The sequence below is a fragment of the Anser brachyrhynchus genome (assembly GCF_964034855.1).
Source record: "Anser brachyrhynchus genome assembly, contig: SCAFFOLD_39, whole genome shotgun sequence".
NCBI lineage: Eukaryota > Metazoa > Chordata > Aves > Anseriformes > Anatidae > Anser > Anser brachyrhynchus.
In genome coordinates, this window is record NW_027663823.1 from 200502 (window position 1) to 344680 (window position 144179).

A 144179-nucleotide genomic window follows, 5' to 3' on the forward strand; every position below is an offset into this window, starting at 1 on the left:
GACTCACTGCACTGCATCCCCAGTGGTGACAGTGCACTCTCTGGACTCACTGCAGTGCATCCCCAGTGGTTACAGTGCACTCTCTGGACTCACTGCAGTGCATCCTCAGTGGTGCCAGTGCACTCTCTGGACTCACTGCACTGCATCCCCAGTGGTGCCAGTGCACTCTCTGGAGTAACTGCAGTGCATCCCCACTGGTGCCAAAGCACTCTCTGGACTCCCGGCACCGCATCCCCAGTGGTGCCAGTGCACTCTCTGGACTCACTGCACTGCATCCCCAGTGGTGCCAGTGCACTCTCTGGAGTCACAGCAGTGCATCCCCAGTGGTGCCAGTGCACTCTCTGGACTCACTGCAGTGCATCCCCAGTGGTGCCAGTGCACTCTCTGGACTCACTGACGTGCATCCCCAGTGGTGCCAGTGCACTCTCTGGACTCACTGCACTGCATCCCCAGTGGTGTCAGTGCACTCTCTGGACTCACTGCAGTGCATCCCCAGTGGTGCCTGTACACTCACTGGACTCACTGCACTGCATCCCCAGTGGTGCCAGTGCACTCTCTGGACTCACTAAACTGCATCACCAGTGGTGCCTCTGCACTCTCTGGACTCACTGCACTGCATCCCCAGTGGTGCTAGTGCACTCTGTGGACTCACTGCAGTGCATCCCCAGTGGTGCCAGTGCATTCTCTGGACTCACTGTACTGCACCCCCAGTGGTGCCAGTGCACTCACTGGACTGACTGCACTGCATCCCCAGTGGTGCCAGTGCACTCTCTGGACTCACTGTACTGCATCCCCACTGGTGCCAGTGTACTCTCTGGACTCACTGCACTGCATCACCAGTGGTGCCAGTGCACTCACTGGACTCACTGGACACATCCCCAGTGGTGCCAGTGCACTCTCTGGACTCACTGCAGTGCATTCCCAGTGGTGCCAGTGCACTCTTTGGACTCACTGCACTGCAGCCCCATTGGTGCCAGTGCACTCTCTGGACTCACTTTACTGCATCACTGATGGTGCCAGTGCACTCTCTGGACTCACTGCACTGCATCCCCAGTGGTGCCAGTGCACTCTCTGGACTCACTGCACTGCATCCCCAGTGGTGCCAGTGCACTCTCTGCACTCACTTCTCTGCATTCCCAGTGGTGCCAGTGAAGCATCTGGACTCACTGCACTGCATCCCCAGTGGTGCCAGTGCACTCTGTGGACTCACTGCACTGCATCCCCAGTGGTGCCAGTGCACTCTCTGGACTCACTGCAGTGCATCCCCGTTGGTGCCAGTGCACTCTGTGGACTCACTGTACTGCATCCACAGTGGTGACAGTGCACTCTCTGGACTCACTGCAGTGCATCCCCAGTGGTGCCAGTGCACTCTCTGGACTCACTGCAGTGCATCCCCACTGGTGCCAGTGCACTCTCTGGACTCACTGCACTGCATCCCCAGTGGTGCCAGTGCAGTCTCTGGAGTAACTGCAGTGCATCCCCACTGGTGCCAAAGCACTCTCTGGACTCACTGCAGTGCATTCTCAGTGGTGCCAGTGCACTCTCTGGACTCACTGCAGTGCATCCCCAGTGGTGCCAGTACACTCACTGGACTCACTGCACTGCATCCCCAGTGGTGCCAGTGCACTCTCTGGACTCACTAAACTGCATCACCAGTGGTGCCACTGCACTCTCTGGACTCACTGCAGGGCATCCCCAGTGGTGCCAGTGCACTGTCTGGACTCACTGCAGTGCATCCCCAGTGGTGCCAGTGCACTCTCTGGACTCACTGTACTGCACCCCCAGTGGTGCCAGTGCACTCACTGGACTGACTGCACTGCATCCCCAGTGGTGCCAGTGCACTCTCTGGACTCACTGCACTGCATCCCCAGTGGTGCCAGTGCACTCACTGGACTCACTGGACACATCCCCAGTGGTGCCAGTGCACTCTCTGGACTCACTGCACTGCATCCCCAGTGGTGCCAGTGCACTCTCTGGACTCACTGCACTGCATCCCCACTGGTGCCAGTGTACTCTCTGGACTCACTGGAGTGCATCCCCAGTGGTGCCAGTGCACTCTCTGGACTCACTGCACTGCATCCCCACTGGTGCCAGTGCACTCTCTGGACTCACTGAAGTGCATCCTCAGTGGTGCCAGTGCACTCTCTGGACTCAATGCACTGCATCCCCAGTGGTGCCAGTGCACTCTCTGGACTCACTGCACTGCATCCCCAGTGGTGCCAGTGCAATCTCTGGACTCACTGTAGTGCATCCCCAGTGGTGCCAGTGCACTCTCTGGACTCACTGCAGTGCATCCCCAGTGGTGCCAGTGCACTCTCTGGACTCACTGTACTGCATCACCAGTGGTGCCACTGCACTCTCTGGACTCACTGCAGTGCATCCCCAGTGGTGCCAGTGCACTCTTTGGACTCACTGCACTGCAGCCCCATTGGTGCCAGTGCACTCTCTGGACTCACTGCACTGCATCACAGGTGGTGCCAGTGCACTCTCTGGACTCACTGCACTGCATCCCCAGTGGTGCCAGTGCACTCTCTGGACTCACTGCACTGCATCCCCAGTGGTGCCAGTGCACTCTCTGCACTCACTTCTCTGCATTCCCAGTGGTGCCAGTGAAGTCTCTGGACTCACTGCACTGCATGCACAGTGGTGCCAGTGCAATCTCTGGACTCACTGCAGTGCATCCCCAGTGGTGCCAGTGCACTCTCTGGACTCACTGCACTGCATCCCCAGTGGTGCCAGTGCACTCTCTGGACTCACTGCACTGCATCCCCAGTGGTGCCAGTGCACTCTCTGGACTCACTGCACTGCATCCCTAGTGGTGCAAGTGCACTCTCTCGAGTCACTGCACTACATCCCCAGTGGTGCCAGTGCAGTCACTGGACTCACTGTACTGCATCATCTGTGGTGCCAGTGCACTCTCTGGACTCACTGCAATGCATCCCCAGTGGTGCCAGTGCACTCTCTGGACTCACTGCACTGCATCCCCAGTGGTGCCAGTGCACTCTCTGGACTCACTGCACTGTATCCCCAGTGGTGCCAGTGCACTCACTGGATTCACTGCAGTGCATCCCCAGTGGTGCCAGTGCACTCTCTGGACTCACTGCACTGCATCCCCAGTGGTGCCAGTGCACTCTGTGGACTCACTGCACTGCATCCCCAGTGGTGCCAGTGCACTCTCTGGACTCCCAGCACCGCATCCCCAGTGGTGCCAGTGCACTCTCTGGACTCACTACACTGCATCCCCAGTGGTGCCAGTGCACTCTCTGGACTCACTGCACTGCATCTCCAGTGGTTCCAGCGCACTCTCTGGACTCACTGCACTGCATCCCCAGTAGTGCTAGTGCACTCTGTGGACTCACTGCAGTGCATCCCCAGTGGTGCCAGTGCACTCTCTGGACTCACTGCACCGCATCCCCAGTGGTGCCAGTGCACTCTCTGGACTCACTGCACTGCATCCCCAGTGGTGCCAGTGCACTCTCTGGACTCACTGCAGTGCATCCCCAGTGGTGCCAGTGCACTCTCTGGACTCACTGCAGTGCATCCCCAGTGGAGCCAGTGCACTCTCTGGACTCACTGCAGTGCATCAGCAGTGGTGCCATTGCACTCTCTGGACTCACTGCACTGCATCCCCAGTGGTGCCAGTGCACTCTCTGGACTCACAGCACTGCATCCCCAGTGGTGCTAGTGCACTGTGTGGACTCACTGTACTGCATCCCCAGTGGTGCCAGTGCAATCTCTGGACTCACTGCAGTGCATCCCCAGTGGTGCCAGTGCACTCTCTGGACTCACTGAAGTGCATTCTCAGTGGTGCCAGTGCACTCTCTGGACTCACTGCACTGCATCCCCAGTGGTGCCAGTGCACTCTCTGGACTCACTGCACTGCTTCCCCAGTGGTGCCAGTGCACTCTTTCGAGTCACTGCAGTGCATCCCCAGTGGTGCCAGTGCACTCTCTGGACTCACTGCAGTGCATCCCCAGTGGTGCCAGTGCGCTCTCTGGACTCACTGCACTGCATCCCCAGTGGTGCCAGTGCACTCTCTGGACTCACTGCACTGCATCCCCAGTGGTGCCAGTGCGCTCTCTGGACTCACAGCAGTGCATTCTCAGTGGTGCCAGTGCACTCTCTGGACTCACTGCACTGCATCCCCAGTAGTGACAGTGCACTCTCTGGACTCACTGCAGTGCATCCCCAGTGGGGCCAGTGCACTCTCTGGACTCACTGCGCTGCATCCCCAGTGGTGCCAGTGCACTCTCTGGACTCACTGCACTGCATCGCCAGTGCACTCTCTGGACTCACTGCAGGGCATCCCCAGTGGAGCCAGTGTACGCTCAGGACTCACTGCACTGCATCCCCAGTGCTGCCAGTGCACTCTCTTGAGTCACTGCACTGCATCCCCTGTGGTGCAAGTGCACTCTCTGGACTCAGAGCAGTGCATCACCAGTGGTGCCAGTGCACTCTCTGGACTCACTGCACTGCTTCCCCAGTGGTGCCAGTGCACTCTTTCGAGTCACTGCAGTGCATCCCCAGTGGTGCCAGTGCACTCTCTGGACTCACTGCAGTGCATCCCCAGTGGTGCCAGTGCGCTCTCTGGAGTCACAGCACTGCATCCCCAGTGGTGCCAGTGCACTCTCTGGACTCACTGCACTGCATCCCCAGTGGTGCCAGTGCGCTCTCTGGACTCACTGCAGTGCATTCTCAGTGGTGCCAGTGCACTCTCTGGACTCACTGCACTGCATCCCCAGTGGTGCCAGTGCACTCTCTGGACTCACTGAACTGCATCCCCAGTGGTGCCAGTGCAATCTCTGGACTCACTGCAGTGCATCCCCAGTGGTGCCAGTGCACTCTCTGGACTCACTGCACTGCTTCCCCAGTGGTGCCAGTGCACTCTTTCGAGTCACTGCAGTGCATCCCCAGTGGTGCCAGTGCGCTCTCTGGACTCACTGCACTGCATCCCCAGTGGTGCCAGTGCACTCTCTGGACTCACTGCACTGCATCCCCAGTGGTGCCAGTGCGCTCTCTGGACTCACTGCAGTGCATTCTCAGTGGTGCCAGTGCACTCTCTGGACTCACTGCACTGCATCCCCAGTAGTGACAGTGCACTCTCTGGACTCACTGCAGTGCATCCCCAGTGGGGCCAGTGCACTCTCTGGACTCACTGCGCTGCATCCCCAGTGGTGCCAGTGCACTCTCTGGACTCACTGCACTGCATCGCCAGTGCACTCTCTGGACTCACTGCAGGGCATCCCCAGTGGAGCCAGTGTACGCTCAGGACTCACTGCACTGCATCCCCAGTGCTGCCAGTGCACTCTCTTGAGTCACTGCACTGCATCCCCTGTGGTGCAAGTGCACTCTCTGGACTCAGAGCAGTGCATCACCAGTGGTGCCAGTGCACTCTCTGGACTCACTGCACTGCTTCCCCAGTGGTGCCAGTGCACTCTTTCGAGTCACTGCAGTGCATCCCCAGTGGTGCCAGTGCACTCTCTGGACTCACTGCAGTGCATCCCCAGTGGTGCCAGTGCGCTCTCTGGAGTCACAGCACTGCATCCCCAGTGGTGCCAGTGCACTCTCTGGACTCACTGCACTGCATCCCCAGTGGTGCCAGTGCGCTCTCTGGACTCACTGCAGTGCATTCTCAGTGGTGCCAGTGCACTCTCTGGACTCACTGCACTGCATCCCCAGTGGTGCCAGTGCACTCTCTGGACTCACTGAACTGCATCCCCAGTGGTGCCAGTGCAATCTCTGGACTCACTGCAGTGCATCCCCAGTGGTGCCAGTGCACTCTCTGGACTCACTGAAATGCATTATCAGTGGTGCCAGTGCACTCTCTGGACTCACTGCACTGCATCCCCAGTAGTGACAGTGCACTCTCTGGACTCACTGCAGTGCATCCCCAGTGGGGCCAGTGCACTCTCTGGACTCACTGCGCTGCATCAACTGTGGTGCCAGTGCACTCTCTGGACTCACTGCACTGCATCCCCAGTGGTGCCAGTGCACTGTGTGGACTCACTGTACTGCATCCCCAGTGGTGCCAGTGCAATCTCTGGACTCACTGCAGTGCATCCCCAGTGGTGCCAGTGCACTCTCAGGACTCACTGCACTGCATCCCCAGTGGTGCCAGTGCACTCTCTGGACTCACTGCACTGCATCCCCAGTGGTGCCAGTGCACTCTCTGGACTCACTACACTGCATCCCCAGTGGTGCCAGTGCACTCACTGGATTCACTGCACTGCATCCCCAGTGGTGCCAGTGCACTCTCTGGACTCACTGCACTGCATCCCCAGTGGTGCCAGTGCACTCTGAGGACTCACTGTACTGCATCCCCAGTGGTGACAGTGCACTCTCTGGACTCACTCCAGTGCATCCCCAGTGGTGCCAGTGCACTCTCTGGACTCACTGCAGTGCATCCCCACTGGTGCCAGTGCACTCTCTGCACTCACTGCACTGCATCCCCAGTGGTGCCAGTGCACTCTCTGGACTCACTGCACTGCATCCCCACTGGTGCCAAAGCACTCTCTGGACTCACTGCAGTGCATCCCCAGTGGTGACACTGCACTCTCTGGACTCACTGCAGTGCATCCCCAGTGGTGCCAGTGCACTCTCTGGACTCATTGAAGTGCATTCTCAGTGGTGCCAGTGCACTCTCTGGACTCACTGCAGTGCATCCCCAGTGGTGCCAGTGCACTCTCTGGACTCACTAAACTGCATCCCCAGTGGTGCCACTGCACTCTCTGGACTCACTGCACTGCCTCCCCAGTGGTGCCAGTGCACTCACTGGACTCACTGCAGTGCATCCCCAGTGGTGCCAGTGCATTCTCTGGGCTCACTGCAGTGCATTCTCAGTGGTGCCAGTGCACTCTCTGGACTCACTGCACTGCATCCGGAGTGGTGCCAGTGCGCTCTCTGGAGTCACAGCACTGCATCCCCAGTGGTGCCAGTGCAATCTCTGGACTCACTGCACTGCATCCCCAGTGGTGCCAGTGCACTCTCTGGACTCACTGCACTGCATCCCCGGTGGTGCCAGTGCAGTCTCTGGAGTAACTGCACTGCATCCCCACTGGTGCCAAAGCACTCTCTGGACTCCCAGCACCGCATCCCCAGTGGTGCCAGTGCACTCTCTGGACTCACTGCACTGCATCCCCAGTGGTGCCAGTGCACTCTCTGGACTCACTGAACTGCATCCCCAGTGGTGCCAGTGCAATCTCTGGACTCACTGCAGTGCATCCCCAGTGGTGCCAGTGCACTCCCTGGACTCACTGAAGTGCATTATCAGTGGTGCCAGTGCACTCTCTGGACTCACTGCACTGCATCCCCAGTAGTGACAGTGCACTCTCTGGACTCACTGCAGTGCATCCCCAGTGGGGCCAGTGCACTCTCTGGACTCACTGCGCTGCATCCCCAGTGGTGCCAGTGCACTCTCTGGACTCACTGCACTGCATCGCCAGTGCACTCTCTGGACTCACTGCAGGGCATCCCCGGTGGAGCCAGTGTACTCTCAGGACTCACTGCACTGCATCCCCAGTGCTGCCAGTGCACTCTCTTGAGTCACTGCACTGCATCCCCTGTGGTGCAAGTGCACTCTCTGGACTCACAGCAGTGCATCCCCAGTGGTGCCAGTGCACTCTCTGGACTCACTGCACTGCATCCCCAGTGCTGCCAGTGCACTCTCTGGACTCACTGCACTGCATCCCCAGTGGTGCTAGTGCACTGTGTGGACTCACTGTACTGCATCTCCAGTGGTGCCAGTGCAATCTCTGGACTCACTGCAGTGCATCCCCAGTGGTGCCAGTGCACTCTCAGGACTCACTGCACTGCATCCCCAGTGGTGCCAGTGCACTCTCTGGACTCACTGCACTGCATCCCCAGTGGTGCCAGTGCACTCTCTGGACTCACTATACTGCATCACCAGTGGTGCCAGTGCACTCTCTGGACTCACTGCACTGCATCCCCAGTAGTGCCAGTGCACTCTTTGGACTCACTGCACTGCATCCCCAGTGGTGCCAGTGCACTCACTGGATTCACTGCACTGCATCCCCAGTGGTGCCAGTGCACTCTCTGGACTCACTGCACTGCATCCCCAGTGGTGCCAGTGCACTCTGAGGACTCACTGTACTGCATCCACAGTGGTGAAAGTGCACTCTCTGGACTCACTGCAGTGCATCCCCAGTGGTGCCAGTGCACTCTCTGGACTCACTGCAGTGCATCCCCACTGGTGCCAGTGCACTCTCTGGACTCACTGCACTGCATCCCCAGTGGTGCCAGTGCAGTCTCTGTAGTAACTGCAGTGCATCCCCACTGGTGCCAAAGCACTCTCTGGACTCACTGCAGTGCATCTCCAGTGGTGCCACTGCACTCTCTGGACTCACTGCAGTGCATCCCCAGTGGTGCCAGTGCACTCTCTGGACTCATTGAAGTGCATTCTCAGTGGTGCCAGTGCACTCACTGGACTCACTGCAGTGCATCCCCAGTGGTGCCAGTACACTCACTGGACTCACTGCACTGCATCCCCAGTGGTGCCATTGCACTCTCTGGACTCACTAAACTGCATCCCCAGTGGTGCCACTGCACTCTCTGGACTCACTGCACTGCTTCCCCAGAGGTGCCAGTGCACTCACTGGACTCACTGCAGTGCATCCCCAGTGGTGCCAGTGCACTCTCTGGGCTCACTGCAGTGCATTCTCAGTGGTGCCAGTGCACTCTCTGGACTCACTGCACTGCATCCGGAATGGTGCCAGTGCGCTCTCTGGAGTCACAGCACTGCATCCCCAGTGGTGCCAGTGCAATCTCTGGACTCACTGCACTGCATCCCCAGTGGTGCCAGTGCACTCTCTCGACTCACTGCACTGCATCCCCGGTGGTGCCAGTGCAGTCTCTGGAGTAACTGCACTGCATCCCCACTGGTGCCAAAGCACTCTCTGGACTCCCAGCACCGCATCCCCAGTGGTGCCAGTGCACTCTCTGGACTCACTGCACTGCATCCCCAGTGGTGCCAGTGCACTCTCTGGACTCACTGCACTGCATCCCCAGTGGTGCCACTGCACTCTCTGGACTCACTGCAGGGCATCCCCAGTGATGCCAGTGCACTCTCTGGACTCACTGCAGTGCATCCCCAGTGGTGCCAGTGCACTCTCTGGACTCACTGCACTGCATCCCCAGTGGTGCCAGTGCACTCTCTGGACTCACTAAACTGCATCACCTGTGGTGCCACTGCACTCTCTGGACTCACTGCACTGCTTCCCCAGTGGTGCCAGTGCACTCACTGGACTGACTGCAGTGCATCCCCACTGGTGCCAGTGCACTCTCTGGGCTCACTGCAGTGCATCCCCAGTGGTGCCAGTGCACTCTCTGGACTCACTGCACTGCATCCCCAGTGGTGCCTGTGCGCTCTCTGGAGTCACAGCACTGCATTCTCAGTGGTGCCAGTGCACTCTCTGGACTCACTGCACTGCATCCCCAGTGGTGCCAGTGCACTCTCTGGACTCACTGAACTGCATCCCCAGTGGTGCCAGTGCACTCTCTGGACTCACTGCACTGCATCCCCAGTGCTGCCAGTGCACTCTCTGGACTCACTGCACTGCATCCCCAGTGGTGCCACTGCACTCTCTGGACTCACTGCACTGCTTCCCCAGTGGTGCCAGTGCACTCTCTGGACTTACTGCACTGCATCCCCAGTGGTGCCAGTGCACTCACTGGACTCACTGCAGTGCATCCCCAGTGGTGCCAGTGCACTCTCTGGCGTCACTGCACTGCATCCCCAGTGGTGCCAGTGCACTCTCTGGACTCACTGCACTGCATCCCCAGTGGTTCCAGCGCTCTCTCTGGACTCACTGCACTGCATCACCAGTAGTGCTAGTGCACTCTGTGGACTCACTGCAGTGCATCCCCAGTGGTGCCAGTGCACTCTCTGGACTCACTGAAGTGCATTCTCAGTGGTGCCAGTGCACTCTCTGGACTCACTTCAGTGCATCCCCAGTGGTGCCAGTACACTCTCTGGACTCACTGCAGTGCATCCCCAGTGGTGCCAGTGCACTCTCTGGACTCACTGCAGTGCCTCCGCAGTGGAGCCAGTGCACTCTCTGGACTCACTGCAGTGCATCCGCAGTGGTGCCATTGCACTCTCTGGACTCACTGCACTGCATCCCCAGTGGTGCCAGTGCACTCTCTGGACTCACTGCACTGCATCCCCAGTGCTGCCAGTGCACTCTCTTGAGTCACTGCTCTGCATCCCCTGTGGTGCAAGAGCACTCTCTGGACTCACAGCAGTGCATCCCCAGTGCTGCCAGTGCACTCTCTGGACTCACTGCACTGCATCACCTGTGGTGCCAGTGCACTCTCTGGACTCACTGCACCGCATCCGCAGTGGTGCCAGTGCACTCTCTAGAGTCACTGCGCTGCATCCCCAGTTGTGCCAGTGCACTCTCTGGACTCACTGCAGTGCATCCCCAGTGGTGCCAGTACACTCTCTGGAGTGACTGCAGTGCATCCCCAGTGGTGCCAGTGCACTCTCTGGACTCGCGTCACTGCATCCCCAGTGGTGCCAGAGCACTCTCTGGACTCACTGAAGTGCATCCCCAGTGGTGCCAGTGCACTCTCTGGACTCACTGCAGTGCATTCCCGGTGGTGCCAGTGCACTCTCTGGACTCACTGCAGTGCATCCCCAGTGGTGCCAGTGCACTCTGGACTCACTGCAGTGCATCCCCAGTGGTGCCAGTGCACTCTCTGGACTCACTGCACTGCATCACCAGTGGTGCCAGTGCACTCTCTGGACTCACTGTACTGCATCCCCAGTGGTGCCAGTGCACTCTCTGGACTCACCGCACTGCACCCTGAGTGGTGCCAGTGCACTCTCTGGACTCACTGCAGGGCATCCCCAGTGGAGCCAGTGTACTCTCAGGACTCACTGCACTGCATCCCCAGTGCTGCCAGTGCACTCTCTTGAGTCACTGCACTGCATCCCCTGTGGTGCAAGAGCACTCTCTGGGCTCACAGCAGTGCATCACAAGTGGTGCCAGTGCACTCTCTGGACTCACTGCACTGCATCCCCAGTGGTGCCAGTGCACTCTCTGGACTCACTGCACTGCATCCCCAGTGGTGCTAGTGCACTGTGTGGACTCACTGTACTGCATCCCCAGTGGTGCCAGTGCAATCTCTGGACTCACTGCAGTGCATCCCCAGTGGTGCCAGTGCACTCTCAGGACTCACTGCACTGCATCCCCAGTGGTGCCAGTGCACTCTCTGGACTCACTGCAGTGCATCCCCAGTAGTGACAGTGCACTCTCTGGACTCACTGCAGTGCATCCCCAGTGGTGCCAGTGCACTCTCTGGACTCACTGCACTGCATCCCCAGTAGTGCCAGTGCACTCTCTGGACTCACTGCACTGCATCCCCAGTGGTGCCAGTGCACTCTCTGGACTCACTGCACTGCATCCCCAGTGGTGCCAGTGCACTCTCTGGACTCACTGCACTGCATCCCCAGTAGTGCCAGTGCACTCTCTGGATTCACTGCACTGCATCCCCAGTGGTGCCAGTGCACTCTCTGGACTCACTGTACTGCATCCCCAGTGGTGACAGTGCACTCTCTGGACTCACTGCAGTGCATCCCCAGTGGTGCCAGTGCACTCTCTGGACTCACTGCAGTGCATCCCCACTGGTGCCAGTGCACTCTCTGCACTCACTGCACTGCATCCCCAGTGGTGCCAGTGCAGTCTCTGGAGTAACTGCAGTGCATCCCCACTGGTGCCAAAGCACTCTCTGGACTCACTGCAGTGCATCCCCAGTGGTGCCACTGCACTCTCTGGACTCACTGCAGTGCATCCCCAGTGGTGCCAGTGCACTCTCTGGACTCATTGAAGTGCATTCTCAGTGGTGCCAGTGCACTCTCTGGACTCACTGCAGTGCATCCCCAGTGGTGCCAGTACACTCACTGGACTCACTGCACTGCTTCCCCAGTGGTGCCAGTGCACTCTCTAGACTCACTAAACTGCATCCCCAGTGGTGCCACTGCACTCTCTGGACTCACTGCACTGCTTCCCCAGTGGTGCCAGTGCACTCCCTGGACTCACTGCAGTGCATCCCCAGTGGTGCCAGTGCACTCTCTGGGCTCACTGCAGTGCATTCTCAGTGGTGCCAGTGCACTCTCTGGACTCACTGCACTGCATCCGGAGTGGTGCCAGTGCGCTCTCTGGAGTCACAGCAGTGCATCCCCAGTGGTGCCAGTGCAATCTCTGGACTCACTGCACTGCATCCCCAGTGGTGCCAGTGCACTCTCTGGACTCACTGCGCTGCATCCCCGCTGGTGCCAGTGCAGTCTCTGGAGTAACTGCACTGCATCCCCACTGGTGCCAAAGCACTCTCTGGACTCCCAGCACCGCATCCCCAGTGGTGCCAGTGCACTCTCTGGACTCACTGCACTGCATCCCCAGTGGTGCCAGTGCACTCTCTGGACTCACTGCAGTGCATCCCCAGTGGTGCCAGTGCACTCTCTGGACTCACTACACTGCATCCCCAGTGGTGCCAGTGCACTCTCTGGACTCACTGCATTGCATCCCCAGTGGTGCCACTGCACTCTCTGGACTCACTGCAGTGCATCCCCAGTGATGCCAGTGCACTCTCTGGACTCACTGCAGTGCATCCCCAGTGGTGCCAGTGCACTCTCTGGACTCACTGCACTGCATCCCCAGTGGTGCCAGTGTACTCTCTGGACTCACTAAACTGCATCACCAGTGGTGCCACTGCACTCTCTGGACTCACTGCACTGCTTCCCCAGTGGTGCCAGTGCACTCACTGGACTGACTGCAGTGCATCCCCACTGGTGCCAGTGCACTCTCTGGGCTCACTGCAGTGCATCCCCAGTGGTGCCAGTGCACTCTCTGGACTCACTGCACTGCATCCCCAGTGGTGCCTGTGCGCTCTCTGGAGTCACAGCACTGCATTCTCAGTGGTGCCAGTGCACTCTCTGGACTCACTGCACTGCATCCCCAGTGGTGCCTGTGCGCTCTCTGGAGTCACAGCACTGCATCCCCAGTGCTGCCAGTGCACTCTCTGGACTCACTGCACTGCTTCCCCAGTGGTGCCAGTGCACTCTCTGGACTTACTGCACTGCATCCCCAGTGGTGCCAGTGCACTCACTGGACTCACTGCAGTGCATCCCCAGTGGTGCCAGTGCACTCTCTGGAGTCACTGCACTGCATCCCCAGTGGTGCCAGTGCACTCTCTGGACTCACTGCACTGCATCCCCAGTGGTTCCAGTGCTCTCTCTGGACTCACTGCACTGCATCCCCAGTAGTGCTAGTGCACTCTGTGGACTCACTGCAGTGCATTCTCAGTGGTGCCAGTGCACTCTCTGGACTCACTTCAGTGCATCCCCAGTGGTGCCAGTACACTCTCTGGACACACTGCTGTGCATCCCCAGTGGTGCCAGTGCACTCTCTGGACTCACTGCAGTGCCTCCCCAGTGGAGCCAGTGCACTCTCTGGACTCACTGCAGTGCATCCGCAGTGGTGCCATTGCACTCTCTGGACTCACTGCATTGCATCCCCAGTGCTGCCAGTGCACTCTCTGGACTCACTGCACTGCATCCCCAGTGCTGCCAGTGCACTCTCTTGAGTCACTGCACTGCATCCCCTGTGGTGCAAGAGCACTCTCTGGACTCACAGCAGTGCATCACCAGTGGTGCCATTGCACTCTCTGGACTCACTGCACTGCATCCCCAGTGGTGCTAGTGCACTGTGTGGACTCACTGTACTGCATCTCCAGTGGTGCCAGTGCAATCTCTGGACTCACTGCACTGCATCCCCAGTGGTGCCAGTGCACTCTCTGGACTCACTGAAGTGCATTCTCAGTGGTGCCAGTGCACTCTCTGGACTCACTGCAGTGCATCCCCAGTGGTGCCAGTGCACTCTCTGGTCTCACTGCACTGCTTCCCCAGTGGTGCCAGTGCACTCTTTCGAGTCACTGCAGTGCACCCCCAGTGGTGCCAGTGCACTCTCTGGACTCACTGCAGTGCATCCCCAGTGGTGCCAGTGCACTCTCTGGACTCACTGCAGTGCATCCCCAGTGGTGCCAGTGCGCTCTCTGGACTCACTGCAGTGCATTCTCAGTGGTGCCAGTGCACTCTCTGGAGTCACAGCACTGCATCCCCAGTGGTGCCAGTGCACTCTCTGGACTCACTGCACTGCATCCCCAGTGGTGCCAGTGCGCTCTCTGGACTCACTGCAGTGCATTCTCAGTGGTGCCAGTGCACTCTCTGGACTCACTGCACTGCATCCCCAGTGGTGCCAGTGCACTCTCTGGACTCACTGAACTGCATCCCCAGTGGTGCCAGTGCAATCTCTGGACTCATTGCAGTGCATCCCCAGTGGTGCCAGTGCACTCTCTGGACTCACTGAAGTACATTATCAGTGGTGCCAGTACACTCTCTGGACTCACTGCACTGCATCCCCAGTAGTGACAGTGCACTCTCTGGACTCACTGAAGTGCATCCCCAGTGGGGCCAGTGCACTCTCTGGACTCACTGCGCTGCATCCCCAGTGGTGCCAGTGCACTCTCTGGACTCACTGCACTGCATCGCCAGTGCACTCTCTGGACTCACTGCAGGGCATCCCCGGTGGAGCCAGTGTACTCTCAGGACTCACTGCAGTGCATCCCCAGTGGTGCCAGTGCACTCTCTGGACTCACTGAAGTGCATCCCCAGTGGTGCCAGTGCACTCTCTGGACTCACTGCACTGCACCCCAATGCTGCCAGTGCACTCTCTGGCGTCACTGCACTGCATCCCCCGTGGTGCAAGTGCACTCTCTGGACTCACTGGAGTGCATCACCTGTGGTGCCAGTGCACTCTCTGGACTCACTGCACTGCATCCCCAGTGCTGCCAGTGCACTCTCTGGACTCACTGAAGTGCATCCACAGTGGTGCCAGTGCACTCTCTGGACTCACTGCAGTGCATTCCCAGTGGTGCCAGTGCACTCTCTGGACTCACTGCACTGCATCCCCAGTGGTGCCAGTGCACTCTGTGGTCTCACTGCACTGCATCCCCAGTGGTGCCAGTGCACTCTCTGGACTCACTGTACTGCATCCCCAGTGGTGCCAGTGCACTCTCTGGACTCACCGCACTGCACCCTGAGTGGTGCCAGTGCACTCTCTGGACTCACTGCACCGCATCGCCAGTGGTGCCAGTGCACTCTCTAGAGTCACTGTGCTGCATCCCCAGTGGTGCCAAAGCACTCTCTGGACTCCCGCCACCGCATCCCCAGTGGTGCCAGTGCACTCTCTGGACTCACTGCACTGCATCCCCAGTGGTTCCAGCGCTCTCTCTGGACTCACTGCACTGCATCCCCAGTAGTGCTAGTGCACTCTGTGGGCTCACTGCAGTGCATCCCCAGTGGTGCCAGTGCACTCTCTGGACTCACTGAAGTGCATTCTCAGTGGTGCCAGTGCACTTTCTGGACTCACTTCAGTGCATCCCCAGTGGTGCCAGCACACTCTCTGGACACACTGCTGTGCATCCCCAGTGGTGCCAGTGCACTCTCTGGACTCACTGCAGTGCCTCCCCAGTGGAGCCAGTGCACTCTTTCGAGTCACTGCAGTTCACCCCCAGTGGTGCCAGTGCACTCTCTGGACTCACTGCAGTGCATCCCCAGTGCTGCCAGTGCACTCTCTGGACTCACTGCACTGCATCCCCAGTGGGGCCAGTGCACTCTCTTGAGTCACTGCACTGCATCCCCTGTGGTGCAAGAGCACTCTCTGGACTCACAGCAGTGCATCACCAGTGGTGCCATTGCACTCTCTGGACTCACTGCACTGCATCCCCAGTGGTGCTAGTGCACTGTGTGGACTCACTGTACTGCATCCCCAGTGGTGCCAGTGCAATCTCTGGACTCACTGCAGTACATCCCCAGTGGTGCCAGTGCACTCTCTGGACTCACTGAAGTGCATTCTCAGTGGTGCCAGTGCACTCTCTGGACTCACTGCAGTGCATCCCCAGTGGTGCCAGTGCACTCTCTGGGCTCACTGCACTGCTTCCCCAGTGGTGTCAGTGCACTCTTTCGAGTCACTGCAGTTCACCCCCAGTGGTGCCAGTGCACTCTCTGGAGTCACAGCACTGCATCCCCAGTGGTGCCAGTGCACTCTCTGGACTCACTGCACTGCATCCCCAGTGGTTCCAGCGCTCTCTCTGGACTCACTGCACTGCATCCCCAGTAGTGCTAGTGCACTCTGTGGACTCACTGCAGTGCATCCCCAGTGGTGCCAGTGCACTCTCTGGACTCAATGAAGTGCATTCTCAGTGGTGCCAGTGCACTCTCTGGACTCACTTCAGTGCATTCCCGGTGGTGCCAGTACACTCTCTGGACTCACTGCACTGCATCCCCAGTGGTGCCAGTGCACTCTCTGGACTCACTGCACTGCATACCCAGTGGTGCCAGTGCACTCTCTGGACTCACTGCACTGCATCACCTGTGGTGCCAGTGCACTCTCTGGACTCACTGCACCGCATCCGCAGTGGTGCCAGTGCACTCTCTAGAGTCACTGCGCTGCATCCCCAGTTGAGCCAGTGCACTCTCTGGACTCACTGCAGTGCATCCCCAGTGGTGCCAGTGCACTCTCTGGAGTGACTGCACTGCATCCCCAGTGGTGCCAGTGCACTCTCTGGACTCGCGTCACTGCATCCCCAGTGGTGCCAGTGCACTCTCTGGACTCACTGCACTGCATCACCTGTGGTGCCAGTGCACTCTCTGGACTCACTGCACTGCATCACCTGTGGTGCCAGTGCACTCTCTGGACTCACTGCACCGCATCCGCAGTGGTGCCAGTGCACTCTCTGGACTCACTGCGCTGCATCCCCAGTTGTGCCAGTGCACTCTCTGGACTCACTGCAGTGCATCCCCAGTGGTGCCAGTGCACTCTCTGGAGTGACTGCAGTGCATCCCCAGTGGTGCCAGTGCACTCTCTGGACTCGCGTCACTGCATCCCCAGTGGTGCCAGAGCACTCTCTGGACTCACTGAAGTGCATCCACAGTGGGACCAGTGCACTCTCTGGACTCACTGCAGTGCATTCCCGGTGGTGCCAGTGCACTCTCTGGACTCACTGCAGTGCATCCCCAGTGGTGCTAGTGCACTCTGGACTCACTGCAGTGCATCCCCAGTGGTGCCAGTGCACTCTCTGGACTCACTGCACTGCATCCCCAGTGGTGCCAGTGCACTCTCTGGACTCACTGTACTGCATCCCCAGTGGTGTAAGTGCACTCTCTGGACTCAACGCACTGCACCTTGAGTGGTGCCAGTGCACTCTCTGGACTCACTGCACCGCATCCCCAGTGGTGCCAAAGCACTCTCTGAACTCCCGCCACCGCATCCCCAGTGGTTCCAGTGCACTCTCTGAACTCGCGTCAATGCATCCCCAGTGGTGCTAATGCGCTCTGGACTCACTGCACTGCATCCCCAGTGGTGACAGTGCACTCTCTGGAGTGACTGCAGTGCATCCCCATTGGTGCCAGTGCACTCTCTGAACTCGCGTCAATGCATCCCCAGTGGTGCTAATGCGCTCTGGACTCACTGCACTGCATCCCCAGTGGTGCCAGTGCACTCTCTGGACTCACTGCAGTGCATCCCCAGTGGTGCCAGTGCACTCTCTGGACTCACTGCAGTGCATCCCTAGTGGTGCCAGTGCACTCTCTGGACTCACTGCACTGCATCCCCAGTGCTGCCAGTGCTCTTTCTGGACTCACTGCACTGCATCCACAGTGGTGCCAGTGCACTCTCTGGACTCACTGAAGTGCATTCTCAGTGGTGCCAGTGCACTCTCTGGACTCACTGCACTGCATCCCCAGTAATGCCAGTGCACTCTCTGGACTCACTGCAGTGCATCCCCAGTGGTGCCAGTGCACTCTCTGGACTCACTGCAGTGCATCCCCAGTGGTGCCAGTGCACTCTTTCGAGTCACTGCAGTGCACCCCCAGTGGTGCCAGTGCACTCTCTGGACTCACTGCAGTGCATCCCCAGTGGTGCCAGTGCGCTCTCTGGAGTCACAGCACTGCATCCCCAGTGGTGCCAGTGCAATCTCTGGACTCACTGCACTGCATCCCCAGTGGTGCCAGTGCGCTCTCTGGACTCACTGCAGTGCATTCTCAGTGGTGCCAGTGCACTCTCTGGACTCACTGCACTGCATCCCCAGTGGTGCCAGTGCACTCTCTGGACTCACTGAACTGCATCCCCAGTGGTGCCAGTGCAATCTCTGGACTCACTGCACTGCATCCCCAGTGGTGCCAGTGCGCTCTCTGGACACACTGAAGTGCATTCCCAGTGGTGCCAGTGCACTCTCTGGACTCACTGCGCTGCATCCCCAGTGGTGCCAGTACACTCACTGGACTCACTGCACTGCATCCCCATTGGTGCCTGTGCAGTCTCTGCACTCACTGAAGTGCATCTCCAGTGGTGCCAGTGAACTCTCTGGACTCACCCGGGTGCATCCCCAGTGGTGCCAGTGCACTCTCTGGACTCACTGCACTGCATCCCTAGTGTTGCCAGGGCACTCTCTGGACTCACTGCACTACTCCAGCCGCGGCAGTCGCTCCAGCCGCGGTAGCCCTCCAGCCTCGGCAGCCGCGGCACCCGCGGCCGCCGCTCCAGCCGCGGCAGCCGCTCCGTCCGCGGCATACGCGGCAGACTCTACAACCGCGGCAGCCGCACCAGCCGCGGCAGCCGCGGCAACCGCTCCAGCCGTGGCAGCCGCTCCACTCAGTAGCGGCTGGAGCGGCTGTCGCGGCTAGAGCGGCTGGAGCGGCTGCCGCGGCTGGAGCTCCTGCCGCGTTTGGAGCGGTTACCGCGGCTGGAGGGGCTAACGCGGCTGGAGATGCTGACGCGGTTGAAGCGTCTAGAGCGTCTGCCGCGGCTGGAGGGGCTACCGCGGCTGGAGCGGTTGACGCGGCTGGAGCGGAAACCGAGGCTGGAGCGCCACTCTCTGGACTCACTGCACTGCATCACCAGTGGTGCCAGTGCACTCTCTGGACTCACTGCACTGCATCCCCAGTGGTGCCAGTGCACTCTCTGGACTCACTGCACTGCATCCCCACTGGTGCCAGTGCACTCTGTGGACTCACTGCACTGCATCCCCAGTGGTGCCAGTGCACTCTCTGGACTCACTGCACTGCATCCCCAGTGGTGCCAGTGCACTCTCTGGACTCACTGCAGTGCATCCCCAGTGGTGCCAGTGCACTCTCTGGACTCACTGCAGGGCATCCCCAGTGGTGCCAGTGCGCTCTCTGGACTCACTGCAGGGCATCCCCAGTGGTGCCAGTGCACTCTCTGGTCTCACTGCACTGCATCCCCAGTCCTGCCAGTGCACTCTCTTGACTCACTGCACTGCATCCCCAGTGGTGCCAGTGCACTCTCTGGACTCGCGGCACTGCATCCGCAGTGGTGTCAGTGCAGTCTCTGCAGTCACTGTAGTGCATTCCCAGTGTTGCCGGGGCACTCTCTGGACTCACAGCACTGCATGCCCAGTGGTGCCAGTGCACTCTCTGGACTCACTGCATTGCATCCCCAGTGGTGCCAGTGCACTCTCTGGACTCACTGCACTGCATCCCCAGTGGTGCCAGTACACTCTCTGGACTCACTGCACTGCATCCCCAATGGTGCCAGTGCACTCTCTTTACTCACTGCACTGCATCCCCAAGGTGCCAGTGCACTCTCTGGACTCACTGCACTTCTCCAGCCGCGGCAGCCTCTCCAGCCGCACCTGCCGCGGCATCCGCTCCAGCCTCGGCATCCGCTCCAGCCGCGTTAACCGCTCCAGCCGCGGTAGCTCCTCCAGCCGCGCCAGGCGCTCCAGCCGCGGCAGCCGCTCCAGCCGCTCCAGCCGCGGCATCCGCTCCAGCCGCTCCATCCGCGGCAGCCGCTCCAGCCGCGGGCTACCGCGGCTGGAGCGGCTGCCGCGGCTGGAGCAGTGCAGTGAGTCCAGGGAGTGCAAAGGCACCAGTGGGGATGGAGTGCAGTGAGTCCAAAGACTTCACTGTCACCACTGGGAATGCAGTGCAGTGAGTCCAGAGAGTGCACTGGCACCACTGGCGATGCAGTGAAGTGAGTGCAGAGAGTGCACTGGCACTACTGGGGATGCACTGCAGTGAGTCCAGAGAGTGCACTGGCACCACTGGAGATGCAGAGCAGTGAGTCCAGAGAGTGCACTGGCACCACTGGGGATGCCCTGCAGTGATTCCAGAGAGTGCACTGGCACCACTGGGGATGCACTACAGTGAGTCCAGGGATAGCACTGGCACCACTGGGGATGCAGTGCCGTGAGTCCAGAGAGTGCACTGGCACCACTGGGGATGCCCTGCAGTGAGCCCAGAGAGTGCACTGGCACCACTGGGGATGCAGTGCAGTGAGTCCAGTGAGTGCACTGGCACCACTGGGGATGCACTGCAGTGAGTCCAGAGAGTGCACTGGCACCATTGAGAATGCACTTCAGTGAGTCCAGAGAGTGCACTGGCACCACTGGTGATGCACTGCAGTGAGTCCAGAGAGTGCACTGGCACCACTGGGGATGCACTACAGTGAGTCCAGGGATAGCACTGGCACCACTGGGGATGCAGTGCAGTGAGTCCAGAGAGTGCACTGGCACCACTGGGGATGCAGTGCAGTGGGTCCAGAGAGTGCACTGGCACCACTGGGGATGCAGCGCAGTGAGTCAAGAGAGTGCACTGGCAGGAATGGGGATGCAGTGCAGTGAGTCCAGAGAGTGCACTGGCACCACTGGGGATGCCCTGCAGTGAGTCCAGAGAGCGCACTGGACCACTGGGGATGCCCTGCAGTGAGTCCAGAGAGTGCACTGGCACCACTGGGGATGCAGTGCAGTGAGTCCAGAGAGTGCACTGGCACCACTGAAAATGCACATCAGTGTGTCCAGAGAGTGCACTGGCACCACAGGGGATGCACTGCAGTGAGTCCAGAGAGTGCACTAGCGCCAATGGTGATGCAGTGCAGTGAGTCCAGAGAGTGCACTGGCACCACTGGGGATGCACTGCAGTGAGTCCAGTGAGTGCACTGGCACCACTGGTGATGCAGTGCAGTGAGTCCAGAGAGTGCACTGGCACCACTGGTGCTGCAGTGCAGTGAGTCCAGAGAGTGGCGCTCCAGCCTCGGTTTCCGCTCCAGCCGCGTCAACCGCTCCAGCCGCGGTAGCCCCTCCAGCCGCGGCAGACGCTCTAGAAGCTCCAACCGCGTCAGCCTCTCCAGCCGCGTTAGCCCCTCCAGCCGCGGCAGCCGCTCCAGCCGCGGCAGCCGCTCCAGCCGCTCCAGCCGCGGTAACCGCTCCAAACGCGGCAGGAGGTCCAGCCGCGGCAGCCGCTCCAGCCGCTCTAGCCGCGGCAGCCGCTCCAGCCGCTACCGAGTGGAGCGGCTGCCACGGCTGGAGCGGTTGCCGCGGTTGGAGCGCCTGCCGCGTTTGGAGCGGCTGCTGCGGCTTCCGCGGCTAGAGCGGCTGCCGCGGTTGGAGAGTCTGCCGCGTATGCCGCGGACGGAGCGGCTGCCGCGGCTGGAGCGGCTGCCGCGGCTGCCGCGGCTGCCGAGGCTGGAGGGCTACCGCGGCTGGAGCGACTGCCGCGCCTGGAGTAGTGCAGTGAGTCCAGAGAGTGCACTGGCACCACTGGGGATGCAGTGCAGTGAGTCCAGAGAGTGCACTGGCAACACTGGGGATGCAGTGCAGTGAGTCCAGAGAGTGCACTGGCACCACTGGGGATGCAGTGCAGTGAGTCCACAGAGTGCACGGGCTCCACTGGGGATGCACTGCAGTGAGTCCACAGAGTGCACTGGCACCACTGGGGATGCAGTGCAGTGAGTCCAGAGATCGCACTGGCTCCACTGGGGATGCAGTGCAGTGAGTCCAGAGAGTGCTCTGGCACCACTGGGGATGCAGTGCAGTGAGTCCAGAGAGTGCACTGGCACCACTGGGGATGAACTGCAGTGAGTCCAGAGAGTGCTCTGGCACCACTGGGGATGCAGTGCAGTGAGTCCAGAGAGTGCACTGGCACCACTGGGGATGCACTCCAGTGAGTCCAGAGAGTGCACTTGCACCACGGGGGATGCACTACAGTGAGTCCAGAGAGCGCACTGGCACCACTGGGGATGCACTGCAGTGAGTCCAGAGAGTGCACTGGCACCACTGAAAATGCACTTCAGTGTGTCCAGAGAGTGCACTGGCACCACTGGGGATGCACTGCAGTGAGTTCAGAGAGTGCACTAGCGCCACTGGGGATGCAGTGTAGTGAGTCCAGAGAGTGCACTGGCACCACTGGGGATGCACTGCAGTGAGTCCAGTGAGTGCACTGGCACCACTGGTGATGCAGTGCAGTGAGTCCAGAGAGTGCACTGGCACCACTGGTGATGCAGTGCAGTGAGTCCAGAGAGTGGCGCTCCAGCCTCGGTTTCCGCTCCAGCCGCGTCAACCGCTCCAGCCGCGGTAGCCCCTCCAGCCGCGACAGACGCTCTAGACGCTCCAACCGCGTCAGCCTCTCCAGCCGCGTTAGCCCCTCCAGCCGCGGCAGCCGCTCCAGCCGCGGCAGCCGCTCCAGCCGCTCCAGCCGCGGTAACCGCTCCAAACGCGGCAGGAGCTCCAGCCGCGGCAGCCGCTCCAGCCGCTCTAGCCGCGGCAGCCGCTCCAGCCGCTACCGTATGGAGCGGCTGCCACGGCTGGAGCGGTTGCCGCGGTTGGAGCGCCTGCCGCGTTTAGAGCGGCTGCTGCGGCTTCCGCGGCTGGAGCGGCTGCCGCGGTTGGAGAGTCTGCCGCGTATGCCGCGGACGGAGCTGCTGCCGCGGCTGGAGCGGCTGCCGCGGGTGCCGCAACTGCCGAGGCTGGAGGGCTACCGCGGCTGGAGCGACTGTCGCGGCTGGAGTAGTGCAGTGAGTCCAGAGAGTGCACTGGCACCACTGGGGATGCAGTGCAGTGAGTCCAGAGAGTGCACTGGCACCACTGGAGATGCACTTCAGTGAGTGCAGAGACTGCACTGGCACCACTGGGGATGCAGTGCAGTGAGTCCAGAGAGTGTACTGGCACCACTGGGTATGCAGCGCAGTGAGTCCAGAGAGTGCACTGGCACCACTGAGAATGCACTTCAGTGTGTCCAGAGAGTGCACTGGCACCACTGGAGATGCACTGCAGTGAGTCCAGAGAGTGCACTGGCACCACTGTGGATGCAGTGCAGTGAGTCCAGAGAGTGCACTGGCACCACTGGGGATGCACAGCAGTGAGTCCACAGAGTGCACTGGCACCACTGGGGATGCAGTACAGTGAGTCTAGAGAGTGCACTGGCACCACTGGGGATGCACTGCAGTGAGTGCAGAGAGTGCACTAGCTCCACTGGGGATGCAGTGCAGTCAGTCCAGTGAGTGCACTGGCACCACTGGGGATGCCCTTCAGTGAGTCCAGAGAGTGCACTGGCACCACTGGGATGCACTGCAGTGAGTCCACAGTGTGCACGGGCTCCACTGGGGATGCACTGCAGTGAGTCCACAGAGTGCACTGGCACCACTGGGGATGCAGTGCAGTGAGTCCAGAGATCGCACTGGCTCCACTGGGGATGTAGTGCAGTGAGTCCAGAGAGTGCCCTGGCACCACTGGGGATGCAGTGCAGTGAGTCCAGAGAGTGCAGTGGCACCACTGGGGATGCAGTGCAGTGAGTCCAGAGAGTGCTCTGGCACCACTGGGGATGCAGTGCAGTGAGTCCAGAGAGTGCACTGGCACCACTGGTGATGCACTGCAGTTACTCCAGAGAGTGCACTGGCACCACTGGGGATGCGGTGCGGTGAGTCCAGAGAGTTCAATAGCACCACTGGGGATGCACTGCAGTGAGTCCAGAGAGTGCACTGGCACCACTGAGAATGCCCTTCAGTGAGTCCAGAGAGTGTACTGGCACCACTGGGGATGCACTTCAGTGAGTCCAGAGAGCGCACTGGCACCACTGGGGATGCAGTGCAGTGACTCCAGAGAGTGCACTTGCACCACTGAGAATGCACTTCAGTGAGTCCAAAGAGTGCACTGGCACCACTGGGGATGCACTGCAGTGAGTCCACAGAGTGCACTGGCACCACTGGGGATGCAGTGCAGTGAGTCTAGAGAGTGCACGGGCTCCACTGGGGATGCAGTGCAGTGAGTCCAGAGAGTGCACTGGCAACACTGGGGATGCAGTGCAGTGAGTCCAGAGAGTGCACTGGCACCACTGGGGATGCAGTGCAGCAAGTCCAGAGAGTGCACTGTTACCACTGGGGATGCAGTGCAGTGAGTCCAGAGAGTGCCCTGGCACCAATGGGGATGCAGTGCAGTGAGTCCAGAGAGTGCACTGGCACCACTGGGGATGCAGTACAGTGAGTCCAGAGAGTGCAGTGGCACCACTGGGGATGCACAGCAGTGAGTCCAGAGAGTGCACTGGCACCACTGGGGATGCAGTACAGTGAGTCCAGAGAGTGCAGTGGCACCACTGGGGATGCACAGCAGTGAGTCCAGAGAGTGCACTGGCACCACTGGGGATGCAGTGCAGTGAGTCCAGAGAGTGCACTGGCACCAATGAGGATGCACTTCAGTGAGTCCACAGAGTGCACTGGCACCACTGGGGATGCAGTGCAGTGAGTCCAGAGAGTGCACTGGCACCATTGGAGATGCAGTGCAGTGAGTCCAGAGAGTGCACTGGCACCACTGGGGATGCACTGCAGTGAGTCCAGAGAGTTCACTGGCACCACTGGGGATGCAGTGCAGTGAGTCCAGAGAGTGCACTGGCACCACTGGGGATGAAGTACAGTGAGTTCAGAGAGTGCACTGGCACCACTGGGGATGCACAGCAGTGAGTCCAGAGAGTGCACTGGCACCACTGGGGATGCACTGCAGTGAGTCCAGAGAGTGCTCTGGCACCACTGGCGATGCAGTGCAGTGAGTCCAGAGAGTGCACTAGCACCACTGGGTTGCAGTGCAGTCAGTCCAGTGAGTGTACTGGCACCACTGGGGATGCACTGCAGTGAGTCCAGAGAGTGCACTGGCACTACTGAGAATGCACTTCAGTGAGTCCAGAGAGAGCACTGGCACCACTGGGTATGCACTGCAGTGAGTCCAAAGAGTGCACTGGCACCACTGGGGATGCAGTGCAGTGAGTCCAGAGAGTGCACTGGCACCACTGGGGATGCAGTTCAGTGAGTCCAGAGAGTGCACGGGCTCCATTGGGGATGCACTGCAGTGAGTCCACAGAGTGCACTGGCACCACTGGAGATGCAGTGCAGTGAGTCCAGAGAGTGCACTGGCTCCACTGGGGATGCAGTGCAGTGAGTCCAGAGAGTGCTATGGCACCACTGGGGATGCAGTGCAGTGAGTCCACAGAGTGCACTAGCACCACTGGGGATGCAGTGCAGTGAGTCCAGAGAGTGCACTGGCAACACTGGGGATGCACTGCAGTGAGTCCAGAGAGTGCACTGGCACCACTGGGGATGCAGTGCAGTGAGTCCAGAGAGTGCACTGGCACCACTGGGGATGCACTGCAGTGAGTCCAGAGAGTGCACTGGCACCACTGGGGATGCAGTGCAGTGAGTCCAGAGAGTGCACTGGCACCACTGGGGATGCACTGCAGTGAGTCCAGAGAGTGCACTGGCACCACTGGGGATGCAGTGCAGTGAGTCCAGAGAGTGCAGTGGCACCACTGAGAATGCCCTTCAGTGAGTCCAGAGAGTGTACTGGCACCACTGGGGATGCAGTGCAGTGAGTCCAGAGAGTGCACTGGCACCACTGAGAATGCACTTCAGTGAGTCCAGAGAGCGCACTGGCACCACTGGGGATGCAGTGCAGTGAGTCCAGAGAGTGCACTGGCACCCCTGAGAATGCACTTCAGTGAGTCCAAAGAGCGCACTGGCACCACTGGGGATGTACTGCAGTGAGTCCAGAGAGTGCACTAGCACCACTGGGAATGTAGTGCAGTGAATCCAGTGAGTGCACTGGCACCAGTGGGGATGCACTGCAGTGAGTCCAGAGAGTGCACTGGCACCACTGGGGATGCACTGCAGTGAGTCCAGAGAGTGCACTGGCACCACTGGAGATGCAGTACAGTGAGTCCAGTGAATGCACTGGCAACACTGGGGATGCAGTGCAGTGAGTCCAGAGAGTGCACTGGCACCACTGGTGATGCAGTATAGTGAGTCCAGTGAGTGCACTGGCACCACTGGGGATGCAGTGCAGTGAGTCCAGAGAGTGCACTGGCACCACTGGGGATGCACTGCAGTGAGTCCAGAGAGTGCACTGGCACCACTGATGATGCAGTACAGTGAGTCCAGTGAGTGCACTGGCACCACTGGGGATGTAGTGCAGTGAGTCCAGAGAGTGCACTGGCACCACTGAGAATGCACTTCAGTGAGTCCAGAGAGCGCACTGGCACCACTGGGGATGCAGTGCAGTGAGTCCAGAGAGTGCACTGGCACCCCTGAGAATGCACTTCAGTGAGTCCAAAGAGCGCACTGGCACCACTGGGGATGCACTGCAGTGAGTCCAGAGAGTGCACTAGCACCACTGGGAATGTAGTGCAGTGAATCCAGTGAGTGCACTGGCACCAGTGGGGATGCACTGCAGTGAGTCCAGAGAGTGCACTGGCACCACTGGGGATGCACTGCAGTGAGTCCAGAGAGTGCACTGGCACCACTGGAGATGCAGTACAGTGAGTCCAGTGAATGCACTGGCAACACTGGGGATGCAGTGCAGTGAGTCCAGAGAGTGCACTGGCACCACTGGTGATGCAGTATAGTGAGTCCAGTGAGTGCACTGGCACCACTGGGGATGCAGTGCAGTGAGTCCAGAGAGTGCACTGGCACCACTGGGGATGCACTGCAGTGAGTCCAGAGAGTGCACTGGCACCACTGATGATGCAGTACAGTGAGTCCAGTGAGTGCACTGGCACCACTGGGGATGTAGTGCAGTGAGTCCAGAGAGTGCACTGGCACCACTTGGGATGCAGTGCAGTGAGTCCAGAGAGTGCACTGGCACCACTGGGGATGCAGTGCAGTGAGTCCAGAGAGTGCATTGGCACCACTGGGGATGCAGTGCAGTGAGTCCAGAGAGTGCACTGGCACCACTGGGGATGCACTGCAGTGAGTCCACAGAGTGCACTGGTACCACTGGGGATGCAGTGCAGTGAGTCCAGAGAGTGCACTGGCACCACTGGGGATGCACTGCAGTGAGTCCAGAGAGTGCACTGGCACCACTGGGGATGCAGTTCAGTGAGTCCAGAGAGCGCACTGGCACCACTGGGGATGCACTGCAGTGAGTCCAGAGAGCGCACTGGCACCACTGAGAATGCACTTCAGTGAGTCCAGAGAGTGCACTGGTACCACTGGGGATGCAGTGCAGTGACTCCAGAGAGTGCAGTAGCACCACTGGGGATGCAGTGCAGTGAATCCAGTGAGTGCACTGGCACCACTGGGGATGCAGTGCAGTGAGTCAAGAGAGTGCACTGGCACCACTGGGGATGCACTGCAGTGAGTCCAGAGAGTGCACTGGCACCACTGGGGATGCAGTGCAGTGAGTCCAGAGAGTGCACTGGCACCACTGGCGATGCGGTGCCGGGAGTCCAGAGAGTGCACTGGCACCACTGGGGATGCAGTGCAGTGAGTCCAGAGAGTGCACTGGCACCACTGGGGATGCAGTGCAGTGAGTCCAGAGAGTGCACTGGCACCACTGGGGATGCACTGCAGTGAGTCCAGAGAGTGCTCGGGCACCACTGGGGATGCACTGCAGCGAGTCCAGAGAGTGCACTGGCACCACTGGTGATGCACTGCAGTTACTCCAGAGAGTGCACTGGCACCACTGGGGATGCGGTGCGGTGAGTCCAGATAGTGCACTGGCACCACTGGGGATGCAGTGCAGTCAGTCCAGTGAGTGTACTGGCACCACTGGGGATGCACTGCAGTGAGTCCAGAGAGTGCACTGGAACCACTGAGAATGCCCTTCAGTGAGTCCAGAGAGTGCATTGGCACCACTGGGGATGCAGTGCAGTGAGTCCAGAGAGTGCACTGACACCACTGGGGATGCAGTGCAGTGAGTCCAGAGAGTGCACTGGCACCACTGGGGATGCAGTTCAGTGAGTCCAGAGAGTGCACTGGCACCACTGGGGATGCAGTGCAGTGAGTCCAGAGAGTGCATTGGCACCAGTGGGGATGCAGTGCAGTGAGTCCAGAGAGTGCACTGGCACCACTGGGGATGCACTGCAGTGAGTCCAGAGAGTGCACTGGCACCACTGGGGATGCAGTGCAGTGAGTCCAGAGAGTGCACTGGCACCACTGGGGATGCAGTGCAGTGAGTCCAGAGAGTGCACTGGCACCACTGGGGATGCACTGCAGTGAGTCCAGAGAGCGCACTGGCACCACTGGGGATGCACTGCAGTGAGTCCACAGAGTGCACTGGCACCACTGAGAATGCACTTCAGTGAGTCCAGAGAGTGCACTGGTACCACTGGGGATGCACTGCAGTGAGTCCAGAGAGTGCACTAGCACCACCGGGGATGCAGTGCAGTGATACCAGTGAGTGCACTGGCACCACTGGGGATGCAGTGCAGTGAGTCAAGAGAGTGCACTGGCACCACTGGGGATGCACTGCAGTGAGCACAGAGAGTGCACTGGCACCACTGGGGATGCGGTGCCGGGAGTCCAGAGAGTGCACTGGCACCACTGGGGATGCTGTGCAGTGAGTCCAGAGAGTGCACTGGCACCACTGGGGATGCAGTGCAGTGAGTCCACAGAGTGCACTGGTACCACTGGGGATGCAGTGCAGTGAGTCCAGAGAGTGCACTGGCACCACTGGGGATGCAGTTCAGTGAGTCCAGAGAGTGCACTGGCACCACTGGGGATGCAGTGCAGTGAGTCCAGAGAGTGCACTGGCACCACTGGGGATGCAGTGCAGTGAGCCCAGAGAGTGCACTGGCACCACTGGGGATGCACTGCAGTGAGTCCAGAGAGCGCACTGGCACCACTGGGGATGCACTGCAGTGAGTCCAGAGAGCGCACTGGCACCACTGGGGATGCACTGCAGTGAGTCCAGAGAGCGCACTGGCACCACTGGGGATGCACTGCAGTGACTCCAGAGAGTGCACTGGCACCACTGGCGATGCGGTGCCGGGAGTCCAGAGAGTGCACTGGCACCACTGGGGATGCAGTGCAGTGAGTCCAGAGAGTGCACTGGCACCACTGGGGATGCAGTGCAGTGAGTCCAGAGAGTGCACTGGCACCACTGGGGATGCACTGCAGTGAGTCCAGAGACTGCTCTGGCACCACTGGGGATGCACTGCAGTGAGTCCAGAGAGTGCACTGGAACCACTGGGGATGCAGTGCAGTGAGTCCAGAGAGTGCACTGGCACCACTGGTGATGCACTGCAGTTACTCCACAGAGTGCACTGGCACCACTGGGGATGCGGTGCGGTGAGTCCAGAGAGTGCACTGGCACCACTGGGGATGCAGTGCAGTCAGTCCAGTGAGTGTACTGGCACCACTGGGGATGCACTGCAGTGAGTCCAGAGAGTGCACTGGATCCACTGAGAATGCCCTTCAGTGAGTCCAGAGAGTGCATTGGCACCACTGGGGATGCAGTGCAGTGAGTCCAGAGAGTGCACTGACACCACTGGGGATGCAGTGCAGTGAGTCCAGAGAGTGCACTGGCACCACTGGGGATGCACTTCAGTGAGTCCAGAGAGTGCACTGGCACCACTGGGGATGCAGTGCAGTGAGTCCAGAGAGTGCATTGGCACCACTGGGGATGCAGTGCAGTGAGTCCAGAGAGTGCACTGGCACCACTGGGGATGCACTGCAGTGAGTCCACAGAGTGCACTGGTACCACTGGGGATGTTGTGCAGTGACTCCAGAGAGTGCTCTGGCACCACTGGGGATGCACTGCAGTGAGTCCAGAGAGTGCACTGGCACCACTGGGGATGCAGTGCAGTGAGTCCAGAGAGTGCACTGGCACCACTGGGGATGCACTGCAGTGAGTCCAGAGAGCGCACTGGCACCACTGGGGATGCACTGCAGTGAGTCCACAGAGTGCCCTGGTACCACTGAGAATGCACTTCAGTGAGTCCAGAGAGTGCACTGGTACCACAGGGGATGCACTGCAGTGAGTCCAGAGAGTGCACTAGCACCACCGGGGATGCAGTGCAGTGATACCAGCGAGTGCACTGGCACCACTGGGGATGCAGTGCAGTGAGTCAAGAGAGTGCACTGGCACCACTGGGGTTGCACTGCAGTGAGCCCAGAGTTCACTGGCACCACTGGGGATGCGGTGCCGGGAGTCCAGAGAGTGCACTGGCACCACTGGGGATGCAGTGCAGTGAGTCCAGAGAGTGCATTGGCACCACTGGGGATGCAGTGCAGTGAGTCCAGAGAGTGCACTGGCACCACTGGGGATGCACTGCAGTGAGTCCAGAGAGTGCACTGGTACCACTGGGGATGCAGTGCAGTGAGTCCAGAGAGTGCACTGGCACCACTGGGGATGCACTGCAGTGAGTCCAGAGAGTGCACTGGCACCACTGGGGATGCAGTGCAGTGAGTCCAGAGAGTGCACTGGCACCACTGGGGATGCAGTGCAGTGAGTCCAGAGAGTGCACTGGCACCACTGGGGATGCAGTGCAGTGAGTCCAGAGAGCGCACTGGCACCACTGGGGATGCACTGCAGTGAGTCCACAGAGTGCACTGGCACCACTGAGAATGCACTTCAGTGAGTCCAGAGAGTGCACTGGTACCACTGGGGATGCAGTGCAGTGAGTCCAGAGAGTGCACTGGCACCACTGGGGATGCAGTGCAGTGAATCCAGTGAGTTCACTGGCACCACTGGGGATGCAGTGCAGTGAGTCAAGAGAGTGCACTGGCACCACTGGGGATGCACTGCAGTGAGTCCAGAGAGTGCACTGGCACCACTGGCGATGCTGGGCCGGGAGTCCATAGAGTGAACTGGCACCACTGGGGATGCAGTGCAGTGAGTCCAGAGAGTGCACTGGCACCACTGGGGATGCACTGCAGTGAGTCCAGAGAGTGCTCTGGCACCACTGGGGATGCACTGCAGTGAGTCCAGAGAGTGCACTGGCACCACTGTGGATGCAGTGCAGTGAGTCCAGAGAGTGCACTGGCACCACTGGGGATGCACTGCAGTTACTCCAGAGAGTGCACTGGCACCACTGGGGATGCGGTGCGGTGAGTCCAGAGAGTGCACTGGCACCACTGGGGATGCAGTGCAGTCAGTCCAGTGAGTGTACTGGCACCACTGGGGATGCACTGCAGTGAGTCCAGAGAGTGCACTGGAACCACTGAGAATGCCCTTCAGTGAGTCCAGAGAGTGCATTGGCACCACTGGGGATGCAGTGCAGTGAGTCCAGAGAGTGCACTGACACCACTGGGGATGCAGTGCAGTGAGTCCAGAGAGTGCATTGGCACCAGTGGGGATGCAGTGCAGTGAGTCCAGAGAGTGCACTGGCACCACTGGGGATGCACTGCAGTGAGTCCAGAGAGTGCACTGGTACCACTGGGGATGCAGTGCAGTGACTCCAGAGAGTGCACTGGCACCACTGGGGATGCACTGCAGTGAGTCCAGAGAGTGCACTGGCACCACTGGGGATGCAGTGCAGTGAGTCCAGAGAGTGCACTGGCACCACTGGGGATGCAGTGCAGTGAGTCCAGAGAGTGCACTGGCACCACTGGGGATGCACTGCAGTGAGTCCAGAGAGCGCACTGGCACCACTGGGGATGCACTGCAGTGAGTCCACAGAGTGCACTGGCACCACTGAGAATGCACTTCAGTGAGTCCAGAGAGTGCACTGGTACCACTGGGGATGCACTGCAGTGAGTCCAGAGAGTGCACTAGCACCACCGCGGATGCAGTGCAGTGATACCAGTGAGTGCACTGGCACCACTGGGGATGCAGTGCAGTGAGTCAAGAGAATGCACTGGCACCACTGGGGATGCACTGCAGTGAGCCCAGAGAGTGCACTGGCACCACTGGGGATGCGGTGCCGGGAGTCCAGAGAGTGCACTGGCACCACTGGGGATGCAGTGCAGTGAGTCCAGAGAGTGCACTGGCACCACTGGGGATGCACTGCAGTGAGTCCAGAGAGTGCTCTGGCACCACTGGGGATGCAGTGCAGTGAGTCCAGAGAGTGCACTGGCACCACTGGGGATGCAGTGCAGTGAGTCCAGAGAGTGCACTGGCACCACTGGTGATGCACTGCAGTTACTCCAGAGAGTGCACTGGCACCACTGGGGATGCGGTGCGGTGAGTCCAGAGAGTGCACTGGCACCACTGGGGATGCAGTGCAGTCAGTCCAGTGAGTGTACTGGCACCACTGGGGATGCAGTGCAGTGAGTCCAGAGAGTGCACTGGCACCACTGAGAATGCCCTTCAGTGAGTCCAGAGAGTGCACTGGCACCACTGGGGATGCACTGCAGTGAGTCCACAGAGTGCACTAGCACCACTGGGGATGCAGTGCAGTGAGTCCAGAGAGTGCACTGGCACCACTGGGGATACACTGCAGTGAGTCCAGAGAGTGCACGCGCTCCACTGGGGATGCAGTACAGTGAGTCCAGAGAGTGCACTGGCACCACTGGGAATGCACTGCAGTGAGTCCACAGAGTGCACGGGCTCCACTGGGGATGCACTGCAGTGAGTCCACAGAGTGCTCTGGCACCACTGGGGATGCAGTGCAGTGAGTCCAGAGAGTGCACTGGCACCACTGGGGATGCAGTGCAGTGAGTCCAGAGAGTGCACTGGCACCACTGGGGATGCACTTCAGTGAGTCCAGAGAGTGCACTGGCACCACTGGGGATGCACTGCAGTGAGTCCACAGAGTGCACTGGCACCAATGGGGATGCACTGCAGTGAGTCCAGAGAGTGCACTGACACCACTGGGGATGCAGTGCAGTGAGTCCAGAGAGTGCACTGGCACCAGAGGGAATGCACTGCAGTGAGTCCAGTGAGTGCACTGGCACCACTGGGGATGCAGTGCAGTGAGTGCAGAGAGTGCACTGGCACCACTGGACATGCAGTGCAGTGAGTCCAGAGAGTGCAGTGGCACCACTGGGGATGCAGTGCAGTGAGTCCAGAGAGTGCACTGGCAGCACTGGGGATGCAGTGCAGTGAGTCCAGAGAGTGCACTGGCAATACTGGGGATGCAGTGCAGTGAGTCCAGAGAGTGCACTGGCACCACTGGGGATGCAGTGCAGTGAGTCCAGAGAGTGCACTGGCACCACTGGGGATGCAGTGCAGTGAGTCCAGAGAGTGCTCTGGCACCACTGGGGATGCACTGAAGTGAGTCCAGAGAGTGCACTGGCACCACTGGGGATGCAGTGCAGTGAGTCCAGAGAGTGCACTGGCAACACTGGGGTTGCAGTGCAGTGAGTCCAGAGAGTGCACTGGCACCACTGGGGATGCAGTGCAGTGAGTCCAGAGAGTGCACTGGCACCACTGAGAATGCACTTCACTGAGTCCAAAGAGTGCACTGGCACCACTGGGGATGCACTGCAGTGAGTCCAGAGAGTGCACTGGCACCACTGGGAATGCAGTACAGTGAGTCCAGAGAGTGCACTGGCACCACTGGGGATGTAGTGCAGTGACTCGAGAGAGTGCACTGGCACCACTGGGGATGCAGTGCACTGAGTCCAGAGAGTGCACTGGTACCACTGGGGATGCAGTGCAGTGAGTCCAGAGAGTGCACTGGTACCACTTGGGATGCAGTGCAGTGAGTCCAGAGAGTGCACTGGCACCACTGGGGATGCACTGCAGTGAGTCCACAGAGTGCACTGGTACCACTGGGGATGCAGTGCAGTGAGTCCAGAGAGTGCACTGGCACCACTGGGGATGCACTGCAGTGAGTCCAGAGAGTGCACTGGCACCACTGGGGATGCAGTGCAGTGAGTCCAGAGAGTGCACTGGCACCACTGGGGATGCAGTGCAGTGAGTCCAGAGAGTGCACTGGCAGCACTGGGGATGCAGTGCAGTGAGTCCAGAGAGTGCACTGGCACCACTGGGGATGCACTGCAGTGAGTCCAGAGAGTGCACTGGCACCACTGGGGATGCACTGCAGTGAGTCCACAGAGTGCACTGGCACCACTGAGAATGCACTTCAGTGAGTCCAGAGAGTGCACTGGTACCACTGGGGATGCACTGCAGTGAGTCCAGAGAGTGCACTAGCACCACTGGGGATGCAGTGCAGTGAATCCAGTGAGTGCACTGGCACCACTGGGGATGCAGTGCAGTGAGTCAAGACAGTGCACTGGCACCACTGGGGATGCACTGCAGTGAGCACAGAGAGTGCACTGGCACCACTGGGGATGCGGTGCCGGGAGTCCAGAGAGTGCACTGGCACCACTGGGGATGCAGTGCTGTGACTCCAGAGAGTGCACTGGCACCACTGGGGATGCAGTGCAGTGAGTCCAGAGAGTGCTCTGGCACCACTGGGGATGCAGTGCAGTGAGTCCAGAGAGTGCACTGGCACCACTGGGGATGCAGTGCAGTGAGTCCAGAGAGTGCACTGGCACCACTGGTGATGCACTGCAGTTACTCCAGAGAGTGCACTGGCACCACTGCGGATGCGGTGCAGTGAGTCCAGAGAGTGCACTGGCACCACTGGGGATGCAGTGCAGTCAGTCCAGTGAGTGTACTGGCACCACTGGGGATGCACTGCAGTGAGTCCAGAGAGTGTTCTGGCACCACTGAAAACGCCCTTCAGTGAGTCCAGAGAGTGCACTGGCACCACTGGGGATGCACTGCAGTGAGTCCACAGAGTGCACTAGCACCACTGGGGATGCAGTGCAGTGACTCCAGAGAGTGCACTGGCACCACTGGGGATGCAGTGCAGTGAGTCCACAGAGTGCACTGCTACCACTGGGGATGCAGTGCAGTGAGTCCAGAGAGTGCACTGGCACCACTGGGGATGCACTGCAGTGAGTCCAGAGAGTGCACTGGCACCACTGGGGATGCAGTGCAGTGAGTCCAGAGAGTGCACTGGCACCACTGGGGATGCAGTGCAGTGAGTCCAGAGAGTGCACTGGCACCACTGGGGATGCAGTGCAGTGAGTCCAGAGAGTGCACTGGCACCACTGGGGATGCACTGCAGTGAGTCCAGAGAGCGCACTGGCACCACTGGGTATGCACTGCAGTGAGTCCACAGAGTGCACTGGCACCACTGAGAATGCACTTCAGTGAGTCCAGAGAGTGCACTGGTACCACTGGGGATGCACTGCAGTGAGTCCAGAGAGTGCACTAGCACCACTGGGGATGCGGTGCCGGGAGTCCAGAGAGTGCACTGGCACCACTGGGGATGCAGTGCAGTGAGTCCACAGAGTGCACTAGCACCACTGGGGATGCACTGCAGTGAGTCCAGAGAGTGCTCTGGCACCACTGGGGATGCAGTGCAGTGAGTCCAGAGAGTGCACTGGCACCACTGGGGATGCAGTGCAGTGAGTCCAGAGAGTGCACTGACACACTGGGGATGCAGTGCAGTCAGTCCAGTGAGTGTACTGGCACTACTGGGGATGCACTGCAGTGAGTCCAGAGAGTGCACTGGCACCACTGAGAATGCCCTTCAGTGAGTCCAGAGAGTGCACTGGCACCACTGGGGATGCACTGCAGTGAGTCCACAGAGTGCACTAGCACCACTGGGGATGCAGTGCAGTGAGTCCAGAGAGTGCACTGGCACCACTGGGGATGCAGTGCAGTCAGTCCAGAGAGTGCACGCGCTCCACTGGGGATGCAGTACAGTGAGTCCAGAGAGTGCACTGACACCACTGGGGATGCAGTGCAGTGAGTCCAGAGAGTGCACTGGCAGCACAGAGGATGCAGTGCAGTGAGTCCAGAGAGTGCTCTGGCACCACTGGGGATGCAGTGCAGTGAGTCCAGAGAGTGCACTGGCACCACTGGGGATGCAGTGCAGTGAGTCCAGAGAGTGCACTGGCACCACTGGGGATGCACTTCAGTGAGTCCAGAGAGTGCACTGGCACCACTGGGGATGCACTGCAGTGAGTCCAGAGAGTGCACTGGCACCACTGGGGATGCACTGCAGTGAGTCCAGAGAGTGCACTGACACCACTGGGGATGCAGTGCAGTGAGTCCAGAGAGTGCACTGGCACCAGAGGGAATGCACTGCAGTGAGTCCAGTGAGTGCACTGGCACCACTGGGGATGCAGTGCAGTGAGTGCAGAGAGTGCACTGGCACCACTGGACATGCAGTGCAGTGAGTCCAGAGAGTGCAGTGGCACCACTGGGGATGCAGTGCAGTGAGTCCAGAGAGTGCACTGGCACCACTGGGGATGCAGTGCAGTGAGTCCAGAGAGTGCAATGGCAATACTGGGGATGCAGTGCAGTGAGTCCAGAGAGTGCACTGGCACCACTGGGGCTGCAGTGCAGTGAGTCCAGAGAGTGCACTGGCACCACTGGGGATGCAGTGCAGTGAGTCCAGAGAGTGCACTGGCACCACTGGGGATGCAGTGCAGTGAGTCCAGAGAGTGCACTGGCAACACTGGGGTTGCAGTGCAGTGAGTCCAGAGAGTGCACTGGCACCACTGGGGATGCAGTGCAGTGAGTCCAGAGAGTGCACTGGCACCACTGAGAATGCACTTCACTGAGTCTAAAGAGTGCACTGGCACCACTGGGGATGCACTGCAGTGAGTCCAGAGAGTGCACTAGCACCACTGGGAATGCAGTACAGTGAGTCCAGTGAGTGCACTGGCACCACTGGGGATGTAGTGCAGTGACTCGAGAGAGTGCACTGGCACCACTGGGGATGCAGTGCAGTGAGTCCAGAGAGTGCACTGGCACCAATGGGGATGCAGTGCAGTGAGTCCAGAGAGCGCACGGGCTCCACTGGGGATGCAGTGCAGTCAGTCCTGTGAGTGTACTGGCACCACTGGGGATGCAGTGCAGTGAGTCCAGAGAGTGCACTGGCACCACTGAGAATGCACTTCAGTGAGTCCAGAGAGTGCAGTGGCACCACTGGGGATGCACTGCAGTGAGTCCAGAGAGTGCACTGGCACCAACGGGGATGCACTGCAGTGAGTCCAGAGAGTGCACTGGCACCACTGGGGATGCACTTCAGTGAGTCCAGAGAGTGCACGGGCTCCACTGGGGATGCAGTGCAGTGAGTCCAGAGAGTGCACTGGCACCACTGGGGATGCAGTGCAGTGAGTCCAGAGAGTGCACTGACACCACTGGGGATGCAGTGCAGTGAGTCCACAGAGTGCACTGGCACCACTGGGGATGCAGTGCAGTGAGTCCAGAGAGTGCACTGGCACCACTGGGGATTCAGTGTACTTAGTGCAGAGAGTGCACTGTGAACACTGGGGATGCAGTGCAGTGAGTCCAGAGAGTGCACTGGCACCACTGGGGATGCAGTGCAGTGAGTCCAGTGTGCACTGGCACCACTGGGGATGCACTGCAGTGAGTCCAGAGATTGCACTGGCACCACTGGGGATGCACCTCAGTGAGTCCAGAGAGTGCACTGGCACCACTGGTGATGCACTGCAGTGAGTCCAGAGAATGCACTGGCACCAGTGGGGATGCAGTGCAGTGAGTCCAGAGAGTGCACTGGCACCACTGGGGATGCAGTGCAGTGAGTCCAGAGAGTGCACTGGCACCAGAGGGAATGCACTGCAGTGAGTCCAGTGAGTGCACTGGCACCACTGGGGATGCACTGCAGTGAGTCCAGAGAGTGCACTGGCACCACTGGGGATGCAGTGCAGTGAGTCCAGAGAGTGCACTGGCACCACTGGGGATGCACTGCAGTGAGTCCAGAGAGTGCACTGGCACCACTGGGGATGCAGTACAGTGAGTCCACAGAGTGCACTGGTACCAGTGGAGATGCAGTACAGTGAGTCCAGAGAGTGCAGTGGCACCACTGGGCATGCAGTGCAGTGAGTCCAGAGAGCGCACTGGCACCACTGGGGATGCACTGCAGTGAGTCCACAGAGTGCACTGGAACCACTGAGAATGCACTTCAGTGAGTCCAGAGAGTGCACTGGCACCACTGGGGATGCACTGCAGTGAGTCCACAGAGTGCACTAGCACCACTGGGGAATGCAGTGCAGTGAGTCCAGTGAGTACACTGGCACCACTGGGGATGCAGTGCAGTGAGTCAAGAGAGTGCACTGGCACCACTGGGGATGCACTGCAGTGAGCCCAGAGAGTGCACTGGCACCACTGGGGATGCGGTGCCGGGAGTCCAGAGAGTGCTTTGGCACCACTGGGGATGCACTGCAGTTACTCCAGAGAGTGCACTGGCACCACTGGGGATGCACTGCAGTGAGTCCAGAGAGTGCACTGGCACCACTGGGGATGCACTGCAGTGAGTCCAGAGAGTGCACTGGCACCACTCAGGGTGCAGTGCGGTGAGTCCAGAGAATGCACTGGCACCAATGGGGATGCAGTGCAGTGAGTCCAGAGAGCGCACGGGCTCCATTGGGGATGCAGTGCAGTCAGTCCTGTGAGTGTACTGGCACCACTGGTGATGCAGTGCAGTGAGTCCAGAGAGTGCACTGGCACCACTGAGAATGCACTTCAGTGAGTCCAGAGAGTGCAGTGGCACCACTGGGGATGCACTGCAGTGAGTCCAGAGAGTGCACTGGCACCAACGGGGATGCACTGCAGTGAGTCCAGAGAGTGCACTGGCACCACTGGGGATGCACTTCAGTGAGTCCAGAGAGTGCACGGGCTCCACTGGGGATGCAGTGCAGTGAGTCCAGAGAGTGCACTGGCACCACTGGTGATGCAGTGCAGTGAGTCCAGAGAGTGCACTGACACCACTGGGGATGCAGTGCAGTGAGTCCACAGAGTGCACTGGCACCACTGGGGATGCAGTGCAGTGAGTCCAGAGAGTGCACTGGCACCACTGGGGATTCAGTGTAGTGAGTGCAGAGAGTGCACTGTGAACACTGGGGATGCACTGCAGTGAGTCCAGAGAGTGCACTGGCACCACTGGGGATGCAGTGCAGTGAGTCCAGTGTGCACTGGCACCACTGGGGATGCAGTGCAGTGAGTCCAGAGATTGCACTGGCACCACTGGGGATGCACCTCAGTGAGTCCAGAGAGTGCACTGGCACCACTGGTGATGCACTGCAGTGAGTCCAGAGAATGCACTGGCACCACTGGGGATGCAGTGCAGTGAGTCCAGAGAGTGCACTGGCACCACTGGGGATGCAGTGCAGTGAGTCCAGAGAGTGCACTGGCACCAGAGGGAATGCACTGCAGTGAGTCCAGTGAGTGCACTGGCACCACTGTGGATGCACTGCAGTGAGTCCAGAGAGTGCACTGGCACCACTGGGGATGCAGTGCAGTGAGTCCAGAGAGTGCACTGGCACCACTGGGGATGCACTGCAGTGAGTCCAGAGAGTGCACTGGCACCACTGGGGCTGCAGTGCAGTGAGTCCAGAGAGTGCACTGTCACCACTGGGGATGCAGTACAGTGAGTCCACAGAGTGCACTGGTACCAGTGGGGATGCAGTACAGTGAGTCCAGAGAGTGCAGTGGCACCACTGGAGATGCATGCAGTGCAGTGAGTCCAGAGAGTGCACCAGCACCACTGGGGATGCACTTCAGTGACTCCAGAGAGTGCACTGGCACCACTGGGGATGCAGTGCAGTGAGTCCAAAGACTTCACTGGCAAAACTGGGGATGCAGTGCAGTGAGTCCACAGAGTGCACTGGCACCACTGAGAATGCACTTCAGTGAGTCCAGAGAGTGCACTGGTACCACTGGGGATGCACTGCAGTGAGTCCAGAGAGTGCACTAGCACCACTGGGGATGCGGTGCCGGGAGTCCAGAGAGTGCACTGGCACCACTGGGGATGCAGTGCAGTGAGTCCACAGAGTGCACTAGCACCACTGGGGATGCACTGCAGTGAGTCCAGAGAGTGCTCTGGCACCACTGGGGATGCAGTGCAGTGAGTCCAGAGAGTGCACTGGCACCACTGGGGATGCAGTGCAGTGAGTCCAGAGAGTGCACTGACACACTGGGGATGCAGTGCAGTCAGTCCAGTGAGTGTACTGGCACTACTGGGGATGCACTGCAGTGAGTCCAGAGAGTGCACTGGCACCACTGAGAATGCCCTTCAGTGAGTCCAGAGAGTGCACTGGCACCACTGGGGATGCACTGCAGTGAGTCCACAGAGTGCACTAGCACCACTGGGGATGCAGTGCAGTGAGTCCAGAGAGTGCACTGGCACCACTGGGGATGCAGTGCAGTCAGTCCAGAGAGTGCACGCGCTCCACTGGGGATGCAGTACAGTGAGTCCAGAGAGTGCACTGACACCACTGGGGATGCAGTGCAGTGAGTCCAGAGAGTGCACTGGCAGCACAGAGGATGCAGTGCAGTGAGTCCAGAGAGTGCTCTGGCACCACTGGGGATGCAGTGCAGTGAGTCCAGAGAGTGCACTGGCACCACTGGGGATACAGTGCAGTGAGTCCAGAGAGTGCACTGGCACCACTGGGGATGCACTTCAGTGAGTCCAGAGAGTGCACTGGCACCACTGGGGATGCAGTGCAGTGAGTCCAGAGAGTGCACTGGCACCACTGGGGATGCACTGCAGTGAGTCCAGAGAGTGCACTGACACCACTGGGGATGCAGTGCAGTGAGTCCAGAGAGTGCACTGGCACCAGAGGGAATGCACTGCAGTGAGTCCAGTGAGTGCACTGGCACCACTGGGGATGCAGTGCAGTGAGTGCAGAGAGTGCACTGGCACCACTGGACATGCAGTGCAGTGAGTCCAGAGAGTGCAGTGGCACCACTGGGGATGCAGTGCAGTGAGTCCAGAGAGTGCACTGGCACCACTGGGGATGCAGTGCAGTGAGTCCAGAGAGTGCAATGGCAATACTGGGGATGCAGTGCAGTGAGTCCAGAGAGTGCACTGGCACCACTGGGGCTGCAGTGCAGTGAGTCCAGAGAGTGCACTGGCACCACTGGGGATGCAGTGCAGTGAGTCCAGAGAGTGTTCTGGCACCACTGGGGATGCACTGAAGTGAGTCCAGAGAGTGCACTGGCACCACTGGGGATGCAGTGCAGTGAGTCCAGAGAGTGCACTGGCAACACTGGGGTTGCAGTGCAGTGAGTCCAGAGAGTGCACTGGCACCACTGGGGATGCAGTGCAGTGAGTCCAGAGAGTGCACTGGCACCACTGAGAATGCACTTCACTGAGTCCAAAGAGTGCACTGGCACCACTGGGGATGCACTGCAGTGAGTCCAGAGAGTGCACTAGCACCACTGGGAATGCAGTACAGTGAGTCCAGTGAGTGCACTGGCACCACTGGGGATGTAGTGCAGTGACTCGAGAGAGTGCACTGGCACCACTGGGGATGCAGTGCAGTGAGTCCAGAGAGTGCACTGGCACCAATGGGGATGCAGTGCAGTGAGTCCAGAGAGCGCACGGGCTCCACTGGGGATGCAGTGCAGTCAGTCCTGTGAGTGTACTGGCACCACTGGGGATGCAGTGCAGTGAGTCCAGAGAGTGCACTGGCACCACTGAGAATGCACTTCAGTGAGTCCAGAGAGTGCAGTGGCACCACTGGGGATGCACTGCAGTGAGTCCAGAGAGTGCACTGGCACCAACGGGGATGCACTGCAGTGAGTCCAGAGAGTGCACTGGCACCACTGGGGATGCACTTCAGTGAGTCCAGAGAGTGCACGGGCTCCACTGGGGATGCAGTGCAGTGAGTCCAGAGAGTGCACTGGCACCACTGGGGATGCAGTGCAGTGAGTCCAGAGAGTGCACTGACACCACTGGGGATGCAGTGCAGAGAGTCCACAGAGTGCACTGGCACCACTGGGGATGCAGTGCAGTGAGTCCAGAGAGTGCACTGGCACCACTGGGGATTCAGTGTACTGAGTGCAGAGAGTGCACTGTGAACACTGGGGATGCAGTGCAGTGAGTCCAGAGAGTGCACTGGCACCACTGGGGATGCAGTGCAGTGAGTCCAGTGTGCACTGGCACCACTGGGGATGCACTGCAGTGAGTCCAGAGATTGCACTGGCACCACTGGGGATGCACCTCAGTGAGTCCAGAGAGTGCACTGGCACCACTGGTGATGCACTGCAGTGAGTCCAGAGAATGCACTGGCACCAGTGGGGATGCAGTGCAGTGAGTCCACAGAGTACACTGGCACCACTGGGGATGCAGTGCAGTGAGTCCAGAGAGTGCACTGGCACCAGAGGGAATGCACTGCAGTGAGTCCAGTGAGTGCACTGGCACCACTGGGGATGCACTGCAGTGAGTCCAGAGAGTGCACTGGCACCACTGGGGATGCAGTGCAGTGAGTCCAGAGAGTGCACTGGCACCACTGGGGATGCACTGCAGTGAGTCCAGGGAGTGCACTGGCACCACTGGGGATGCACTGCAGTGAGTCCAGAGAGTGCACTGTCACCACTGGGGATGCAGTACAGTGAGTCCACAGAGTGCACTGGTACCAGTGGAGATGCAGTACAGTGAGTCCAGAGAGTGCAGTGGCACCACTGGGCATGCAGTGCAGTGAGTCCAGAGAGCGCACTGGCACCACTGGGGATGCACTGCAGTGAGTCCACAGAGTGCACTGGAACCACTGAGAATGCACTTCAGTGAGTCCAGAGAGTGCACTGGCACCACTGGGGATGCACTGCAGTGAGTCCACAGAGTGCACTAGCACCACTGGGGAATGCAGTGCAGTGAGTCCAGTGAGTACACTGGCACCACTGGGGATGCAGTGCAGTGAGTCAAGAGAGTGCACTGGCACCACTGGGGATGCACTGCAGTGAGCCCAGAGAGTGCACTGGCACCACTGGGGATGCGGTGCCGGGAGTCCAGAGAGTGCTTTGGCACCACTGGGGATGCACTGCAGTTACTCCAGAGAGTGCACTGGCACCACTGGGGATGCACTGCAGTGAGTCCAGAGAGTGCACTGGCACCACTGGGGATGCACTGCAGTGAGTCCAGAGAGTGCACTGGCACCACTCAGGGTGCAGTGCGGTGAGTCCAGAGAATGCACTGGCACCAATGGGGATGCAGTGCAGTGAGTCCAGAAAGCGCACGGGCTCCACTGGGGATGCAGTGCAGTCAGTCCTGTGAGTGTACTGGCACCACTGGTGATGCAGTGCAGTGAGTCCAGAGAGTGCACTGGCACCACTGAGAATGCACTTCAGTGAGTCCAGAGAGTGCAGTGGCACCACTGGGGATGCACTGCAGTGAGTCCAGAGAGTGCACTGGCACCAACGGGGATGCACTGCAGTGAGTCCAGAGAGTGCACTGGCACCACTGGGGATGCACTTCAGTGAGTCCAGAGAGTGCACGGGCTCCACTGGGGATGCAGTGCAGTGAGTCCAGAGAGTGCACTGGCACCACTGGGGATGCAGTGCAGTGAGTCCAGAGAGTGCACTGACACCACTGGGGATGCAGTGCAGTGAGTCCAGAGAGTGCACTGGCACCACTGGGGATTCAGTGTAGTGAGTGCAGAGAGTGCACTGTGAACACTGGGGATGCACTGCAGTGAGTCCAGAGAGTGCACTGGCACCACTGGGGATGCAGTGCAGTGAGTCCAGTGTGCACTGGCACCACTGGGGATGCAGTGCAGTGAGTCCAGAGATTGCACTGGCACCACTGGGGATGCACCTCAGTGAGTCCAGAGAGTGCACTGGCACCACTGGTGATGCACTGCAGTGAGTCCAGAGAATGCACTGGCACCACTGGGGATGCAGTGCAGTGAGTCCAGAGAGTGCACTGGCACCACTGGGGATGCAGTGCAGTGAGTCCAGAGAGTGCACTGGCACCAGAGGGAATGCACTGCAGTGAGTCCAGTGAGTGCACTGGCACCACTGTGGATGCACTGCAGTGAGTCCAGAGAGTGCACTGGCACCACTGGGGATGCAGTGCAGTGAGTCCAGAGAGTGCACTGGCACCACTGGGGATGCACTGCAGTGAGTCCAGAGAGTGCACTGGCACCACTGGGGCTGCAGTGCAGTGAGTCCAGAGAGTGCACTGTCACCACTGGGGATGCAGTACAGTGAGTCCACAGAGTGCACTGGTACCAGTGGGGATGCAGTACAGTGAGTCCAGAGAGTGCAGTGGCACCACAGGGCATGCAGTGCAGTGAGTCCAGAGAGTGCACCAGCACCACTGGGGATGCACTTCAGTGACTCCAGAGAGTGCACTGGCACCACTGGGGATGCAGTGCAGTGAGTCCAAAGACTTCACTGGCAAAACTGGGGATGCAGTGCAGTGAGTCCAGAGAGTGCACTGGCACCACTGGGGATGCAGTGCAGTGAGTCCAGAGATTGCACTGGCACCACCGGGGCTGCAGTGCAGTGAGTCCAGAGAGTGCACTGGCACCACTGGGGATGCACTGCAGTGAGTCCAGAGAGTGCACTGGCACCACTGGTGATGCAGTACAGTGAGTCCAGAGAGTGCACTGGCACCACTGGGGATGCACTGCAGTGAGTCCAGAGAGTGCACTGGCACCACTGGGGATGCACTACAGTGAGTCCAGAGATTGCACTGGCACCACTGGGGATGCAGTGCACTGAGTCCAGAGAGTGCACTGGCACCACTGGGGATGCAGTGCATTGAGTCCAGAGAGTGCACTGGCACCACTGGGGATGCACTTCAGTGAGTCCAGAGAGTGCACTGACACCACTGGGGATGCAGTACAGTGAGTCCAGAGAGTGTACTGGCACCACTGGGGATGCAGTGCAGTGAGTCCAGAGAGTGCTCTGGCACCACTGGGGATGCACTGCAGTGAGTCCAGAGAGTACACTGGCACCACTGGGGATGCAGTGCAGTGAGTCCAGAGAGTTCACTGGCACCACTGGGGATGCAGTCCAGTGAGTCCAGTGAGTGCACTGGCACCACTGGGGATGCAGTGCAGTGACTGCAGAGAGTACACTGGCACCACCGGGGATTCACTGCAGTGAGTCCAGAGAGTGCACTGGCACCACCTGTGATGCAGTGCAGTGAGTCCAGTGAGTGCACTGGCACCACTGGGGATGCAGTGCTGTGACTCCAGAGAGCGCACTGGCACCACTGGGGATGCAGTGCAGTCAGTCCAGTGAGTGCACTGGCACCACTGGGGGTGCAGTACAGTGAGTCCAGAGAGTGCACTGACACCACTGGGGATGCACTGCAGTGAGTCCAGACAGTGCACTGGCACCACTGGGGATGCAGTGCAGTGAGTCCAGAGACTGCACTGGCACCACTGGGGATGCAGTGCAGTGAGACCAGAGAGTGCACTGGCACCACTGGACATGCAGTGCAGTGAGTCCAGAGAGTGCACTGGCACCACTGGTGATGCACTTCAGTGACTCCACAGAGTGCACTGGCACCACTGGGGATGCAGTGCAGTGAGTCCAAAGACTTCACTGGCACCACTGGGGATGCAGTGCAGTGAATCCAGAGAGTGCACCTGCACCACTGGGGATGCAGTGAAGTGAGTGCAGAGAGTGCACTGGCACCACTGGGGATGCACTGCAGTGAGTCCAGAGAGTGCACTGGCACCACCTGTGATGCAGTGCAGTGAGTCCAGAGAGTGCACTGGCACCAATGGGGCTGCAGTGCAGTGAGTCCAAAGAGTGCACTGGCACCACTGGGGATGCAGTGCAGTGAGTCCAGTGAGTGTAATGGCACCACTGGGGATGCACTTCAGTGAGCCCAGAGAGTGCAGTGGCACCACTGAGAATGCACTTCAGTGAGTCCAGAGAGTGCACTGGCACCACTGGGGATGCACTGCAGTGAGTCCAGAGAGTGCACTAGCACCACTGGGGATGCAGTGCAGTGAATCCTGTGAGTACACTGGCACCACTGGGGATGCAGAGCAGTGAGTCCAGAGAGCTCACTGGCACCACTGGGGATGCAGTGCAGTGAGTCCAGAGAGTGCACTGGCACCACTGGAGATGCAGTACAGTGAGTCCAGTGAATGCACTGGAACCACTGGGGATGCAGTGCAGTGAGTCCAGAGAGTGCACTGGCACCACTGGTGATGCAGTACAGTGAGTCCAGTGAGTGCACTGGTACCACTGGGCCTGCAGTGCAGTGAGTCCAGAGAGTGCACTGGCACCACTGGGGATGCACTGAAGTGAGTCCAGAGAGTGCACTGGCACCACCGATGATGCAGTACAGTGAGTCCAGTGAGTGCACTGGCACTACTGGGGATGTAGTTCAGTGACTCGAGAGAGTGCACTGGCACCACTGGGGATGCAGTGCAGTGAGTCCAGAGAGTGCACTGGCACCACTGGGGATGCAGTGCAGTGAGTCCAGAGAGTGCACTGGCAGCAGTGGGGATGCAGTGCAGTGAGTCCAGAGAGTGCACTAGCACCACTGGGGATGCAGTGCAGTGAGTCCAGAGAGTGCACTGGCACCACTGGGGCTTCAGTGCAGTGAGTCCAGAGAGTGCACTGGCACCACTGGGGATGCACTGCAGTGAGTCCAGAGAGTGCACTGGCACCACGGGGGATGCACTGCAGTGAGTCCAGAGAGTGCACTGGCACCACTGGGGATGCAGTGCAGTGAGTCCACAGAGTGCACTGGCACCACTGGGGATGCAGTGCAGTGAGTCCAGTGAGTGGACTGGCACCACTGGGGATGCACTGCAGTGAGTCCAGAGAGTGCACTGGCACCACTGAGAATGCACTTCAGCGAGTCCAGAGAGTGCACTGGCACCACTGGGGATGCACTGCAGTGAGTCCAGAGAGTGCACTAGCACCACTGGGGATGCAGTGCAGTGAATCCTGTTAGTACACTGGCACCACTGGGGATGCAGTGCAGTGAGTCCAGAGAGCTCACTGGCACCACTGGGGATGCAGTGCAGTGAGTCCAGAGAGTGCACTGGCACCACTGGTGATGCAGTACAGTGAGTCCAGTGAGTGCACTGGCACCACTGGGGATGCAGTGCAGTGAGTCCAGAGAGTGCACTGGCACCACTGGGGATGCAGTGTAGTGAGTCCAGAGAGTGCACTGGCACCAACGATGATGCAGTACAGTGAGTCCAGAGAGTGCAATGGCACCACTGGGGATGTAGTGCAGTGACTCAAGAGAGTGCACTGGCACCACTGGGGATGCAGTGCAGTGAGTCCAGAGAGTACACTGGCACCACTGGTGATGCACTGCAGTGAGTCCAGCGAGTGCACTGGCACCACTGGGGATGCAGTGCTGTGACTCCAGAGAGCGCACTGGCACCACTGGGGATGCAGTGCAGTGAGTGCAGAGAGTGCACTGGCACCACTGGGGATGCACTTCAGTGAGTTCAGAGAGTGCACTGGCACCACTGGGGATGGGTTTCAAGCCAACTGCATTAACCGCTCATGCTTCTTTCTTATGAGACGTTAGTAAACCAATTACATAGCCTTGTCAAGACTAAATCACAGGTAAAAATCCTGTACATCTCATGTGGCCAACCACTCCCAACTAGGATTCCAAGAACCAGGAGGTTCGGTGAAAATAGGGCTAGTGCTATTAGAGGGGTGATTATTAGGGTAAGCCCTAAGCTGTCTTTAATGGAGAAGTATGGGTGGAATGGGATTTTGTCGCAGTCTGATACGATTCCTAGTGGGTTATTTGAGCCTGATTCGTGTAGGAAGGTTAGGTGGACTAGGGTGATTCCTGCAATTAGGAAGGGCAGTAGGAAGTGGATGGCGAAGAATCGGGTTAAGGTTGGATTGTCTACTGAGAATCCTCCTCAGGCTCATTCTACTAGAGTTTGCCCAATGTACGGGATGGCTGAGAATAGGTTGGTGATTACGGTGGCCCCTCAGAATGACATTTGTCCTCATGGTAGGACATACCCTACGAAGGCAGTTGCTATTAGGGTGAGTAGGAGGATTACTCCTGTGTTTCAGGTTTCTTTGTATAGGTAGGAGCCGTAGTAGAGGCCTCGTCCGATGTGTAAGTAGATGCAGATAAAGAAGAGCGAAGCACCGTTGGCGTGGAGGTTGCGGATGAGCCATCCGTACTGGACGTCTCGGCATGTGTGAGCTACTGAGGAGAAGGCGAGTGAAGTGTCTGCGGTGTAGTGTATGGCTAGTAGCAGGCCTGTTAGGATTTGTGTGGCTAAGCAGATGGCTAGAAGGGAGCCGAAGTTTCATCAGGCAGAGATGTTGGAGGGGGCGGGTAGGTCGATTAGGGAGTTGTTGATTATTTTTAGTAGGGGATGGGATTTGCGGATGTTAGGGGCCATTAGTGAGTCTGTGTGTTATTAGGATTATTACCAGGATGGAGAGGGCGAAGGATCCTAGGTAGGCCTTAATTAGCCCTGTGTGTATTGAGGTTGCGGCTTTGCTTGCGGCTACTTGTAGTTCAGCAAGGCCCTCTGGCCCTATTTTTTTGAGTCAGGAGAGGTCGATCAAGTGTAGGGCAATGTTTTGTCCCTTTTCTAGTAGGTTTTTGGAGAAGAATCGGTGTACTAGGGGGTTGAAGTACCCTAATGCAGAGGAGAAGTTTATGAGGGGGTTTGGTTTGGGGTGAGTGAGGGTGTGTGTTATGTTCGATAGTTCTAGGGCTAGGATGATTCCTAGGATTGTTATGAGGATGGCAGCAGTTTTGGTGATAAGGGGTATGGTTATTGGGGGGGTTTTGGTTGGTGTGATGAAAGAGGTAATGATTATTCCTGCTGTAATGCTGCCTAGGGCGAGTCGGGTTAGGGGGGCGGTGATTAGTGGGTTGTTTTCGTTTATTGATACTATTGGGGGGATTCGGGTTTGTCCAGCTTGGACTAGGATGGTTATGCGGATGCTGTAGGTTGCGGTGAATGCTGTGGCTATAAGGGTTAGGAGTAGGGCTCAAGTATTTAGGTATGATGTGTTTAAGCTTTCGATGATGAGGTCTTTTGAGTAGAATCCGGCTAGGAATGGGGTTCCTATCAGCGCCAGGTTTCCGATGGTTAGGCAGGAAGTAGTGACTGGGAGTATTTTCTGTAGGCCTCCTATCTTTCGGATATCTTGTTCTCCGTTTAGGTTGTGGATGATAGACCCTGAGCATAGGAATAGTATGGCTTTAAAGAAGGCATGGGTTGAGATGTGTAGGAAGGCTAGTTGTGGGAGGTTTAGTCCGATAGTGACTATTATTAGTCCTAGTTGGCTGGATGTTGAGAAAGCAATGATTTTTTTGATGTCATTTTGGGTTAGGGCGCATGTGGCAGTGAATAGGGTTGATAGAGCACCTAGGCATAGGCAGGCAGTTAGGGCTGTCTGGTTGGTGGCTAGCAGGGGGTGCATGCGGATGAGCAGGAAGATTCCGGCTACTACTATGGTACTGGAGTGCAGTAGGGCTGATACTGGGGTGGGGCCTTCTATTGCTGCGGGCAGTCATGGGTGGAGTCCAAATTGGGCGGATTTTCCTGCGGCTGCGAGGATTAATCCTATGAGGGGGAGGATTGGGGTTTGGTGGGGGTGTACGGCTTGTTGGATCTCTCAGGTGTTGAATGTTGAAGCTAGTCATGCTATGCTCAGGATCAGTCCGATGTCTCCGATTCGGTTGTAGATTACGGCTTGTAGGGCGGCGGTGTTGGCATCTGCTCGGCCTTGTCATCAGCCGATGAGAAGGAAGGACATGATTCGTACTCCTTCCCAGCCTACGAATAGGAGGAATATGTTGTTTGCGGTTGTTAGGAGGAGTATGGCGACTAGGAATGTCAGTAGGTAGGTGAAAAATTTTGTTACGTATGGCTCTGAGGCCATGTATCATATGGCGAATTGTAGGATTGATCATGTTACAAATAGGGCGATTGGAAGAAATGTTATTGAGTATTGGTCTATTTTTAGGCTCAGGGGGATTTTAAAGTTTATAATGAATTTTCACTCCCAGTGGCAGGTGACAGATTCTACTCCCGAGTAGATGAATGCGGTTGTAGGGGCTAGGCTAATTAGGAATGCGGTTTTAACAGCGCGGGTGGTGGCTTGTGGGGTGTTTTTAAAGTTTTTAAATAGAAATGGCAGGATGATTGGGGTTAGGAGGATTGTCAGCGTGAGTAGTGTGAGGGAGTTGATTAGTAGTGTGGGGTTCACTACTTTTACTTGGATTTGCACCAAGATGGGTGGTTCCTAAGACCAGTGGATTGCTGTTATCCTTTAAAAGTAAGGGGGCTGAGGTTTTAGGCTCAGATGTAAGAGTTAGCAGCTCTTGTTGGTTAAACCCTCCCCTCGGCAGGTAAGAAGGTTTGAACTTCTATTCTTAGAATCACAGTCTAATGTTTGGTTTAAACTATACTTGCATGAGGGGATTCCGGAGATCAGTTCGGGTTTGAGGATTAGGAGGAATATTGGGATAATGTGGAGTGTTATGAGCAGGTGTTCTCGCGTGGTTGAGTTTTGCATAGATGTGATGTGGGAGGGGATTGAGCCTCGTTGGGTCATTAGTAGTATGAATAAGGTGTAGGAGGCGGTTAGTAGGGTTGCGATTCCTGTTAGGATGATCGTGAAGGCAGATCAGTTGAATAAGGTGATTATAATGGTTAGCTCTGCTATGAGGATTGTTGTTGGGGGTAAGGCTATGTTTGTTAGATTGGCCAGCAATCATCAGGTAGCTATGAGTGGTAGGAGAGGTTGTAGGCCTCGTGTGAGTAGTAGAATTCGGCTGTGCGTACGTTCATAGTTTGTGTTGGCTAGGCAGAATAGTATGGAGGAAGTTAGTCCATGGGAAATTATTAGGATCATTGCCCCTGAGAATGATCAGTGGGTTTGGATTATTCCTGCGGCGATAACTAGGCCTATGTGGCTAACGGATGAATAAGCGATTAGTGATTTTAGGTCTGTCTGTCGTAGGCAGATTGAGCTAGTCATTAGGGCGCCTCATAGGGCCAGGGTTAGGAAGGGGTAGTGCAGGAGGTTGGACAGTGGGCCCATAAATAGAGTGACTCGTATAATTCCGTATCCTCCTAGCTTTAGTAGTAGGGCGGCGAGGAGTATTGAGCCTGCGATGGGTGCTTCTACGTGGGCTTTTGGCAGTCAGAGGTGTAGGCCGTATAGTGGGGCTTTTACTATGAATGCTATGAGCAGTGCTAGACCTGATAGTATTCCTGTCCATGAGGTGGATAGGGTTGGGTGGGTTAGTTGTAGGGTTGGCAGGTGCAGGGTGCCAATTTTCACGTATAGGTGTATGATTGTGATTAGCAGGGGTAGAGAGCTTACTGGCGTGTAGAATAGCAGGTAGATGCCAGCGCTTAGGCGTTCTGGTTGGTTCCCCCATCGGGTGATTAAGATTAGGGTGGGAATGAGGGTTGCTTCAAATGAGATGTAAAATAGTGCTAGTTCTGTGGTGGAAAAGGCTAGTAGGATGAATGGCTGGACTGCGACTAAGGTTGAGATAAAGATTCGTTTGCGTTGTAGGGGTTCTTGTTGCAGGTGGTTTTGGCTTGCTATGATTATGAGTGGGAGTAGTCAGCAGGATAGTACTAGGAGGGGGGATGAGATTTGGTCAATTCCTGTTCAGTTGGATAAAAATTTGTAGGGGTAGTAGGTTGGGATTAATCACTGTAGGCTTAGGGCAGCGATTAGGAGGCTGTATAAGGTGGTGTTAGTCCATAGAAATTTTGGTGGAGACAGCAGGGCTGTTGGAAGAAGTATGATTGTGGGTAGGATGATTTTTAGCATTGCAGGAGGTTTAGGTTGTGTAGATGGTCGGAGCCATGTGTGCGGGTGGAGGCTACTAGGATGGCCAGGCCTGTGCCCGCCTCACACGCTGAGAAGGTTAGCATGAGAATTGGTACCATGGTGAATGAGGAGACTTGGTTTTCGATGGATCATATTGATAGGCCTACGAATATCGATAATATTATGCTTTCAAGGCATAGTAGGGCGGATACTAGGTGGGTTCGGTGGAAGGCTAGTCCTAGTCCGCTGAAAATGAAGGCTGAGTAGAAGCTTAAATGTAGGGGCGACATAAGAAAGTTACAGGGTTGGCTGTAATCTGCTGGGTCGAAACCAGCTATCTTTTTGGTTAGACTAACTTTCTGTTATTCTGCTCATTCTAGGCCCCCTTGAATTCACTCGTAGGCCAGTCCGAGTGTTAGGAGAAGGAGGATCACTACAGTTCAGGTGAGGGTCATTAGGGGGGATTGGAGTTGGACGGCTCATGGCAGGGGGAGTAGGAGGGCGATTTCTAGGTCGAATAGGACGAACAGGATGGCTACTGAGGAAGAATCGGACTGAGAATGGTAATCGAGCAGATCCAAGTGGGTCGAATCCACATTCGTACGGTGAGAGTTTCTCTGAGTCGGGGTTTATTTGGGCGAGTCAGAAGTTTAATGCGGTTAGGGCGGCGCTTAGGATTGATGATAGGGCGAATATGAACATGAGTGCGTTCATTGCTCTCCTCTGGGTTTATACCAGATTCTAGAGATTGGAAGTCAATTGTAATTAATATACTAGAAGAGCAAGATCCTCATCAGTAGATGGTTATGTAGAGGAATAGTCAGATGACGTCTACGAAGTGTCAGTATCAGGCTGCTGCCTCGAATCCGAAGTGGTGGTCTGATGTAAAGTGGAACTTGATCAGTCGGAAGAGGCAGACGGTCAGGAAGGAGGATCCGATGATTACGTGGAGTCCGTGGAATCCAGTGGCAACGAAGAAGGTAGATCCGTAGACGCTATCGGCGATTGAGAATGGGGCTTCGTGGTATTCTATTGCTTGTAGGGCTGTGAAGTAGAATCCCAGGAGGATCGTTAGGGTTAGGGCGTGGATGGCGTGTTTTCGGTTTCCTTCTGTGATGCTGTGATGGGCTCACGTTACGGTAACGCCTGAGGCTAGTAGGATGGCTGTGTTTAGTAGGGGGACTTCTATCGGGTTGAGTGGTTTAATTCCTGTTGGGGGTCATTGGCCTCCTAGTTCTGGGGTTGGGGCCAGGCTCGAGTGGAAGAACGCTCAGAAGAACCCTAAGAAGAAGAATGCTTCGGATGTGATGAAAAGGATTATGCCGTATCGTAGGCCTTTTTGGACTGTGGGAGTGTGATGGCCTTGGAAGGTGCTTTCTCGTACAATGTCTCGTCATCATTGGCGTATTACTAGGAGTATTGAGATGAGGCCTAGAGTTAGTAGTATGGATGAGTTGTAGTGGAATCACATGATTAATCCTGAGGTTGTGAGTAGGGCGGCGGCTGCCCCGAAGATTGGTCAAGGGCTTGGGTCAACTATGTGGTATGAGTGTGCTTGGTGTGCCATTAGATGTTTTCTTGTAAGTATAGGCTTAGAAGGAGCACGAAGACGTAGGCCTGGATTATGGCTACTGCTACTTCTAGGATGGTTAGGAGTAGTAGGATGATTATTGTTAGGATGGATACTGCAGGAAGGGTGGGTATTAATGCAATGGAGGCTGTAGAGACGAGTTGGATGAGTAAGTGTCCTGCTGTAAGGTTGGCTGTAAGGCGGACTCCGAGGGCTAGGGGGCGGATTAGTAGGCTGGTTGTTTCGATCAGGATTAGTGCGGGGATTAGGGGTGTAGGGGTACCTTCGGGTAATAGGTGGGCTAAAGAGGCTGATGGTTGGTTTCGTAGGCCTGTTAGTAGTGTGGCGAGCCATAGTGGGAAGGCTAGGGCTATGTTCATAGATAGTTGGGTGGTTGGGGTGAATGTATATGGAAGGAGGCCTAGAAGGTTGATTGTAAGAAGTATGATTATTAGGGATGTAAATATTATGGCTCATTTGTGGCCATTTTTGTTGAGTGGGACTATTAGTTGTTTTGTGATTAGGTGAAGGAGTCATGTTTGGATAGTAGAAAGGCGGTTGTTGATTCATCGGTTGTTTGGGGACGGGAATAGTAGGGCTGGGAAGAGTAGGGATAGTAGGATTAAGGGGATGCCGAATAGATTGGGGCTGGAAAATTGGTCAAAGAAGCTTAGGTTCATGGTCAGGATCATGGTGTGGGTTTGGTAGTGAGGGAGGTCTTATTTGATGGGGGGTTGGTTGTGGTGAAGGCTAGTAGTTTTGGTTGGATGAGGAGTGCTAGGGTTAATCAGGTTATAATTATGATTGAAAATCATGGTGCGGGGTTAAGCTGTGGCATATCATTAAGGAGGGGGAAGTCCCTCTTTGGCTAGCTTAAAAGGCTAGTGCTGTTGCATAGCTTCTTAATGATTAGGATGATGATAGAAGGGACGATCAGGCCTCGAAATGTGGGAGTGGGGTTGATTCTACTACAATGGGTATGTAGCTGTGATTAGCCCCGCAAATTTCTGAGCATTGTCCGTAAAATTCCCAGGCCGGGTGGTAATGAATGAAGTTTGGTTTAGTCGGCCTGGGATTGCGTCTGTTTTAACTCCGAGCGTTGGGACTGCTCAGGAGTGGAGTACGTCTCCTGCAGTAATGATCACGCGGATGGGGGATTCTATTGGGATAACTACGCGGTGGTCAACTTCTAGCAGTCGGAAGTGGCCGTTGGGTAAGTCTGGGGTGGGCACTATGTAGGAGTCGAATGATAGGTCTTTGAAGTCTGTGTATTCGTAGCTTCAGTATCATTGGTGGCCGATGGCTTTTAGGGTGAGGTCTGGTTCATCGATTTTGTCCATTATGTAGAGGATTTGTAGGGATGGGAGGGCGAGGAGTACCAGGACGATAGCAGGTAGGATTGTCCAGATCAGCTCTACTTCTTGGGCGTCTACAGCATTGGACGAGAGTTTTTCTGTTAGTATGTGGGCTAAAAGGTAGAGAACTAGGCTGCAGATAGCTAGGGCAACGATTAGGGCGTGGTCGTGGAATTCAACGAGTTCTTCTATGATGGGTGATGAGGCGTCTTGGAATCCTAGTTGGGAGTGGTTGGTCACATGAGATGTACAGGATTTTTACCTGTGATTTAGTCTTGACAAGGCTATGTAATTGGTTTACTAACGTCTCATAAGAAAGAAGCATGAGCGGTTAACCTCCTGGGAGACCCAGAAAACTTCACCCCAGCAAACCCGCTAGTAACCCCACCACACATCAAGCCAGAATGATACTTCCTATTCGCCTACGCCATCCTACGTTCAATCCCAAATAAACTAGGAGGCGTATTAGCACTGGCCGCCTCCGTACTGATCCTATTCCTAATCCCATTCCTGCACAAATCAAAACAACGAGCAATAACATTCCGACCACTCTCCCAGCTCCTATTCTGAGTACTAGTCGCCGACCTCCTCGTCCTAACATGAGTAGGAAGCCAACCCGTCGAACACCCATTCATCATCATCGGCCAACTCGCTTCAATCGCCTACTTCACTATCCTCCTATTTCTCCTCCCCGCCGCAAGCGCCCTAGAAAACAAAATACTCAACTGCTAAATACTCTAATAGTTTATAAAAACATTGGTCTTGTAAACCAAAGATTGAAGACTTACCACTTCTTAGAGTACCCCAAACTCAGAAAAAAAGGACTCAAACCTTTATCTCCAGCTCCCAAAGCTGGCATTTTCAATAAACTATTCTCTGACCCTAACCCCTAAACCGCCCGAATAGCACCCCGCGACAACCCCCGCACAAGCTCCAATACAACAAACAAAGTCAACAACAGCCCCCAACCCGCCACTAAAAACATCCCTGCCCCATGTGAATAAAACATGGAAACTCCACTAAAATCCGACCGAACAACAAACACCCCAACATTATTCACAGTAGAAACCCCGAACTTCCAAGCCCCCATAAACCCCCCAAACACCAACCCCCCAAAAACAATTGCCACAAACGCTACTGCACATCCAATCACCCGTCAATCCCCCCAAGCCCCAGGGAAAGGCTCCGCTGCTAAAGCTACTGAATAAACAAACACCACCAGCATACCCCCCAAATACACCATAAACAGCACTAAAGCCACGAACGAAACCCCAAGGCCCAGCAACCACCCGCACCCCGCCACAGACGCTAACACCAAACCAACAACCCCATAATACGGCGAAGGATTCGACGCCACACCCAAAACACCCACCGCAAAGCAAATCCCTAAAAAAAACATAAAATAAGTCATTATTCCTGCCCGGACACTACCCGAGGCCTGCGGCTCGAAAAGCCGCCATTGTTCTCAACTACAGGAACTAACCGCAAGCCCCCAATAATTCTACCCCATCTATGCCATTATGCTTAACCCCCCCCCCCTCCCCCCCCGAGGCGGGGGTATTTGGTTATGCATATTCGTGCATAAATTTATATACCCCATATACATACATACTATAGTACCAGTAATATACATTATATACGGACTATCTTATAAGCAGGTGCTAAACCCATACATGTACACGGCCATTAAACCCTTAAACACACTCCTACCAAACCACCCGGCATGAATGTTCTAGGACCATACCCCACAACACCCAATACAACTCCACTCAAGCGCATAACAAGACCCCATTTTAATGAATGCTCACAGGACATGCTCCAACAACAACTCTCCACCACATATCTCATGCAGTTCGTATCAGACGGATTTATTAATCGTACTCCTCACGTGAAATCAGCAACCCGTTGCACATAATGTCCGGTATGACTAGCTTCAGGCCCATACGTTCCCCCTAAACCCCTCGCCCTCCTCACATTTTTGCGCCTCTGGTTCCTCGGTCAGGGCCATCCATTGGGTTCACTCACCCCTCCTTGCCCTTCAAAGTGGCATCTGTGAGTACTTTCACCTTCTCAATGCGTAATCGCGGCATGTTCCAGCTTTTTGGCGCCTCTGGTTCCTCTTATTTTTTCCGGGGTTACCTCACAGGTGGCTATTCCCAGTGATCTCGGGGGTCCCACAATCTAAGCCTGGACACACCTGCCTCACGGCCTATCCTATATTTCAAGGGTCCCTCGATGAGACGGTTGGCGTATATGGGGAATCATCCTGACACTGATGCACTTTGACCACATTCAGTTAATGTTACCTCCACCCTCCGGGTTAAATGGGGCTATTGGATGAATGCTCGTTGGACATAGCACAAAACAACAAATCATTAAGCGCAACCCCTGCGCTTCACAAACTAAACCAGTAAACTTTCGCTAACCACCATGTAGCATAAACCTTCATCGCCCAATCCCAGCAAACTACCTCTAAAACTCCATTAATCATCCCTTCCATGACATCATCGGAACGATGTACATATACACACAAACACATACAAAATAACTTAAACTTATTAGAGAAACTCCAGTACTAAAAATAGTAAACACAAGCAATAATTTCATATACTTCACTCTCACTCACCACTCAACTATCAGCTAACCACACCCCCGTCCACATAGCTTAACACAAAGCATGGCACTGAAGTTGCCAAGATGGCATAAAACATGCCTGCGGACAAAAGACTTAGTCCTAACCTTACGGTTGGTTTTTGCTAAATATATACATGCAAGTATCCGTGCCCCAGTGTAAACGCCCTCGACCACCTACCCCCATACAGGCCTTGAGGAGCGGGTATCAGGCACACCCAAGTAGTAGCCCAAGACGCCTCGCTAAGCCACGCCCCCACGGGTATTCAGCAGTAATTAACATTAAGCAATGAGTGCAAACTTGACTTAGTTATAGCAACAGCCTAACTTCAAGGGTTGGTAAATCTTGTGCCAGCCACCGCGGTCATACAAGAAACCCAAATCAACCGTCCTATTGACACGGCGTAAAGAGTGGTAAAATGCCTATCCTAGCTAACTAAGATCAAAATGCAACTGAGCTGTCATAAGCCCAAGATGCACCTAAACACACCATTAAGATGATCTTAGGAACTAACGACTGATTTAAACCCACGAAAGCCAGGGCCCAAACTGGGATTAGATACCCCACTATGCCTGGCCCTAAATCTTGATACTTACTTTACCGAAGTATCCGCCAGAGAACTACGAGCACAAACGCTTAAAACTCTAAGGACTTGGCGGTGCCCCAAACCCACCTAGAGGAGCCTGTTCTACAATCGATAATCCCCGATTAACCCAACCACCCCTTGCCAACACAGCCTACATACCGCCGTCGCCAGCCCACCTCGAATGAGAGCACAACAGTGGACACAATAGCACCCCGCTAATAAGACAGGTCAAGGTATAGCCTATGGAGTGGAAGAAATGGGCTACATTCCCTATTCATAGGGCACACGGAAAGAAGCGTGAAACCACTTCTGGAAGGCGGATTTAGCAGTAAAGTGGGACAATAGAGCCTACTTTAAGCCGGCCCTGGGGCACGTACATACCGCCCGTCACCCTCCTCAAAAGCCACATCCCACATAACTAATACCATAAATACGCTGAAGATGAGGTAAGTCGTAACAAGGTAAGTGTACCGGAAGGTGTACTTAGAATATCAAGACGTAGCTATAACACCAAAGCACTCAGCTTACACCTGAAAGATATCTACTAGACCGGATCGTCTTGAAGCCCCCCCTCTAGCTCAACCACACAAATAGTACACCAAAACTAAAGAATTTACTAAACTAATTAAACTAAAGCATTTTACAGTCTTAGTATAGGCGATAGAAAAGACACTTAGACGCGATAGAGACCCCAGTACCGTAAGGGAAAGATGAAATAGCAGTGAAACAATCAAAGCGACAGACAGCAAAGATCAACCCTTGTACCTTTTGCATCATGGTTTAGCGAGAACAACCAAGCAAAGTGAACTAAAGTTTGCCCCCCCGAAACCCAAGCGAGCTACTTTCAAGCAGTTAAAGAGAGCGAACCCGTCTCTGTTGCAAAAGAGTGGGATGACTTGTCAGTAGAGGTGAAAAGCCAACCGAGCTGGGTGATAGCTGGTTACCTGTGAAACGAATCTAAGTTCCCCCTTAATCCTCCCTACCGGACATCCTGAACCCTAATGAGATGATTAAGAGCTATTTAATGGAGGGACAGCTCCATTAAAAAAGGACACAACCTCGACTAGCGGATAATTCTTACTACTGATCCTACCGTGGGCCCTAAAGCAGCCATCAAAAAAGAGTGCGTCAAAGCTCCACCACCTAAAAATACCAAAATAAGATGATTCCCTTATCACAAACAGGTCAACCTATGAATATAGGAGAATTAATGCTAAAATAAGTAACTCAGGGCCACACCCCTCTAACGGCGCAAGCTTACATAGAAACATTATTAACAGACCTAGACAGATACAAAAACCCCTACAAGACCACGTATTAACTAACCCTGTTAACCCGACTCAGGAGCGCCTATAAGAGCGATTAAAATCTGTGAAAGGAACTCGGCAAATTAATAAGGCCCGACTGTTTACCAAAAACATAGCCTTCAGCAAATTAAACAAGTATTGAAGGTGATGCCTGCCCGGTGACTTAGGTTTAACGGCCGCGGTATCCTAACCGTGCAAAGGTAGCGCAATCAATTGTCCCATAAATCGAGACTTGTATGAATGGCTAAACGAGGTCTTAACTGTCTCTCACAGATAATCAGTGAAATTGATCTCCCCGTGCAAAAGCGGGGATGTGAACATAAGACGAGAAGACCCTGTGGAACTTAAAAATCAACGACCACCGCGAATCCTCAATCAACCCCACTGGGGCCACTACCATCGCAGAGCCTGGTCGATATTTTTCGGTTGGGGCGACCTTGGAGGAGAACAAATCCTCCAAAAACAAGACCATACCTCTTTACCTAGAGCTACCCCTCAAAGTGCTAACAGTGACCAGACCCAATATAATTGATTAATGGACCAAGCTACCCCAGGGATAACAGCGCAATCCCCCTCAAGAGCCCATATCGACAGGGGGGTTTACGACCTCGATGTTGGATCAGGACATCCTAATGGTGCAGCCGCTATTAAGGGTTCGTTTGTTCAACGATTAACAGTCCTACGTGATCTGAGTTCAGACCGGAGCAATCCAGGTCGGTTTCTATCTATGACCCACTCTCCCCAGTACGAAAGGACCGGGAAAGTGGGGCCAATACCACAAGCACGCCCCCCCCCTCTAAGCAGTGAAACCAACTAAACCGTGAAGAGGGCCTTCCCCCACCACTTTCAATCCTAGAAAAGGACCAGCTAGAGTGGCAGAGCCCGGCAAGTGCAGAAGGCTTAAGCCCTTTCCCCAGAGGTTCATATCCTCTCCCTAGCTTCACCCATGATTCAAATAACAACACTAAGCTGCCTCGTTATATCCCTCCTATACATCATCCCAATCCTGATTGCCGTAGCCTTCCTAACCCTAGCAGAACGGAAAATCCTAAGCTACATACAATCCCGCAAAGGCCCTAACGTTGTCGGGCCTTTTGGCCTACTTCAACCATTTGCGGACGGACTGAAACTATTTACCAAAGAGCCCATCCGACCCTCTACCTCTTCCCCACTTCTATTCATTCTGATACCAATACTAGCCCTTGTCCTAGCCCTCACCACTTGAGCACCACTACCACTCCCATTTCCCCTAGCAGATCTAAACCTCGGAGTTCTCTTCCTAATAGCCATGTCAAGCCTAGCCGTCTACTCAGTCCTATGATCAGGCTGAGCCTCGAACTCAAAATACGCACTAATCGGAGCCCTACGGGCAGTAGCACAGACCATTTCATACGAAGTGACACTGGCCATAATCCTGCTATCAATAATCATACTAAGCGGAAGCTACACACTCAGCTCCTTTGCCGTCGCACAGGAGCCTCTATACTTCATTTTCTCCTCATGACCCCTAGCAATAATATGATACGTATCCACCCTAGCAGAGACAAACCGAGCTCCTTTTGACCTCACAGAGGGTGAATCTGAGCTAGTCTCAGGGTTTAACGTTGAATACGCCGCAGGACCCTTCGCCTTATTCTTCCTAGCTGAATATGCGAACATTATGCTAATAAATACACTTACAGCCATCATATTCCTAAACCCAAGCGCCCTAGGGCCACCCACAGAACTATTCCCCGTCATCCTAGCCACAAAAGTCCTCCTACTATCTTCTGGTTTCTTATGGGTCCGAGCTTCATACCCACGATTCCGATATGACCAACTAATGCACCTACTATGAAAAAACTTCCTACCCCTCACACTAGCTCTGTGCCTCTGACACATCAGCATACCTATCTGCTATGCAGGCCTACCTCCTTACATAAGGAAATGTGCCTGAACTACAAAGGGTCACTATGATAAAGTGAACATAGAGGTATAACAGCCCTCTCATTTCCTGTTGACCTTAGAAAAGTAGGAATTGAACCCACACAAGAGAAATCAAAATTCTCCATACTTCCCTTATATTATTTTCTAGTAGAGTCAGCTAATCAAGCTATCGGGCCCATACCCCGAAAATGATGGTTTAACCCCCTCCTCTACTAATGAACCCTTACGCGACCCCAATCATAACCTTCAGCCTCATCTTGGGCACCACAATCACAATTTCCAGCAACCACTGAGTTCTGGCCTGGACAGGACTGGAGATCAACGCACTAGCCATCATTCCCCTAATTGCCAAATCCCACCACCCACGAGCAGTAGAAGCCGCAACGAAATACTTCCTAACCCAAGCAGCTGCTTCCGCCCTGGTCCTATTCTCTAGCATAACCAATGCCTGAGTCACCGGCCAATGAGACATCACACAAATAAACCACCCAACCTCCTGTCTACTACTGACAGCAGCAATCGCTATTAAACTGGGCCTAGTGCCATTTCACTTCTGATTCCCAGAAGTACTACAAGGATCGCCACTAATAACAGCCCTGCTACTCTCGACCCTCATAAAATTCCCCCCACTAACCCTGCTCCTACTAACATCCAAATCCCTCGACCCAGCTCTACTCACCGCCATGGCCCTAGCCTCAACAGCACTGGGAGGCTGAATAGGACTGAACCAAACACAAACACGCAAAATCCTAGCCTTCTCGTCCATCTCCCACTTAGGCTGAATCGCCATCATCCTAGTTTACAGCCCCAAATTGGCCTTACTTACCTTCTACCTATACACAATCATAACATCAGCCGTATTCCTAGCCCTTAACAAAATCAAAGCCCTTAACCTATCCATGATCACAACCTCATGAACAAAAACCCCAGTGCTAAACGCCACCCTAATACTAGTACTTTTATCCCTAGCAGGCCTCCCCCCATTAACAGGCTTTATACCAAAGTGACTTATCATCCAAGAACTAACTAAACAGGAAATAACACCAGCAGCCATGGCAATTGCCATGCTATCACTGCTCAGCCTCTTCTTCTACCTACGCCTCGCATACCACTCAACAATTACCCTTCCCCCCAACTCCTCTAACCACATAAAACAATGATACACTAGCAAAGCCCCAAGCACACCTACTGCGGTCCTTGCCTCACTATCAATCCTCTTACTTCCCCTGTCCCCAATAATACATGCCATTGTCTAGAAACTTAGGATAACACCCCAAACCGAAGGCCTTCAAAGCCTTAAATAAGAGTTAAACCCTCTTAGTTTCTGCACATTAAGACTTACAGAATATTAACCTGTATCTTCTGAATGCAAGTCAGACGCTTTAATTAAGCTAAAGCCTCCCTAGACAGATGGGCTTCGATCCCACAAAACTCTAGTTAACAGCTAAATGCCTAAACCAATTGGCTTCTGCCTACAAAGACCCTGACGCACCCTAGTGCGCATCGATGAGCTTGCAACTCAACATGAATTTCACTACAGAGCCGATAAGAAGAGGAATTAAACCTCTGTAAAAAGGACTACAGCCTAACGCTTCAACACTCAGCCATCTTACCCGTCACCTTCATCAACCGATGACTATTTTCCACTAACCATAAGGATATTGGCACCCTGTACCTCATCTTCGGGGCATGAGCAGGAATAGTCGGCACCGCACTCAGCCTATTAATCCGCGCAGAACTAGGACAACCAGGAACTCTCCTAGGCGACGACCAAATTTACAATGTAATCGTTACCGCTCACGCCTTTGTAATAAGCTTCTTTATAGTCATACCCATCATGATCGGAGGATTCGGCAACTGATTAGTCCCCCTCATAATCGGTGCCCCCGACATAGCATTCCCGCGAATAAACAACATAAGCTTTTGACTCCTCCCCCCATCATTCCTCCTCCTACTAGCCTCATCCACTGTAGAAGCTGGCGCCGGCACAGGCTGAACTGTCTACCCTCCTCTAGCCTAGCAGGTAACCTTGCCCACGCCGGAGCTTCAGTAGACCTGGCTATCTTCTCACTCCACTTAGCCGGTATCTCCTCCATCCTTGGGGCCATCAACTTTATCACCACAGCCATCAACATAAAACCCCCCGCACTCTCACAATACCAAACCCCACTATTTGTCTGATCCGTACTAATTACCGCCATCCTACTCCTTCTATCACTCCCCGTACTCGCCGCCGGTATTACAATATTACTAACTGATCGAAACCTAAACACCACATTCTTCGACCCCGCTGGAGGAGGAGACCCAATCCTGTACCAACACCTATTCTGATTCTTCGGACACCCAGAAGTCTATATTCTGATCCTACCGGGGTTCGGAATCATCTCACACGTAGTCACGTACTACTCAGGCAAAAAGGAGCCCTTCGGCTACATGGGAATAGTCTGAGCCATACTATCCATCGGCTTCCTAGGATTCATCGTCTGAGCTCACCACATGTTTACAGTAGGAATAGACGTTGATACCCGAGCCTACTTTACATCAGCCACTATAATCATTGCCATCCCTACCGGAATCAAAGTATTTAGCTGACTAGCCACCCTGCACGGAGGAACAATCAAATGAGACCCCCCCAATACTATGAGCTCTAGGATTTATCTTCCTATTTACCATCGGAGGATTAACAGGAATCGTTCTTGCAAACTCTTCCCTAGACATCGCCCTGCACGACACGTACTACGTAGTTGCCCACTTCCACTACGTCCTATCCATAGGCGCCGTCTTTGCCATTCTAGCAGGATTTACTCACTGATTCCCACTACTCACTGGGTTTACCCTACACCAAACATGAGCAAAAGCCCACTTCAGGGTAATATTTACAGGAGTAAACCTAACGTTCTTCCCCCAGCACTTCCTAGGCCTAGCAGGAATACCCCGACGATACTCGGACTATCCCGACGCCTACACACTATGAAACACCATTTCCTCCTAGTCCTAGGACTTAGAGAAACTCCAGTACTAAAAATAGTAAACACAAGCAATAATTTCATATACTTCACTCTCACTCACCACTCAACTATCAGCTAACCACACCCCCGTCCACATAGCTTAACACAAAGCATGGCACTGAAGTTGCCAAGATGGCATAAAACATGCCTGCGGACAAAAGACTTAGTCCTAACCTTACGGTTGGTTTTTGCTAAATATATACATGCAAGTATCCGCGCCCCAGTGTAAACGCCCTCGACCACCTACCCCCATACAGGCCTTGAGGAGCGGGTATCAGGCACACCCAAGTAGTAGCCCAAGACGCCTCGCTAAGCCACGCCCCCACGGGTATTCAGCAGTAATTAACATTAAGCAATGAGTGCAAACTTGACTTAGTTATAGCAACAGCCTAACTTCAAGGGTTGGTAAATCTTGTGCCAGCCACCGCGGTCATACAAGAAACCCAAATCAACCGTCCTATTGACACGGCGTAAAGAGTGGTAAAATGCCTATCCTAGCTAACTAAGATCAAAATGCAACTGAGCTGTCATAAGCCCAAGATGCACCTAAACACACCATTAAGATGATCTTAGGAACTAACGACTGATTTAAACCCACGAAAGCCAGGGCCCAAACTGGGATTAGATACCCCACTATGCCTGGCCCTAAATCTTGATACTTACTTTACCGAAGTATCCGCCAGAGAACTACGAGCACAAACGCTTAAAACTCTAAGGACTTGGCGGTGCCCCAAACCCACCTAGAGGAGCCTGTTCTACAATCGATAATCCCCGATTAACCCAACCACCCCTTGCCAACACAGCCTACATACCGCCGTCGCCAGCCCACCTCGAATGAGAGCACAACAGTGGACACAATAGCACCCCGCTAATAAGACAGGTCAAGGTATAGCCTATGGAGTGGAAGAAATGGGCTACATTCCCTATTCATAGGGCACACGGAAAGAAGCGTGAAACCACTTCTGGAAGGCGGATTTAGCAGTAAAGTGGGACAATAGAGCCTACTTTAAGCCGGCCCTGGGGCACGTACATACCGCCCGTCACCCTCCTCAAAAGCCACATCCCACATAACTAATACCATAAATACGCTGAAGATGAGGTAAGTCGTAACAAGGTAAGTGTACCGGAAGGTGTACTTAGAATATCAAGACGTAGCTATAACACCAAAGCACTCAGCTTACACCTGAAAGATATCTACTAGACCGGATCGTCTTGAAGCCCCCCCTCTAGCTCAACCACACAAATAGTACACCAAAACTAAAGAATTTACTAAACTAATTAAACTAAAGCATTTTACAGTCTTAGTATAGGCGATAGAAAAGACACTTAGACGCGATAGAGACCCCAGTACCGTAAGGGAAAGATGAAATAGCAGTGAAACAATCAAAGCGACAGACAGCAAAGATCAACCCTTGTACCTTTTGCATCATGGTTTAGCGAGAACAACCAAGCAAAGTGAACTAAAGTTTGCCCCCCCGAAACCCAAGCGAGCTACTTTCAAGCAGTTAAAGAGAGCGAACCCGTCTCTGTTGCAAAAGAGTGGGATGACTTGTCAGTAGAGGTGAAAAGCCAACCGAGCTGGGTGATAGCTGGTTACCTGTGAAACGAATCTAAGTTCCCCCTTAATCCTCCCTACCGGACATCCTGAACCCTAATGAGATGATTAAGAGCTATTTAATGGAGGGACAGCTCCATTAAAAAAGGACACAACCTCGACTAGCGGATAATTCTTACTACTGATCCTACCGTGGGCCCTAAAGCAGCCATCAAAAAAGAGTGCGTCAAAGCTCCACCACCTAAAAATACCAAAATAAGATGATTCCCTTATCACAAACAGGTCAACCTATGAATATAGGAGAATTAATGCTAAAATAAGTAACTCAGGGCCACACCCCTCTAACGGCGCAAGCTTACATAGAAACATTATTAACAGACCTAGACAGATACAAAAACCCCTACAAGACCACGTATTAACTAACCCTGTTAACCCGACTCAGGAGCGCCTATAAGAGCGATTAAAATCTGTGAAAGGAACTCGGCAAATTAATAAGGCCCGACTGTTTACCAAAAACATAGCCTTCAGCAAATTAAACAAGTATTGAAGGTGATGCCTGCCCGGTGACTTAGGTTTAACGGCCGCGGTATCCTAACCGTGCAAAGGTAGCGCAATCAATTGTCCCATAAATCGAGACTTGTATGAATGGCTAAACGAGGTCTTAACTGTCTCTCACAGATAATCAGTGAAATTGATCTCCCCGTGCAAAAGCGGGGATGTGAACATAAGACGAGAAGACCCTGTGGAACTTAAAAATCAACGACCACCGCGAATCCTCAATCAACCCCACTGGGGCCACTACCATCGCAGAGCCTGGTCGATATTTTTCGGTTGGGGCGACCTTGGAGGAGAACAAATCCTCCAAAAACAAGACCATACCTCTTTACCTAGAGCTACCCCTCAAAGTGCTAACAGTGACCAGACCCAATATAATTGATTAATGGACCAAGCTACCCCAGGGATAACAGCGCAATCCCCCTCAAGAGCCCATATCGACAGGGGGGTTTACGACCTCGATGTTGGATCAGGACATCCTAATGGTGCAGCCGCTATTAAGGGTTCGTTTGTTCAACGATTAACAGTCCTACGTGATCTGAGTTCAGACCGGAGCAATCCAGGTCGGTTTCTATCTATGACACACTCTCCCCAGTACGAAAGGACCGGGAAAGTGGGGCCAATACCACAAGCACGCCCCCCCCCTCTAAGCAGTGAAACCAACTAAACCGTGAAGAGGGCCTTCCCCCACCACTTTCAATCCTAGAAAAGGACCAGCTAGAGTGGCAGAGCCCGGCAAGTGCAGAAGGCTTAAGCCCTTTCCCCAGAGGTTCATATCCTCTCCCTAGCTTCACCCATGATTCAAATAACAACACTAAGCTGCCTCGTTATATCCCTCCTATACATCATCCCAATCCTGATTGCCGTAGCCTTCCTAACCCTAGCAGAACGGAAAATCCTAAGCTACATACAATCCCGCAAAGGCCCTAACGTTGTCGGGCCTTTTGGCCTACTTCAACCATTTGCGGACGGACTGAAACTATTTACCAAAGAGCCCATCCGACCCTCTACCTCTTCCCCACTTCTATTCATTCTGATACCAATACTAGCCCTTGTCCTAGCCCTCACCACTTGAGCACCACTACCACTCCCATTTCCCCTAGCAGATCTAAACCTCGGAGTTCTCTTCCTAATAGCCATGTCAAGCCTAGCCGTCTACTCAGTCCTATGATCAGGCTGAGCCTCGAACTCAAAATACGCACTAATCGGAGCCCTACGGGCAGTAGCACAGACCATTTCATACGAAGTGACACTGGCCATAATCCTGCTATCAATAATCATACTAAGCGGAAGCTACACACTCAGCTCCTTTGCCGTCGCACAGGAGCCTCTATACTTCATTTTCTCCTCATGACCCCTAGCAATAATATGATACGTATCCACCCTAGCAGAGACAAACCGAGCTCCTTTTGACCTCACAGAGGGTGAATCTGAGCTAGTCTCAGGGTTTAACGTTGAATACGCCGCAGGACCCTTCGCCTTATTCTTCCTAGCTGAATATGCGAACATTATGCTAATAAATACACTTACAGCCATCATATTCCTAAACCCAAGCGCCCTAGGGCCACCCACAGAACTATTCCCCGTCATCCTAGCCACAAAAGTCCTCCTACTATCTTCTGGTTTCTTATGGGTCCGAGCTTCATACCCACGATTCCGATATGACCAACTAATGCACCTACTATGAAAAAACTTCCTACCCCTCACACTAGCTCTGTGCCTCTGACACATCAGCATACCTATCTGCTATGCAGGCCTACCTCCTTACATAAGGAAATGTGCCTGAACTACAAAGGGTCACTATGATAAAGTGAACATAGAGGTATAACAGCCCTCTCATTTCCTGTTGACCTTAGAAAAGTAGGAATTGAACCCACACAAGAGAAATCAAAATTCTCCATACTTCCCTTATATTATTTTCTAGTAGAGTCAGCTAATCAAGCTATCGGGCCCATACCCCGAAAATGATGGTTTAACCCCCTCCTCTACTAATGAACCCTTACGCGACCCCAATCATAACCTTCAGCCTCATCTTGGGCACCACAATCACAATTTCCAGCAACCACTGAGTTCTGGCCTGGACAGGACTGGAGATCAACGCACTAGCCATCATTCCCCTAATTGCCAAATCCCACCACCCACGAGCAGTAGAAGCCGCAACGAAATACTTCCTAACCCAAGCAGCTGCTTCCGCCCTGGTCCTATTCTCTAGCATAACCAATGCCTGAGTCACCGGCCAATGAGACATCACACAAATAAACCACCCAACCTCCTGTCTACTACTGACAGCAGCAATCGCTATTAAACTGGGCCTAGTGCCATTTCACTTCTGATTCCCAGAAGTACTACAAGGATCGCCACTAATAACAGCCCTGCTACTCTCGACCCTCATAAAATTCCCCCCACTAACCCTGCTCCTACTAACATCCAAATCCCTCGACCCAGCTCTACTCACCGCCATGGCCCTAGCCTCAACAGCACTGGGAGGCTGAATAGGACTGAACCAAACACAAACACGCAAAATCCTAGCCTTCTCGTCCATCTCCCACTTAGGCTGAATCGCCATCATCCTAGTTTACAGCCCCAAATTGGCCTTACTTACCTTCTACCTATACACAATCATAACATCAGCCGTATTCCTAGCCCTTAACAAAATCAAAGCCCTTAACCTATCCATGATCACAACCTCATGAACAAAAACCCCAGTGCTAAACGCCACCCTAATACTAGTACTTTTATCCCTAGCAGGCCTCCCCCCATTAACAGGCTTTATACCAAAGTGACTTATCATCCAAGAACTAACTAAACAGGAAATAACACCAGCAGCCATGGCAATTGCCATGCTATCACTGCTCAGCCTCTTCTTCTACCTACGCCTCGCATACCACTCAACAATTACCCTTCCCCCCAACTCCTCTAACCACATAAAACAATGATACACTAGCAAAGCCCCAAGCACACCTACTGCGGTCCTTGCCTCACTATCAATCCTCTTACTTCCCCTGTCCCCAATAATACATGCCATTGTCTAGAAACTTAGGATAACACCCCAAACCGAAGGCCTTCAAAGCCTTAAATAAGAGTTAAACCCTCTTAGTTTCTGCACATTAAGACTTACAGAATATTAACCTGTATCTTCTGAATGCAAGTCAGACGCTTTAATTAAGCTAAAGCCTCCCTAGACAGATGGGCTTCGATCCCACAAAACTCTAGTTAACAGCTAAATGCCTAAACCAATTGGCTTCTGCCTACAAAGACCCTGACGCACCCTAGTGCGCATCGATGAGCTTGCAACTCAACATGAATTTCACTACAGAGCCGATAAGAAGAGGAATTAAACCTCTGTAAAAAGGACTACAGCCTAACGCTTCAACACTCAGCCATCTTACCCGTCACCTTCATCAACCGATGACTATTTTCCACTAACCATAAGGATATTGGCACCCTGTACCTCATCTTCGGGGCATGAGCAGGAATAGTCGGCACCGCACTCAGCCTATTAATCCGCGCAGAACTAGGACAACCAGGAACTCTCCTAGGCGACGACCAAATTTACAATGTAATCGTTACCGCTCACGCCTTTGTAATAAGCTTCTTTATAGTCATACCCATCATGATCGGAGGATTCGGCAACTGATTAGTCCCCCTCATAATCGGTGCCCCCGACATAGCATTCCCGCGAATAAACAACATAAGCTTTTGACTCCTCCCCCCATCATTCCTCCTCCTACTAGCCTCATCCACTGTAGAAGCTGGCGCCGGCACAGGCTGAACTGTCTACCCTCCTCTAGCCTAGCAGGTAACCTTGCCCACGCCGGAGCTTCAGTAGACCTGGCTATCTTCTCACTCCACTTAGCCGGTATCTCCTCCATCCTTGGGGCCATCAACTTTATCACCACAGCCATCAACATAAAACCCCCCGCACTCTCACAATACCAAACCCCACTATTTGTCTGATCCGTACTAATTACCGCCATCCTACTCCTTCTATCACTCCCCGTACTCGCCGCCGGTATTACAATATTACTAACTGATCGAAACCTAAACACCACATTCTTCGACCCCGCTGGAGGAGGAGACCCAATCCTGTACCAACACCTATTCTGATTCTTCGGACACCCAGAAGTCTATATTCTGATCCTACCGGGGTTCGGAATCATCTCACACGTAGTCACGTACTACTCAGGCAAAAAGGAGCCCTTCGGCTACATGGGAATAGTCTGAGCCATACTATCCATCGGCTTCCTAGGATTCATCGTCTGAGCTCACCACATGTTTACAGTAGGAATAGACGTTGATACCCGAGCCTACTTTACATCAGCCACTATAATCATTGCCATCCCTACCGGAATCAAAGTATTTAGCTGACTAGCCACCCTGCACGGAGGAACAATCAAATGAGACCCCCCCAATACTATGAGCTCTAGGATTTATCTTCCTATTTACCATCGGAGGATTAACAGGAATCGTTCTTGCAAACTCTTCCCTAGACATCGCCCTGCACGACACGTACTACGTAGTTGCCCACTTCCACTACGTCCTATCCATAGGCGCCGTCTTTGCCATTCTAGCAGGATTTACTCACTGATTCCCACTACTCACTGGGTTTACCCTACACCAAACATGAGCAAAAGCCCACTTCAGGGTAATATTTACAGGAGTAAACCTAACGTTCTTCCCCCAGCACTTCCTAGGCCTAGCAGGAATACCCCGACGATACTCGGACTATCCCGACGCCTACACACTATGAAACACCATTTCCTCCTAGTCCTAGGACTTAGAGAAACTCCAGTACTAAAAATAGTAAACACAAGCAATAATTTCATATACTTCACTCTCACTCACCACTCAACTATCAGCTAACCACACCCCCGTCCACATAGCTTAACACAAAGCATGGCACTGAAGTTGCCAAGATGGCATAAAACATGCCTGCGGACAAAAGACTTAGTCCTAACCTTACGGTTGGTTTTTGCTAAATATATACATGCAAGTATCCGCGCCCCAGTGTAAACGCCCTCGACCACCTACCCCCATACAGGCCTTGAGGAGCGGGTATCAGGCACACCCAAGTAGTAGCCCAAGACGCCTCGCTAAGCCACGCCCCCACGGGTATTCAGCAGTAATTAACATTAAGCAATGAGTGCAAACTTGACTTAGTTATAGCAACAGCCTAACTTCAAGGGTTGGTAAATCTTGTGCCAGCCACCGCGGTCATACAAGAAACCCAAATCAACCGTCCTATTGACACGGCGTAAAGAGTGGTAAAATGCCTATCCTAGCTAACTAAGATCAAAATGCAACTGAGCTGTCATAAGCCCAAGATGCACCTAAACACACCATTAAGATGATCTTAGGAACTAACGACTGATTTAAACCCACGAAAGCCAGGGCCCAAACTGGGATTAGATACCCCACTATGCCTGGCCCTAAATCTTGATACTTACTTTACCGAAGTATCCGCCAGAGAACTACGAGCACAAACGCTTAAAACTCTAAGGACTTGGCGGTGCCCCAAACCCACCTAGAGGAGCCTGTTCTACAATCGATAATCCCCGATTAACCCAACCACCCCTTGCCAACACAGCCTACATACCGCCGTCGCCAGCCCACCTCGAATGAGAGCACAACAGTGGACACAATAGCACCCCGCTAATAAGACAGGTCAAGGTATAGCCTATGGAGTGGAAGAAATGGGCTACATTCCCCATTCATAGGGCACACGGAAAGAAGCGTGAAACCACTTCTGGAAGGCGGATTTAGCAGTAAAGTGGGACAATAGAGCCTACTTTAAGCCGGCCCTGGGGCACGTACATACCGCCCGTCACCCTCCTCAAAAGCCACATCCCACATAACTAATACCATAAATACGCTGAAGATGAGGTAAGTCGTAACAAGGTAAGTGTACCGGAAGGTGTACTTAGAATATCAAGACGTAGCTATAACACCAAAGCACTCAGCTTACACCTGAAAGATATCTACTAGACCGGATCGTCTTGAAGCCCCCCCTCTAGCTCAACCACACAAATAGTACACCAAAACTAAAGAATTTACTAAACTAATTAAACTAAAGCATTTTACAGTCTTAGTATAGGCGATAGAAAAGACACTTAGACGCGATAGAGACCCCAGTACCGTAAGGGAAAGATGAAATAGCAGTGAAACAATCAAAGCGACAGACAGCAAAGATCAACCCTTGTACCTTTTGCATCATGGTTTAGCGAGAACAACCAAGCAAAGTGAACTAAAGTTTGCCCCCCCGAAACCCAAGCGAGCTACTTTCAAGCAGTCAAAGAGAGCGAACCCGTCTCTGTTGCAAAAGAGTGGGATGACTTGTCAGTAGAGGTGAAAAGCCAACCGAGCTGGGTGATAGCTGGTTACCTGTGAAACGAATCTAAGTTCCCCCTTAATCCTCCCTACCGGACATCCTGAACCCTAATGAGATGATTAAGAGCTATTTAATGGAGGGACAGCTCCATTAAAAAAGGACACAACCTCGACTAGCGGATAATTCTTACTACTGATCCTACCGTGGGCCCTAAAGCAGCCATCAAAAAAGAGTGCGTCAAAGCTCCACCACCTAAAAATACCAAAATAAGATGATTCCCTTATCACAAACAGGTCAACCTATGAATATAGGAGAATTAATGCTAAAATAAGTAACTCAGGGCCACACCCCTCTAACGGCGCAAGCTTACATAGAAACATTATTAACAGACCTAGACAGATACAAAAACCCCTACAAGACCACGTATTAACTAACCCTGTTAACCCGACTCAGGAGCGCCTATAAGAGCGATTAAAATCTGTGAAAGGAACTCGGCAAATTAATAAGGCCCGACTGTTTACCAAAAACATAGCCTTCAGCAAATTAAACAAGTATTGAAGGTGATGCCTGCCCGGTGACTTAGGTTTAACGGCCGCGGTATCCTAACCGTGCAAAGATAGCGCAATCAATTGTCCCATAAATCGAGACTTGTATGAATGGCTAAACGAGGTCTTAACTGTCTCTCACAGATAATCAGTGAAATTGATCTCCCCGTGCAAAAGCGGGGATGTGAACATAAGACGAGAAGACCCTGTGGAACTTAAAAATCAACGACCACCGCGAATCCTCAATCAACCCCACTGGGGCCACTACCATCGCAGAGCCTGGTCGATATTTTTCGGTTGGGGCGACCTTGGAGGAGAACAAATCCTCCAAAAACAAGACCATACCTCTTTACCTAGAGCTACCCCTCAAAGTGCTAACAGTGACCAGACCCAATATAATTGATTAATGGACCAAGCTACCCCAGGGATAACAGCGCAATCCCCCTCAAGAGCCCATATCGACAGGGGGGTTTACGACCTCGATGTTGGATCAGGACATCCTAATGGTGCAGCCGCTATTAAGGGTTCGTTTGTTCAACGATTAACAGTCCTACGTGATCTGAGTTCAGACCGGAGCAATCCAGGTCGGTTTCTATCTATGACACACTCTCCCCAGTACGAAAGGACCGGGAAAGTGGGGCCAATACCACAAGCACGCCCCCCCCCTCTAAGCAGTGAAACCAACTAAACCGTGAAGAGGGCCTTCCCCCACCACTTTCAATCCTAGAAAAGGACCAGCTAGAGTGGCAGAGCCCGGCAAGTGCAGAAGGCTTAAGCCCTTTCCCCAGAGGTTCAAATCCTCTCCCTAGCTTCACCCATGATTCAAATAACAACACTAAGCTGCCTCATTATATCCCTCCTATACATCATCCCAATCCTGATTGCCGTAGCCTTCCTAACCCTAGTAGAACGGAAAATCCTAAGCTACATACAATCCCGCAAAGGCCCTAATGTTGTCGGGCCTTTTGGCCTACTTCAACCATTTGCGGACGGACTGAAACTATTTACCAAAGAGCCCATCCGACCCTCTACCTCTTCCCCACTTCTATTCATTCTGATACCAATACTAGCCCTTGTCCTAGCCCTCACCACTTGAGCACCACTACCACTCCCATTTCCCCTAGCAGATCTAAACCTCGGAGTTCTCTTCCTAATAGCCATGTCAAGCCTAGCCGTCTACTCAGTCCTATGATCAGGCTGAGCCTCGAACTCAAAATACGCACTAATCGGAGCCCTACGGGCAGTAGCACAGACCATTTCATACGAAGTGACACTGGCCATAATCCTGCTATCAATAATCATACTAAGCGGAAGCTACACACTCAGCTCCTTTGCCGTCGCACAGGAGCCTCTATACTTCATTTTCTCCTCATGACCCCTAGCAATAATATGATACGTATCCACCCTAGCAGAGACAAACCGAGCTCCTTTTGACCTCACAGAGGGTGAATCTGAGCTAGTCTCAGGGTTTAACGTTGAATACGCCGCAGGACCCTTCGCCTTATTCTTCCTAGCTGAATATGCGAACATTATGCTAATAAATACACTTACAGCCATCATATTCCTAAACCCAAGCGCCCTAGGGCCACCCACAGAACTATTCCCCGTCATCCTAGCCACAAAAGTCCTCCTACTATCTTCTGGTTTCTTATGGGTCCGAGCTTCATACCCACGATTCCGATATGACCAACTAATGCACCTACTATGAAAAAACTTCCTACCCCTCACACTAGCTCTGTGCCTCTGACACATCAGCATACCTATCTGCTATGCAGGCCTACCTCCTTACATAAGGAAATGTGCCTGAACTACAAAGGGTCACTATGATAAAGTGAACATAGAGGTATAACAGCCCTCTCATTTCCTGTTGACCTTAGAAAAGTAGGAATTGAACCCACACAAGAGAAATCAAAATTCTCCATACTTCCCTTATATTATTTTCTAGTAGAGTCAGCTAATCAAGCTATCGGGCCCATACCCCGAAAATGATGGTTTAACCCCCTCCTCTACTAATGAACCCTTACGCGACCCCAATCATAACCTTCAGCCTCATCTTGGGCACCACAATCACAATTTCCAGCAACCACTGAGTTCTGGCCTGGACAGGACTGGAGATCAACGCACTAGCCATCATTCCCCTAATTGCCAAATCCCACCACCCACGAGCAGTAGAAGCCGCAACGAAATACTTCCTAACCCAAGCAGCTGCTTCCGCCCTGGTCCTATTCTCTAGCATAACCAATGCCTGAGTCACCGGCCAATGAGACATCACACAAATAAACCACCCAACCTCCTGTCTACTACTGACAGCAGCAATCGCTATTAAACTGGGCCTAGTGCCATTTCACTTCTGATTCCCAGAAGTACTACAAGGATCGCCACTAATAACAGCCCTGCTACTCTCGACCCTCATAAAATTCCCCCCACTAACCCTGCTCCTACTAACATCCAAATCCCTCGACCCAGCTCTACTCACCGCCATGGCCCTAGCCTCAACAGCACTAGGAGGCTGAATAGGACTGAACCAAACACAAACACGCAAAATCCTAGCCTTCTCGTCCATCTCCCACTTAGGCTGAATCACCATCATCCTAGTTTACAGCCCCAAATTGGCCTTACTTACCTTCTACCTATACTAGGATGGCCTCTAGCAGGATTTACTCACTGATTCCCACTACTCACTGGGTTTACCCTACACCAAACATGAGCAAAAGCCCACTTCGGGGTAATATTTACAGGAGTAAACCTAACGTTCTTCCCCCAGCACTTCCTAGGCCTAGCAGGAATACCCCGACGATACTCGGACTATCCCGACGCCTACACACTATGAAACACCATTTCCTCCATCGGCTCCCTAATCTCAATAGTAGCCGTAATCATACTAATATTCATCATCTGAGAAGCCTTTTCGGCCAAACGAAAAGTCCTACAACCAGAACTAACTACCACAAACGTTGAATGAATCCACGGCTGCCCTCCCCCATACCATACTTTCGAGGAACCGGCCTTCGTCCAAGTACAAGAAAGGAAGGAATCGAACCCTCACATGCTGGTTTCAAGCCAACTGCATTAACCGCTCATGCTTCTTTCTTATGAGACGTTAGTAAACCAATTACATAGCCTTGTCAAGACTAAATCACAGGTAAAAATCCTGTACATCTCATGTGGCCAACCACTCCCAACTAGAATTCCAAGACGCCTCATCACCCATCATAGAAGAACTCGTTGAATTCCACGACCACGCCCTAATCGTTGCCCTAGCTATCTGCAGCCTAGTTCTCTACCTTTTAGCCCACATACTAACAGAAAAACTCTCATCCAATGCTGTAGACGCCCAAGAAGTAGAGCTGATCTGGACAATCCTACCTGCTATCGTCCTGGTACTCCTCGCCCTCCCATCCCTACAAATCCTCTACATAATGGACAAAATCGATGAACCAGACCTCACCCTAAAAGCCATCGGCCACCAATGATACTGAAGCTACGAATACACAGACTTCAAAGACCTATCATTCGACTCGTACATAGTGCCCACCCCAGACATACCCAACGGCCACTTCCGACTGCTAGAAGTTGACCACCGCGTAGTTATCCCAATAGAATCCCCCATCCGCGTGATCATTACTGCAGGAGACGTACTCCACTCCTGAGCAGTCCCAACGCTCGGAGTTAAAACAGACGCAATCCCAGGCCGACTAAACCAAACTTCATTCATTACCACCCGGCCTGGGATTTTTTACGGACAATGCTCAGAAATTTGCGGGGCTAATCACAGCTACATACCCATTGTAGTAGAATCAACCCCACTCCCACATTTCGAGGCCTGATCGTCCCTTCTATCATCATCCTAATCATTAAGAAGCTATGCAACGGCACTAGCCTTTTAAGCTAGCCAAAGAGGGACTTCCCCCTCCTTAATGATATGCCACAGCTTAACCCCGCACCATGATTTTCAATCATAATTATAACCTGATTAACCCTAGCACTCCTCATCCAACCAAAACTACTAGCCTTCACCACAACCAACCCCCCATCAAATAAGACCTCCCTCACTACCAAACCCACACCATGATCCTGACCATGAACCTAAGCTTCTTTGACCAATTTTCCAGCCCCAATCTATTTGGCATCCCCTTAATCCTACTATCCCTACTCTTCCCAGCCCTACTATTCCCGTCCCCAAACAACCGATGAATCAACAACCGCCTTTCTACTATCCAAACATGACTCCTTCACCTAATCACAAAACAACTAATAGTCCCACTCAACAAAAATGGCCACAAATGAGCCATAATATTTACATCCCTAATAATCATACTTCTTACAATCAACCTTCTAGGCCTCCTTCCATATACATTCACCCCAACCACCCAACTATCTATGAACATAGCCCTAGCCTTCCCACTATGGCTCGCCACACTACTAACAGGCCTACGAAACCAACCATCAGCCTCTTTAGCCCACCTATTACCCGAAGGTACCCCTACACCCCTAATCCCCGCACTAATCCTGATCGAAACAACCAGCCTACTAATCCGCCCCCTAGCCCTCGGAGTCCGCCTTACAGCCAACCTTACAGCAGGACACTTACTCATCCAACTCATCTCTACAGCCTCCATTGCATTAATACCCACCCTTCCTGCAGTATCCATCCTAACAATAATCATCCTACTACTCCTAACCATCCTAGAAGTAGCAGTAGCCATAATCCAGGCCTACGTCTTCGTGCTCCTTCTAAGCCTATACTTACAAGAAAACATCTAATGGCACACCAAGCACACTCATACCACATAGTTGACCCAAGCCCTTGACCAATCTTCGGGGCAGCCGCCGCCCTACTCACAACCTCAGGATTAATCATGTGATTCCACTACAACTCATCCATACTACTAACCCTAGGCCTCATCTCAATACTCCTAGTAATACTCCAATGATGACGAGACATTGTACGAGAAAGCACCTTCCAAGGCCATCACACTCCCACAGTCCAAAAAGGCCTACGATACGGCATAATCCTTTTCATCACATCCGAAGCATTCTTCTTCTTAGGGTTCTTCTGAGCGTTCTTCCACTCGAGCCTGGCCCCAACCCCAGAACTAGGAGGCCAATGACCCCCAACAGGAATTAAACCACTCAACCCGATAGAAGTCCCCCTACTAAACACAGCCATCCTACTAGCCTCAGGCGTTACCGTAACGTGAGCCCATCACAGCATCACAGAAGGAAACCGAAAACACGCCATCCACGCCCTAACCCTAACGATCCTCCTGGGATTCTACTTCACAGCCCTACAAGCAATAGAATACCACGAAGCCCCATTCTCAATCGCCGATAGCGTCTACGGATCTACCTTCTTCGTTGCCACTGGATTCCACGGACTCCACGTAATCATCGGATCCTCCTTCCTGACCGTCTGCCTCTTCCGACTGATCAAGTTCCACTTTACATCAGACCACCACTTCGGATTCGAGGCAGCAGCCTGATACTGACACTTCGTAGACGTCATCTGACTATTCCTCTACATAACCATCTACTGATGAGGATCTTGCTCTTCTAGTATATTAATTACAATTGACTTCCAATCTCTAGAATCTGGTATAAACCCAGAGGAGAGCAATGAACGCACTCATGTTCATATTCGCCCTATCATCAATCCTAAGCGCCGCCCTAACCGCATTAAACTTCTGACTCGCCCAAATAAACCCCGACTCAGAGAAACTCTCACCGTACGAATGTGGATTCGACCCACTTGGATCTGCTCGATTACCATTCTCAGTCCGATTCTTCCTCAGTAGCCATCCTGTTCGTCCTATTCGACCTAGAAATCGCCCTCCTACTCCCCCTGCCATGAGCCGTCCAACTCCAATCCCCCCTAATGACCCTCACCTGAACTGTAGTGATCCTCCTTCTCCTAACACTCGGACTGGCCTACGAGTGAATTCAAGGGGGCCTAGAATGAGCAGAATAACAGAAAGTTAGTCTAACCAAAAAGATAGCTGGTTTCGACCCAGCAGATTACAGCCAACCCTGTAACTTTCTTATGTCGCCCCTACATTTAAGCTTCTACTCAGCCTTCATTTTCAGCGGACTAGGACTAGCCTTCCACCGAACCCACCTAGTATCCGCCCTACTATGCCTTGAAAGCATAATATTATCGATATTCGTAGGCCTATCAATATGATCCATCGAAAACCAAGTCTCCTCATTCACCATGGTACCAATTCTCATGCTAACCTTCTCAGCGTGTGAGGCGGGCACAGGCCTGGCCATCCTAGTAGCCTCCACCCGCACACATGGCTCCGACCATCTACACAACCTAAACCTCCTGCAATGCTAAAAATCATCCTACCCACAATCATACTTCTTCCAACAGCCCTGCTGTCTCCACCAAAATTTCTATGGACTAACACCACCTTATACAGCCTCCTAATCGCTGCCCTAAGCCTACAGTGATTAATCCCAACCTACTACCCCTACAAATTTTTATCCAACTGAACAGGAATTGACCAAATCTCATCCCCCCTCCTAGTACTATCCTGCTGACTACTCCCACTCATAATCATAGCAAGCCAAAACCACCTGCAACAAGAACCCCTACAACGCAAACGAATCTTTATCTCAACCTTAGTCGCAGTCCAGCCATTCATCCTACTAGCCTTTTCCACCACAGAACTAGCACTATTTTACATCTCATTTGAAGCAACCCTCATTCCCACCCTAATCTTAATCACCCGATGGGGGAACCAACCAGAACGCCTAAGCGCTGGCATCTACCTGCTATTCTACACGCCAGTAAGCTCTCTACCCCTGCTAATCACAATCATACACCTATACGTGAAAATTGGCACCCTGCACCTGCCAACCCTACAACTAACCCACCCAACCCTATCCACCTCATGGACAGGAATACTATCAGGTCTAGCACTGCTCATAGCATTCATAGTAAAAGCCCCACTATACGGCCTACACCTCTGACTGCCAAAAGCCCACGTAGAAGCACCCATCGCAGGCTCAATACTCCTCGCCGCCCTACTACTAAAGCTAGGAGGATACGGAATTATACGAGTCACTCTATTTATGGGCCCACTGTCCAACCTCCTGCACTACCCCTTCCTAACCCTGGCCCTATGAGGCGCCCTAATGACTAGCTCAATCTGCCTACGACAGACAGACCTAAAATCACTAATCGCTTATTCATCCGTTAGCCACATAGGCCTAGTTATCGCCGCAGGAATAATCCAAACCCACTGATCATTCTCAGGGGCAATGATCCTAATAATTTCCCATGGACTAACTTCCTCCATACTATTCTGCCTAGCCAACACAAACTATGAACGTACGCACAGCCGAATTCTACTACTCACACGAGGCCTACAACCTCTCCTACCACTCATAGCTACCTGATGATTGCTGGCCAATCTAACAAACATAGCCTTACCCCCAACAACAAACCTCATAGCAGAGCTAACCATTATAATCACCTTATTCAACTGATCTGCCTTCACGATCATCCTAACAGGAATCGCAACCCTACTAACCGCCTCCTACACCTTATTCATACTACTAATGACCCAACGAGGCTCAATCCCCTCCCACATCACATCTATGCAAAACTCAACCACGCGAGAACACCTGCTCATAACACTCCACATTATCCCAATATTCCTCCTAATCCTCAAACCCGAACTGATCTCCGGAATCCCCTCATGCAAGTATAGTTTAAACCAAACATTAGACTGTGATTCTAAGAATAGAAGTTCAAACCTTCTTACCTGCCGAGGGGAGGGTTTAACCAACAAGAGCTGCTAACTCTTACATCTGAGCCTAAAACCTCAGCCCCCTTACTTTTAAAGGATAACAGCAATCCACTGGTCTTAGGAACCACCCATCTTGGTGCAAATCCAAGTAAAAGTAGTGAACCCCACACTACTAATCAACTCCCTCACACTACTCACGCTGACAATCCTCCTAACCCCAATCATCCTGCCATTTCTATTTAAAAACTTTAAAAACACCCCACAAGCCACCACCCGCGCTGTTAAAACCGCATTCCTAATTAGCCTAGCCCCTACAACCGCATTCATCTACTCGGGAGTAGAATCTGTCACCTGCCACTGGGAGTGAAAATTCATTATAAACTTTAAAATCCCCCTGAGCCTAAAAATAGACCAATACTCAATAACATTTCTTCCAATCGCCCTATTTGTAACATGATCAATCCTACAATTCGCCATATGATACATGGCCTCAGAGCCATACGTAACAAAATTTTTCACCTACCTACTGACATTCCTAGTCGCCATACTCCTCCTAACAACCGCAAACAACATATTCCTCCTATTCGTAGGCTGGGAAGGAGTACGAATCATGTCCTTCCTTCTCATCGGCTGATGACAAGGCCGAGCAGATGCCAACACCGCCGCCCTACGAGCCGTAATCTACAACCGAATCGGAGACATCGGACTGATCCTGAGCATAGCATGACTAGCTTCAACATTCAACACCTGAGAGATCCAACAAGCCGTACACCCCCACCAAACCCCAATCCTCCCCCTCATAGGATTAATCCTCGCAGCCGCAGGAAAATCCGCCCAATTTGGACTCCACCCATGACTGCCCGCAGCAATAGAAGGCCCCACCCCAGTATCAGCCCTACTGCACTCCAGTACCATAGTAGTAGCCGGAATCTTCCTGCTCATCCGCATGCACCCCCTGCTAGCCACCAACCAGACAGCCCTAACTGCCTGCCTATGCCTAGGTGCTCTATCAACCCTATTCGCTGCCACATGCGCCCTAACCCAAAATGACATCAAAAAAATCATTGCTTTCTCAACATCCAGCCAACTAGGACTAATAATAGTCACTATCGGACTAAACCTCCCACAACTAGCCTTCCTACACATCTCAACCCATGCCTTCTTTAAAGCCATACTATTCCTATGCTCAGGGTCTATCATCCACAACCTAAACGGAGAACAAGATATCCGAAAGATAGGAGGCCTACAGAAAATACTCCCAGTCACTACTTCCTGCCTAACCATCGGAAACCTGGCGCTGATAGGAACCCCATTCCTAGCCGGATTCTACTCCAAAGACCTCATCATCGAAAGCTTAAACACATCATACCTAAATACTTGAGCCCTACTCCTAACCCTTATAGCCACAGCATTCACCGCAACCTACAGCATCCGCATAACCATCCTAGTCCAAGCTGGACAAACCCGAATCCCCCCAATAGTATCAATAAACGAAAACAACCCACTAATCACCGCCCCCCTAACCCGACTCGCCCTAGGCAGCATTACAGCAGGAATAATCATTACCTCTTTCATCACACCAACCAAAACCCCCCCAATAACCATACCCCTTATCACCAAAACTGCTGCCATCCTCATAACAATCCTAGGAATCATCCTAGCCCTAGAACTATCGAACATAACACACACCCTCACTCACCCCAAACCAAACCCCCTCATAAACTTCTCCTCTGCATTAGGGTACTTCAACCCCCTAGTACACCGATTCTTCTCCAAAAACCTACTAGAAAAGGGACAAAACATTGCCCTACACTTGATCGACCTCTCCTGACTCAAAAAAATAGGGCCAGAGGGCCTTGCTGAACTACAAGTAGCCGCAAGCAAAGCCGCAACCTCAATACACACAGGGCTAATTAAGGCCTACCTAGGATCCTTCGCCCTCTCCATCCTGGTAATAATCCTAATAACACACAGACTCACTAATGGCCCCTAACATCCGCAAATCCCATCCCCTACTAAAAATAATCAACAACTCCCTAATCGACCTACCCGCCCCCTCCAACATCTCTGCCTGATGAAACTTCGGCTCCCTTCTAGCCATCTGCTTAGCCACACAAATCCTAACAGGCCTGCTACTAGCCATACACTACACCGCAGACACTTCACTCGCCTTCTCCTCAGTAGCTCACACATGCCGAGACGTCCAGTACGGATGGCTCATCCGCAACCTCCACGCCAACGGTGCTTCGCTCTTCTTTATCTGCATCTACTTACACATCGGACGAGGCCTCTACTACGGCTCCTACCTATACAAAGAAACCTGAAACACAGGAGTAATCCTCCTACTCACCCTAATAGCAACTGCCTTCGTAGGGTATGTCCTACCATGAGGACAAATGTCATTCTGAGGGGCCACCGTAATCACCAACCTATTCTCAGCCATCCCGTACATTGGGCAAACTCTAGTAGAATGAGCCTGAGGAGGATTCTCAGTAGACAATCCAACCTTAACCCGATTCTTCGCCATCCACTTCCTACTGCCCTTCCTAATTGCAGGAATCACCCTAGTCCACCTAACCTTCCTACACGAATCAGGCTCAAATAACCCACTAGGAATCGTATCAGACTGCGACAAAATCCCATTCCACCCATACTTCTCCATTAAAGACAGCTTAGGGCTTACCCTAATAATCACCCCTCTAATAGCACTAGCCCTATTTTCACCGAACCTCCTGGTTCTTGGAATCCTAGTTGGGAGTGGTTGGCCACATGAGATGTACAGGATTTTTACCTGTGATTTAGTCTTGACAAGGCTATGTAATTGGTTTACTAACGTCTCATAAGAAAGAAGCATGAGCGGTTAACCTCCTGGGAGACCCAGAAAACTTCACCCCAGCAAACCCACTAGTAACCCCACCACACATCAAGCCAGAATGATACTTCCTATTCACCTACGCCATCCTACGTTCAATCCCAAATAAACTAGGAGGCGTATTAACACTGGCCGCCTCCGTACTGATCCTATTCCTAATCCCATTCCTGCACAAATCAAAACAACGAGCAATAACATTCCGACCACTCTCCCAGCTCCTATTCTGAGTACTAGTCGCCGACCTCCTCGTCCTAACATGAGTAGGAAGCCAACCCGTCGAACACCCATTCATCATCATCGGCCAACTCGCTTCAATCGCCTACTTCACTATCCTCCTATTTCTCCTCCCCGCCGCAAGCACCCTAGAAAACAAAATACTCAACTGCTAAATACTCTAATAGTTTATAAAAACATTGGTCTTGTAAACCAAAGATTGAAGACTTACCACTTCTTAGAGTACCCCAAACTCAGAAAAAAAGGACTCAAACCTTTATCTCCAGCTCCCAAAGCTGGCATTTTCAATAAACTATTCTCTGACCCTAACCCCTAAACCGCCCGAATAGCACCCCGCGACAACCCCCGCACAAGCTCCAATACAACAAACAAAGTCAACAACAGCCCCCAACCCGCCACTAAAAACATCCCTGCCCCATGTGAATAAAACATGGAAACTCCACTAAAATCCGACCGAACAACAAACACCCCAACATTATTCACAGTAGAAACCCCGAACTTCCAAGCCCCCATAAACCCCCCAAACACCAACCCCCCAAAAACAATTGCCACAAACGCTACTGCACATCCAATCACCCGTCAATCCCCCCAAGCCCCAGGGAAAGGCTCCGCTGCTAAAGCTACTGAATAAACAAACACCACCAGCATACCCCCCAAATACACCATAAACAGCACTAAAGCCACGAACGAAACCCCAAGGCCCAGCAACCACCCGCACCCCGCCACAGACGCTAACACCAAACCAACAACCCCATAATACGGCGAAGGATTCGACGCCACACCCAAAACACCCACCGCAAAGCAAATCCCTAAAAAAAACATAAAATAAGTCATTATTCCTGCCCGGACACTACCCGAGGCCTGCGGCTCGAAAAGCCGCCATTGTTCTCAACTACAGGAACTAACCGCAAGCCCCCAATAATTCTACCCCATCTATGCCATTATGCTTAACCCCCCCCCCCTCCCCCCCCGAGGCGGGGGTATTTGGTTATGCATATTCGTGCATAAATTTATATACCCCATATACATACATACTATAGTACCAGTAATATACATTATATACGGACTATCTTATAAGCAGGTGCTAAACCCATACATGTACACGGCCATTAAACCCTTAAACACACTCCTACCAAACCACCCGGCATGAATGTTCTAGGACCATACCCCACAACACCCAATACAACTCCACTCAAGCGCATAACAAGACCCCATTTTAATGAATGCTCACAGGACATGCTCCAACAACAACTCTCCACCACATATCTCATGCAGTTCGTATCAGACGGATTTATTAATCGTACTCCTCACGTGAAATCAGCAACCCGTTGCACATAATGTCCGGTATGACTAGCTTCAGGCTCATACGTTCCCCCTAAACCCCTCGCCCTCCTCACATTTTTGCGCCTCTGGTTCCTCGGTCAGGGCCATCCATTGGGTTCACTCACCCCTCCTTGCCCTTCAAAGTGGCATCTGTGAGTACTTTCACCTTCTCAATGCGTAATCGCGGCATGTTCCAGCTTTTTGGCGCCTCTGGTTCCTCTTATTTTTTCCGGGGTTACCTCACAGGTGGCTATTCCCAGTGATCTCGGGGGTCCCACAATCTAAGCCTGGACACACCTGCCTCACGGCCTATCCTATATTTCAAGGGTCCCTCGATGAGACGGTTGGCGTATATGGGGAATCATCCTGACACTGATGCACTTTGACCACATTCAGTTAATGTTACCTCCACCCTCCGGGTTAAATGGGGCTATTGGATGAATGCTCGTTGGACATAGCACAAAACAACAAATCATTAAGCGCAACCCCTGCGCTTCACAAACTAAACCAGTAAACTTTCGCTAACCACCATGTAGCATAAACCTTCATCGCCCAATCCCAGCAAACTACCTCTAAAACTCCATTAATCATCCCTTCCATGACATCATCGGAACGATGTACATATACACACAAACACATACAAAATAACTTAAACTTATTAGAGAAACTCCAGTACTAAAAATAGTAAACACAAGCAATAATTTCATATACTTCACTCTCACTCACCACTCAACTATCAGCTAACCACACCCCCGTCCACATAGCTTAACACAAAGCATGGCACTGAAGTTGCCAAGATGGCATAAAACATGCCTGCGGACAAAAGACTTAGTCCTAACCTTACGGTTGGTTTTTGCTAAATATATACATGCAAGTATCTGCGCCCCAGTGTAAACGCCCTCGACCACCTACCCCCATACAGGCCTTGAGGAGCGGGTATCAGGCACACCCAAGTAGTAGCCCAAGACGCCTCGCTAAGCCACGCCCCCACGGGTATTCAGCAGTAATTAACATTAAGCAATGAGTGCAAACTTGACTTAGTTATAGCAACAGCCTAACTTCAAGGGTTGGTAAATCTTGTGCCAGCCACCGCGGTCATACAAGAAACCCAAATCAACCGTCCTATTGACACGGCGTAAAGAGTGGTAAAATGCCTATCCTAGCTAACTAAGATCAAAATGCAACTGAGCTGTCATAAGCCCAAGATGCACCTAAACACACCATTAAGATGATCTTAGGAACTAATGACTGATTTAAACCCACGAAAGCCAGGGCCCAAACTGGGATTAGATACCCCACTATGCCTGGCCCTAAATCTTGATACTTACTTTACCGAAGTATCTGCCAGAGAACTACGAGCACAAACGCTTAAAACTCTAAGGACTTGGCGGTGCCCCAAACCCACCTAGAGGAGCCTGTTCTACAATCGATAATCCCCGATTAACCCAACCACCCCTTGCCAACACAGCCTACATACCGCCGTCGCCAGCCCACCTCGAATGAGAGCACAACAGTGGACACAATAGCACCCCGCTAATAAGACAGGTCAAGGTATAGCCTATGGAGTGGAAGAAATGGGCTACATTCCCTATTCATAGGGCACACGGAAAGAAGCGTGAAACCACTTCTGGAAGGCGGATTTAGCAGTAAAGTGGGACAATAGAGCCTACTTTAAGCCGGCCCTGGGGCACGTACATACCGCCCGTCACCCTCCTCAAAAGCCACATCCCACATAACTAATACCATAAATACGCTGAAGATGAGGTAAGTCGTAACAAGGTAAGTGTACCGGAAGGTGTACTTAGAATATCAAGACGTAGCTATAACACCAAAGCACTCAGCTTACACCTGAAAGATATCTACTAGACCGGATCGTCTTGAAGCCCCCCCTCTAGCTCAACCACACAAATAGTACACCAAAACTAAAGAATTTACTAAACTAATTAAACTAAAGCATTTTACAGTCTTAGTATAGGCGATAGAAAAGACACTTAGACGCGATAGAGACCCCAGTACTGTAAGGGAAAGATGAAATAGCAGTGAAACAATCAAAGCGACAGACAGCAAAGATCAACCCTTGTACCTTTTGCATCATGGTTTAGCGAGAACAACCAAGCAAAGTGAACTAAAGTTTGCCCCCCCGAAACCCAAGCGAGCTACTTTCAAGCAGTTAAAGAGAGCGAACCCGTCTCTGTTGCAAAAGAGTGGGATGACTTGTCAGTAGAGGTGAAAAGCCAACCGAGCTGGGTGATAGCTGGTTACCTGTGAAACGAATCTAAGTTCCCCCTTAATCCTCCCTACCGGACATCCTGAACCCTAATGAGATGATTAAGAGCTATTTAATGGAGGGACAGCTCCATTAAAAAAGGACACAACCTCGACTAGCGGATAATTCTTACTACTGATCCTACCGTGGGCCCTAAAGCAGCCATCAAAAAAGAGTGCGTCAAAGCTCCACCACCTAAAAATACCAAAATAAGATGATTCCCTTATCACAAACAGGTCAACCTATGAATATAGGAGAATTAATGCTAAAATAAGTAACTCAGGGCCACACCCCTCTAACGGCGCAAGCTTACATAGAAACATTATTAACAGACCTAGACAGATACAAAAACCCCTACAAGACCATGTATTAACTAACCCTGTTAACCCGACTCAGGAGCGCCTATAAGAGCGATTAAAATCTGTGAAAGGAACTCGGCAAATTAATAAGGCCCGACTGTTTACCAAAAACATAGCCTTCAGCAAATTAAACAAGTATTGAAGGTGATGCCTGCCCGGTGACTTAGGTTTAACGGCCGCGGTATCCTAACCGTGCAAAGGTAGCGCAATCAATTGTCCCATAAATCGAGACTTGTATGAATGGCTAAACGAGGTCTTAACTGTCTCTCACAGATAATCAGTGAAATTGATCTCCCCGTGCAAAAGCGGGGATGTGAACATAAGACGAGAAGACCCTGTGGAACTTAAAAATCAACGACCACCGCGAATCCTCAATCAACCCCACTGGGGCCACTACCATCGCAGAGCCTGGTCGATATTTTTCGGTTGGGGCGACCTTGGAGGAGAACAAATCCTCCAAAAACAAGACCATACCTCTTTACCTAGAGCTACCCCTCAAAGTGCTAACAGTGACCAGACCCAATATAATTGATTAATGGACCAAGCTACCCCAGGGATAACAGCGCAATCCCCCTCAAGAGCCCATATCGACAGGGGGGTTTACGACCTCGATGTTGGATCAGGACATCCTAATGGTGCAGCCGCTATTAAGGGTTCGTTTGTTCAACGATTAACAGTCCTACGTGATCTGAGTTCAGACCGGAGCAATCCAGGTCGGTTTCTATCTATGACACACTCTCCCCAGTACGAAAGGACCGGGAAAGTGGGGCCAATACCACAAGCACGCCCCCCCCCTCTAAGCAGTGAAACCAACTAAACCGTGAAGAGGGCCTTCCCCCACCACTTTCAATCCTAGAAAAGGACCAGCTAGAGTGGCAGAGCCCGGCAAGTGCAGAAGGCTTAAGCCCTTTCCCCAGAGGTTCAAATCCTCTCCCTAGCTTCACCCATGATTCAAATAACAACACTAAGCTGCCTCGTTATATCCCTCCTATACATCATCCCAATCCTGATTGCCGTAGCCTTCCTAACCCTAGCAGAACGGAAAATCCTAAGCTACATACAATCCCGCAAAGGCCCTAACGTTGTCGGGCCTTTTGGCCTACTTCAACCATTTGCGGACGGACTGAAACTATTTACCAAAGAGCCCATCCGACCCTCTACCTCTTCCCCACTTCTATTCATTCTGATACCAATACTAGCCCTTGTCCTAGCCCTCACCACTTGAGCACCACTACCACTCCCATTTCCCCTAGCAGATCTAAACCTCGGAGTTCTCTTCCTAATAGCCATGTCAAGCCTAGCCGTCTACTCAGTCCTATGATCAGGCTGAGCCTCGAACTCAAAATACGCACTAATCGGAGCCCTACGGGCAGTAGCACAGACCATTTCATACGAAGTGACACTGGCCATAATCCTGCTATCAATAATCATACTAAGCGGAAGCTACACACTCAGCTCCTTTGCCGTCGCACAGGAGCCTCTATACTTCATTTTCTCCTCATGACCCCTAGCAATAATATGATACGTATCCACCCTAGCAGAGACAAACCGAGCTCCTTTTGACCTCACAGAGGGTGAATCTGAGCTAGTCTCAGGGTTTAACGTTGAATACGCCGCAGGACCCTTCGCCTTATTCTTCCTAGCTGAATATGCGAACATTATGCTAATAAATACACTTACAGCCATCATATTCCTAAACCCAAGCGCCCTAGGGCCACCCACAGAACTATTCCCCGTCATCCTAGCCACAAAAGTCCTCCTACTATCTTCTGGTTTCTTATGGGTCCGAGCTTCATACCCACGATTCCGATATGACCAACTAATGCACCTACTATGAAAAAACTTCCTACCCCTCACACTAGCTCTGTGCCTCTGACACATCAGCATACCTATCTGCTATGCAGGCCTACCTCCTTACATAAGGAAATGTGCCTGAACTACAAAGGGTCACTATGATAAAGTGAACATAGAGGTATAACAGCCCTCTCATTTCCTGTTGACCTTAGAAAAGTAGGAATTGAACCCACACAAGAGAAATCAAAATTCTCCATACTTCCCTTATATTATTTTCTAGTAGAGTCAGCTAATCAAGCTATCGGGCCCATACCCCGAAAATGATGGTTTAACCCCCTCCTCTACTAATGAACCCTTACGCGACCCCAATCATAACCTTCAGCCTCATCTTGGGCACCACAATCACAATTTCCAGCAACCACTGAGTTCTGGCCTGGACAGGACTGGAGATCAACGCACTAGCCATCATTCCCCTAATTGCCAAATCCCACCACCCACGAGCAGTAGAAGCCGCAACGAAATACTTCCTAACCCAAGCAGCTGCTTCCGCCCTGGTCCTATTCTCTAGCATAACCAATGCCTGAGTCACCGGCCAATGAGACATCACACAAATAAACCACCCAACCTCCTGTCTACTACTGACAGCAGCAATCGCTATTAAACTGGGCCTAGTGCCATTTCACTTCTGATTCCCAGAAGTACTACAAGGATCGCCACTAATAACAGCCCTGCTACTCTCGACCCTCATAAAATTCCCCCCACTAACCCTGCTCCTACTAACATCCAAATCCCTCGACCCAGCTCTACTCACCGCCATGGCCCTAGCCTCAACAGCACTGGGAGGCTGAATAGGACTGAACCAAACACAAACACGCAAAATCCTAGCCTTCTCGTCCATCTCCCACTTAGGCTGAATTGCCATCATCCTAGTTTACAGCCCCAAATTGGCCTTACTTACCTTCTACCTATACACAATCATAACATCAGCCGTATTCCTAGCCCTTAACAAAATCAAAGCCCTTAACCTATCCATGATCACAACCTCATGAACAAAAACCCCAGTGCTAAACGCCACCCTAATACTAGTACTTTTATCCCTAGCAGGCCTCCCCCCATTAACAGGCTTTATACCAAAGTGACTTATCATCCAAGAACTAACTAAACAGGAAATAACACCAGCAGCCATGGCAATTGCCATGCTATCACTGCTCAGCCTCTTCTTCTACCTACGCCTCGCATACCACTCAACAATTACCCTTCCCCCCAACTCCTCTAACCACATAAAACAATGATACACTAGCAAAGCCCCAAGCACACCTACTGCGGTCCTTGCCTCACTATCAATCCTCTTACTTCCCCTGTCCCCAATAATACATGCCATTGTCTAGAAACTTAGGATAACACCCCAAACCGAAGGCCTTCAAAGCCTTAAATAAGAGTTAAACCCTCTTAGTTTCTGCACATTAAGACTTACAGAATATTAACCTGTATCTTCTGAATGCAAGTCAGACGCTTTAATTAAGCTAAAGCCTCCCTAGACAGATGGGCTTCGATCCCACAAAACTCTAGTTAACAGCTAAATGCCTAAACCAATTGGCTTCTGCCTACAAAGACCCTGACGCACCCTAGTGCGCATCGATGAGCTTGCAACTCAACATGAATTTCACTACAGAGCCGATAAGAAGAGGAATTAAACCTCTGTAAAAAGGACTACAGCCTAACGCTTCAACACTCAGCCATCTTACCCGTCACCTTCATCAACCGATGACTATTTTCCACTAACCATAAGGATATTGGCACCCTGTACCTCATCTTCGGGGCATGAGCAGGAATAGTCGGCACCGCACTCAGCCTATTAATCCGCGCAGAACTAGGACAACCAGGAACTCTCCTAGGCGACGACCAAATTTACAATGTAATCGTTACCGCTCACGCCTTTGTAATAAGCTTCTTTATAGTCATACCCATCATGATCGGAGGATTCGGCAACTGATTAGTCCCCCTCATAATCGGTGCCCCCGACATAGCATTCCCGCGAATAAACAACATAAGCTTTTGACTCCTCCCCCCATCATTCCTCCTCCTACTAGCCTCATCCACTGTAGAAGCTGGCGCCGGCACAGGCTGAACTGTCTACCCTCCTCTAGCCTAGCAGGTAACCTTGCCCACGCCGGAGCTTCAGTAGACCTGGCTATCTTCTCACTCCACTTAGCCGGTATCTCCTCCATCCTTGGGGCCATCAACTTTATCACCACAGCCATCAACATAAAACCCCCCGCACTCTCACAATACCAAACCCCACTATTTGTCTGATCCGTACTAATTACCGCCATCCTACTCCTTCTATCACTCCCCGTACTCGCCGCCGGTATTACAATATTACTAACTGATCGAAACCTAAACACCACATTCTTCGACCCCGCTGGAGGAGGAGACCCAATCCTGTACCAACACCTATTCTGATTCTTCGGACACCCAGAAGTCTATATTCTGATCCTACCGGGGTTCGGAATCATCTCACACGTAGTCACGTACTACTCAGGCAAAAAGGAGCCCTTCGGCTACATGGGAATAGTCTGAGCCATACTATCCATCGGCTTCCTAGGATTCATCGTCTGAGCTCACCACATGTTTACAGTAGGAATAGACGTTGATACCCGAGCCTACTTTACATCAGCCACTATAATCATTGCCATCCCTACCGGAATCAAAGTATTTAGCTGACTAGCCACCCTGCACGGAGGAACAATCAAATGAGACCCCCCCAATACTATGAGCTCTAGGATTTATCTTCCTATTTACCATCGGAGGATTAACAGGAATCGTTCTTGCAAACTCTTCCCTAGACATCGCCCTGCACGACACGTACTACGTAGTTGCCCACTTCCACTACGTCCTATCCATAGGCGCCGTCTTTGCCATTCTAGCAGGATTTACTCACTGATTCCCACTACTCACTGGGTTTACCCTACACCAAACATGAGCAAAAGCCCACTTCAGGGTAATATTTACAGGAGTAAACCTAACGTTCTTCCCCCAGCACTTCCTAGGCCTAGCAGGAATACCCCGACGATACTCGGACTATCCCGACGCCTACACACTATGAAACACCATTTCCTCCTAGTCCTAGGACTTAGAGAAACTCCAGTACTAAAAATAGTAAACACAAGCAATAATTTCATATACTTCACTCTCACTCACCACTCAACTATCAGCTAACCACACCCCCGTCCACATAGCTTAACACAAAGCATGGCACTGAAGTTGCCAAGATGGCATAAAACATGCCTGCGGACAAAAGACTTAGTCCTAACCTTACGGTTGGTTTTTGCTAAATATATACATGCAAGTATCCGCGCCCCAGTGTAAACGCCCTCGACCACCTACCCCCATACAGGCCTTGAGGAGCGGGTATCAGGCACACCCAAGTAGTAGCCCAAGACGCCTCGCTAAGCCACGCCCCCACGGGTATTCAGCAGTAATTAACATTAAGCAATGAGTGCAAACTTGACTTAGTTATAGCAACAGCCTAACTTCAAGGGTTGGTAAATCTTGTGCCAGCCACCGCGGTCATACAAGAAACCCAAATCAACCGTCCTATTGACACGGCGTAAAGAGTGGTAAAATGCCTATCCTAGCTAACTAAGATCAAAATGCAACTGAGCTGTCATAAGCCCAAGATGCACCTAAACACACCATTAAGATGATCTTAGGAACTAACGACTGATTTAAACCCACGAAAGCCAGGGCCCAAACTGGGATTAGATACCCCACTATGCCTGGCCCTAAATCTTGATACTTACTTTACCGAAGTATCTGCCAGAGAACTACGAGCACAAACGCTTAAAACTCTAAGGACTTGGCGGTGCCCCAAACCCACCTAGAGGAGCCTGTTCTACAATCGATAATCCCCGATTAACCCAACCACCCCTTGCCAACACAGCCTACATACCGCCGTCGCCAGCCCACCTCGAATGAGAGCACAACAGTGGACACAATAGCACCCCGCTAATAAGACAGGTCAAGGTATAGCCTATGGAGTGGAAGAAATGGGCTACATTCCCCATTCATAGGGCACACGGAAAGAAGCGTGAAACCACTTCTGGAAGGCGGATTTAGCAGTAAAGTGGGACAATAGAGCCTACTTTAAGCCGGCCCTGGGGCACGTACATACCGCCCGTCACCCTCCTCAAAAGCCACATCCCACATAACTAATACCATAAATACGCTGAAGATGAGGTAAGTCGTAACAAGGTAAGTGTACCGGAAGGTGTACTTAGAATATCAAGACGTAGCTATAACACCAAAGCACTCAGCTTACACCTGAAAGATATCTACTAGACCGGATCGTCTTGAAGCCCCCCCTCTAGCTCAACCACACAAATAGTACACCAAAACTAAAGAATTTACTAAACTAATTAAACTAAAGCATTTTACAGTCTTAGTATAGGCGATAGAAAAGACACTTAGACGCGATAGAGACCCCAGTACCGTAAGGGAAAGATGAAATAGCAGTGAAACAATCAAAGCGACAGACAGCAAAGATCAACCCTTGTACCTTTTGCATCATGGTTTAGCGAGAACAACCAAGCAAAGTGAACTAAAGTTTGCCCCCCCGAAACCCAAGCGAGCTACTTTCAAGCAGTCAAAGAGAGCGAACCCGTCTCTGTTGCAAAAGAGTGGGATGACTTGTCAGTAGAGGTGAAAAGCCAACCGAGCTGGGTGATAGCTGGTTACCTGTGAAACGAATCTAAGTTCCCCCTTAATCCTCCCTACCGGACATCCTGAACCCTAATGAGATGATTAAGAGCTATTTAATGGAGGGACAGCTCCATTAAAAAAGGACACAACCTCGACTAGCGGATAATTCTTACTACTGATCCTACCGTGGGCCCTAAAGCAGCCATCAAAAAAGAGTGCGTCAAAGCTCCACCACCTAAAAATACCAAAATAAGATGATTCCCTTATCACAAACAGGTCAACCTATGAATATAGGAGAATTAATGCTAAAATAAGTAACTCAGGGCCACACCCCTCTAACGGCGCAAGCTTACATAGAAACATTATTAACAGACCTAGACAGATACAAAAACCCCTACAAGACCACGTATTAACTAACCCTGTTAACCCGACTCAGGAGCGCCTATAAGAGCGATTAAAATCTGTGAAAGGAACTCGGCAAATTAATAAGGCCCGACTGTTTACCAAAAACATAGCCTTCAGCAAATTAAACAAGTATTGAAGGTGATGCCTGCCCGGTGACTTAGGTTTAACGGCCGCGGTATCCTAACCGTGCAAAGATAGCGCAATCAATTGTCCCATAAATCGAGACTTGTATGAATGGCTAAACGAGGTCTTAACTGTCTCTCACAGATAATCAGTGAAATTGATCTCCCCGTGCAAAAGCGGGGATGTGAACATAAGACGAGAAGACCCTGTGGAACTTAAAAATCAACGACCACCGCGAATCCTCAATCAACCCCACTGGGGCCACTACCATCGCAGAGCCTGGTCGATATTTTTCGGTTGGGGCGACCTTGGAGGAGAACAAATCCTCCAAAAACAAGACCATACCTCTTTACCTAGAGCTACCCCTCAAAGTGCTAACAGTGACCAGACCCAATATAATTGATTAATGGACCAAGCTACCCCAGGGATAACAGCGCAATCCCCCTCAAGAGCCCATATCGACAGGGGGGTTTACGACCTCGATGTTGGATCAGGACATCCTAATGGTGCAGCCGCTATTAAGGGTTCGTTTGTTCAACGATTAACAGTCCTACGTGATCTGAGTTCAGACCGGAGCAATCCAGGTCGGTTTCTATCTATGACACACTCTCCCCAGTACGAAAGGACCGGGAAAGTGGGGCCAATACCACAAGCACGCCCCCCCCCTCTAAGCAGTGAAACCAACTAAACCGTGAAGAGGGCCTTCCCCCACCACTTTCAATCCTAGAAAAGGACCAGCTAGAGTGGCAGAGCCCGGCAAGTGCAGAAGGCTTAAGCCCTTTCCCCAGAGGTTCAAATCCTCTCCCTAGCTTCACCCATGATTCAAATAACAACACTAAGCTGCCTCATTATATCCCTCCTATACATCATCCCAATCCTGATTGCCGTAGCCTTCCTAACCCTAGTAGAACGGAAAATCCTAAGCTACATACAATCCCGCAAAGGCCCTAATGTTGTCGGGCCTTTTGGCCTACTTCAACCATTTGCGGACGGACTGAAACTATTTACCAAAGAGCCCATCCGACCCTCTACCTCTTCCCCACTTCTATTCATTCTGATACCAATACTAGCCCTTGTCCTAGCCCTCACCACTTGAGCACCACTACCACTCCCATTTCCCCTAGCAGATCTAAACCTCGGAGTTCTCTTCCTAATAGCCATGTCAAGCCTAGCCGTCTACTCAGTCCTATGATCAGGCTGAGCCTCGAACTCAAAATACGCACTAATCGGAGCCCTACGGGCAGTAGCACAGACCATTTCATACGAAGTGACACTGGCCATAATCCTGCTATCAATAATCATACTAAGCGGAAGCTACACACTCAGCTCCTTTGCCGTCGCACAGGAGCCTCTATACTTCATTTTCTCCTCATGACCCCTAGCAATAATATGATACGTATCCACCCTAGCAGAGACAAACCGAGCTCCTTTTGACCTCACAGAGGGTGAATCTGAGCTAGTCTCAGGGTTTAACGTTGAATACGCCGCAGGACCCTTCGCCTTATTCTTCCTAGCTGAATATGCGAACATTATGCTAATAAATACACTTACAGCCATCATATTCCTAAACCCAAGCGCCCTAGGGCCACCCACAGAACTATTCCCCGTCATCCTAGCCACAAAAGTCCTCCTACTATCTTCTGGTTTCTTATGGGTCCGAGCTTCATACCCACGATTCCGATATGACCAACTAATGCACCTACTATGAAAAAACTTCCTACCCCTCACACTAGCTCTGTGCCTCTGACACATCAGCATACCTATCTGCTATGCAGGCCTACCTCCTTACATAAGGAAATGTGCCTGAACTACAAAGGGTCACTATGATAAAGTGAACATAGAGGTATAACAGCCCTCTCATTTCCTGTTGACCTTAGAAAAGTAGGAATTGAACCCACACAAGAGAAATCAAAATTCTCCATACTTCCCTTATATTATTTTCTAGTAGAGTCAGCTAATCAAGCTATCGGGCCCATACCCCGAAAATGATGGTTTAACCCCCTCCTCTACTAATGAACCCTTACGCGACCCCAATCATAACCTTCAGCCTCATCTTGGGCACCACAATCACAATTTCCAGCAACCACTGAGTTCTGGCCTGGACAGGACTGGAGATCAACACACTAGCCATCATTCCCCTAATTGCCAAATCCCACCACCCACGAGCAGTAGAAGCCGCAACGAAATACTTCCTAACCCAAGCAGCTGCTTCCGCCCTGGTCCTATTCGCTAGCATAACCAATGCCTGAGTCACTGGCCAATGAGACATCACACAAATAAACCACCCAACCTCCTGTCTACTACTGACAGCAGCAATCGCTATTAAACTGGGCCTAGTGCCATTTCACTTCTGATTCCCAGAAGTACTACAAGGATCGCCACTAATAACAGCCCTGCTACTCTCGACCCTCATAAAATTCCCCCCACTAACCCTGCTCCTACTAACATCCAAATCCCTCGACCCAGCTCTACTCACCGCCATGGCCCTAGCCTCAACAGCACTAGGAGGCTGAATAGGACTGAACCAAACACAAACACGCAAAATCCTAGCCTTCTCGTCCATCTCCCACTTAGGCTGAATCACCATCATCCTAGTTTACAGCCCCAAATTGGCCTTACTTACCTTCTACCTATACTAGGATGGCCTCTAGCAGGATTTACTCACTGATTCCCACTACTCACTGGGTTTACCCTACACCAAACATGAGCAAAAGCCCACTTCGGGGTAATATTTACAGGAGTAAACCTAACGTTCTTCCCCCAGCACTTCCTAGGCCTAGCAGGAATACCCCGACGATACTCGGACTATCCCGACGCCTACACACTATGAAACACCATTTCCTCCATCGGCTCCCTAATCTCAATAGTAGCCGTAATCATACTAATATTCATCATCTGAGAAGCCTTTTCGGCCAAACGAAAAGTCCTACAACCAGAACTAACTACCACAAACGTTGAATGAATCCACGGCTGCCCTCCCCCATACCATACTTTCGAGGAACCGGCCTTCGTCCAAGTACAAGAAAGGAAGGAATCGAACCCTCACATGCTGGTTTCAAGCCAACTGCATTAACCGCTCATGCTTCTTTCTTATGAGACGTTAGTAAACCAATTACATAGCCTTGTCAAGACTAAATCACAGGTAAAAATCCTGTACATCTCATGTGGCCAACCACTCCCAACTAGAATTCCAAGACGCCTCATCACCCATCATAGAAGAACTCGTTGAATTCCACGACCACGCCCTGATCGTTGCCCTAGCTATCTGCAGCCTAGTTCTCTACCTTTTAGCCCACATACTAACAGAAAAACTCTCATCCAATGCTGTAGACGCCCAAGAAGTAGAGCTGATCTGGACAATCCTACCTGCTATCGTCCTGGTACTCCTCGCCCTCCCATCCCTACAAATCCTCTACATAATGGACGAAATCGATGAACCAGACCTCACCCTAAAAGCCATCGGCCACCAATGATACTGAAGCTACGAATACACAGACTTCAAAGACCTATCATTCGACTCGTACATAGTGCCCACCCCAGACTTACCCAACGGCCACTTCCGACTGCTAGAAGTTGACCACCGCGTAGTTATCCCAATAGAATCCCCCATCCGCGTGATCATTACTGCAGGAGACGTACTCCACTCCTGAGCAGTCCCAACGCTCGGAGTTAAAACAGACGCAATCCCAGGCCGACTAAACCAAACTTCATTCATTACCACCCGGCCTGGGATTTTTTACGGACAATGCTCAGAAATTTGCGGGGCTAATCACAGCTACATACCCATTGTAGTAGAATCAACCCCACTCCCACATTTCGAGGCCTGATCGTCCCTTCTATCATCATCCTAATCATTAAGAAGCTATGCAACGGCACTAGCCTTTTAAGCTAGCCAAAGAGGGACTTCCCCCTCCTTAATGATATGCCACAGCTTAACCCCGCACCATGATTTTCAATCATAATTATAACCTGATTAACCCTAGCACTCCTCATCCAACCAAAACTACTAGCCTTCACCACAACCAACCCCCCATCAAATAAGACCTCCCTCACTACCAAACCCACACCATGATCCTGACCATGAACCTAAGCTTCTTTGACCAATTTTCCAGCCCCAATCTATTTGGCATCCCCTTAATCCTACTATCCCTACTCTTCCCAGCCCTACTATTCCCGTCCCCAAACAACCGATGAATCAACAACCGCCTTTCTACTATCCAAACATGACTCCTTCACCTAATCACAAAACAACTAATAGTCCCACTCGACAAAAATGGCCACAAATGAGCCATAATATTTACATCCCTAATAATCATACTTCTTACAATCAACCTTCTAGGCCTCCTTCCATATACATTCACCCCAACCACCCAACTATCTATGAACATAGCCCTAGCCTTCCCACTATGGCTCGCCACACTACTAACAGGCCTACGAAACCAACCATCAGCCTCTTTAGCCCACCTATTACCCGAAGGTACCCCTACACCCCTAATCCCCGCACTAATCCTGATCGAAACAACCAGCCTACTAATCCGCCCCCTAGCCCTCGGAGTCCGCCTTACAGCCAACCTTACAGCAGGACACTTACTCATCCAACTCATCTCTACAGCCTCCATTGCATTAATACCCACCCTTCCTGCAGTATCCATCCTAACAATAATCATCCTACTACTCCTAACCATCCTAGAAGTAGCAGTAGCCATAATCCAGGCCTACGTCTTCGTGCTCCTTCTAAGCCTATACTTACAAGAAAACATCTAATGGCACACCAAGCACACTCATACCACATAGTTGACCCAAGCCCTTGACCAATCTTCGGGGCAGCCGCCGCCCTACTCACAACCTCAGGATTAATCATGTGATTCCACTACAACTCATCCATACTACTAACCCTAGGCCTCATCTCAATACTCCTAGTAATACTCCAATGATGACGAGACATTGTACGAGAAAGCACCTTCCAAGGCCATCACACTCCCACAGTCCAAAAAGGCCTACGATACGGCATAATCCTTTTCATCACATCCGAAGCATTCTTCTTCTTAGGGTTCTTCTGAGCGTTCTTCCACTCGAGCCTGGCCCCAACCCCAGAACTAGGAGGCCAATGACCCCCAACAGGAATTAAACCACTCAACCCGATAGAAGTCCCCCTACTAAACACAGCCATCCTACTAGCCTCAGGCGTTACCGTAACGTGAGCCCATCACAGCATCACAGAAGGAAACCGAAAACACGCCATCCACGCCCTAACCCTAACGATCCTCCTGGGATTCTACTTCACAGCCCTACAAGCAATAGAATACCACGAAGCCCCATTCTCAATCGCCGATAGCGTCTACGGATCTACCTTCTTCGTTGCCACTGGATTCCACGGACTCCACGTAATCATCGGATCCTCCTTCCTGACCGTCTGCCTCTTCCGACTGATCAAGTTCCACTTTACATCAGACCACCACTTCGGATTCGAGGCAGCAGCCTGATACTGACACTTCGTAGACGTCATCTGACTATTCCTCTACATAACCATCTACTGATGAGGATCTTGCTCTTCTAGTATATTAATTACAATTGACTTCCAATCTCTAGAATCTGGTATAAACCCAGAGGAGAGCAATGAACGCACTCATGTTCATATTCGCCCTATCATCAATCCTAAGCGCCGCCCTAACCGCATTAAACTTCTGACTCGCCCAAATAAACCCCGACTCAGAGAAACTCTCACCGTACGAATGTGGATTCGACCCACTTGGATCTGCTCGATTACCATTCTCAGTCCGATTCTTCCTCAGTAGCCATCCTGTTCGTCCTATTCGACCTAGAAATCGCCCTCCTACTCCCCCTGCCATGAGCCGTCCAACTCCAATCCCCCCTAATGACCCTCACCTGAACTGTAGTGATCCTCCTTCTCCTAACACTCGGACTGGCCTACGAGTGAATTCAAGGGGGCCTAGAATGAGCAGAATAACAGAAAGTTAGTCTAACCAAAAAGATAGCTGGTTTCGACCCAGCAGATTACAGCCAACCCTGTAACTTTCTTATGTCGCCCCTACATTTAAGCTTCTACTCAGCCTTCATTTTCAGCGGACTAGGACTAGCCTTCCACCGAACCCACCTAGTATCCGCCCTACTATGCCTTGAAAGCATAATATTATCGATATTCGTAGGCCTATCAATATGATCCATCGAAAACCAAGTCTCCTCATTCACCATGGTACCAATTCTCATGCTAACCTTCTCAGCGTGTGAGGCGGGCACAGGCCTGGCCATCCTAGTAGCCTCCACCCGCACACATGGCTCCGACCATCTACACAACCTAAACCTCCTGCAATGCTAAAAATCATCCTACCCACAATCATACTTCTTCCAACAGCCCTGCTGTCTCCACCAAAATTTCTATGGACTAACACCACCTTATACAGCCTCCTAATCGCTGCCCTAAGCCTACAGTGATTAATCCCAACCTACTACCCCTACAAATTTTTATCCAACTGAACAGGAATTGACCAAATCTCATCCCCCCTCCTAGTACTATCCTGCTGACTACTCCCACTCATAATCATAGCAAGCCAAAACCACCTGCAACAAGAACCCCTACAACGCAAACGAATCTTTATCTCAACCTTAGTCGCAGTCCAGCCATTCATCCTACTAGCCTTTTCCACCACAGAACTAGCACTATTTTACATCTCATTTGAAGCAACCCTCATTCCCACCCTAATCTTAATCACCCGATGGGGGAACCAACCAGAACGCCTAAGCGCTGGCATCTACCTGCTATTCTACACGCTAGTAAGCTCTCTACCCCTGCTAATCACAATCATACACCTATACGTGAAAATTGGCACCCTGCACCTGCCAACCCTACAACTAACCCACCCAACCCTATCCACCTCATGGACAGGAATACTATCAGGTCTAGCACTGCTCATAGCATTCATAGTAAAAGCCCCACTATACGGCCTACACCTCTGACTGCCAAAAGCCCACGTAGAAGCACCCATCGCAGGCTCAATACTCCTCGCCGCCCTACTACTAAAGCTAGGAGGATACGGAATTATACGAGTCACTCTATTTATGGGCCCACTGTCCAACCTCCTGCACTACCCCTTCCTAACCCTGGCCCTATGAGGCGCCCTAATGACTAGCTCAATCTGCCTACGACAGACAGACCTAAAATCACTAATCGCTTATTCATCCGTTAGCCACATAGGCCTAGTTATCGCCGCAGGAATAATCCAAACCCACTGATCATTCTCAGGGGCAATGATCCTAATAATTTCCCATGGACTAACTTCCTCCATACTATTCTGCCTAGCCAACACAAACTATGAACGTACGCACAGCCGAATTCTACTACTCACACGAGGCCTACAACCTCTCCTACCACTCATAGCTACCTGATGATTGCTGGCCAATCTAACAAACATAGCCTTACCCCCAACAACAAACCTCATAGCAGAGCTAACCATTATAATCACCTTATTCAACTGATCTGCCTTCACGATCATCCTAACAGGAATCGCAACCCTACTAACCGCCTCCTACACCTTATTCATACTACTAATGACCCAACGAGGCTCAATCCCCTCCCACATCACATCTATGCAAAACTCAACCACGCGAGAACACCTGCTCATAACACTCCACATTATCCCAATATTCCTCCTAATCCTCAAACCCGAACTGATCTCCGGAATCCCCTCATGCAAGTATAGTTTAAACCAAACATTAGACTGTGATTCTAAGAATAGAAGTTCAAACCTTCTTACCTGCCGAGGGGAGGGTTTAACCAACAAGAGCTGCTAACTCTTACATCTGAGCCTAAAACCTCAGCCCCCTTACTTTTAAAGGATAACAGCAATCCACTGGTCTTAGGAACCACCCATCTTGGTGCAAATCCAAGTAAAAGTAGTGAACCCCACACTACTAATCAACTCCCTCACACTACTCACGCTGACAATCCTCCTAACCCCAATCATCCTGCCATTTCTATTTAAAAACTTTAAAAACACCCCACAAGCCACCACCCGCGCTGTTAAAACCGCATTCCTAATTAGCCTAGCCCCTACAACCGCATTCATCTACTCGGGAGTAGAATCTGTCACCTGCCACTGGGAGTGAAAATTCATTATAAACTTTAAAATCCCCCTGAGCCTAAAAATAGACCAATACTCAATAACATTTCTTCCAATCGCCCTATTTGTAACATGATCAATCCTACAATTCGCCATATGATACATGGCCTCAGAGCCATACGTAACAAAATTTTTCACCTACCTACTGACATTCCTAGTCGCCATACTCCTCCTAACAACCGCAAACAACATATTCCTCCTATTCGTAGGCTGGGAAGGAGTACGAATCATGTCCTTCCTTCTCATCGGCTGATGACAAGGCCGAGCAGATGCCAACACCGCCGCCCTACGAGCCGTAATCTACAACCGAATCGGAGACATCGGACTGATCCTGAGCATAGCATGACTAGCTTCAACATTCAACACCTGAGAGATCCAACAAGCCGTACACCCCCACCAAACCCCAATCCTCCCCCTCATAGGATTAATCCTCGCAGCCGCAGGAAAATCCGCCCAATTTGGACTCCACCCATGACTGCCCGCAGCAATAGAAGGCCCCACCCCAGTATCAGCCCTACTGCACTCCAGTACCATAGTAGTAGCCGGAATCTTCCTGCTCATCCGCATGCACCCCCTGCTAGCCACCAACCAGACAGCCCTAACTGCCTGCCTATGCCTAGGTGCTCTATCAACCCTATTCGCTGCCACATGCGCCCTAACCCAAAATGACATCAAAAAAATCATTGCTTTCTCAACATCCAGCCAACTAGGACTAATAATAGTCACTATCGGACTAAACCTCCCACAACTAGCCTTCCTACACATCTCAACCCATGCCTTCTTTAAAGCCATACTATTCCTATGCTCAGGGTCTATCATCCACAACCTAAACGGAGAACAAGATATCCGAAAGATAGGAGGCCTACAGAAAATACTCCCAGTCACTACTTCCTGCCTAACCATCGGAAACCTGGCGCTGATAGGAACCCCATTCCTAGCCGGATTCTACTCCAAAGACCTCATCATCGAAAGCTTAAACACATCATACCTAAATACTTGAGCCCTACTCCTAACCCTTATAGCCACAGCATTCACCGCAACCTACAGCATCCGCATAACCATCCTAGTCCAAGCTGGACAAACCCGAATCCCCCCAATAGTATCAATAAACGAAAACAACCCACTAATCACCGCCCCCCTAACCCGACTCGCCCTAGGCAGCATTACAGCAGGAATAATCATTACCTCTTTCATCACACCAACCAAAACCCCCCCAATAACCATACCCCTTATCACCAAAACCGCTGCCATCCTCATAACAATCCTAGGAATCATCCTAGCCCTAGAACTATCGAACATAACACACACCCTCACTCACCCCAAACCAAACCCCCTCATAAACTTCTCCTCTGCATTAGGGTACTTCAACCCCCTAGTACACCGATTCTTCTCCAAAAACCTACTAGAAAAGGGACAAAACATTGCCCTACACTTGATCGACCTCTCCTGACTCAAAAAAATAGGGCCAGAGGGCCTTGCTGAACTACAAGTAGCCGCAAGCAAAGCCGCAACCTCAATACACACAGGGCTAATTAAGGCCTACCTAGGATCCTTCGCCCTCTCCATCCCGGTAATAATCCTAATAACACACAGACTCACTAATGGCCCCTAACATCCGCAAATCCCATCCCCTACTAAAAATAATCAACAACTCCCTAATCGACCTACCCGCCCCCTCCAACATCTCTGCCTGATGAAACTTCGGCTCCCTTCTAGCCATCTGCTTAGCCACACAAATCCTAACAGGCCTGCTACTAGCCATACACTACACCGCAGACACTTCACTCGCCTTCTCCTCAGTAGCTCACACATGCCGAGACGTCCAGTACGGATGGCTCATCCGCAACCTCCACGCCAACGGTGCTTCGCTCTTCTTTATCTGCATCTACTTACACATCGGACGAGGCCTCTACTACGGCTCCTACCTATACAAAGAAACCTGAAACACAGGAGTAATCCTCCTACTCACCCTAATAGCAACTGCCTTCGTAGGGTATGTCCTACCATGAGGACAAATGTCATTCTGAGGGGCCACCGTAATCACCAACCTATTCTCAGCCATCCCGTACATTGGGCAAACTCTAGTAGAATGAGCCTGAGGAGGATTCTCAGTAGACAATCCAACCTTAACCCGATTCTTCGCCATCCACTTCCTACTGCCCTTCCTAATTGCAGGAATCACCCTAGTCCACCTAACCTTCCTACACGAATCAGGCTCAAATAACCCACTAGGAATCGTATCAGACTGCGACAAAATCCCATTCCACCCATACTTCTCCATTAAAGACAGCTTAGGGCTTACCCTAATAATCACCCCTCTAATAGCACTAGCCCTATTTTCACCGAACCTCCTGGTTCTTGGAATCCTAGTTGGGAGTGGTTGGCCACATGAGATGTACAGGATTTTTACCTGTGATTTAGTCTTGACAAGGCTATGTAATTGGTTTACTAACGTCTCATAAGAAAGAAGCATGAGCGGTTAATGCAGTTGGCTTGAAACCCATCCCCAGTGGTGCAAGTGCACTCTCTGAACTCACTGAAGTGCATCCCCAGTGGTGCCAGTGCACTCTCTGCACTCACTGCACTGCATCCCCAGTGGTGCCAGTGCGCTCTCTGGAGTCACAGCACTGCATCCCCAGTGGTGCCAGTGCAATCTCTGGACTCACTGCACTGCATCCCCAGTGGTGCCAGTGCACTCTCTGGACTCACTGAAGTGCATCCCCATTGGTGCCATTGCACTCTCTGCACTCACTGCACTGCATCCCCAGTGGTGCCAGTGCACTCACTGGACTGACTGCACTGCATCCCCAGTGGTGCCAGTGCGCTCTCTGGACTCACTGCACTGCTTCCCCAGTGGTGCCAGTGCACTCACTGGACACACTGTACTGCATCACAGGTGGTGCCAGTGCACTCTCTGCACTCACTGCACAGCATCCCCAGTGGTGCCAGTGCATTCACAGGACTCACTGGACTGCATCACCAGTGGTGCCAGTGCACTCTCTGGACTCACTGCACTGCATCCCCAGTGGTGCCAGTGCACTCTCTGGACTCACTACACTGCATCCCCAGTGGTGCCAGTGCAGTCTCTGGACTCACTGCAGTGCATCCCCAGTGGTGCCAGAGCACTCTCTGGACTCACTGCACTGCATCCCCAGTGGTGCCAGTGCACTCTCTGGACTCACTGCACCGCATCCCCAGTGGTGTCAGTACACTCTCTGGACTCACTAAACTGCATCACCAGTGGTGCCAGTGCACTCTCTGGACTCACTGCACTGCATCCCCAGTGGTACCAGTGCAATCTCTGGACTCACTGTAGTGCATCCCCAGTGGTGCCAGTGCACTCTCTGGACTCACTGCAGTGCATCCCCAGTGGTGCCAGTGCACTCTCTGGACTCACTGCACTGCATCCCCAGTGGTGCCAGTGCACTCTCTGCACTCACTGCACTGCATTCCCTCTGGTGCCAGTGAAGTCTCTGGACTCACTGCACTGCATCCCCAGTGGTGCCAGTGCACTCTCTGGACTCACTGCACTGCATCCCCACTGCTGCCAGTGCACTCTCTGGACTCACTGCACTGCATCCCCAGTGGTGCCAGTGCACTCTCTGGACTCACTGCACTGCATCCCCAGTGGTGCCAGTGCACTCTCTCGAGTCACTGCACTACATCCCCAGTAGTGCCAGTGCACTCACTGGACTCACTGTACTGCATCATCGGTGGTGCCAGTGCACTCTCTGGACTCACTTCACTGCATCCCCAGTGGTGCCAGTGCACTCTCTGGACTCACTGCACTGCAGGCCCAGTGGTACCAGTGCACTCACTGGACTAACTGCAGTGCATCACCAGTGGTGCCAGTGCACTCTCTGGACTCACTGCACTGCATCCCCAGTGGTTCCAGTGCATTCACTGGACTCACTGCACTGCATCCCCAGTGGTGCCAGTGCACTCTCTGGACTCACTGCAGTGCATCCGCAGTGGTGCCAGTGCACTCTCTGCACTCACTTCACTGCATCCCCAGTGGTGCCAGTGCACTCTCTGGATTCACTGCACTGCATCCCCAGTGGTGCCAGTGAAGTCTTTGGACTCACTGCACTGCATCCCCAGTGGTGCCAGTGCACTCTGTGGAGTCACTGAAGTGCATCCCCAGTGGTGCCAGTGCACTCTCTGGACTCACTGCACTGCATGTCCAGTGGTGCCAGTGCACTCTCTGGACTCACTGTACTGCATCCCCACTGGTGCCAGTGCACTATGTGGGCTCACTGTACTGCATCCCCAGTGGTGACAGTGCACTCTCTGGACTAACTGCAGTGCATCCCCAGTGGTGCCAGTGCACTCTCTGGACTCACTGCAGTGCATCCCCAGTGGTGCCAGTGCACTCTCTGGTCTCACTGAACTGCATCCCCAGTGGTGCCAGTGCAGTCTCTGGACTCACTGCACTGCATCCCCAGTGGTGCCAGTGCACTGTCTGGACTCACTGAAGTGCATCCCCAGTGGTGTCAGTGCACTCTCTGGACTCACTGTACTGCACCCCCAGTGGTGCCAGTGCACTCACTGGACTGACTGCACTGCATCCCCAGTGGTGCCAGTGCGCTCTCTGGAGTCACAGCACTGCATCCCCAGTGGTGCCAGTGCACTCACTGGACTCACTGCACTGCATCACAGGTGGTGCCAGTGCACGCTCTGGACTCACTGCAGTGAATCCCCGGTGGTGCCAGTGTACTCTCTGCAGTCACTGCACTGCATCCCCAGTGGTGCCAGTGCACTCACTGGACTCACTGGACTGCATCCCCAGTGGTGCCAGTGAACTCCCTGGACTCACTGCACTGCATCCCCAGTGGTGCCAGTGTACTCTCTGGACTCACTGCAGTGCATCCCCAGTGGTGCCAGAGCACTCTCTGCACTCACTGCACTGCATCCCCAGTGGTGCCAGTGCGCTCTCTGGACTCACTGCACTGCATCCCCAGTGGTGTCAGTGCACTCTCTGGACTCACTGAAGTGCATCCCCAGTTGTGCCAGTGCACTCTCTGGACTCAATGCACTGCATCCCCAGTGGCGCCAGTGCACTCTCTGGACTCAGTGCACTGCATCCCCAGTGGTGTCAGTGCAATCTCTGGACTCACTGTAGTGCATCCCCAGTGGTGCCAGTGCACTCTCTGGACTCACTGCAGTGCATCCCCAGTGGTGCCAGTGCACTCTCTGGACTCACTGTACTGCATCACCAGTGGTGCCAGTGCACTCTCTGGACTCACTGCAGTGCATCCCCAGTGGTGCCAGTGCACTCTCTGGACTCACTGCACTGCAGCCCCGGTGGTGCCAGTGCAATCTCTGGACTCACTGCAGTGCATCCCCAGTGGTGCCAGTGCACTCTCTGGACTCACTGCACTGCATCCCCAGTTTTGCCAGTGAAGTCTTTGGACTCACTGCACTGCATCCCCAGTGGTGCCAGTGCACTCTCTGGACTCACTGCAGTGCATCCCCAGTGGTGCCAGTGCACTCTCTGGACTCACTGCACTGCATCCCCAGTGGTGCCAGTGCACTCTGTGGACTCACTGCACTGCATTCCCTCTGGTGCCAGTGAAGTCTCTGGACTCACTGCACTGCATCCCCAGTGGTGCCAGTGCACTCTCTGGACTCACTGCACTGCATCCCCACTGCTGCCAGTGCACTCTCTGGACTCACTGCACTGCATCCCCAGTGGTGCCAGTGCACTCTCTGGACTCACTGCACTGCATCCCCAGTGGTGCCAGTGCACTCTCTCGAGTCACTGCACTACATCCCCAGTAGTGCCAGTGCACTCACTGGACTCACTGTACTGCATCATCGGTGGTGCCAGTGCACTCTCTGGACTCACTTCACTGCATCCCCAGTGGTGCCAGTGCACTCTCTGGACTCACTGCACTGCAGGCCCAGTGGTACCAGTGCACTCACTGGACTCACTGTACTGCATCACCAGTGGTGCCAGTGCACTCTCTGCACTCACTGCACTGCATCCCCAGTGGTTCCAGTGCATTCACTGGACTCACTGCACTGCATCCCCAGTGGTGCCAGTGCACTCTCTGGACTCACTGCAGTGCATCCGCAGTGGTGCCAGTGCACTCTCTGCACTCACTTCACTGCATCCCCAGTGGTGCCAGTGCACTCTCTGGATTCACTGCACTGCATCCCCAGTGGTGCCAGTGAAGTCTTTGGACTCACTGCACTGCATCCCCAGTGGTGCCAGTGCACTCTGTGGAGTCACTGAAGTGCATCCCCAGTGGTGCCAGTGCACTCTCTGGACTCACTGCTCTGCATCCCCAGTGGTGCCAGTGTACTCACAGGATTCACTGCACTGCATCCCCAGTGGTGCTAGTGCACTCTCTGGACTCACTGCAGTGCATCCCCAGTGGTGCCAGTGCACTCTCTGGACTCACTGAAGTGCATTCTCAGTGGTGCCAGTGCACTCTCTGGGCTCACTGAAGTGCATCCCCAGTGGTGCCAGTACACTCACTGGACTCACTGCACTGCATCCCCAGTGGTGCCAGTGCACTCTCTGGACTCACTGCACTGCATCCCCAGTGGTGCCAGTGCACTCTCTGGACTCACTGTAGTGCATCCCCAGTGGTGCCAGTGCACTCTCTGGACTCACTGCAGTGCATCCGCAGTGGTGCCAGTGCACTCTCTGCACTCACTTCACTGCATCCCCACTGGTGCCAGTGCACTCTCTGGATTCACTGCACTGCATCCCCAGTGGTGCCAGTGAAGTCTTTGGACTCACTGCACTGCATCCCCAGTGGTGCCAGTGCACTCTGTGGAGTCACTGAAGTGCATCCCCAGTGGTGCCAGTGCACTCTCTGGACTCACTGCACTGCATGTGCAGTGGTGCCAGTGCACTCTCTGGACTCACTGTACTGCATCCCCACTGGTGCCAGTGCACTATGTGGACTCACTGTACTGCATCCCCAGTGGTGACAGTGCACTCTCTGGACTAACTGCAGTGCATCCCCAGTGGTGCCAGTGCACTCTCTGGACTCACTGCAGTGCATCCCCAGTGGTGCCAGTGCACTCTCTGGTCTCACTGAACTGCATCCCCAGTGGTGCCAGTGCAGTCTCTGGACTCACTGCACTGCATCCCCAGTGGTGCCAGTGCACTGTCTGGACTCACTGAAGTGCATCCCCAGTGGTGTCAGTGCACTCTCTGGACTCACTGTACTGCACCCCCAGTGGTGCCAGTGCACTCACTGGACTGACTGCACTGCATCCCCAGTGGTGCCAGTGCGCTCTCTGGAGTCACAGCACTGCATCCCCAGTGGTGCCAGTGCACTCACTGGACTCACTGCACTGCATCACAGGTGGTGCCAGTGCACGCTCTGGACTCACTGCAGTGAATCCCCGGTGGTGCCAGTGTACTCTCTGCAGTCACTGCACTGCATCCCCAGTGGTGCCAGTGCACTCACTGGACTCACTGGACTGCATCCCCAGTGGTGCCAGTGAACTCCCTGGACTCACTGCACTGCATCCCCAGTGGTGCCAGTGTACTCTCTGGACTCACTGCAGTGCATCCCCAGTGGTGCCAGAGCACTCTCTGGACTCACTGCACTGCATCCCCAGTGGTGCCAGTGCACTCTCTGGACTCACTGCACTGCATCCCCAGTGGTGTCAGTGCACTCTCTGGACTCACTGAAGTGCATCCCCAGTTGTGCCAGTGCACTCTCTGGACTCAATGCACTGCATCCCCAGTGGCGCCAGTGCACTCTCTGGACTCAGTGCACTGCATCCCCAGTGGTGCCAGTGCAATCTCTGCACTCACTGTAGTGCATCCCCAGTGGTGCCAGTGCACTCTCTGGACTCACTGCAGTGCATCCCCAGTGGTGCCAGTGCACTCTCTGGACTCACTGTACTGCATCCCCAGTGGTGCCAGTGCACTCTCTGGACTCACTGCAGTGCATCCCCAGTGGTGCCAGTGCACTCTCTGGACTCACTGCACTGCAGCCCCGGTGGTGCCAGTGCAATCTCTGGACTCACTGCACTGCATCCCCAGTGGTGCCAGTGCACTCTCTGGACTCACTGCACTGCATACCCAGTTTTGCCAGTGAAGTCTTTGGACTCACTGCACTGCATCCCCAGTGGTGCCAGTGCACTCTCTGGAGTCACTGAAGTGCATCCCCAGTGGTGCCAGTGCACTCTCTGGACTCACTGCACTGCATGCCCAGTGGTGCCACTGCACTCTCTGGACTCACTGTACAGCATCCCCACTGGTGCCAGTGCACTCTGTGGACTCACTGTACTGCATCCCCAGTGGTGACAGTGCACTCTCTGGACTCACTGCAGTGCATCCCCAGTGGTGCCAGTGCACTCTCTGGACTCACTGCAGTGCATCCCCAGTGGTGCCAGTGCACTCTCTGGATTCACTGCACTGCATCCCCAGTGGTGCCAGTGCACTCTCTGGACTCACTGCAGTGCATCCACAGTTGTGCCAGTGCACTCACTGGACTCACTGCAGTGCATTCCCTCTGGTGCCAGTGCACTCTCTGGACTCACTGCACTGCATCCCCAGTGGTGCCAGTGCACTCTCTGGACTCACTACACTGCATCCCCAGTGGTGCCAGTGCATTCTCTGGACTCACTGCACTGCATCCCCAGTGGTGCCAGTGCACTCTCTGGACTCACTGAGGTGCATCCCCAGTGGTGCCAGTGCAATCTCTGGACTCACTGCAGTGCATCCCCAGTGGTGCCAGTGCACACTCTGGACTCACTGCACTGCATCCCCAGTGGTGCCAGTGCACTCTCTGGACTCATTGCACTGCATCCCCAGTGTTCACAGTGCACTCTCTGCACTCACTACACTTCATCCCCAGTGGTGCCAGTGCACTCTCTGGACTCACTGCACTGCATCCCCAGTGGTGCCAGTGCACTCTGTGGACTCACTGCACTGCATCCCCAGTGGTGTCAGTGCACTCTCTGGACTCACTGCACTGCATCCCCAGTGGTGCCAGTGCACTCTCTGGACTCACTGCACTGCATCCCCAGTGGAGCCCGTGCACTCTCTGGACTCACTGAAGTGCATCCCCAGTGGTGCCAGTGCACTCTCTGGACTCACTGCAGTGCATCCCCAGTGGTGCCACTGCACTCTCTGGACTCACTGAAGTGCATTCTCAGTGGTGCCAGTGCACTCTCTGGACTCACTGCACTGCATCCCCAGTGGTGCCAGTACACTCACAGGACTGACTGCACTGCATCCCCAGTGGAGCCAGTGCGCTCTCTGGACTCACTGCACTGCATCCCCATTGATGCCAGTGCATTCTCTGGACTCACCGCACTGCACCCTGAGTGGTGCCAGTACACTCTCTGGACTCACTGCAGTGCATCCCCAGTGTTGCCAGTGCACTCTCTGGAGTAACTGCAGTGCATCCCCAGTGGTGCCAAAGCACTCTCTTGACTCCCGGCACCGCATCCCCAGTGGTGCCAGTGCACTCTCTGGGCTCACTGCAGTGCATCCCCAGTGGTGCCACTGCACTCTCTGGACTCACTGCAGTGCATCCCCAGTGGTGCCAGTGCACTCTCTGGACTCACTGTAGTGCATCCCCACTGCTGCCAGTGCACTCTCTGGACTCACAGCAGTGCATCCCCAGTGGTGCCAATGCACTCTCTGGACTCACTGCACTGCATCCCCAGTGGTGCCAGTGCACTCTCTGGACTCACTGCAGTGCATCCCCAGTGGTGCCAGTGCACTCTGTGGACTCACTGCACTGCATCCCCAGTGGTGCCAGTGCACTCTCTCGAGTCACTGCACTACATCCCCAGTGGTGCCAGTGCGCTCACTGGACTCACTGTACTGCATCATCAGTGGTGCCAGTGCACTCTCTGGAGTGACTGCAGTGCATCCCCAGTGGTGCCAGTGCACTCTCTGGACTCACTGCACTGCATCCCCAGTGGTGCCAATGCACTCTCTGGACTCACTGCACTGCATCCCCAGTGGTGCCAGTGGACTCACTGGACTCACTGCACTGCATCCCAAGTGGTACATGTGCACTCTCTGGACTCACTGCACTGCATCCCCAGTGGTGCCAGTGCACTCTCTCGAGTCACTGCACTACATCCCCAGTGGTGCCAGTGCACTCACTGGACTCACTGTACTGCATTCCCAGTGGTGACAGTGCACTCTCTGGACTCACTGCAGTGCATCCCCAGTGGTGCCAGTGCACTCTTTGGACTCACTGAAGTGCATTCTCAGTGGTGCCAGTGCACTCTCTGGACTCACTGCACTGCATCCCCAGTGGTGCCAGTGCACTCTCTGGACTCACTGCACTGCAACCCCAGTGTTGCCAGTGCACTCTCTGGACTCACTGCACTGCATCCCCAGTGGTGCCAGTGCACTCTCTGGATTCACTTCAGTGCATCCCCAGTGGTGCCAGTGCACTCTCTGGACTCACTGCAGTGCATCCCCAGTGGTGCCAGTGCACTCTCTGGACTCACTGCACTGCAGCCCCAGTGGTGCCAGTGCACTCTCTGGACTCACTGCACTGCATCCCCAGTATTGCCAGTGCACTCTCTGGACTCACTGCACTGCATCCCCAGTGGTGCCAGTGCACTCTCTGGACTCACTGCACTGCATCCCCAGTGGTGCCAGTGCACTCTCTGGACTCACTGTACTGCATCCCCAGTGGTGCCAGTGCACTCTCTGGACTCACTGCAGTGCATCCCCAGTGGTGCCAGTGCACTCTCTGGACTCACTGCACTGCAGCCCCGGTGGTGCCAGTGCAATCTCTGGACTCACTGCACTGCATCCCCAGTGGTGCCAGTGCACTCTCTGGACTCACTGCACTGCATACCCAGTTTTGCCAGTGAAGTCTTTGGACTCACTGCACTGCATCCCCAGTGGTGCCAGTGCACTCTCTGGAGTCACTGAAGTGCATCCCCAGTGGTGCCAGTGCACTCTCTGGACTCACTGCACTGCATGCCCAGTGGTGCCACTGCACTCTCTGGACTCACTGTACAGCATCCCCACTGGTGCCAGTGCACTCTGTGGACTCACTGTACTGCATCCCCAGTGGTGACAGTGCACTCTCTGGACTCACTGCAGTGCATCCCCAGTGGTGCCAGTGCACTCTCTGGACTCACTGCAGTGCATCCCCAGTGGTGCCAGTGCACTCTCTGGATTCACTGCACTGCATCCCCAGTGGTGCCAGTGCACTCTCTGGACTCACTGCAGTGCATCCACAGTTGTGCCAGTGCACTCACTGGACTCACTGCAGTGCATTCCCTCTGGTGCCAGTGCACTCTCTGGACTCACTGCACTGCATCCCCAGTGGTGCCAGTGCACTCTCTGGACTCACTACACTGCATCCCCAGTGGTGCCAGTGCATTCTCTGGACTCACTGCACTGCATCCCCAGTGGTGCCAGTGCACTCTCTGGACTCACTGAGGTGCATCCCCAGTGGTGCCAGTGCAATCTCTGGACTCACTGCAGTGCATCCCCAGTGGTGCCAGTGCACACTCTGGACTCACTGCACTGCATCCCCAGTGGTGCCAGTGCACTCTCTGGACTCATTGCACTGCATCCCCAGTGTTCACAGTGCACTCTCTGCACTCACTACACTTCATCCCCAGTGGTGCCAGTGCACTCTCTGGACTCACTGCACTGCATCCCCAGTGGTGCCAGTGCACTCTGTGGACTCACTGCACTGCATCCCCAGTGGTGTCAGTGCACTCTCTGGACTCACTGCACTGCATCCCCAGTGGTGCCAGTGCACTCTCTGGACTCACTGCACTGCATCCCCAGTGGAGCCCGTGCACTCTCTGGACTCACCGCACCGCATCCCCAGTGGTGCCAGTGCACTCTCTGGACTCACTGCAGTGCATCCCCAGTGGTGCCACTGCACTCTCTGGACTCACTGAAGTGCATTCTCAGTGGTGCCAGTGCACTCTCTGGACTCACTGCACTGCATCCCCAGTGGTGCCAGTACACTCACAGGACTGACTGCACTGCATCCCCAGTGGAGCCAGTGCGCTCTCTGGACTCACTGCACTGCATCCCCATTGATGCCAGTGCATTCTCTGGACTCACCGCACTGCACCCTGAGTGGTGCCAGTACACTCTCTGGACTCACTGCAGTGCATCCCCAGTGTTGCCAGTGCACTCTCTGGAGTAACTGCAGTGCATCCCCAGTGGTGCCAAAGCACTCTCTTGACTCCCGGCACCGCATCCCCAGTGGTGCCAGTGCACTCTCTGGGCTCACTGCAGTGCATCCCCAGTGGTGCCACTGCACTCTCTGGACTCACTGCAGTGCATCCCCAGTGGTGCCAGTGCACTCTCTGGACTCACTGTAGTGCATCCCCTCTGCTGCCAGTGCACTCTCTGGACTCACAGCAGTGCATCCCCAGTGGTGCCAATGCACTCTCTGGACTCACTGCACTGCATCCCCAGTGGTGCCAGTGCACTCTCTGGACTCACTGCAGTGCATCCCCAGTGGTGCCAGTGCACTCTGTGGACTCACTGCACTGCATCCCCAGTGGTGCCAGTGCACTCTCTCGAGTCACTGCACTACATCCCCAGTGGTGCCAGTGCGCTCACTGGACTCACTGTACTGCATCATCAGTGGTGCCAGTGCACTCTCTGGAGTGACTGCAGTGCATCCCCAGTGGTGCCAGTGCACTCTCTGGACTCACTGCACTGCATCCCCAGTGGTGCCAATGCACTCTCTGGACTCACTGCACTGCATCCCCAGTGGTGCCAGTGGACTCACTGGACTCACTGCACTGCATCCCAAGTGGTACATGTGCACTCTCTGGACTCACTGCACTGCATCCCCAGTGGTGCCAGTGCACTCTCTCGAGTCACTGCACTACATCCCCAGTGGTGCCAGTGCACTCACTGGACTCACTGTACTGCATTCCCAGTGGTGACAGTGCACTCTCTGGACTCACTGCAGTGCATCCCCAGTGGTGCCAGTGCACTCTTTGGACTCACTGAAGTGCATTCTCAGTGGTGCCAGTGCACTCTCTGGACTCACTGCACTGCATCCCCAGTGGTGCCAGTGCACTCTCTGGACTCACTGCACTGCAACCCCAGTGTTGCCAGTGCACTCTCTGGACTCACTGCACTGCATCCCCAGTGGTGCCAGTGCACTCTCTGGATTCACTTCAGTGCATCCCCAGTGGTGCCAGTGCACTCTCTGGACTCACTGCAGTGCATCCCCAGTGGTGCCAGTGCACTCTCTGGACTCACTGCACTGCAGCCCCAGTGGTGCCAGTGCACTCTCTGGACTCACTGCACTGCATCCCCAGTATTGCCAGTGCACTCTCTGGACTCACTGCACTGCATCCCCAGTGGTGCCAGTGCACTCTCTGGACTCACTGCACTGCATCCCCAGTGGTGACAGTGCACTCTCTGGACTCACTGCATTGCATGTCCAGTGGTGCCAGTGCACTCTCTGCACTCACTGCACTGCATCCCCAGTGGTGCCAGTGCACTCACTGGACTCACTGCAGTGCATTCCCTCTGGTGCCAGTGCACTCTCTGGACTCACTGCACTGCATCCCGAGTGGTGTCAGTGCACTCTCTGGACTCACTGCAGTGCATCCCCAGTGGTGCCTGTGCACTCTGTGGACTCACTGCAGTGCATCCCCAGTGGTGCCAGTGCATTCTCTGGACTCACTGAAGTGCATCCCCAGTGGTGCCAGTGCACTCTCTGGACTCACTGCACTGCATCCCCAGTGGTGCCAGTGCACTCTCTGGACTCACTGCACTGCATCCCCAGTGGTGCCAGAGCACTCTCTGGACTCACTGTACTGCATCCCCAGTGGTGCCAGTGCACTCTCTGGACTCACTGTACTGCATCCCCAGTGGAGCGCGTGCACTCTCTGGACTCACTGTACTGCATCCCCAGTGGTGCCAGTGCACTCTCTGCACTCACTGCACTGCATCCCCAGTGGTGCCAGTGCACTCTCTGGACTCACTGCACTGCATCCCCAGTGGTGCTAGTGCACTCTGTGGACTCACTGCAGTGCATCCCCAGTGGTGCCAGTGCACTCTCTGGACTCACTGAAGGGCATTCTCAGTGGTGCCAGTGCACTCTCTGGACTCACTGCAGTGCATCCCCAGTGGTGCCAGTACACTCACTGGACTGACTGCACTGCATCCCCAGTGGTGCCAGTGCACTCTCTGGACTCACTGCAGTGCATCCCCAGTGGTGCCAGTGCACTCTCTGGAGTAACTGCAGTGCATCACCAGTGGTGCCAGTGCACTCTCTGGACTCACTGCACTGCATCCCCAGTGGTGCCAGTGCACTCTCTGGACTCACTGCACTGCATCCCCAGTGGTGCCAGAGCACTCTCTGGACTCACTGCAGTGCATCCCCAGTGGTGCCAGTGCACTCTCTGGACTCACTGCACTGCATCCCCACTGGTGCCAGTGCACTCTCTGGACTCCCGGCACCGCATCCCCAGTGGTGCCAGTGCACTCTCTGGGCTCACTGCACTGCATCCCCAGTGGTGCCAGTGCACTCTCTTGACTCACTGCACTGCATCCCCAGTGGTGCCAGTGCACTCACTGGATTCACTGCACTGCATCCCCAGTGGTGCTAGTGCACTCTCTGGACTCACTGCAGTGCATCCCCAGTGGTACCAGTGCACTCTCTGGACTCACTGAAGTGCATTTTCAGTGGTGCCAGTGCACTCTGTGGACTCACTGCAGTGCATCCCCAGTGGTGCCAGTGCGCTCTCTGGACTCACTGCAGTGCATCCCCAGTGGTGCCAGTGCACTCTCTGGACTCACTGCAGTGCATCCCCAGTGCTGCCAGTGCACTCTCTGGACTCACTGCACTGCATCCCCAGTGGTGCCAGTGCACTCTCTGGACTCACTGCACTGCATCCCCAGTGGTGCCAGTGCACTCTCTGGACTCACTGCACTGCATCCCCAGTGGTGCCAGTGCACTCTCTGGACTCACTGCACTGCATCCCCAGTGGTACCAGTGCACTCTGTGGACTCACTGCAGTGCATCCCCAGTGGTGCCAGTGCACTCTCTGGACTCACTGCACTGCATCCCCAGTGGTGCCAATGCACTCTCTGGACTCACTGCACTGCATGTCCAGTGGTGCCAGTGCACTCTCTGGACTCACTGCAGTGCATCCCCAGTGGTGCCAGTGCACTCTCTGGAGTCACTGCACTGCATCCCCAGTGGTGCTAGTGCACTCTGTGGACTCACTGCAGTGCATCCCCAGTGGTGCCAGTGCACTCTCTGGACTCACTGAAGGGCATTCTCAGTGGTGCCAGTGCACTCTCTGGGCTAACTGCAGTGCATCCCCAGTGGTGCCAGTACACTCACTGGACTGACTGCACTGCATCCCCAGTGGTGCCAGTGCACTCTCTGGACTCACCGCACCGCATCCCCAGTGGTGCCAGTGCACTCTCTGGAGTAACTGCAGTGCATCACCAGTGGTGCCAGTGCACTCTCTGGACTCACTGCACTGCATCCCCAGTGGTGCCAGAGCACTCTCTGGACTCACTGCAGTGCATCCCCAGTGGTGCCAGTGCACTCTCTGGACTCACTGCACTGCATCCCCAGTGGTGCCAGTGCACTCTTTGGACTCACTGCACTGCATCCCCAGTGGTGCCAGTGCACTCTCTGGACTCCCGGCACCGCATCCCCAGTGGTGCCAGTGCACTCTCTGTGCTCACTGCAGTGCATCCCCAGTGGTGCCAGTGCACTCTCTTGACTCACTGCACTGCATCCCCAGTGGTGCCAGTGCACTCACTGGATTCACTGCACTGCATCCCCAGTGGTGCTAGTGCACTCTCTGGACTCACTGCAGTGCATCCCCAGTGGTACCAGTGCACTCTCTGGACTCACTGAAGTGCATTCTCAGTGGTGCCAGTGCACTCTCTGGACTCACTGCACTGCATCCCCAGTGGTGCCAGTGCGCTCTCTGGACTCACTGCAGTGCATCCCCAGTGGTGCCAGTGCACTCTCTGGACTCACTGCACTGCATCCCCAGTGGTGCCAGTGCACTCTCTGGACTCACTGCACTGCATCCCCAGTGGTGCCAGTGCACTCTCTGGACTCACTGCACTGCATCCCCAGTGGTGCCAGTGCACTCTCTGGACTCACTGCAGTGCATCCCCAGTGGTGCCAGTGCACTCTCTGGACTCACTGCACTGCATCCCCAGTGGTACCAGTGCACTCTGTGGACTCACTGCAGTGCATCCCCAGTGGTGCCAGTGCACTCTCTGGACTCACTGCACTGCATCCCAAGTGGTACCAGTGCACTCTCTGGACTCACTGCACTGCATCCCCAGTGGGGCCAGTGCACTCTCTCGAGTCACTGCACTACATTCCCAGTGGTGCCAGTGCACTCTCTGGACTCACTGTACTGCATTCCCAGTGGTGCTAGTGCACTCTCTGGACTCACTGCAGTGCATCCCCAGTGGTGCCAGTGCACTCTTTGGACTCACTGAAGTGCATTTTCAGTGGTGCCAGTGCACTCTCTGGACTCACTGCACTGCATCCCCAGTGGTGCCAGTGCACTCTCTGGACTCACTGCACTGCAACCCCAGTGTTGCCAGTGCACTCTCTGGACTCACTGCACTGCATCCCCAGTGGTGCCAGTGCACTCTCTGTGCTCACTGCAGTGCATCCCCAGTGGTGCCAGTGCACTCTCTTGACTCACTGCACTGCATCCCCAGTGGTGCCAGTGCACTCACTGGATTCACTGCACTGCATCCCCAGTGGTGCTAGTGCACTCTCTGGACTCACTGCAGTGCATCCCCAGTGGTACCAGTGCACTCTCTGGACTCACTGAAGTGCATTCTCAGTGGTGCCAGTGCACTCTGAGGACTCAATGCTGTGCATCCCCAGTGGTGCCAGTGCGCTCTCTGGACTCACTGCAGTGCATCCCCAGTGGTGCCAGTGCACTCTCTGGACTCACTGCACTGCATCCCCAGTGCTGCCAGTGCACTCTCTGGACTCACTGCACTGCATCCCCAGTGGTGCCAGTGCACTCTCTGGACTCACTGCACTGCATCCCCAGTGGTGCCAGTGCACTCTCTGGACTCACTGCAGTGCATCCCCAGTGGTGCCAGTGCACTCTCTGGACTCACTGCACTGCATCCCCAGTGGTACCAGTGCACTCTGTGGACTCACTGCAGTGCATCCCCAGTGGTGCCAGTGCACTCTCTGGACTCACTGCACTGCATCCCAAGTGGTACCAGTGCACTCTCTGGACTCACTGCACTGCATCCCCAGTGGGGCCAGTGCACTCTCTCGAGTCACTGCACTGCATCCCCAGTGGTGCCACTGCACTCTCTGGACTCACTGCACTGCATGTCCAGTGGTGCCAGTGCACTCTCTGCACTCACTGCACTTCATCCCCAGTGGTGCCAGTGCACTCACTGGACTCACTGCAGTGCATTCCCTCTGGTGCCAGTGCACTCTCTGGACTCACTGCACTGCATCCCCAGTGGTGTCAGTGCACTCTCTGGACTCACTGCAGTGCATCCCCAGTGGTGCCAGTGCACTCTGTGGACTCACTGCAGTGCATCCTCACTGGTGCCAGTGCACTCTCTGGACTCACTGAAGTGCATCACCAGTGGTGCCAGTGCACTCTCTGGACTCACTGCACTGCATCCCCAGTGGTGCCAGTGCACTCTCTGGACTCACTGCACTGCATCCCCAGTGGTGCCAGTGCACTCTCTGGACTCACTGCACTGCATCCCCAGTTTTGCCAGTGAAGTCTTTGGACTCACTGCACTGCATCCGCAGTGGTGCCAGTGCACTCTCTGGAGTCACTGCAGTGCATCCCCAGTGGTGCCAGTGCACTCTCTGGACTCACTGCACTGCATGCCCAATGGTGCCACTGCACTCTCTGGACTCACTGTACAGCATCCCCACTGGTACCAGTGCACTCTGTGGACTCACTGTACTGCATCCCCAGTGGTGACAGTGCACTCTCTGGACTCACTGCAGTGCATCCCCAGTGGTGCCAGTGCACTCTCTGGACTCACTGCAGTGCATCCCCAGTGGTGCCAGTGCACTCTCTGGACTCACTGCACTGCATCCCCAGTGGTGCCAGTGCACTCTCTGGACTCACTGCAGTGCATCCCCAGTGGTGCCAGTGCATTCTCTGGACTCACTGCAGTGCATCACCAGTGGTGCCAGTGCACTCTCTGGACTCACTGAGGTGCATCCCCAGTGGTGCCAGTGCAATCTCTGGACTCACTGCAGTGCATCCCCAGTGGTGCCAGTGCACACTCTGGACTCACTGCACTGCATCCCCAGTGGTGCCAGTGCACTCTCTGGACTCACTGCACTGCATCCCCAGTGTTCACAGTGCACTCTCTGCACTCACTACACTGCATCCCCAGTGGTGCCAGTGCACTCTCTGGACTCACTGCACTGCATCCCCAGTGGTGCCAGTGCACTCTCTGGACTCACTGCACTGCATCCCCAGTGGTGCCAGAGCACTCTCTGGACTCACTGCACTGCATCCTCTGTGCTGCCAGTGCACTCTCTGGACTCACTGCACTGCATCCCCAGTGGTGCCAGTGCAATCTCTGGACTCACTGCACTGCATCCCCAGTGGTGCCAGTGCACTCTCTGGACTCACTGCACTGCATCCCCAGTTTTGCCAGTGAAGTCTTTGGACTCACTGCACTGCATCCCCAGTGGTGCCAGTGCACTCTCTGGAGTCACTGAAGTGCATCCCCAGTGGTGCCAGTGCACTCTCTGGACTCACTGCACTGCATGCCCAGTGGTGCCACTGCACTCTCTGGACTCACTGTACTGCATCCCCAGTGGTGCCAGTGCACTCTCTGGACTCACTGTACTGCATCCCCAGTGGTGCCAGTGCACTCTCTGGACTCACTGCAGTGCATCCCCAGTGGTGCCAGTGCACTCTCTGGACTCACTGCAGTGCATCCCCAGTGGTGCCAGTGCACTCTCTGGACTCACTGCACTGCATCCCCAGTGGTGCCAGTGCACTCTCTGGACTCACTGCAGTGCATCCCCAGTGGTGCCAGTGCATTCTCTGGACTCACTGCAGTGCATCACCAGTGGTGCCAGTGCACTCTCTGGACTCACTGAGGTGCATCCCCAGTGGTGCCAGTGCAATCTCTGGACTCACTGCAGTGCATCCCCAGTGGTGCCAGTGCACACTCTGGACTCACTGCACTGCATCCCCAGTGGTACCAGTGCACTCTCTGGACTCACTGCACTGCATCCCCAGTGTTCACAGTGCACTCTCTGCACTCACTACACTGCATCCCCAGTGGTGCCAGTGCACTCTCTGGACTCACTGCACTGCATCCCCAGTGGTGCCAGTGCACTCTGTGGACTCACTGCACTGCATCCCCAGTGGTGTCAGTGCACTCTCTGGACTCACTGCACTGCATCCCCAGTGGTGCCAGTGCACTCTCTGGACTCACTGCACTGCATCCCCAGTGGAGCCCGTGCACTCTCTGGACTCACTGAAGTGCATCCCCAGTGGTGCCAGTGCACTCTCTGGACTCACTGCAGTGCATCCCCGTTGGTGCCAGTGCACTCTCTGGACTCACTGCAGTGCATCCCCAGTGGTGCCACTGCACTCTCTGGACTCACTGAAGTGCATTCTCAGTGGTGCCAGTGCACTCTCTGGACTCACTGCACTGCATCCCCAGTGGTGCCAGTACACTCACAGGACTGACTGCACTTCATCCCCAGTGGAGCCAGTGCACTCTCTGGACTCACTGCACTGCATCCCCATTGATGCCAGTGCATTCTCTGGACTCACCGCACTGCACCCTGAGTGGTGCCAGTGCACTCTCTGGACTCACTGCAGTGCATCCCCAGTGTTGCCAGTGCACTCTCTGGAGTAACTGCAGTGCATCCCCAGTGGTGCCAAAGCACTCTCTTGACTCCCGGCACCGCATACCCAGTGGTGCCAGTGCACTCTCTGGGCTCACTGCAGTGCATCCCCAGTGGTGCCACTGCACTCTCTGGACTCACTGCAGTGCATCCCCAGTGGTGCCAGTGCACTCTCTGGACTCACTGTAGTGCATCCCCACTGCTGCCAGTGCACTCTCTGGACTCACAGCAGTGCATCCCCAGTGGTGCCAGTGCACTCTCTGGACTCACTGCACTGCATCCCCAGTGGTGCCATTGCACTCTCTGGACTCACTGCACTGCATCCCAAGTGGTGCCAGTGCGCTCACTGGACTCACTGTACTGCATCATCAGTGGTGCCAGTGCACTCTCTGGAGTGACTGCAGTGCATCCCCAGTGGTGCCAGTGCACTCTCTGGACTCACTGCACTGCATCCCCAGTGGTGCCAATGCACTCTCTGGACTCACTGCACTGCATCCCCAGTGGTGCCAGTGTACTCACTGGACTCACTGCACTGCATCCCAAGTGGTACCAGTGCACTCTCTGGACTCACTGCACTGCATCCCCAGTGGTGCCAGTGCACTCTCTCGAGTCACTGCACTACATCCCCAGTGGTGCCAGTGCACTCACTGGACTCACTGTACTGCATTCCCAGTGGTGCCAGTGCACTCTCTGGACTCACTGCAGTGCATCCCCAGTGGTGCCAGTGCACTCTTTGGACTCACTGAAGTGCATTCTCAGTGGTGCCAGTGCACTCTCTGGACTCACTGCACTGCATCCCCAGTGGTGCCAGTGCACTCTCTCGAGTCACTGCACTACATCCCCAGTGGTGCCAGTGCGCTCACTGGACTCACTGTACTGCATCATCAGTGGTGCCAGTGCACTCTCTGGAGTGACTGCAGTGCATCCCCAGTGGTGCCAGTGCACTCTCTGGACTCACTGCACTGCATGTCCAGTGCTGCCAATGCACTCTCTGGACTCACTGCACTGCATCCCCAGTGGTGCCAGTGCACTCACTGGACTCACTGCACTGCATCCCAAGTGGTACCAGTGCACTCTCTGGACTCACTGCACTGCATCCCCAGTGGTGCCAGTGCACTCTCTCGAGTCACTGCACTACATCCCCAGTGGTGCTAGTGCACTCACTGGACTCACTGTACTGCATTCCCAGTGGTGCCAGTGCACTCTCTGGACTCACTGCAGTGCATCCCCAGTGGTTCCAGTGCACTCTTTGGACTCACTGAAGTGCATTCTCAGTGGTGCCAGTGCACTCTCTGGACTCACTGCACTGCATCCCCAGTGGTGCCAGTGCACTCTCTGGACTCACTGCACTGCAACCCCAGTGTTGCCAGTGCACTCTCTGGACTCACTGCAGTGCATCCCCAGTGGTGCCAGTGCACTCTCTGGACTCACTTCAGTGCATCCCCAGTGGTGCCAGAGCACTCTCTGGACTCACTGCAGTGCATCCCCAGTGGTGCCAGTGCACTCTCTGGACTCACTGCACTGCAGCCCCAGTGGTGCCAGTGCACTCTCTGGACTCACTGCACTGCATCCCCAGTATTGCCAGTGCACTCTCTGGACTCACTGCACTGCATCCCCAGTGGTGCCAGTGCACTCTCTGGACTCACTGCACTGCATCCCCAGTGGTGACAGTGCACTCTCTGGACTCACTGCATTGCATGTCCAGTGGTGCCAGTGCACTCTCTGCACTCACTGCACTGCATCCCCAGTGGTGCCAGTGCACTCACTGGACTCACTGCAGTGCATTCCCTCTGGTGCCAGTGCACTCTCTGGACTCACTGCACTGCATCCCCAGTGGTGTCAGTGCACTCTCTGTACTCACTGCAGTGCATCCCCAGTGGTGCCAGTGCACTCTGTGGACTCACTGCAGTGCATCCCCAGTGGTGCCAGTGCATTCTCTGGACTCACTGAAGTGCATCCCCAGTGGTGCCAGTGCACTCTCTGGACTCACTGCACTGCATCCCCAGTGGTGCCAGTGCACTCTCTGGACTCACTGCACTGCATCACCAGTGGTGCCAGAGCACTCTCTGGACTCACTGCACTGCATCCTCTGTGCTGCCAGTGCACTCTCTGGACTCACTGCACTGCATCCCCAGTGGTGCCAGTGCACTCTCTGGACTCACTGTACTGCATCCCCAGTGGAGCGCGTGCACTCTCTGGACTCACTGAAGTGCATCCCCAGTGGTGCCAGTGCACTCTCTGGACTCACTGCACTGCATCCCCAGTGGTGCTAGTGCACTCTGTGGACTCACTGCAGTGCATCCCCAGTGGTGCCAGTGCACTCTCTGGACTCACCGCACCGCATCCCCAGTGGTGCCAGTGCACTCTCTGGAGGAACTGCAGTGCATCACCAGTGGTGCCAGTGCACTCTCTGGACTCACTGCACTGCATCCCCAGTGGTGCCAGTGCACTCTCTGGACTCACTGCACTGCATCCCCAGTGGTGCCAGAGCACTCTCTGGACTCACTGCAGTGTATCCCCAGTGGTGCCAGTGCAATCTCTGGACTCACTGCACTGCATCCCCACTGGTTCCAGTGCACTCTCTGGACTCCCGGCACCGCATCCCCAGTGGTGCCAGTGCACTCTCTGGGCTCACTGCACTGCATCCCCAGTGGTGCCAGTGCACTCTCTTGACTCACTGCACTGCATCCCCAGTGGTGCCAGTGCACTCACTGGATTCACTGCACTGCATCCCCAGTGGTGCTAGTGCACTCTCTGGACTCACTGCAGTGCATCCCCAGTGGTACCAGTGCACTCTCTGGACTCACTGAAGTGCATTCTCAGTGGTGCCAGTGCACTCTGTGGACTCACTGCAGTGCATCCCCAGTGGTGCCAGTGCGCTCTCTGGACTCACTGCAGTGCATCCCCAGTGGTGCCAGTGCACTCTCTGGACTCACTGCAGTGCATCCCCAGTGCTGCCAGTGCACTCTCTGGACTCACTGCACTGCATCCCCAGTGGTGCCAGTGCACTCTCTGGACTCACTGCACTGCATCCCCAGTGGTGCCAGTGCACTCTCTGGACTCACTGCACTGCATCCCCAGTGGTGCCAGTGCACTCTCTGGAGTCACTGCACTGCATCCCCAGTGGTGCTAGTGCACTCTGTGGACTCACTGCAGTGCATCCCCAGTGGTGCCAGTGCACTCTCTGGACTCACTGAAGGGCATTCTCAGTGGTGCCAGTGCACTCTCTGGGCTAACTGCAGTGCATCCCCAGTGGTGCCAGTGCACTCACTGGATTCACTGCACTGCATCCCCAGTGGTGCTAGTGCACTCTCTGGACTCACTGCAGTGCATCCCCAGTGGTACCAGTGCACTCTCTGGACTCACTGAAGTGCATTCTCAGTGGTGCCAGTGCACTCTGTGGACTCACTGTAGTGCATCCCCAGTGGTGCCAGTGCGCTCTCTGGACTCACTGCAGTGCATCCCCAGTGGTGCCAGTGCACTCTCTGGACTCACTGCACTGCATCCCCAGTGCTGCCAGTGCACTCTCTGAACTCACTGCACTGCATCCCCAGTGGTGCCAGTGCACTCTCTGGACTCACTGCACTGCATCCCCAGTGGTGCCAGTGCACTCTCTCGAGTCACTGCACTACATCCCCAGTGGTGCCAGTGCACTCTCTGGACTCACTGTACTGCATTCTCAGTGGTGCTAGTGCACTCTCTGGACTCACTGCAGTGCATCCCCAGTGGTGCCAGTGCACTCTTTGGACTCACTGAAGTGCATTCTCAGTGGTGCCAGTGCACTCTCTGGACTCACTGCACTGCATCCCCAGTGGTGCCAGTGCACTCTCTGGACTCACTGCACTGCAACCCCAGTGTTGCCAGTGCACTCTCTGGACTCACTGCACTGCATCCCCAGAGGTGCCAGTGCACTCTCTGGACTCACTTCAGTGCATCCCCAGTGGTGCCAGAGCACTCTCTGGACTCACTGCACTGCATCCCCAGTGGTGCCAGTGCACTCTCTGGACTCACTGCACTGCATCCCCAGTATTGCCAGTGCACTCTCTGGACTCACTGCACTGCATCCCCAGGGGGGCCAGTGCACTCTCTGGACTCACTGCACTGCATCCCCAGTGGTGCCACTGCACTCTCTGGACTCACTGCACTGCATGTCCAGTGGTGCCAGTGCACTCTCTGCACTCACTGCACTGCATCCCCAGTGGTGCCAGTGCACTCACTGGACTCACTGCAGTGCATTCCCTCTGGTGCCAGTGCACTCTCTGGACTCACTGCACTGCATCCCCAGTGGTGTCAGTGCACTCTCTGGACTCACTGCAGTGCATCCCCAGTGGTGCCAGTGCACTCTGTGGACTCACTGCAGTGCATCCCCACTGGTGCCAGTGCACTCTCTGGACTCACTGAAGTGCATCACCAGTGGTGCCAGTGCACTCTCTGGAGTCACTGCACTGCACCCCCAGTGGTGCCAGTGCACTCACTGGATTCTCTGCACTGCATCCCCAGTGGTGCCAGTGCACTCTCAGGACTCACTGCAGTGCATCCCCAGTGGTACCAGTGCACTCTCTGGACTCACTGAAGTGCATTCTCAGTGGTGCCAGTGCGCTCTCTGGACTCACTGCAGTGCATCCCCAGTGGTGCCTGTGCACTCTCTGGACTCACTGCACTGCATCCCCAGTGCTGCCAGTGCACTCTCTGGACTCACTGCACTGCATCCCCAGTGGTGCCAGTGCACTCTCTGGACTCACTGCAGTGCATCCCCAGTGGTGCCAGTGCACTCTCTGGACTCACTGCACTGCATCCCCAGTGGTACCAGTGCACTCTGAGGACTCACTGCAGTGCATCCCCAGTGGTGCCAGTGCACTCTCTGGACTCACTGCACTGCATCCCCAGTGGTGCCAATGCACTCTCTGGACTCACTGCACTGCATCCCCAGTGGTGCCAGTGCACTCTCTGGACTCACTGAAGTGCGTCCCCAGTGGTGCCAGTGCACTCTCTGGAGTCACTGCACTGCATCCCCAGTGGTGCTAGCGCACTCTGTGGACTCACTGCAGTGCATCCCCAGTGGTGCCAGTGCACTCTCTGGACTCACTGCAGTGCATCCCCAGTGGTGCCAGTACACTCACTGGACTGACTGCACTGCATCCCCAGTGGTGCCAGTGCACTCTCTGGACTCACCGCACCGCATCCCCAGTGGTGCCAGTGCACTCTCTGGACTCACTGCAGTGCATCCCCAGTGGTGCCAGTGCACTCTCTGGACTCACTGCACTGCATCCCCAGTGGTACCAGTGCACTCTGTGGACTCACTGCACTGCATCCCCAGTGGTGCCAGTGCACTCTCTGGACTCACTGCACTGCATCCCCAGTGGTGCCAATGCACTCTCTGGACTCACTGCACTGCATCCCCAGTGGTGCCAGTGCACTCTCTGGACTCACTGCACTGCATCCCAAGTGGTGCCAGTGCACTCTCTCGAGTCACTGCACTACATCCCCAGTGGTGCCAGTGCACTCACTGGACTCACTGTACTGCATCATCAGTGGTGCCAGTGCACTCTCTGGACTCACTGCAGTGCATCCCCAGTGGTGCCAGTGCACTCACTGGACTCACTATACTGCATCACCAGTGGTGCCAGTGCACTCTCTGGACTCACTGCACTGCATCACCAGTGTTGCCAGTGCATTCACTGGACTCACTGTACTGCATCTCCAGTGGTGCCAGTGCACTCTCTGGGCTCACTGCAGTGCATCCCCAGTGGTGCCAGTGCACTCTCTGGACTCACTGCAGTGCATCCCCACTGGTGCCAGTGCACTCACTGGATTCACTGCACTACATTCCCAGTGGTGCTAGTGCACTCGCTGGACTCACTGCAGTGCATCCCCAGTGCTGCCAGTGCACTCTTTGGACTCACTGAAGTGCATTCTCAGTGGTGCCAGTGCACTCTCTGGACTCACTGCACTGCATCCCCAGTGGTGCCAGTGCGCTCTCTGGACTCACTGAAGTGCATTCTCAGTGGTGCCAGTGCACTCTCTGGACTCACTGAAGTGCATCCCCAGTGGTGCCAGTACACTCTCTGGACTCACTGCACTGCATCCCCAGTGGTGCTAGTGCACTCTGTGGACTCACTGCAGTGCATCCCCAGTGGTGCCAGTGCACTCTCTGGACTCACTGAAGGGCATTCTCAGTGGTGCCAGTGCACTCTCTGGACTCACTGCAGTGCATCACCAGTGGTGCCAGTGCACTCTCTGGACTCACCGCACCGCATCCCCAGTGGTGCCAGTGCACTCTCTGGAGTAACTGCAGTGCATCACCAGTGGTGCCAGTGCACTCTCTGGACTCACTGCACTGCATAACCAGTGGTGCCAGTGCACTCTCCGGACTCACTGCACTGCATCCCCTGTGGTGCCACTGCACTCTCTGGACTCACTGCACTGCATCCCCAGTGGTGCCAGTGCACTCCCTGCACTCACTGCACTGCATCCCCAGTGGTGCCAGTGCACTCTCTGGACTCACTGCAGTGCATTCCCTCTGGTGCCAGTGCACTCTCTGGACTCACTGCACTGCATCCCCAGTGGTGCCAGTGCACTCTCTGGACTCACTGCAGTGCATCCCCAGTGGTGCCAGTGCACTCTCTGGACTCACTGCAGTGCATCCCCAGTGGTGCCAGTGCACTCTCTGGACTCACTGAAGTGCATCCCCCGTGGTGCCAGTGCGATCTCTGGACTCACTGCACTGCATTCCCAGTGGTGCCAGTGCACACTCTGGACTCACTGCACTGCATCCCCAGTGGTGCCAGTGCACTCTCTGGACTCACTGCAGTGCATCCCCAGTGGTGCCAGTGCACTCTCTGGACTCACTGCACTGCATCCCCAGTGGTGCTAGTGCACTCTGTGGACTCACTGCACTGCATCCCCAGTGGTGCCAGAGCACTCTCTGCACTCACTGCACTGCATCCCCAGTGGAGCCAGTGCACTCTCTGGACTCACTGCACTGCATCCCCAGTGGCGCCAGTGCACTCTCTGGACTCACTGCAGTGCATCCCCAGTGGAGCCCGTGCACTCTCTGGACTCACTGAAGTGCATTCCCTCTGGTGCCAGTGCACTCTCTGGACTCACTGCACTGCATCCCCAGTGGTGCCAGTGCACTCTCTGGACTCACTGCACTGCATCCCCAGTGGTGCCAGTGTATTCTCTGGAATCACTTCAGTGCATCACCAGTGGTGCCAGTGCACTCTCTGGACTCACTGAGGTGCATCCCCAGTGGTGCCAGTGCAATCTCTTGACTCACTGCAGTGCATCCCCAGTGGTGCCAGTGCACTCTCTGGACTCACTGCACTGCATCGTCAGTGGTGCCAGAGCACTCTCTGGACTCAGTGCAGTGCATCCCCAGTGGTGCCAGTGCACTCTCTGGACTCAGTGTACTGCATCCCCAGTGGTGCCAGTGCACTCTGTGGACTCACTGCAGTGCATCCCCAGTGGAGCCCGTGCACTCTCTGGACTCACTGAAGTGCATCCCCAGTGGTGCCAGTGCACTCTCTGGACTCACTGCAGTGCATCCCCAGTGGTGCCAGTGCACTCTCTGGACTCACTGCAGTGCAGCCCCTGAGGTGCCAGTGCACTCTCTGTACTCAATGCAGTGCATTCCCAGTGGTGTCAGTGCACTCTCTGGACTCACTGAAGTGCATCCCCATTGGTGCCAGTGCACTCTCTGGACTCACTGCACTGCATCCCCAGTGGTGCCAGTGCACTCACTGGACTGACTGCACTGCATCCCCAGTGGTGCTAGTGCACTCTCTGGACTCACTGCACTGCATCGCCAGTGGTGCCAGAGCACTCTCTGGACTCACTGCAGTGCATCCCCAGTGGTGCCAGTGCACTCTCTGGACTCACTGCAGTGCATCCCCAGTGGTGCCAGTACACTCACTGGACTGACTGCACTGCATCCCCAGTGGTGCTAGTGCACTCTTTGGACTCACTGCACTGCATCGCCAGTGGTGCCAGAGCACTCTCTGGACTCACTGCAGTGCATCCCCAGTGGTGCCAGTGCACTCTCTGGACTCACTGTACTGCATCCCCAGTGGTGCCAGTGCACTCTGTGGACTCACTGCTGTGCATCCCCATTGGTGTCAGTGCACTCTCTGGACTCGCTGCACTGCATCCCCAGTGGTGTCAGTGCACTCTCTGGACTCACTGCACTGCATCCCCAGTGGTGCAAGTGCACTCTCTGGACTCACTGCAGTGCATCCCCAGTGGTGCCAATGCACTCTCTGGACTCACTGCAGTGCATCCCCAGTGGTGCCAGTACACTCACTGGACTCACTGCACTGCATCCCCAGTGGTGCCAGTGCAGTCTCTGCACTCACTGAAGTGCATCTCCAGTGGTGCCAGTGAACTCTCTGGACTCACTGCAGTGCATCCCCAGTGGTGCCAGTGCACTCTCTGGACTCACTGCACTGCATCCCCAGTGGTGCCAGTGCACTCTCTGGACTCACTGCACTGCATCTCCAATGGTGCCAGTGCACTCTCTGGACTCACTGCACTGCATCCCCAGTGGTGCCAGTGCACTCTGTGGACTCACTGAAGTGCATCCCCAGTGGTGCCAGTGCACTCTCTGGACTCACTGCACTGCATCCCCAGTGGTGCCAGTGCACTCTCTGGACTCACTGCACTGCATCCCCAGTGGTGCAAATGCACTCTCTGGACTCACTGCAGTGCATCCCAAGTGGTGCCAATGCACTCTCTGGACTCACTGCAGTGCATCCCCAGTGGTGCCAGTACACTCACTGGACTCACTGCACTGCATCCCCAGTGGTGCCAGTGAACTCACTGGACTCACTGCACTGCATCCCCAGTGGTGCCAGTGCACTCTCTGGGCTCACTGCAGGCATCCCCAGTGGTGCCAGAGCACTCTCTGGACTCACTGCACTGCATCATCAGTGGTGCCAGTGCTATCCCTGGACTCACTGTAGTGCATCCCCAGTGGTGCCAGTGCACTCTCTGGACTCACTGCAGTGCATCCCCAGTGGTGCCAGTGCACTCTCTGGAGTGACTGCAGTGCATACCCAGTGGTGCCAGTGCACTCTCTGGGCTCACTGCAGTGCATCCCCAGTGTTGCCAGTGCACTCTCTGGACTCGCGTCAATGCATCCCCAGTGGTGCTAATGCACTCTCTGGACTCACTGCACTGCATCCCGAGTGGTGCCAGTGCACTCTGTGGACTCACTGCAGTGCATCCCTAGTGGTGCCAGTGCACTCTCTGGACTCACTGCAGTGCATCCCCACTGGTGCCAGTGCACTCACTGGACTCACTGTACTGCATCATCAGTGGTGCCAGTGCACTCTCTGGACTCACTGCAGTGCATCCCCAGTGGTGCCAGTGCACTCTCTGGACTCACTGCACTGCATCCCCAGTGGTGCCAGTGCACTCACTGGACTCACTATACTGCATCACCAGTGGTGCCAGTGCACTCTCTGGACTCACTGCACTGCATCCCCAGTGTTGCCAGTGCATTCACTGGACTCACTGTACTGCATCTCCAGTGGTGCCAGTGCACTCTCTGGGCTCACTGCAGTGCATCCCCAGTGGTGCCAGTGCACTCTCTGGACTCACTGCAGTGCATCCCCACTGGTGCCAGTGCACTCACTGGATTCACTGCACTACATTCCCAGTGGTGCCAGTGCACTCTCTGGACTCACTGCAGTGCATCCCCAGTGGTGCCAGTGCACTCTCTGGACTCACTGCAGTGCATCCCCAGTGGTGCCAGTGCACTCTCTGGACTCACTGAAGTGCATCCCCCATGGTGCCAGTGCGATCTCTGGACTCACTGCACTGCATTCCCAGTGGTGCCAGTGCACACTCTGGACTCACTGCACTGCATCCCCAGTGGTGCCAGTGCACTCTCTGGATTCACTGCAGTGCATCCCCAGTGTTGCCAGTGCACTCTCTGGACTCACTGCACTGCATCCCCAGTGGTGCTAGTGCACTCTGTGGACTCACTGCACTGCATCCCCAGTGGTGCCAGAGCACTCTCTGGACTCACTGCACTGCATCCCCAGTGGAGCCAGTGCACTCTCTGGACTCACTGCACTGCATCCCCAGTGGCGCCAGTGCACTCTCTGGACTCACTGCACTGCATCCCCAGTGGAGCCCGTGCACTCTCTGGACTCACTGAAGTGCATTCCCTCTGGTGCCAGTGCACTCTCTGGACTCACTGCACTGCATCCCCAGTGGTGCCAGTGCACTCTCTGGACTCACTGCACTGCATCCCCAGTGGTGCCAGTGCATTCTCTGGACTCACTGCAGTGCGTCACCAGTGGTGCCCGTGCACTCTCTGGACTCACTGAGGTGCATCCCCAGTGGTGCCAGTGCACTCTCTGGACTCACTGCACTGCATCGCCAGTGGTGCCAGAGCACTCTCTGGACTCACTGCAGTGCATCCCCAGTGGTGCCAGTGCACTCTCTGGACTCACTGTACTGCATCCCCAGTGGTGCCAGTGCACTCTGTGGACTCACTGCAGTGCATCCCCAGTGGAGCCCGTGCACTCTCTGGACTCACTGTACTGCATCATCAGTGGTGCCAGTGCACTCTCTGGACTCACTGCAGTGCATCCCCAGTGGTGCCAGAGCACTCTCTGGACTCACTGCACTGCATCCCCAGTGGTGCCAGTGCACTCTCTGGACTCACTGCACTGCATCCCCAGTGTTGGCAGTGCATTCACTGGACTCACTGTACTGCATCTCCAGTGGTGCCAGTGCACTCTCTGGGCTCACTGCAGTGCATCCCCAGTGGTGCCAGTGCACTCTCTGGACTCACTGCAGTGCATCCCCACTGGTGCCAGTGCACTCACTGGATTCACTGCACTACATTCCCAGTAGTGCTAGTGCACTCGCTGGACTCACTGCAGTGCATCCCCAGTGGTGCCAGTGCACTCTTTGGACTCACTGAAGTGCATTCTCAGTGGTGCCAGTGCACTCTCTGGACTCACTGCAGTGCATCCCCAGTGGTGCCAGTACACTCTCTGGACTCACTGCACTGCATCCCCAGTGGTGCTAGTGCACTCTGTGGACTCACTGCAGTGCATCCCCAGTGGTGCCAGAGCACTCTCTGGACTCACTGAAGGGCATTCTCAGTGGTGCCAGTGCACTCTCTGGACTCACTGCAGTGCATCACCAGTGGTGCCAGTGCACTCTCTGGACTCACCGCACCGCATCCCCAGTGGTGCCAGTGCACTCTCTGGAGTAACTGCAGTGCATCACCAGTGGTGCCAGTGCACTCTCTGGACTCACTGCACTGCATCCCCAGTGGTGCCAGTGCACTCTCTGGACTCACTGCACTGCATCCCCAGTGGTGCCAGAGCACTCTCTGGACTCACTGCACTGCATCCCCAGTGGTGCCACTGCACTCTCTGGACTCACTGCACTGCATCCCCAGTGGTGCCAGTGCACTCCCTGCACTCACTGCACTGCATCCCCAGTGGTGCCAGTGCACTCTCTGGACTCACTGCAGTGCATTCCCTCTGGTGCCAGTGCACTCTCTGGACTCACTGCACTGCATCACCAGTGGTGCCAGTGCACTCTCTGAACTCACTGCAGTGCACCCCAGTGGTGCCAGTGCACTCTCTGGACTCACTGCAGTGCATCCCCAGTGGTGCCAGTGCACTCTCTGGACTCACTGAAGTGCATCCCCCATGGTGCCAGTGCGATCTCTGGACTCACTGCACTGCATTCCCAGTGGTGCCAGTGCACACTCTGGACTCACTGCACTGCATCCCCAGTGGTGCCAGTGCACTCTCTGGATTCACTGCAGTGCATCCCCAGTGTTGCCAGTGCACTCTCTGGACTCACTGCACTGCATCCCCAGTGGTGCTAGTGCACTCTATGGACTCACTGCACTGCATCCCCAGTGGTGTCAGAGCACTCTCTGGACTCACTGCACTGCATCCCCAGTGGAGCCAGTGCACTCTCTGGACTCACTGCACTGCATCCCCAGTGGCGCCAGTGCACTCTCTGGACTCACTGCAGTGCATCCCCAGTGGAGCCCGTGCACTCTCTGGACTCACTGAAGTGCATTCCCTCTGGTGCCAGTGCACTCTCTGGACTCACTGCACTGCATCCCCAGTGGTGCCAGTGCACTCTCTGGACTCACTGCACTGCATCCCCAGTGGTGCCAGTGCATTCTCTGGACTCACTGCAGTGCGTCACCAGTGGTGCCAGTGCACTCTCTGGACTCACTGAGGTGCATCCCCAGTGGTGCCAGTGCACTCTCTGGACTCACTGCACTGCATCGCCAGTGGTGCCAGAGCACTCTCTGGACTCACTGCAGTGCATCCCCAGTGGTGCCAGTGCACTCTCTGGACTCACTGTACTGCATCCCCAGTGGTGCCAGTGCACTCTGTGGACTCACTGCAGTGCATCCCCAGTGGAGCCCGTGCACTCTCTGGACTCACTGCACTGCATCCCCAGTGGTGCCAGTGCACTCTCTGGACTCACTGCACTGCATCCCCAGTGGTGCCAGTGCACTCTGTGGACTCACTGCAGTGCATCCCCAGTGGTGCCAGTGCACTCTCTGGACTCACTGAAGTGCATTCTCAGTGGTGCCAGTGCACTCTCTGGACTCACTGCAGTGCATCCCCAGTGGTGCCAGTACACTCACTGGACTGACTGCACTGCATCCCCAGTGGTGCTAGTGCACTCTCTGGACTCACTGCACTGCATCGCCAGTGGTGCCAGAGCACTCTCTGGACTCACTGCAGTGCATCCCCAGTGGTGCTAGTGCACTCTCTGGACTCACTGTACTGCATCCCCAGTGGTGCCAGTGCACTATGTGGACTCACTGCTGTGCATCCCCATTGGTGTCAGTGCACTCTCTGGACTCACTGCACTGCATCCCCAGTGGTGTCAGTGCACTCTCTGGACTCACTGCAGTGCATGCCCAGTGGTGCAAGTGCACTCTCTGGACTCACTGCAGTGCATCCCAAGTAGTGCCAATGCACTCTCTGGACTCACTGCAGTCATCCCCAGTGGTGCCAGTACACTCACTGGACTCACTGCACTGCATCCCCAGTGGTGCCAGTGCAGTCTCTGCACTCACTGAAGTGCATCTCCAGTGGTGCCAGTGAACTCTCTGGACTCACTGCACTGCATCCCCAGTGGTGCCAGTGCACTCTCTGGACTCACTGCACTGCATCCCCAGTGGTGCCAGTGCACTCTCTGGACTCACTGCACTGCATCTCCAATGGTGCCAGTGCACTCTCTGGACTCACTGCACTGCATCCCCAGTGGTGCCAGTGCACTCTGTGGACTCACTGCACTGCATCCCCATTGGTGCCAGTGCACTCTCTGGACTCACTGCACTGCATCCCCAGTGGTGCCAGTGCACTCTCTGGACTCACTGCACTGCATCCCCAGTGGTGCAAGTGCACTCTCTGGACTCACTGCAGTGCATCCCAAGTGGTGCCAATGCACTCTCTGGACTCACTGCAGTGCATCCCCAGTGGTGCCAGTGCACTCTCTGGACTCACTGCACTGCATCCCCAGTGGTGCCAGTGCACTCTCTGCACTCACTGAAGTGCATCTCCAGTGGTGCCAGTGAACTCTCTGGACTCACTGCAGTGCATCCCCAGTGGTGCCAGTGCACTCTCTGGACTCACTGCACTGCATCCCCAGTGGTGCCAGTGCACTCTCTGGACTCCCAGCACTGCATCTCCAATTGTGCCAGTGCACTCTCTGGACTCACTGCACTGCATCCCCAGTGGTGCCAATGCACTCTCTGGACTCACTGCTGTGCATCCCCAGTGGTGCCAGTGCACTCTCTGGACTCACTGTACTGCATCCCCAGTGGTGCCAGTGCACTCTCTGGACTCACTGCACTGCATCCCCAGTGGTGCCAGAGCACTCTGTGGACTCACTGCTGTGCATCCCCATTGGTGCCAGTGCACTCTCTTTAGTCACTGCACTGCATCCCCAGTGGTGTCAGTGCACTCTCTGGACTCACTGCACTGCATCCCCAGTGGTGCCAGTACACTCACTGGACTCACTGCACTGCATCCCCAGTGGTGCCAGTGCAGTCTCTGCACTCACTGAAGTGCATCTCCATTGGTGCCAGTGAACTCTCTGGACTCACTGCAGTGCATCCCCAGTGGTGCCAGTGCACTCTCTGGACTCACTGCACTGCATCCCCAGTGGTGCCAGTGCACTCTCTGGACTCACTGCACTGCATCTCCAATGGTGCCAGTGCACTCTCTGGACTCACTGCACTGCATCCCCAGTGGTGCCAGTGCACTCTGTGGACTCACTGAAGTGCATCCCCATTGGTGCCAGTGCACTCTCTGGACTCACTGCACTGCATCCCCAGTGGTGCCAGTGCACTCTCTGGACTCACTGCACTGCATCCCCAGTGGTGCAAGTGCACTCTCTGGACTCACTGCAGTGCATCCCAAGTGGTGCCAATGCACTCTCTGGACTCACTGCAGTGCATCCCCAGTGGTGCCAGTGCACTCTCTGGACTCACTGAAGTGCATCTCCAGTGGTGCCAGTGAACTCTCTGGACTCACTGCAGTGCATCCCCAGTGGTGCCAGTGCACTCTCTGGACTCACTGCACTGCATCCCCAGTGATGCCAGTGCACTCTCTGGACTCACTGCACTGCATCCCCAGTGGTGCCAGTGCACTCTCTGGACTCCCAGCACTGCATCTCCAATTGTGCCAGTGCACTCTCTGGACTCACTGCACTGCATCCCCAGTGGTGCCAATGCACTCTCTGGACTCACTGCTGTGCATCCCCAGTGGTGCCAGTGCACTCTCTGGACTCACTGTACTGCATCCCCAGTGGTGCCAGTGCACTCTCTGGACTCACTGCACTGCATCCCCAGTGGTGCCAGAGCACTCTGTGGACTCACTGCTGTGCATCCCCATTGGTGCCAGTGCACTCTCTGGAGTCACTGCACTGCATCACCAGTGGTGTCAGTGCACTCTCTGGACTCACTGCACTGCATCCCCAGTGGTGCAAGTGCACTCTCTGGACTCACTGCAGTGCATCCCAAGTGGTGCCAATGCACTCTCTGTACTCACTGCAGTGCATCCCCAGTGGTGCCAGTACACTCACTGGACTCACTGCACTGCATCCCCAGTGGTGCCAGTGCAGTCTCTGCACTCACTGAAGTGCATCTCCAGTGGTGCCAGTGAACTCTCTGGACTCACTGCAGTGCACCCCAGTGGTGCCAGTGCACTCTCTGGACTCACTGCACTGCATCCCCAGTGGTGCCAGTGCACTCTCTGGACTCACTGCACTGCATCCCAAGTGGTGCCAGTGCACTCCCTGGACTCACTGCACTGCATCCCCAGTGGTGCCAGTGCACTCTCTGGACTCACTGCACTGCATCCCCAGTGGTGCCAGTGCACTCTCTGGACTCCCAGCACTGCATCTCCAATTGTGCCAGTGCACTCTCTGGACTCACTGCACTGCATCCCCAGTGGTGCCAATGCACTCTCTGGACTCACTGCTGTGCATCCCCAGTGGTGCCAGTGCACTCTCTGGACTCACTGTACTGCATCCCCAGTGGTGCCAGTGCACTCTCTGGACTCACTGCACTGCATCCCCAGTGGTGCCAGAGCACTCTGTGGACTCACTGCTGTGCATCCCCATTGGTGCCAGTGCACTCTCTGGAGTCACTGCACTGCATCCCCAGTGGTGTCAGTGCACTCTCTGGACTCACTGCACTGCATCCCCAGTGGTGCCAGTGCACTCTCTGGACTCACTGCAGTGCATCCCAAGTGGTGCCAATGCACTCTCTGGACTCACTGCAGTGCATCCCCAGTGGTGCCAGTACACTCACTGGACTCACTGCACTGCATCCCCAGTGGTGCCAGTGCAGTCTCTGCACTCACTGAAGTGCATCTCCATTGGTGCCAGTGAACTCTCTGGACTCACTGCAGTGCATCCCCAGTGGTGCCATTGCACTCTCTGGACTCACTGCACTGCATCCCCAGTGGTGCCAGTGCACTCTCTGGACTCACTGCACTGCATCTCCAATGGTGCCAGTGCACTCTCTGGACTCACTGCACTGCATCCCCAGTGGTGCCAGTGCACTCTGTGGACTCACTGAAGTGCATCCCCATTGGTGCCAGTGCACTCTCTGGACTCACTGCACTGCATCCCCAGTGGTGCCAGTGCACTCTCTGGACTCACTGCACTGCATCCCCAGTGGTGCAAGTGCACTCTCTGGACTCACTGCAGTGCATCCCAAGTGGTACCAATGCACTCTCTGGACTCACTGCACTGCATCCCCAGTGGTGCCAGTGCACTCTCTGGACTCACTGAAGTGCATCTCCAGTGGTGCCAGTGAACTCTCTGGACTCACTGCAGTGCATCCCCAGTGGTGCCAGTGCACTCTCTGGACTCACTGCACTGCATCCCCAGTGATGCCAGTGCACTCTCTGGACTCACTGCACTGCATCCCCAGTGGTGCCAGTGCACTCTCTGGACTCCCAGCACTGCATCTCCAATTGTGCCAGTGCACTCTCTGGACTCACTGCACTGCATCCCCAGTGGTGCCAATGCACTCTCTGGACTCACTGCTGTGCATCCCCAGTGGTGCCAGTGCACTCTCTGGACTCACTGTACTGCATCCCCAGTGGTGCCAGTGCACTCTCTGGACTCACTGCACTGCATCCCCAGTGGTGCCAGAGCACTCTGTGGACTCACTGCTGTGCATCCCCATTGGTGCCAGTGCACTCTCTGGAGTCACTGCACTGCATCCCCAGTGGTGTCAGTGCACTCTCTGGACTCACTGCACTGCATCCCCAGTGGTGCAAGTGCACTCTCTGGACTCACTGCAGTGCATCCCAAGTGGTGCCAATGCACTCTCTGGACTCACTGCAGTGCATCCCCAGTGGTGCCAGTACACTCACTGGACTCACTGCACTGCATCCCCAGTGGTGCCAGGGCAGTCTCTGCACTCACTGAAGTGCATCTCCATTGGTGCCAGTGAACTCTCTGGACTCACTGCAGTGCATCCCCAGTGGTGCCAGTGCACTCTCTGGACTCACTGCACTGCATCCCCAGTGGTGCCAGTGCACTCTCTGGACTCACTGCACTGCATCTCCAATGGTGCCAGTGCACTCTCTGGACTCACTGCACTGCATCCCCAGTGGTGCCAGTGCACTCTGTGGACTCACTGAAGTGCATCCCCATTGGTGCCAGTGCACTCTCTGGACTCACTGCACTGCATCCCCAGTGGTGCCAGTGCACTCTCTGGACTCACTGCACTGCATCCCCAGTGGTGCAAGTGCACTCTCTGGACTCACTGCAGTGCATCCCAAGTGGTGCCAATGCACTCTCTGGACTCACTGCAGTGCATCCCCAGTGGTGCCAGTGCACTCTCTGGACTCACTGAAGTGCATCTCCAGTGGTGCCAGTGCACTCTCTGGACTCACTGCACTGCATCCCCAGTGATGCCAGTGCACTCTCTGGACTCACTGCACTGCATCCCCAGTGGTGCCAGTGCACTCTCTGGACTCCCAGCACTGCATCTCCAATTGTGCCAGTGCACTCTCTGGACTCACTGCACTGCATCCCCAGTGGTGCCAATGCACTCTCTGGACTCACTGCTGTGCATCCCCATGGTGCCAGTGCACTCTCTGGACTCACTGTACTGCATCCCCAGTGGTGCCAGTGCACTCTCTGGACTCACTGCACTGCATCCCCAGTGGTGCCAGAGCACTCTGTGGACTCACTGCTGTGCATCCCCATTGGTGCCAGTGCACTCTCTCGAGTCACTGCAGTGCATCACCAGTGGTGTCAGTGCACTCTCTGGACTCACTGCACTGCATCCCCAGTGGTGCAAGTGCACTCTCTGGACTCACTGCAGTGCATCCCAAGTGGTGCCAATGCACTCTCTGGACTCACTGCAGTGCATCCCCAGTGGTGCCAGTACACTCACTGGACTCACTGCACTGCATCCCCAGTGGTGCCAGTGCAGTCTCTGCACTCACTGAAGTGCATCTCCAGTGGTGCCAGTGAACTCTCTGGACTCACTGCAGTGCACCCCAGTGGTGCCAGTGCACTCTCTGGACTCACTGCACTGCATCCCCAGTGGTGCCAGTGCACTCTCTGGACTCACTGCACTGCATCCCAAGTGGTGCCAGTGCACTCCCTGGACTCACTGCACTGCATCTCCAATGGTGCCTGTGCACTCTCTGGACTCACTGCACTGCATCCCCAGTGGTGCCAATGCACTCTCAGGACTCACTGCTGTGCATCCCCAGTGGTGCCAGTGCACTCTCTGGACTCACTGTACTGCATCCCCAGTGGTGCCAGTGCACTCTCTGGACTCACTGCACTGCATCCCCATTGGTGCCAGGGCACTCTCTGGACTCACTGCACTGCATCCCCAGTGGTACCAGTGCACTCTCTGGACTTGCTGCACTGCATCCCCAGTGGTGCCAATGCACTGTCTGTACTCACTGCAGTGCATCCCCAGTGGTGCCAGTACACTCACTGGACTCACTGCACTGCATCCCCAGTGGTGCCAGTGCAGTCTCTGCACTCACTGAAGTGCATCTCCAGTGGTTCCAGTGAACTCTCTGGACTCACTGCAGTGCACCCCAGTGGTGCCAGTGCACTCTCTGGACTCACTGCACTGCATCCCCAGTGGTGCCAGTGCACTCTCTGGACTCACTGCACTGCATCCCAAGTGGTGCCAGTGCACTCCCTGGACTCACTGCACTGCATCCCCAGTGGTGCCAGTGCACTCTCTGGACTCACTGCACTGCATCCCCAGTGGTGCCAGTGCACTCTCTGGACTCCCAGCACTGCATCTCCAATTGTGCCAGTGCACTCTCTGGACTCACTGCACTGCATCCCCAGTGGTGCCAATGCACTCTCTGGACTCACTGCTGTGCATCCCCAGTGGTGCCAGTGCACTCTCTGGACTCACTGCACTGCATCCCCAGTGGTGCCAGTGCACTCTCTGGACTCACTGCACTGCATCCCCAGTGGTGCCAGTGCACTCTCTGGACTCACTGCACTGCATCTCCAATGGTGCCAGTGCACTCTCTGGACTCACTGCAATGCATCCCCAGTGGTGCCAGTGCACTCTGTGGACTCACTGAAGTGCATCCCCATTGGTGCCAGTGCACTCTCTGGACTCACTGCACTGCATCCCCAGTGGTGCCAGTGCACTCTCTGGACTCACTGCACTGCATCCCCAGTGGTGCAAGTGCACTCTCTGGACTCACTGCAGTGCATCCCAAGTGGTGCCAATGCACTCTCTGGACTCACTGCAGTGCATCCCCAGTGGTGCCAGTGCACTCTCTGGACTCCCAGCACTACATCTCCAATTGTGCCAGTGCACTCTCTGGACTCACTGCACTGCATCCCCAGTGGTGCCAATGCACTCTCTGGACTCACTGCTGTGCATCTCCAGTGGTGCCAGTGAACTCTCTGGACTCACTGCAGTGCATCCCCAGTGGTGCCAGTGCACTCTCTGGACTCACTGCACTGCATCCCCAGTGGTGCCAGTGCACTCTCTGGACTCACTGCACTGCATCTCCAATGGTGCCAGTGCACTCTCTGGACTCACTGCAATGCATCCCCAGTGGTGCCAGTGCACTCTGTGGACTCACTGAAGTGCATCCCCATTGGTGCCAGTGCACTCTCTGGACTCACTGCACTGCATCCCCAGTGGTGCCAGTGCACTCTCTGGACTCACTGCACTGCATCCCCAGTGGTGCAAGTGCACTCTCTGGACTCACTGCAGTGCATCCCAAGTGGTGCCAATGCACTCTCTGGACTCACTGCAGTGCATCCCCAGTGGTGCCAGTGCACTCTCTGGACTCACTGAAGTGCATCTCCAGTGGTGCCAGTGAACTCTCTGGACTCACTGCAGTGCATCCCCAGTGGTGCCAGTGCACTCTCTGGACTCACTGCACTGCATCCCCAGTGATGCCAGTGCACTCTCTGGACTCACTGCACTGCATCCCCAGTGGTGCCAGTGCACTCTCTGGACTCCCAGCACTGCATCTCCAATTGTGCCAGTGCACTCTCTGGACTCACTGCACTGCATCCCCAGTGGTGCCAATGCACTCTCTGGACTCACTGTACTGCATCCCCAGTGGTGCCAGTGCACTCTCTGGACTCACTGCACTGCATCCCCAGTGGTGCCAGAGCACTCTGTGGACTCACTGCTGTGCATCCCCATTGGTGCCAGTGCACTCTCTGGAGTCACTGCACTGCATCACCAGTGGTGTCAGTGCACTCTCTGGACTCACTGCACTGCATCCCCAGTGGTGCAAGTGCACTCTCTGGACTCACTGCAGTGCATCCCAAGTGGTGCCAATGCACTCTCTGGACTCACTGCAGTGCATCCCCAGTGGTGCCAGTACACTCACTGGACTCACTGCACTGCATCCCCAGTGGTGCCAGTGCAGTCTCTGCACTCACTGAAGTGCATCTCCAGTGGTGCCAGTGAACTCTCTGGACTCACTGCAGTGCACCCCAGTGGTGCCAGTGCACTCTCTGGACTCACTGCACTGCATCCCCAGTGGTGCCAGTGCACTCTCTGGAGTCACTGCACTGCATCCCAAGTGGTGCCAGTGCACTCACTGGACTCACTGCACTGCATCCCCAGTGGTGCCAATGCACTCTCAGGACTCACTGCTGTGCATCCCCAGTGGTGCCAGTGCACTCTCTGGACTCACTGTACTGCATCCCCAGTGGTGCCAGTGCACTCTCTGGACTCACTGCACTGCATCCCCATTGGTGCCAGGGCACTCTCTGGACTCACTGCACTGCATCCCCAGTGGTACCAGTGCACTCTCTGGACTTGCTGCACTGCATCCCCAGTGGTGCCAATGCACTCTCTGTACTCACTGCAGTGCATCCCCAGTGGTGCCAGTACACTCACTGGACTCACTGCACTGCATCCCCTGTGGTGCCAGTGCGGTCTCTGCACTCACTGAAGTGCATCTCCAGTGGTGCCAGTGCACTCTCTGGACTCACTGCACTGCATCCCCAGTGGTGCCAGTGCACTCTCTGGACTCACTGCACTGCATCCCCAGTGGTGCCAGTGCACTCTCTGGACTCCCAGCACTGCATCTCCAATTGTGCCAGTGCACTCTCTGGACTCACTGCTCTGCATCCCCAGTGGTGCCAATGCACTCTCTGGACTCACTGCTGTGCATCCCCAGTGGTGCCAGTGCACTCTCTGGACTCACTGTACTGCATCCCCAGTGGTGCCAGTGCACTCTCTGGACTCACTGCACTTCATCCCCAGTGGTGCCAGAGCACTCTGTGGACTCACTGCTGTGCATCCCCATTGGTGCCAGTGCACTCTCTGGAGTCACTGCACTGCATCCCCAGTGGTGTCAGTGCACTCTCTGGACTCACTGCACTGCATCCCCAGTGGTGCAAGTGCACTCTCTGGACTCACTGCAGTGCATCCCAAGTGGTGCCAATGCACTCTCTGGACTCACTGCAGTG